Source organism: Hemiscyllium ocellatum, chromosome 33 (genome assembly GCF_020745735.1).
Source record: "Hemiscyllium ocellatum isolate sHemOce1 chromosome 33, sHemOce1.pat.X.cur, whole genome shotgun sequence".
NCBI classification, from domain to species: domain Eukaryota; kingdom Metazoa; phylum Chordata; class Chondrichthyes; order Orectolobiformes; family Hemiscylliidae; genus Hemiscyllium; species Hemiscyllium ocellatum.
The window spans coordinates 13,358,985-13,503,163 of NC_083433.1; the positions used below are offsets into that span (position 1 = coordinate 13,358,985).

Below are 144,179 nucleotides of genomic sequence, written 5' to 3' on the forward strand. Positions count from 1 at the left end.
TTCCCATTGGACCACTGGATGTCGGGGTTCCCTTTGTCCCACTAGTCATCGGTGTTCTCTTTGACCCCCTGGTCCCCAGTGTTCCCTCTGGCCCATTGGTTTCCGGTGTTCTCTCAGGCCCACTGGTCACTGGTGTTCCCTTTGGCTCACTGGTCACCAATGTTACTTTGGCCCACTGGACACTGGTGTTCCTTTTGACCCACTGGTCACCGGTGTTCCCTATGGCCCACTGGTCCCCGGTGTTCCCTTTGGCCTGCTGGTCACCGGTGTTCCCTTTGGCCCACTGGTCACTGGTGTTCCCTTTGACCCACTGGTCACTGGTGTTCCCTTTGGCCCACTGGTCCCTGGTGTTCCCTTTGGCCCACTGGTCGCCGGTGTCCCCCTTGGCCCACTGGTCATCGGTGTTCCCTTTGGCCCACTGGGCCGCGGTGTTCCCTTTGGCCCACTGGTCATCGGTGTTCCATTTGACCCACTGGTCATCGGAATTCTCTTTGCCCCACAGGTCACCGATGTCCCCTTTGGCCCACCGGTCACTGGTGTTCCCTTTGGCCCATTGGTCACCGGTGTTCCCTTTGGCCCACCGGTCACTGGTGTTCCCTTTGGCCCAACGGTCACTGGTGTTCCCTTTGGCCCACTGGGCACCAGTGCTCCTTTTGGCCCACTGGTCACCGGTGTTACATATGACCCACTGGTCATCGCTGTTCCCTTTGACCCACTGGTCACCAGTTTCCCCTTTGACCCACTGGTCATCGGTGTTCCATTTGACCCACTGGTCATCGGAGTTCTCTTTGACCCACAGGTCACCGATGTCCCCTTTGGCCCACCGGTCACTGGTGTTCCCTATGGCCCATTGGTCACCGATGTTCCCTTTGGCCCACCGGTCACTGGTGTTCCCTTTGGCCCACTGGGCGCCAGTGCTCCTTTTGGCCCACTGGTCACCGGTGTTACATATGACCCACTGGTCATCGGTGTTCCCTTTGACCCACTGGTAACCAATGTCCCCATTTGGCCCACCGGTCACTGGTGTTCTCTTTGGCCCACTGGGCACCAGTGCTCCTTTTGTCCCATTGGTCACTGGTGTACTCTTTGACCCACTGGTCACTGGTGTTCCCATTGGCCCACTGGACATCGGTGTTCCCTTTGACCCACTGGTCATCAGTGTTCCTTTGGCCCATTGGTCACTGGTGTTCCCTTTGGGCCACTGGTCACTGGTGTTCCCATTGGACCACTGGATATCGGGGTTCCCTTTGACCCACTAGACATCGGTGTTCTCTTTGACCCCCTGGTCCCCAGTGTTCCCTCTGACCCATTGGTTTCCGGTGTTCCCTCAGGCCCACTGGTCACTGGTGTTCCCTTTGGCTCAATGGTCACCGATGTTACTTTGGCCCACTGGTCACCGGTGTTCCCAATGGCCCACTGGTCCCCGGTGTCCCCCTTGGCCGACTGGTCACTGGTGTTCTCTTTGGCCTACTGGTCACTGGTGTTCCCTTTGACCCACTGGTCACTGGTGTTCATTTGGCCCATTGGTCATCGGTGTTCCCTTTGGCCCACCGGTCACTGGTGTTCCCTTTGGCCCACTGGTCACTGGTGTTCCATTTGGCCTACTGGTCACCGGTGTTCCCTCTGGCCCACTGGTCGCCGGTGTCCCCCTTGGCCCACTGGTCATCGGTGTTCCCTTTGGCCCACTGGGCCGCGGTGTCCCCTTTGGCCCACTGGTCACCAGTTTCCCCTTTGACCCACTGGTAATCGGTGTTCCCTTTGACCCAATGGTCATCGGTGTTCCCTTTGACCCAATGGTCACTAGTGTTCCCATTGGCCCACTGGTCACTGGTGTTCTCTTTGGCCCAGGGTCACCAATGTCCCCTTTGGCCCACCGGTCACTGGTGCTCCCTTTGGCCCAATGGGCGCCAGTGCTCCTTTTGGCCCACTGGTCACCGGTGTTACATATGACCCACTGGTCACCGGTGTTCCCTTTGACCCACTGGTCGTCGGTGCTCCCTTTGGACCACTGGTCACTGGTTTTACTTTTGACCCACTGATCATCGGTGTTCCCTTTGGACCACTGGTCACTGGTGTTCCTTTTGGCCCACTGGTCACCGATGTCCCCTTTGGCCCACCGGTCACTGGTGTTCCCTATGGCCCACTGGTCACTGGTGTTCCCTTTGGCCCACTGGTCCCCGGTGTTCCCTCTGGCCCACTCATCGCCGGTGTGCCCATTGGCCCACTGGGCCACGGTGTTCGCTTTGGCCCACTGGTCATCAGAGTTCTCTTTGACCCACTGGTCACTAGTGTTCCCTTTGGCCCACTGGTCATCGTGTTCCCATTGGCCCATTGGACATCGGTGTTCCCTTTGACCTACTGGTCATCAGTGTTCCTTTAGCCCATTGGTCACCGGTGTTCCCTTTGGCCCACAGGTCACTGGTGAACCCTTTGGCCCACTGGTCCCCAGTGTCTCTTTTGGCCCACCGGTCACTGGTGTTCCCTTTGGCCCACTGGTCACTAGTGTTCCCTTTGGCCCACTGGTCACCAGTGTTCCTTTTGGCCCACTGGTCACCGGTGTTACGTCTGACCCACTGGTCATTGGTGTTCCCTTTGACCCACTGGTCACCGGTGTCCCCTTTTGCCCTCTGGTCACCAGTGATCCCATTGGCCCACTGGTCACCGATTTTACGTCTGACCCACTGGTCATTGGTGTTCCCTTTGACCCACTAGTCATTGGTGTTCTCTTTGACCCCCTGGTCACCGGTGTTCTCTATGGCCCACTGGCCCTCGGTGTTCCCTCTGGCCCGTTGGTTTCCGGTGTTCCCTCAGGCCCACTGGTCACTGGTGATCCCTTTGGCACATTGGTCACCGATGTTACTTTGGCCCACTGGTCCCCGGTTTTACCTCAGGCCCACTGGTCACTGGTGTTCCGTTTTGCCCACTGATTACCAGTGTTGCCTTTGACCCACTGGTCATCGATGTTCCCTTTGGCCCAATGGTCACTGGTGTTACTTTTGGCCCACTGATCACTGGTATTACGTCTGACCCACTGGTCATTGGTATTCCCTTTGACCCACTGGTCATCGGTGTTCCTTTGGCCCAATGGTCACTGGTGTTCCCTTTGGCCCACTGGTCCCCGGTGTTCCCTTTTGCCCACTGATTACCAGTGTTGCCTTTGACCCACTGGTCATCAATGTTCCCTTTGGCCCAATGGTCACTGGTGTTACTTTTGGCCCACAGATCACTGGTATTACGTCTGACCCACTGGTCATTGGTATTCCCTTTGACCCACTGGTCATCGGTGTTCCTTTGGCCCAATGGTCACTGGTGTTCCCTTTGGCCCACTGGGCACCAGTGCTCCTTTTGGCCCACTGGTCACCGGTGTTACATATGACCCACTGGTCATCGGTGTTCCCTTTGACCCACTGGTCATCGGTGTTCCTTTTGACCCACTGGTCATCGGTATTGCCTTTGACCCACTGGTCATCGGTGTTCCCTTTGACCCAATGGTCACTAGTGTTCCCATTGGCCCACTGGTCACTGTTGTTCTCTTTGGCCCTGTGTCACCAATATCCCCTTTGGCCCACCGGTCACTGGTGTTCCCTTTGGCCCACTGGGCACCAGTGCTCCTTTTGGCCCACTGGTCATCAGTGTTACATATGACCCACTGGTCATTGCTGTTCCCTTTGACCCACTGGTCATCGGTGTTCCCTTTGGCTCACTGGTCACTGGTTTTACTTTTGACCCACTGGTAATCGGTGTTGCCTTTAACCCACTGGTCATCGGTGTTCCCTTTGACACACTGGTCATTGGAGTTCTCTTTGACCCACTAGTCACTGGTGTTCCCTTTGGCCCACTGGTCATCAGTGTTCCTTTAGCCCATTGGTCACCGGTGTTTCCTTTGGCCCACTGGTCACCGTTGAACCCTTTGGCCCACTGGTTCCTGGTGTTCCCTTTGACCTACTGGTTACCAGTGTCCCCTTTGGCCCACTGGTCACCAGTGCTCCTTTTGGCCCACTGGTCACCGGTGTTGCGTCTGACCCAGTGTTCATCAGTGTTCCCTTTGACCCACTGGTCATCGCTGTTCCCTTTGACCCACTGGTCATCGGTGTTCCCTTTGGCCCACTGGTCACTGGTTTTACTTTTGACCCACTGGTAATCGGTGTTGCCTTTGACCCACTGGTCATCGGTGTTCCCTTTGACACACTGGTCATTGGAGTTCTCTTTGACCCACTAGTCACTGGTGTTCCCTTTGGCCCACTGGTCATCAGTGTTCCTTTAGCCCATTGGTCACCGGTGTTTCCTTTGGCCCACTGGTCACCGTTGAACCCTTTGGCCCACTGGTTCCTGGTGTCCCCTTTGGCCCGCTGGTCACCAGTGCTCCTTTTGGCCCACTGGTCTCCAGTGTTACATATGACCCACTGGTCATCGGTGTTCCCTTTGACACACTGGTCATTGGAGTTCTCTTTGACCCACTAGTCACTGGTGTTCCCTTTGGCCCACTGGTCATCAGTGATCCTTTAGCCCATTGGTCACCGGTGTTTCCTTTGGCCCACTGGTCACCGGTGAACCCTTTGGCCCACTGGTTCCTGGTGTTCCCTTTGACCTACTGGTTACCAGTGTCCCCTTTGGCCCACTGGTCACCAGTGCTCCTTTTGGCCCACTAGTCACCGGTGTTACGTCTGACCCAGTGTTCATCAGTGTTCCCTTTGACCCACTGGTCATCGGTGTTCCCTTTGACGCAATGGTCATGGGTGTTTCCATTGGCCCACTGGTCACCAGTGTTCCCTATGGTCCACTGGTCAGCGATGTCCCCTTTGGCCCATCGGTCACTGGTGTTCCCTTTGGCCCACTGGTCACCAGTACTCCTTTTGGACCAATGGTCACTGGTGTTCCCTTTGACCCACTGGTCACTGGTGTTCATTTGGCCCATTGGTCACTGGTGTTCCCTTTGGGCCACTGGTCACTGGTGTTCCCTTTGACCCTCTGGTCACCGGTGTTCCCATTGGACCACTGGATGTCGGGGTTCCCTTTGACCCACTAGTCATCGGTGTTCTCTTTGACCCCCTGGTCCCCAGTGTTCCCTCTGGCCCATTGGTTTCCGGTGTTCCCTCAGGCTCACTGGTCACTGGTGTTCCCTTTGGCTCACTGGTCACCGATGTTACTTTGGCCCACTGGACACTGGTGTTCCTTTTGTTCCACTGGTCACCGGTGTTCCCAATGGCCCACTGGTCCCCGGTGTTCCCTTTGGCCTGCTGGTCACCGGTGTTCCCTTTGGCCCACTGGTCACTGGTGTTCCCTTTGACCCACTGGTCATCGGTGTTCCCTTTGGCCCACTGGGCCGGGGTGTTCCCTTTGGCCCACTGGTCACCAGTTTCCCCTTTGACCCACTGGTCATCGGTGTTCCATTTGACCCACTGGTCATCGGAATTCTCTGACCCACAGGTCACCGATGTCCCCTTTGGCCCACCGGTCACCGGTGTTCCCTTTGGCCCATTGGTCACCGGTGTTCCCTTTGGCCCACTGGTCACCGGTGTTCTCTTTGGCCTACTGGTCACTGGTGTTCCCTTTGACCCACTGGTCACTGGTGTTCATTTGGCCCATTGGTCACTGGTGTCCCCTTTGGCCCACCGGTCACCGGTGTTCCCTTTGGCCCATTGGTCACCGGTGTTCCCTTTGGCCCACTGGTCACCGGTGTTCTCTTTGGCCTACTGGTCACTGGTGTTCCCTTTGGCCCACTGGTCACCGGTGTTCTCTTTGGCCTACTGGTCACTGGTGTTCCCTTTGGCCCACTGGTCACTGGTGTTCCATTTGGCCTACTGGTCACCGGTGTTCCCTTTGGCCCAACGGTCACTGGTGTTCCCTTTGGCCCACTGGGCACCAGTGCTCCTTTTGGCCCAATGGTCACCGGTGTTACATATGACCCACTGGTCATCGCTGTTCCCTTTGACCCACTGGTCATCGGTGTTTCCTTTGGCCTGCTGGTTACCGGTGTTCCCTTTGGCCCACTGGTCACTGGTGTTCCCTTTGACCCACTGGTCATCGGTGTTTCCATTGGCCCACTGGTCACCAGTGTTCCCTATGGCCAACTGGTCACTGGTGTTCTCGTTGGCCCAGTGTCACCAATGTCCCCTTTGGCCCACCGGTCATCGGTGTTTCCTTTTGGCCCACTGGTCACCAGTGTTACATATGACCCACTGGTCATCGGTGTTCCCTTTGGCCCACTGGTCACCGATGTCCCCTTTGGCCCACCGGTCACTGCCGTTCCCTTTGGCCCACTGGTCACCAGTGCTCCTTTTGTCCCATTGGTCACTGGTGTACTCTTTGACCCACTGGTCACTGGTGTTCCCATTGGCCCACTGGACATCGGTGTTCCCTTTGACCCACTGGTCATCAGTGTTCCTTTGGCCGATTGGTCACTGGTGTTCCCTTTGGGCCACTGGTCACTGGTTTTCCCATTGGACCACTGGATATCGGGGTTCCCTTTGACCCACTAGTCATCGGTGTTCTCTTTGACCCCCTGGTCCCCGGTGTTCCCTCTGGCCCATTGGTTTCCGGTGTTCCCTCAGGCCCACTGGTCACTGGTGTTCCCTTTGGCTCACTGGTCACCGATGTTACTTTGGCCCATTGGACACTGGTGTTCCCTTTGACCCACTGGTCACTGGTGTTCCCTTTGGCTCAATGGTCACCGATGTTACTTTGGCCCACTGGTCACCGGTGTTCCCAATGGCCCACTGGTCCCCGGTGTACCCCTTGGCCCACTGGTCACCGGTGTTCTCTTTGGCCTACTGGTCACTGATGTTCCCTTTGACCCACTGGTCACTGGTGTTCATTTGGCCCATTGGTCACTGGTGTTCCCTTTGGGCCACTGGTCACTGGTGTTCCCTTTGACCCTCTGGTCACTGGTGTTCCCATTGGACCACTGGATGTCGGGGTTCCCTTTGACCCACTAGTCATCGGTGTTCTCTTTGACCCACTGGTCTCCGGTGTTCCCTCAGGCCCACTGGTCACTGGTGTTCCCTTTGGCTCACTGGAAACCAATGTTACTTTGGCCCACTGGACACTGGTGTTCCTTTTGACCCACTGGTCACCGGTGTTCCCAATGGCCCACTGGTCCCCGGTGTTCCCTTTGGCCTGCTGGTCACCGGTGTTCCCTTTGGCCCACTGGTCACTGGTGTTCCCTTTGACCCACTGGTCACTGGTGTTCCCTTTGGCCCACTGGTCCCCGGTGTTCCCTCTGGCCCACTGGTCGCCGGTGTCCCCCTTTACCCACTGGTAATCGCTGTTCCCTTTGACCCAATGGTCATCGGAGTTCTCTCTGACCCACAGGTCACCGATGTCCCCTTTGGCCCATCGGTCACTGGTGTTCCCTTTGGCCCATTGGTCATCGGGGTTCCCTTTGGCCCACTGGTCACTGGTGTTCCCTTTGGCCCAATGGGCGCCAGTGCTCCTTTTGGCCCACTGGTCACCGGTGTTACATATGACCCACTGGTCACCGGTGTTCCCTTTGACCCACTGGTCGTCGGTGTTCCCTTTGGACCACTGGTCACTGGTTTTACTTTTGACCCACTGGTCATCGGTGTTCCCTGTGGACCACTGGTCACTGGTGTTCCTTTTGGCCCACTGGCCACCGATGTCCCCTTTGGCCCACCGGTCACTGGTGTTCCCTATGGCCCATTGGTCACTGGTGTTCCCTTTGGCCCACTGGTCCCCGGTGCTCCCTCTGGCCCACTCATCGCCGGTGTGCCCATTGGCCCACTGGGCCACGGTGTTCGCTTTGGCCCACTGGTCATCAGAGTTCTCTTTGACCCACTGGTCACCCGTGTTCCCATTGGCCCATTGGATATCGGTGTTCCCTTTGACCTACTGGTCATCAGTGTTCCTTTAGCCCATTGGTCACCGGTGTTCCCTTTGGCCCACAGGCCACTGGTGAACCCTTTGGCCCACTGGTCCCCAGTGTCTCTTTTGGCCCACCGGTCACTGGTGTTCCCTTTGGCTCACTGGAAACCAATGTTACTTTGGCCCACTGGACACTGGTGTTCCTTTTGACCCACTGGTCACCGGTGTTCCCAATGGCCCACTGGTCCCCGGTGTTCCCTTTGGCCTGCTGGTCACCGGTGTTCCCTTTGGCCCACTGGTCACTGGTGTTCCCTTTGACCCACTGGTCACTGGTGTTCCCTTTGGCCCACTGGTCCCCGGTGTTCCCTCTGGCCCACTGGTCGCCGGTGTCCCCCTTGGCCCACTGGTCATCGGTGTTCCCTTTGCCCCACTGGGCCGCGGTGTTCACTTTGGCCCACTGGTCACCAGTTTCCCCTTTGACCCACTGGTAATCGGTGTTCCCTTTGACCCAATGGTCATCGGAGTTCTCTTTGACCCACAGGTCACCGATGTCCCCTTTGGCCCATCGGTCACTGGTGTTCCCTTTGGCCCATTGGTCATCGGGGTTCCCTTTGGCCCACTGGTCACTGGTGTTCCCTTTGGCCCAATGGGCGCCAGTGCTCCTTTTGGCCCACTGGTCACCGGTGTTACATATGACCCACTGGTCACCGGTGTTCCCTTTGACCCACTGGTCGTCGGTGTTCCCTTTGGACCACTGGTCACTGGTTTTACTTTTGACCCACTGGTCATCGGTGTTCCCTGTGGACCACTGGTCACTGGTGTTCCTTTTGGCCCACTGGCCACCGATGTCCCCTTTGGCCCACCGGTCACTGGTGTTCCCTATGGCCCATTGGTCACTGGTGTTCCCTTTGGCCCACTGGTCCCCGGTGCTCCCTCTGGCCCACTCATCGCCGGTGTGCCCATTGGCCCACTGGGCCACGGTGTTCGCTTTGGCCCACTGGTCATCAGAGTTCTCTTTGACCCACTGGTCACCCGTGTTCCCATTGGCCCATTGGATATCGGTGTTCCCTTTGACCTACTGGTCATCAGTGTTCCTTTAGCCCATTGGTCACCGGTGTTCCCTTTGGCCCACAGGCCACTGGTGAACCCTTTGGCCCACTGGTCCCCAGTGTCTCTTTTGGCCCACCGGTCACTGGTGTTCCCTTTGGCCCACTGGTCACTGGTGTTCCCTTTGGATCACTGGTCACCAGTGTTCCTTTTGGCCCACTCGTCACCGGTGTTACGTCTGACCCACTGGTCATTGGTGTTCCCTTTGACCCACTGGTCACCGGTGTCCCCTTTTGCCCTCTGGTCACCAGTGATCCCATTGGCCCACTGGTCACCGATTTTACGTCTGACCCACTGGTCATTGGTGTTCCCTTTGACCCACTAGTCATTGGTGTTCTCTTTGATCTCCTGGTCACCGGTGTTCTCTATGGCCCACTGGCCCTCGGTGTTCCCTCTGGCCCATTGGTTTCCGGTGTTCCCTCAGGCCCACTGGTCACTGGTGATCCCTTTGGCTCATTGGTCACCGATGTTACTTTGGCCCACTGGTCCCCGGTTTTACCTCAGGCCCACTGGTCACTGGTGTTCCCTTTGGCCCAATGGTCACTGGTGTTACTTTTGGCCCACTGATCACTGGTATTACGTCTGACCCACTGGTCATTGGTATTCCCTTTGACCCACTGGTCATCGGTGTTCCTTTGGCCCAATGGTCACTGGTGTTCCCTTTGGCCCACTGGGCACCAGTGCTCCTTTTGGCCCACTGGTCACCGGTGTTACATATGACCCACTGGTCATCGGTGTTCCCTTTGACCCACTGGTCACCGGTGTTCCCTTTGGCCCACTGGTCACTTGTTTTACTTTTGACCCACTGGTCATCAGTGTTCCCTTTGACCCAATGGTCATTGGTGTTCCCTTTGACCCAATGGTCACTAGTGTTCCCATTGGCCCACTGGTCACTGCCGTTCCCTTTGGCCCACTGGTCACCAGTGCTCCTTTTGTCCCATTGGTCACTGGTGTACTCTTTGACCCACTGGTCACTGTTGTTCCCATTGGCCCACTGGACATCGGTGTTCCCTTTGACCCACTGGTCATCAGTGTTCCTTTGGCCGATTGGTCACTGGTGTTCCCTTTGGGCCACTGGTCACTGGTTTTCCCATTGGACCACTGGATATCGGGGTTCCCTTTGACCCACTAGTCATCGGTGTTCTCTTTGACCCCCTGGTCCCCGGTGTTCCCTCTGGCCCATTGGTTTCCGGTGTTCCCTCAGGCCCACTGGTCACTGGTGTTCCCTTTGGCTCACTGGTCACCGATGTTACTTTGGCCCATTGGACACTGGTGTTCCCTTTGACCCACTGGTCACTGGTGTTCCCTTTGGCTCAATGGTCACCGATGTTACTTTGGCCCACTGGTCACCGGTGTTCCCAATGGCCCACTGGTCCCCGGTGTACCCCTTGGCCCACTGGTCACCGGTGTTCTCTTTGGCCTACTGGTCACTGATGTTCCCTTTGACCCACTGGTCACTGGTGTTCATTTGGCCCATTGGTCACTGGTGTTCCCTTTGGGCCACTGGTCACTGGTGTTCCCTTTGACCCTCTGGTCACTGGTGTTCCCATTGGACCACTGGATGTCGGGGTTCCCTTTGACCCACTAGTCATCGGTGTTCTCTTTGACCCCCTGGTCTCCGGTGTTCCCTCAGGCCCACTGGTCACTGGTGTTCCCTTTGGCTCACTGGTCACCAATGTTACTTTGGCCCACTGGACACTGGTGTTCCTTTTGACCCACTGGTCACCGGTGTTCCCAATGGCCCACTGGTCCCCGGTGTTCCCTTTGGCCTGCTGGTCACCGGTGTTCCCTTTGGCCCACTGGTCACTGGTGTTCCCTTTGACCCACTGGTCACCGGTGTTCCCTTTGGCCCACTGGTCCCCGGTGTTCCCTCTGGCCCACTGGTCGCCGGTGTCCCCCTTGGCCCACTGGTCATCGGTGTTCCCTTTGCCCCACTGGGCCACGGTGTTCACTTTGGCCCACTGGTCACCAGTTTCCCCTTTGACCCACTGGTAATCGGTGTTCCCTTTGACCCAATGGTCATCGGAGTTCTCTTTGACCCACAGGTCACCGATGTCCCCTTTGGCCCATCGGTCACTGGTGTTCCCTTTGGCCCATTGGTCATCGGGGTTCCCTTTGGCCCACTGGTCACTGGTGTTCCCTTTGGCCCAATGGGCGCCAGTGCTCCTTTTGGCCCACTGGTCACCGGTGTTACATATGACCCACTGGTCACCGGTGTTCCCTTTGACCCACTGGTCGTCGGTGTTCCCTTTGGCCCACTGGTCACTGGTTTTACTTTTGACCCACTGGTCATCGGTGTTCCCATTGGACCACTGGTTACTGGTGTTCCTTTTGGCCCACTGGTCACCGATGTCCCCTTTGGCCCACCGGTCACTGGTGTTCCCTATGGCCCATTGGTCACTGGTGTTCCCTTTGGCCCACTCATCGCCGGTGTGCCCATTGGCCCACTGGGCCACGGTGTTCGCTTTGGCCCACTGGTCATCAGAGTTCTCTTTGACCCACTGGTCACCCGTGTTCCCATTGGCCCATTGGATATCGGTGTTCCCTTTGACCTACTGGTCATCAGTGTTCCTTTAGCCCATTGGTCACCGGTGTTCCCTTTGGCCCACAGGTCACTGGTGAACCCTTTGGCCCACTGGTCCCCAGTGTCTCTTTTGGCCCACCGGTCACTGGTGTTCCCTTTGGCCCACTGGTCACTGGTGTTCCCTTTGGATCATTGGTCACCAGTGTTCCTTTTGGCCCACTCGTCACCGGTGTTACGTCTGACCCACTGGTCATTGGTGTTCCCTTTGACCCACTGGTCACCGGTGTCCCCTTTTGCCCTCTGGTCACCAGTGATCCCATTGGCCCACTGGTCACCGATTTTACGTCTGACCCACTGGTCATTGGTGTTCCCTTTGACCCACTAGTCATTGGTGTTCTCTTTGATCTCCTGGTCACCGGTGTTCTCTTTGGCCCACTGGCCCTCGGTGTTCCCTCTGGCCCATTGGTTTCCGGTGTTCCCTCAGGCCCACTGGTCACTGGTGATCCCTTTGGCTCATTGGTCACCGATGTTACTTTGGCCCACTGGTCCCCGGTTTTACCTCAGGCCCACTGGTCACTGGTGTTCCCTTTGGCCCAATGGTCACTGGTGTTACTTTTGGCCCACTGATCACTGGTATTACGTCTGACCCACTGGTCATTGGTATTCCCTTTGACCCACTGGTCATCGGTGTTCCTTTGGCCCAATGGTCACTGGTGTTCCCTTTGGCCCACTGGGCACCAGTGCTCCTTTTGGCCCACTGGTCACCGGTGTTACATATGACCCACTGGTCATCGGTGTTCCCTTTGACCCACTGGTCACCGGTGTTCCCTTTGGCCCACTGGTCACATGTTTTACTTTTGACCCACTGGTCATCAGTGTTCCCTTTGACCCAATGGTCATTGGTGTTCCCTTTGACCCAATGGTCACTAGTGTTCCCATTGGCCCACTGGTCACTGCCGTTCCCTTTGGCCCACTGGTCACCAGTGCTCCTTTTGTCCCATTGGTCACTGGTGTACTCTTTGACCCACTGGTCACTGTTGTTCCCATTGGCCCACTGGACATCGGTGTTCCCTTTGACCCACTGGTCATCAGTGTTCCTTTGGCCGATTGGTCACTGGTGTTCCCTTTGGGCCACTGGTCACTGGTTTTCCCATTGGACCACTGGATATCGGGGTTCCCTTTGACCCACTAGTCATCGGTGTTCTCTTTGACCCCCTGGTCCCCGGTGTTCCCTCTGGCCCATTGGTTTCCGGTGTTCCCTCAGGCCCACTGGTCACTGGTGTTCCCTTTGGCTCACTGGTCACCGATGTTACTTTGGCCCATTGGACACTGGTGTTCCCTTTGACCCACTGGTCACTGGTGTTCCCTTTGGCTCAATGGTCACCGATGTTACTTTGGCCCACTGGTCACCGGTGTTCCCAATGGCCCACTGGTCCCCGGTGTACCCCTTGGCCCACTGGTCACCGGTGTTCTCTTTGGCCTACTGGTCACTGATGTTCCCTTTGACCCACTGGTCACTGGTGTTCATTTGGCCCATTGGTCACTGGTGTTCCCTTTGGGCCACTGGTCACTGGTGTTCCCTTTGACCCTCTGGTCACTGGTGTTCCCATTGGACCACTGGATGTCGGGGTTCCCTTTGACCCACTAGTCATCGGTGTTCTCTTTGACCCCCTGGTCTCCGGTGTTCCCTCAGGCCCACTGGTCACTGGTGTTCCCTTTGGCTCACTGGTCACCAATGTTACTTTGGCCCACTGGACACTGGTGTTCCTTTTGACCCACTGGTCACCGGTGTTCCCAATGGCCCACTGGTCCCCGGTGTTCCCTTTGGCCTGCTGGTCACCGGTGTTCCCTTTGGCCCACTGGTCACTGGTGTTCCCTTTGACCCACTGGTCACCGGTGTTCCCTTTGGCCCACTGGTCCCCGGTGTTCCCTCTGGCCCACTGGTCGCCGGTGTCCCCCTTGGCCCACTGGTCATCGGTGTTCCCTTTGCCCCACTGGGCCACGGTGTTCACTTTGGCCCACTGGTCACCAGTTTCCCCTTTGACCCACTGGTAATCGGTGTTCCCTTTGACCCAATGGTCATCGGAGTTCTCTTTGACCCACAGGTCACCGATGTCCCCTTTGGCCCATCGGTCACTGGTGTTCCCTTTGGCCCATTGGTCATCGGGGTTCCCTTTGGCCCACTGGTCACTGGTGTTCCCTTTGGCCCAATGGGCGCCAGTGCTCCTTTTGGCCCACTGGTCACCGGTGTTACATATGACCCACTGGTCACCGGTGTTCCCTTTGACCCACTGGTCGTCGGTGTTCCCTTTGGCCCACTGGTCACTGGTTTTACTTTTGACCCACTGGTCATCGGTGTTCCCATTGGACCACTGGTTACTGGTGTTCCTTTTGGCCCACTGGTCACCGATGTCCCCTTTGGCCCACCGGTCACTGGTGTTCCCTATGGCCCATTGGTCACTGGTGTTCCCTTTGGCCCACTCATCGCCGGTGTGCCCATTGGCCCACTGGGCCACGGTGTTCGCTTTGGCCCACTGGTCATCAGAGTTCTCTTTGACCCACTGGTCACCCGTGTTCCCATTGGCCCATTGGATATCGGTGTTCCCTTTGACCTACTGGTCATCAGTGTTCCTTTAGCCCATTGGTCACCGGTGTTCCCTTTGGCCCACAGGTCACTGGTGAACCCTTTGGCCCACTGGTCCCCAGTGTCTCTTTTGGCCCACCGGTCACTGGTGTTCCCTTTGGCCCACTGGTCACTGGTGTTCCCTTTGGATCATTGGTCACCAGTGTTCCTTTTGGCCCACTCGTCACCGGTGTTACGTCTGACCCACTGGTCATTGGTGTTCCCTTTGACCCACTGGTCACCGGTGTCCCCTTTTGCCCTCTGGTCACCAGTGATCCCATTGGCCCACTGGTCACCGATTTTACGTCTGACCCACTGGTCATTGGTGTTCCCCTTGACCCACTAGTCATTGGTGTTCTCTTTGACCTCCTGGTCACCGGTGTTCTCTTTGGCCCACTGGCCCTCGGTGTTCCCTCTGGCCCATTGGTTTCCGGTGTTCCCTCAGGCCCACTGGTCACTGGTGATCCCTTTGGCTCATTGATCACCGATGTTACTTTGGCCCACTGGTCCCCGGTTTTACCTCAGGCCCACTGGTCACTGGTGTTCCCTTTGGCCCAATGGTCACTGGTGTTACTTTTGGCCCACTGATCACTGGTATTACGTCTGACCCACTGGTCATTGGTATTCCCTTTGACCCACTGGTCATCGGTGTTCCTTTGGCCCAATGGTCACTGGTGTTCCCTTTGGCCCACTGGGCACCAGTGCTCCTTTTGGCCCACTGGTCACCGGTGTTACATATGACCCACTGGTCATCGGTGTTCCCTTTGACCCACTGGTCACCGGTGTTCCCTTTGGCCCACTGGTCACTTGCTTTACTTTTGACCCACTGGTCATCGGTGTTCCCTTTGACCCAATGGTCATTGGTGTTCCCTTTGACCCAATGGTCACTAGTGTTCCCATTGGCCCACTGGTCACTGGTGTTCTCTTTGGCCCATGGTCACCAATGTCCCCTTTGGCCCACTGGTCACTGGTGTTCCCTTTGGCCCACTGGGCGCCAGTGCTCCTTTTCGCCCACTGGTCACCGGTGTTACATATGACCCACTGGTCATCGATGTTCCCTTTGGCCCAATGGTCACTGGTGTTACCTTTGGCCCACTGATCACTGGTATTATGTCTGACCCACTAGTCATTGGTGTTCCCTTTGACCCACTGGTCATCGGTGTTCCTTTGGCCCAATGGTCACTGGTGTTCCCATTGGCCCACTGGGCACCAGTGCTCCTTTTGGCCCACTGGTCTCCAGTGTTACATATGACACACTGGTCATCGGTGTTCCCTTTGACCCATTGGTCATCGGTGTTCCCTTTGACACACTGGTCATTGGAGTTCTCTTTGACCCACTAGTCACTGGTGTTCCCTTTGGCCCACTGGTCATCAGTGTTCCTTTAGCCCATTGGTCACCGGTGTTTCCTTTGGCCCACTGGTCACCAGTGAACCCTTTGGCCCACTGGTTCCTGGTGTTCCCTTTGACCTACTGGTTACCAGTGTCCCCTTTGGCCCACTGGTCACCAGTGCTCCTTTTGGCCCACTGGTCACCGGTGTTACGTCTGACCCAGTGTTCATCAGTGTTCCCTTTGACCCACTGGTCATCGGTGTTCCCTTTGACCCAATGGTCATGGGTGTTTCCATTGGCCCACTGGTCACCAGTGTTCCCTATGGTCCACTGGTCAGCGATGTCCCCTTTGGCCCATCGGTCACTGGTGTTCCCTTTGGCCCACTGGTCACCAGTACTCCTTTTGGCCCACTGGTCATCGGTGTTCCCTTTGGCCCACTGGTCACTGGTTTTACTTTTGACCCACTGGTAATCGGTGTTCCCTTTTACCCAATGGTCATCGGTGTTCGCTTTGACCCAATGGTCACTAGTGTTCCCATTGGCCCACTGGTCACTGGTGTTCTCTTTGGCCCAGGGTCACCAATGTCCCCTTTGGCCCACTGGTCACTGGTGTTCCATTTGGCCCACTGGCCACCAGTTATCCTTTTGGCCCACTGGTCACCGGTGTTCCATATGAACCAATGGTCATCGGTGTTCCCTTTGGCACACTGGTGATCGGTGTTCCCTTTGACCCACCGGTCACTGGTTTTACTTTTGACCCACTGGTCATTGGTGTTCCCTTTGACACACTGGTCATCGGAGTTCTCTTTGACCCACTGGTCACTGGTGTTCCCTTTGGCCCACTGGTCATCAGTGTTCCTTTAGCCCATTGGTCACCGGTGTTCCCTTTGGCCCACTGGACACTGGTGTTTCCTTTGGCCCACTGGTCACCAGTGCTCCTTTTGGCCCACAGGTCACTGGTGTTCCCTTTGGCCCACTGGTCACCAGTGTCCCCTTTGGCCCACTGGTCACTGGTTTTCTCTTTGGCCCACTGGTCACCAGTACTCCTTTTGGCCCACTGATCACCAGTGTTACGTCTGACCCAGTGGTCATCGGTGTTCGCTTTGACCCACAGGTCAGCGGTGTTCCCTTTGGCCCACTAGTCACTGGTGTTCCCTATGGCCCACTGGTCACTGGTGTTCCCTTTTGCCCACTGGTCACCGATGTCCCCTTTGGCCCACCGGTCACTGGTGTTCCCTTTGGCCCACTGGGCACCAGTACTCCTTTTGGCCCACTGGTCACTGGTGTGCCCTTTGACCCACTGGTCTCTGGTGTTCCCTTTGGCCCACTGGTCCCCGGTGTTCTCTTTGACCCACAGGTCACCGATGTCCCCTTTGGCCCACAGGTCACTGGTGTTCCCTTTGGCCCACTGGTCACCAGTGTTCCTTTTGGCACACTGGTCACTGGTATTATATCTGACACACTGGTCATCGGTGTTTCCTTTGACCCACTGGTCATCGGGGTATCCTTTGGCCCAATGGTCACTGGTATTACTTTTGACCCACTGGTCATCAGTGTTCCCTTTGGCCCACTGGTGTTCCCCTTCGCCCATTGGTCCCCGGTGTTCCCTTTGTCCCACTGGTCACTGGTGTTCCCTTTGGCCCACTGGCCACCAGTGCTCCTTTTGGCCCACTGGTCATCGGTGTTCCCTTTGGCCCACTGGTCACTGGTTTTACTTTTGACCCACTGGTAATCGGTGTGCCTTTGACTCACTGGTCATCGATGTTCCCTTTGACACACTGATCATCGGAGTTCTCTTTGACCCACTGGTCACTGGTGTTCCCATTGGCCCACTGGTCATCAGTGTTCCTTTAGCCCATTGGTCACTGGTGTTCCCATTGGCCCACAGGTCACCGGTGTTCCCATTGGCCCACTGGTCACCGGTGTTCCCTTTGGCCCACTGGTCACTGATGATCCCTTTGGCTCACTGGTCACCAATGTTACTTTGGCCCACTGGTCACCGGTGTTCCCAATGGCCCACTGGTCCCCGGTGTTGCCTTTGGCCCACTGGTCACTGGTGTTCCCTTTGACCCACTGGTCACTGGTGTTTCCTTTGGCCCACTGGTCATCGGTGTTCCCTTTGGCCCACTGGTCACTTTTGTTCCCTTTGGCCCACTGGTCCCCGGTGTTCCCTCCGGCCCACTGGTCGCCGGTGTCCCCCTTGGCCCACTGGTCATCGGTGTTCCCCTTGGCCCACTGGGCCGCGGTGTTCCCTTTGGCCCACTGGTCACCAGTTTCCCCTTTGACCCACTGGTCATCGGTGTTCCATTTGACCCACTGGTCATCGGAGTTCTCTTTGACCCACAGGTCACCGATGTCCCCTTTGGCCCACCAGTCACTGGTGTTCCCTTTGGCCCATTGGTCACCGGTGTTCCCTTTGGCCCACTGGTCACCAGATTCCCCTTTGACCCACTGGTCATCGGAGTTCTCTTTGACCCACTGGTCTCTGGTGTTCCCTTTGGCCCACTGGTCCCCGGTGTTCTCTTTGACCCACAGGTCACCGATGTCCCCTTTGGCCCACAGGTCACTGGTGTTCCCTTTGGCCCACTGGTCACCAGTGTTCCTTTTGGCACACTGGTCACTGGTATTATATCTGACACACTGGTCATCGGTGTTTCCTTTGACCCACTGGTCATCGGGGTATCCTTTGGCCCAATGGTCACTGGTATTACTTTTGACCCACTGGTCATCAGTGTTCCCTTTGGCCCACTGGTGTACCCCTTCGCCCATTGGTCCCCGGTGTTCCCTTTGTCCCACTGGTCACTGGTGTTCCCTTTGGCCCACTGGCCACCAGTGCTCCTTTTGGCCCACTGGTCATCAGTGTTCCCTTTGGCCCACTGGTCATCGGAGTTCTCTTTGACCCACTGGTCATCGATGTTCCCTTTGGCCCACTGGTCATCAGTGTTCCTTTAGCCCATTGGTCACTGGTGTTCCCATTGGCCCACAGGTCACTGGTGTTCCCATTGGCCCACTGGTCACCGGTGTTCCCTTTGGCCCACTGGTCACTGGTGATCCCTTTGGCTCACTGGTCACCGATGTTACTTTGGCCCACTGGTCCCCGGTGTTGCCTTTGGCCCACTGGTCACTGGTGTTCCCTTTGACCCACTGGTCACTGGTGTTTCCTTTGGCCCACTGGTCATCGGTATTCCCTTTGGCCCACTGGTCACTTTTGTTCCCTTTGGCCCACTGGTCCCCGGTGTTCCCTCCGGCCCACTGGTCGCCGGTGTCCCCCTTGGCCCACTGGTCATCGGTGTTCCCCTTGGCCCACTGGGTCGCGGTGTTCCCTTTGGCCCACTGGTCACCAGTTTCCCCTTTGACCCATCGGTCATCGGTGTTCCATTTGACCCACTGGTCATCGGAGTTCTCTTTGACCCACAGGTCACCGATGTCCCCTTTGGCCCACCGGTCACTGGTGTTCCCTTTGGCCCACTGATCACCAGTTTCCCCTTTGACCCACTGGTCATCGGTGTTCCATTTGACCCACTGGTCATCGGAGTTCTCTTTGACCCACAGGTCACCGATGTCCCTTTTGGCCCACCAGTCACTGGTGTTCCTTTTAGCCCATTGGTCACCGGTGTTCCCTTTGGCCCACTGGTCACCAGATTCCCCTTTGACCCACTGGTCATCGGAGTTCTCTTTGACCCACTGATCTCTGGTGTTCCCTTTGGCCCACTGGTCCCCGGTGTTCTCTTTGACCCACAGGTCACCGATGTCCCCTTCGGCCCACAGGTCACTGGTGTTCCCTTTGGCCCACAGGTCACTGGTGTTCCCTTTGGCCCACTGGTCGCCAGTGTTCCTTTTGGCACACTGGTCACTGGTATTATATCTGACCCACTGGTCATCGGTGTTCCCTTTGACCCACTGGTCATCAGTGTTCCCTTTGGCCCAATGGTCACTGGTGTTCCCTTTGGCCCACTGGTCACTGGTGTTCCCTTTGGCCCACTGGTCACCAGTGCTCCTTTTGGCCCAATGGTCACCGGTGAACCCTTTGGCCCACTGGTTCCCGGTGTTCCCTTTTACCTACTGGTCACCAGTGTCCCCTTTGGCCCACTGGTCACTGGTGTTTTCTTTGGCCCACTGGTCACCGGTGTTACGTCTGACCCAGTGGTCATCAGTGTTCCCTTTGACCCACTGGTCATCGGTGTTCCCTTTGGCCCACTAGTCACTGGTGTTACTTTTGACCCACTAGTCATCGGTGTTCCCTTTGACCCACTGGTCACCGATGTCCCCTTTGGCCCACCGGTCACTGGTGTTCCCTTTGGCCCACTGGGCACCAGTGCTCCTTTTGGCCCACTGGTCACTGCTGTTCCCTTTGACCCACTGGTCACTGGTGTTCCCATTGGCCCACTGGACATCGGTGTTCCCTATGACCCTCTGGTCACCGGTGTTCCTATTGGACTACTGGATATCGGGGTTCCCTTTGACCCACTGGTCATCGGTGTTCCCTTTGACCCCCTGGTCCCCGGTGTTCCCTCTGGCCCATTGGTTTTCGGTGTTCCATCAGGCCCACTGGTCACTGGTGTTCCCTTTGGCTCACTGGTCACTGATGTTACTTTGGCCCACTGGATACCGGTGTTCCCTTTGACCCACTGGTCACTGGTGTTCCCTTTGGCCCACTGGTCACTGGAGTTCCCTTTGACCCACTGGTCACTGGTGTTCCCTTTGGCCCACTGTTCCCCGGTGTTCCCTCTGGCCCACTGGTCACCGGTGTCCCCCTTGGCACACTGGTAATCGGTGTTCCCTTTGGCCAATGGGCCGCGGTGTTCCCTTTGGCCCACTGGTCACCAGTTTCCCCTTTGACCCACTGGTCATCGGTGTTCCATTTGACCCACTGGTCATCGGAGTTCTCTTTGACCCACAGGTCACCGATGTCCCCTTTGGCCCACCGGTCACTGGTGTTCCCTTTGGCCCACTGGTCACCAGTTTCCCCTTTGACCCACTGGTCTCTCGTGTTCCCTTTGGCCCACTGGTCCCTGGTGTTCACTTTGACCCACAGGTCACCGATGTCCCCTTTGGCCCACAGATCACTGGTGTTTCCTTAGGCCCACTGGTCACCAGTGTTCCTTTTGGCCCACTGGTCACTGGTATTATATCTGACCCACTGTTCATCGGTGTTCCCTTTGACCCACTGGTCATCGGTGTATCCTTTGGCCCAATGGTCACTGGCGTTACTTTTGACCCACTGGTCATCAGTGTCCCCTTTGGCCCAATGGTCATCAGTGTTCCCTTTGGCCCACTGGTCACCGGTGAACCGTTTGGCCCACTGGTCCCTGGTGTTTCCTTTGACCCACTGGTCACCAGTGTCTCCTTTTGGCCCACAAGTCACCGGCGTTACGTCTAACCCAATGGTCATTGGTGTTCCCTTTGACCCACTGGTCATCGGTGTTCCCTTTAGCTCACTGGTCACCAGTGTTCCTTTTGGCCCACTGGTCACCGGTGTTACGTCTGACCCACTGGTCATTGGTGTTCCCTTTGACCCCCTGGTCATCGGTGTTCCCTTTGACCCACTGGTCACCTGTGTTACTTTTGAACCACTGGTCACTGGTATTCCCTTTGGACCAGTGGTCACCGGTGTTCCCTTTGGCCCTCTGGTCACCGGAGTTCCCTTTGGACCACTGGTCATCGATGTTCCCTTTTGCCCACTGATTACCAGTATTCCCTTTGACCCACTAGTCATCGGTGTTGCCTTTGACCCACTGGTCATCGGTGTTCCCTTTGGCCCACCAGTCACTGGTGTTCCCTTTGGCCCACTGGTCACCAGTGTTCCTGTTGGGCCCACTGGTCACCGGTATTACGTCTGACACACTGGTCATCGGTGTTCCCTTTGACCCATTGGTCATCGGTGTTCCCTTTGGCCCAATGGTCACTGGTGTTCCCATTGATCCACTGGTCACCAGTGTTCCCTATGGCCCACTGGTCACTGGTGTTCTCTTTGGCCCACTGGTCACCGATGTCCCCTTTGGACCACCGGTCACCAGTGTTCCCTTTGGCCCTCTGGTCACCAGTGTTCCCATTGGCCTACTGGATATTGGTGTTCTCTTTGACCCCCTAGTCATCGGTGTTCTCTTTGACCCCCTGGTCACAGGTGTTCTCTTTGGCCCATTGGTTTCTGGTGTTCCCTCAGGCCCACTGGTCACTGGTGATCCCTTTGGCTCACTGGTCACCAATGTTACTTTGGCCCACTGGTCACCGGTGTTCCCACTGGTCCCCGGTGTTCCCTTTGGCCCACCGGTCTCTGGTGTTCCCTTTGGCCCACTGGTCACTGGTGTTCCCTTTGGCCCACTGGTCCCCGGTTTTACCTCAGGCCCACTGCTCCCCGGTGTTCCCTTTGGCCCATTGGTCACCAGTGTTCCCAATGGCCCACTGCGCCCCGGTGTTCCCTTTGGCCCACTGGTCACCGGTGTTCCCTTTGGCCCACTGATTACCAGTATTCCCTTTGACCCACTAGTCATCGATGTTGCCTTTGACCCACTGGTCATCGGTGTTCCCTTTGGCCCACCAGTCACTGGTGTTCCCTTTGGCCCACTGGTCACCAGTGTTCCTGTTGGGCCCACTGGTCACTGGTATTACGTCTGACCCACTGGTCATCGGTGTTCCCTTTGACCCATTGGTCATCGGTGTTCCCTTTGGCCCAATGGTCACTGGTGTTCCCATTGATCCACTGGTCACCAGTATTCCCTATGGCCCACTGGTCACTGGTGTTCTCTTTGGCCCACTGGTCACCGATGTCCCCTTTGGCCCACCGGTCACTGGCGTTCCCTTTGGCCCACTGGGCACCAGTGCTCCTTTTGGCCCACTGGTCACTGGTATTCCCTTTGGACCACTGGTCACCGGTGTTCCCTTTGACCTTCTGGTCACCGGTGATCCCATTGGCCTACTGGATATCAGGGTTCCCTTTGACCCACTAGTCATCGGTGTTCTCTTTGACCCCCTAGTCATCGGTGTTCTCTTTGACCCCCTGGCCCCGGTGTTCCCTCCGGCCCATTGGTTTCCGGTGTTCCCTCAGGCTCACTGGTCACTGGTGATCCCTTTGGCTCACTGGTCACCGATGTTACTTTGGCCCACTGGTCACCAGTGTTCCCAATGGCCCACTGGTCCCCGGTGTTCCCTTTAGCCCATTGGTCCCCGGTGTTCCCTTTGGCCCACTGGTCACTGGTGTTCCCTTTGGCCCACTGGTCCCCAGTTTTACCTCAGGCCCACTGGTTCCCAGTGTTCCCTTCGGCCCATTGGTCACCGGTGTTCCCTTTGGCACACTGGTCACCGGTGTTCCCTTTGGCACACTGGTCCCCGATGTTCCCTTTGGCCCACTGGTCACTGGCGTTCCCATTGGCCCATTGGTCACCAATGTCCCCTTTGTCCCACCGGTCACTGGTGTTCCCTTTGGCCCACTGGGCACCAGTGCTCCTTTTGGCCCACTGGTCATCGGTGTTCCCTTTGACCCACTGGTCACCGGTGTTCCCTTTGACCCCAGGTCTCCAGTGTTCCCTACGGCCCACTGGTCACCGGTGTTCCCTTTGGCCCACTGGTCATTAGTGTTCCATTTGGCCTACTGGTCACCGGTGTTCCCTTTGACCCCCAGGTCTCCAGTGTTCCCTTTGGCCCACTGGTCACTTGTGTTCTCTTTGACCCACTGGTCATCGGTGTTCCTTTTGAGCCACAGGTCTCCAGTGTTCCCTTTGGCCCACTGTCAACGGTGTTCCTTTTGAGCCACAGGTCTCCAGTGTTCCCTTTGGCCCACTGGTCTCCGGTGTTCCCTTTGGCCCACTGGTCAATGGTGTTCCCTTTGGCCCACAGGTCTCCAGTGTTCCCTTTGGCCCACTGGTCTCCGGTGTTCCCTTTGGCCCACTGGTCACTTGTGTTCTCTTTAGCCCACTGGTCATCGGTGTTCCTTTTGAGCCACAGGTCTCCAGTGTTCCCTTTGGCCCACTGGTCCATGGTGTTCCCTTTGGCCCACAGGTCTCCAGTGTTCCCTTTGGCCCACTGGTCAACTGTGTTCCCTTTGGCCCTTTGGTCATTGGTGTTCCCTTTGGCCCACTGGTCTCTGGTGTTCCCTTTGACCCACTGGTCACCGGTGTTCCCTTTGACCCACTGGTCACCGGTGTTCCCTTTTGCCCATTGGTTACCTGTGTTCCCTTTGGCCGATTGGTCACTGGTGTCCCCTTTGGCCCACTGGTCTCTCATGTTCCCTTTGGCCCTCAGGTTCCCCATGTCCCCATTCCAGCAGCTGGTATCCTCACTCCAGCTGCTGACACCAGGAGGACAGAAAAGGAAAAAATCACAGGAGCTCCCTACTCTGCCATTGACTTACCACAAATTCAACTTCCACCATCTGCTCTGGTGAGCCCAGGACTCCCCGAACAATACCTGGGTGTATGGATTCAATGGCTCACAGGTCGTCGGTTTCCACGCTTTGGCTAACTGGTCACCTGGTCATTCAGTGTTGATTTCACCAGTTTCCTCATTCCCCTCCCCCCACATTATCACAGATCCACTCTTCAACTCGGTCCCACCCCTTTGAACTGTCCTACCCATCCATCTTCCTACCCACCTGTTGGCTCCAGCCTCCTCTCCGACCTATCACCATCACCCCCCACCTTCAACTATCTATTGCATTCCCTGCTAACTTGCCCTCCTTGCCCCCTCAGTCCCTCCTCCTATAACATTCTTGATGAAGGGCTTATGTCCAAAATGTCAATTCTCCCCCTTCTCGGATGTTGCGTGGCCTGCTGTGCTTTTCCAGCGCCACACGTTTTGACTCTATACGTTAACAGTCCAGAGATCATAGGGCATCACCTCCCCCTTAAAAATTGAGATAGTATTGTTAATATTTATGGCATGGAGGTGCTGGTGTTGGACGGAGGCAGACAAGGTCCGAAGTCACATGACACCAGGTTACAGTCCAAATTATTTGAAGTCACAAGCTTTTGGAACGTTGCCCCTTTGTCACCTGACCTGTTGGACTCTCACCTGGTGTCATGTGACTTCTGACCCTGTTAATATTAGAGTATTGCTGGTGTGGCAGAATTATTATTTTCTACTTTTATGAATCTTTGTCATCTACCGTTGTCATGCACACATTGTCATCACCCCTCCTCTCTTTCAACAATGCCATTGAGAAACAAACCCAGCTGGTTACTTATTTATTTAAAGTTCGCCAGTTTCATTTCCCAATTCTTCTAGAATTAGAGAAATAGATGGGAGGACATCACTATGGCGACGATAAAGCAATGACAAACCTATCTGGATGCAGGAAGTGGAAACACAAAACAGTGGAAATACTGAACTGTTCAGGCAGTGTTTGTGAAGAAAGAAAGATATACAAGTTGGTGACCACTTGTTTGCTAATGGCTCACCTACCTGAATGTCTCTGGCAAAAGCGTATTTCTCGGCAATTTGTAAAGTTGCATTACTCAACATTTTGATGTGATCATCACAGAATTTGCAATGGAAGTTGACTTGCCTCCATACAACAGATGGCATAATGGTTAGGCAGCATCTGAGGAGCAGGAATATCAATGTTTCAGGGCTCCGGCCCGAAACGTTGATTTTCCTGCTGCTCGGACGCTGCCTGACCTGCTGTGCTTTTCCAGCAACACACTCTCAACTCTGATCTCCAGCATCTGCAGACCTCACTGTCTCCCAGATAGTGGTTAGCCCTCCTACTTCACAGTGTTAGGGGCATGAGTTCAATTCCAGCCTTGGGTGATGTTCTACGGGAGGTTTGCACATTCTCTCTTTTCCTGCCAGCTGGTTTGGTTTCCTCCCACAGCCTAACAATCTGCAGAAAGTCAGAAGTCACACCTGAAGAAGGGGCAGTGCTCTGAATGCTTGTGATTTCAAATACACCTGCTGGACTATAACCTGGTGTCGTGTGACTTCTGACTTTCCACCCCAGTCCAACATTGGCACCCCCACAGCAACAATATGCAGGGTAGATGGATTGGCCATGCTAAAATGCCCTTTAGTGTGCAGGCTAGGTGGGTTAGCCATAGGAAATGCAGGGTAGGGGGCCGGGTATGATGTCTTTTGGAGGGTCGGTGCAAACTTGATGGGCCAAATGGCCTCTTTCCACCCTAGGGATTCTATGACCTTCCACTCAAAATAATTGGAGAAGTCTTAATTGTGTCATTGTACATCCCATGTCAGGTATGCATTCCAAAGTCAGAACTTTTCAAGTTAATTAATGAATGATTTATTGTCTCTTGCATTTTACAGTGAATAATACAGTAAAATACAGTGAAAAGCTTCAACTGTTGCCATTTTGAATTGTTTAAGGATAAAACGAGTAAAGAGATATGAAAATTGTAAAAATTACAGTAGGAATAAACTTCTCTATATTCAGTGTTCCATCCTACGGTGCATTAAGGCCAATTTCAATACTCTCGGTCTTCACAATGTACAACCTTGGTATGGCATACTGCCCAAGGACTCTACAGTTTTCAGCTCCTTGGTGTACTGTCACTGAAATCGCAGTGCAGCACAATTACTTAAAGAATGATTAAAGTCCTAGGTTGGTGTCTGTGCTCATGCCTTTAAAGTTCTTCGTATGCAATGGCTTTGGTCTTACACTGTTGTGTCATCTGTAACTAACAACAACTTGCAGTTATATAGAGCCCATTCCAGATAGTAAGTTGTTCAATGATGGTTCATAGGAGCATTACCAGACAAAATTTGACAGCGAGCCATGCAAGGAGATACATGGACAGGTAGCCACAAAACTGGAGCAAACAGGTAGACTTGAAGGAGTGTCATAGAGGAGGAGAGCTTTGGAGTAACTCTTCCACTTTTATTACCTACCATTGGTGCATTGGAAAGGTTTACTGATTGATAATCAAGCTGTTTGTCTCTGGGACTATCAAATCTTTAAGTGGACCTTGAACTGGGAACAGAGTCAAGATTAGAGTGGTGCTGGAAAAGCACAGCAGATCAGGCAGCATCCGAGGAGCAGGAAAATCGATGTTTCGGGCAGGAACCCTTCATCAGTTGGAAACGTCGATTTTCCTGCTCCTTGGATGCTGCCTGATCTGCTGTGCTTTTCCAGCACCACTCTAATCTTGACTCTAATCTCCAGCATTTGCAGTCCTCACTTTCGCCTACTTGAACTGGGAACTTCTGGTCCAGAGGTAGGGGCACTACCAATGTGTCACAAGATTTTAAAAGGATTAGATTAGATTAGATTACTTACAGTGTGGAAACAGGCCCTTCGGCCCAACAAGTCCACACCGACTCGCCGAAGCGCTACCCACCCATACCCCTACATTTACCCCTTACCTAACACTGTGGGCAATTTAGCACGGCCAATTCACCTGACCCGCACATCTTTGGACTGTGGGAGGAAACCGGAGCACCCGGAGGAAACCCACGCAGACACGGGGAGAACGTGCAAACTCCACACAGTCTGACGGGTAACTTCTTCACACAAAGGGTGATGCGTGTGTGGAATGAGCTGCCAGAGGAAGTGGTGGAGGCTGGAACAATTACTGCATTTAAAAGGAACCTGGATGGGTATATGAATAGGAAGGGTGTAGAGGGATATGGGCCAAATGTTTGCAAATGGGACTAGATTAACTTAGGATATCTGGATGGCATGGATGAGTTGGACTGAAGGGTCTGTTTCATGCTAAGCAACTCTATGACTATATGACAGCAAATGGTAATGACCAATGATCTCTGCTGGCAGTGTTGGTTGAAAGATAAATGAACCCAATACATGTAGAAGAAAATGTCTGAATTCCTTTGGTAAGGTGGGTTTTTTTTAATACCCACCTTGATTTATCATTGCTGCCTCACAGTGCCAGGGACCTGGATTTGATTCCAGCCTCACCATTAAGTGTATAAGTCCTGCTCAGTTTTGTTTTCCCACAGTGCAGCACCTCACAGTTATCTAAATTAAATGCCATCTGCCACTCCTCAGCCCATTGGCTCATCTGATTAAGATCCCATTGTACTCTGAAGTAACCTTCTTTGCTGTCCACTACACCTCCAATTTTGGTGTCATCTGCAAACTTACTAACTATATCTCCTACATTCACATCCAAATCATTTATATAAATGATGAAAAGTCGTGGACTCAGCACCGATCCTTGTGGCACGCCATTGGACACAGGTTTCTGAAAAACAACCCTCCATCACCACCCTCTGTCTTCTCCCTTTGAACCATTTCCGTATCCAAATGGCTAGTTCTCCCTGTATTCCATGAGATCTAACCTTGCGAATCAGTCTCCCATGGGGAACCTTGTCGAACACCTTTCTGAAGTCCATATAGATCACATCTACCGCTCTGCCCTCATCAATCCTCTTTGTTACTTCTTCAAAAAACTCAATCAAGTTCATGAGACATGATTTCCCATGCACAAAGCCATGTTGATGATCCCTAATCAGTCCTTGCCCTCCAAATATGTGTAAATCCTATCCCTCAGAATTCCCTCCAACAACTTGCCCACCACCGACGTCAAACTCACCTGTCTATAGTTCCCTGGTTTGATCTTATCACCCTTCTTAAACAGTGGCACCACGATAGCCAACCTCCAGTCTTCTGTCACCTCACCTGTGACTATCGATGATACAAATATCTCAGCAAAAGGCCCAGCAATTGTGTCTCCAGCTTCCCATAGTCTTCTAGGGCATACCTGATCAGGTCCTGGGGATTTATCCATCTTTATGTGTTTCAAGACATCCAGCACTTCCTCCTCTGTAATCTGGACGTTTTTCAAGATGTCACCATCTATTTCCCCACATTCTAAATCTTCCATATCCTCCTCCACAGTAAACACTGATGCAAAATACTCGTTTAGTATTCCCCCCCATCTCCTAAAGCTCCACACAAAGGCCACCTTGCTAATCTTTGAGGGACCCTATTCTCTCCCTAGTTACCCTTTTGTTTTAATGTATTTGTAAAAACACTTTGGATTCTCCTTAACCCTATTTCCCAGAGCCACCTCATGTCCCCTTTTGTGCCCTCTTGATTTCCTTCTTAAGTATATGGGCGGCACGGTACCACAGTGGTTAGCACTGCTGCCTCACAGCGCCTGAGACCCGGGTTCAATTCCCGACTCAGGCGACTGACTGTGTGGAGTTTGCACGTTCTCCCCGTGTCTGCGTGGGTTTCCTCCGGGTGCTCCGGTTTCCTCCCACAGTCCAAAGATGTGCGGGTCAGGTGAATTGGCCATGCTAAATTGCCCGTAGTGTTAGGTAAGGGGTAAATGTAGGGGTATGGGTGGATTGCGCTTCGGCGGGTCGGTGTGGACTTGTTGGGCCGAAGGGCCTGTTTCCACACTGTAAGTAATCTTATACTCCTACTTCCTTTATACTCTTCTAAGGATTCACTTGATCTATCCTGTCTATACCTGACATATGCTTCCTTCTTTTTCTTAACCAAACCCTCAATTTATCTAGTCATCCAGCATTCCCTATACCTTTAAGTCTTCCCTTTCACCCTGACAGGAATATAATGTCTCTGGACTCTTGGTATCTCATTTCTGAAGGCTTCCCATTTTCCAGCCATCCCTTTACCTGCAAATATCAGTCCCCAGTCAGCTTGTGAAAGTTCTTGCCTAATACAGTCAAAATTATCCTTCCTCCAATTTAGAACTTCAACTTTTAGATCCAGTCTATCCTTTTCCATCACTATTTTAAAACTAATAGAATTATGGTCGCTGGCCCCAGAGTGCTCCCCTACTGACACCTCAGTCACCTGCCCAGCCTTATTTCCCAAGAGTAGGTCAAATTTTGCACCTTCTCTAATAGGTAATCCACATATTGAATCAGAAATTGTTTTGTATGCACTTAAGAAATTCCTCTCCATCTAATCCTTTAACACTATGGCAGTCCCAGTCTATGTTTGGAAAGTTAAAATCCCCTACCATAACCACCCTATTATTCTTACAGATAGCTGAGGTCTCCAGAAAAGTTTGTTTCTCAATCTCCCTCTGACTATTAGGGGGTCTCTAATACAATCCTAATAAGGTGATCATCCCTTTCTTATTTCTCAGTTCCACCCAAATAACTTCTTTGGATGTATTTCTGGGAATATCCTCCCTCAGCACAGCTGTTATGCTATCCCTTATCAAAACGCCACTACCTCTCCACTCTTCCCTCCCTTTCTATCCTTCCTGTCGTATTTGTATCCTGGAACAAATCCCTGTGTCAGGGAGCTGCCAGTCCTGCCCATCCCTGAGCCACGATTCTGTAATTGCAATGATATCCCAGTCCCACGTTCCTAACCATGCCCTGAGTTCATCTGCCTTCCCTGTTAGGCCCCTTGCATTGAAATAAATGCAGTTTAATTTATTAGTCCTACCTTGTTCTCTGCTCTGTCCCTGCCTGCCCTGACTGTTTGACTGGCTTCTTTTCTCAACTGTACCAGTCTCAGATTTATCTCTTTCCTCACTATCACCCCGGTCCCACCATTCCCCCACCGCCGCCCCCCCACCCACCATCTTACTAGTTTAAATCCTCTCGAGCAGCTAACAAATCTCCCTGCCAGTATATTGGCTCCTTTCAATTTAGGTGCAATCCATCCTGCTTGTGCAGGTCACTTCTACCCCAGAAGAGATTCCAATGATCCAAAAATGTGAATCCTTCTCCCATGCACCAGCTCCTCAGCCATGCAGTCATCTGGTCCCTCCTCCTATTCCTCCACTCACGAGCTTGTAGCACCGGGAGTATTCCAGATATTACTACTCTCAAGGACTTCCTTTTTAAATTCCTGCCTAACTTTCTATATTCTCCCTTCAGAATCTCATCCTTTTCCCTTCATATGTCGTTGGTTCCAATGTATACAATGTCTTCCTGCTGGTCCCTTTCCCCCTTGAGAATATTCTGCATCCTCTCTGAAACATCCTTGATCTTGGCACCAGGGAGGCAACACACCATTCTGATTTTTCACTGCTGGCCACAGAAATGTCTGTCTGTACCTCGGACTAGAGATTCCCCCAACACAATCAATCTCTTGGAACCCGACTTACCTCGCATTGTGTTAGAGCCAGTCTCAACACCAGAAACATGGCTGTTTGAGCAACATTCCCCTGAGAATCCATCACCCTCTACATTTTCCAAAACAGCAGACTTGTTTGAAATGGGGATACCTCTCTTACCTTTCGTGCAGTTGACCCATCTATGTGACTGTAGCTGTGACTTTTCCCGCTTCCTATGACTGCCATCCACCTCCTTGCTCTTGTAAATTCCTCATTGCCTCTAACCGTCACTCCAACCGATCCATTCAATCTGATAAGATTTGCAACCAATGGCATTTGTAACAGATATAATCCTCAGTAACCCATAAACTCTCCCTAAACTCCTACATCCAACAAGAAGAGCATATCACTCTTCTAAAGGCCATTTTTGCTTTTTCCAATCTACAGACCCAGAAAATAGCACTGTCTTATTCCTCTACAAAATGTTGCTCCAGACTAACTTAATACTTATGACTTCAGATACATGTCTCAATAAAACAAGTCATCAATAAGGAACCCACTCTACCCACTATTGTAGATTTACAGCAAGCCTATGCTTAAAACTATTCACTTATCTGTTTCTGCGTTGTGACCTCTCCAGGGAGTGTTGCTGAACAAAGAGACCTTGGGTGCAGGTTCATAGCTCCTTGAAAGTGAAGTCGCAGGTCAATAGGATAGTGAAGAAAGCGTTTGATATGTTTTTCTTTATTGAGTACAGGAGTTAGGAGATCATATTGCAGGTGTACAGGACATTGGTTTGGCCACTGTTGGAATATTGTGTGCAATTCTGGTCTCCTTCCTATTGGAAGGATGTTGTGAAACTGGAAGGGTTCAGAAAAGATTTACAAGGATGTTGCCAGGTTTGGAGAGATTGAGCTGTAGGGAGAGGTTGAAAAGGCTGGGGCTGTTTTCCCTAGAGTGCAGAGGCTAAGGGGTGACCTGATGGAGGTTTATAAAATTATGAGGGGCATGAATAAGGTGAATAGACAAGGTACTTTTAGGAGAAAGTGAGGACTGCAGATGCTGGAGATCAGAGCTGAAAATGTGTTGCTGGAAAAGCGCAGCAGGTCAGGCAGCATCCAAGGAGCAGGAGTAGGAAGAAGGGCTCATGCCCAAATCGTCATTTCTCCAGCTCCTTGGATGCTGCCTGACCTGCTGCGCTTTTCTAGCAACACATTTTCAGTTCAGACAAGATGCTTTCCCTAGGGTGGGGGAGTCCATAGGTATACGACATAGGCTGAGGGTGAGAGGGGAAAGAGATCTAAGGGACAACTTTTACATGCAGAGGGCAGTACGTGTATGGAATGAGCGGCTGGAGTAGTGGTGGAGGCTGGTACAATTACAACATTTATAAGGCATCTGGATGGGTATATAAATAAGAAGGGTTTGGAGGGATATGGGCCGGGTGCTGGCCAGTGGGATTAGATTAGGTTGGGATATCTGGTCAGCATGGATTAATTGGACGGAAGGGTCTGTTTTCGTGCTGTACATCTCTATGACTCTGGTCAGCACATCCAACAGTGCTGTCAGTGCTGTCCAAAGTGGCAACCTAGGTCTTTTTTGGGCTCAGGTTTCTAGAGTAGGACTTGACCCATATGTTGTTGACCTAGACATGGGATTACCAAGCAATATATTGCTGGACAGTAGCAAGATTGCAAAGCCAAGAGCGATAAAAGGATAAGCAGGGGCTGAAATCACTCCATGAAGTCTGGTATCCCATCATCAAGTCACCCTTTATTTACACCTGCATTGTATGTGACACTGACCTAGCTGACCTAGAAAAGCAGAACATCTGCCGCTCCTGTTTATATCTGCCAGCCAGGGCTCCCTGATTGGACCAGGTTAACAGCACCAATCGGGGAACTCATACTCTATGAGGTCCACTTGGCTGACCTCATTGCAACCACTATAGGGTCTCAGTGACTGATAAAGTAATAAGGCAGTACTGAGTACACTTGGATTACAAGTTCTCCTGACATGCAGAGAGTCTAGACAATTCAGGAGGCTGTTCCTTCATTGACATGTTTCCTCTTGTGATATAAACGTGCCACAGAGGAAAGTCTGGGAGCTTCGCCAGTCATGCCTCCAAACACATGATGGTGTCCAGGTGGAATTTCTGGCTTCGACCGAGGATCCAGTCCTGTCCCGCCCTATTTTGCAAATTCCAATCCTCTGCTTTCAGCAACACTGAACGAAAACTGACATACAGCTGGCTGAGTAACATCTGGAAGGGAGAGACAAATTCATTTTTTCAGGTACGAGCTTGCATGCTGAGGACTGCACGTCTTGTGGCTTTCCAGATTCTACTTATAAGATGGTTTTTGTAAATTTAGCATTAAATTGCATAGAATTTGAAGAAAGGTTATACCCGAAATGTTGACTTCTTCCCCCCTTGATGCTGCCTGGCTTGCTGTGTTCTTCCGGCTTGTCTACCATGATCACAATGAATAGCTTGATGGGCCGAAGGGCCTGCTATTCTTTCCAGTGTTTCTATGATACCATAAGAAATAGGAGTAGGCCTCTCTAGCCTGCTCCACCATTCGATAGAATCATGGCTGAGCCAATATGCCTCACATCCACTTTCCTTCCCTCTCCCATATCCCTTGACTGCTCAAGAATCTACCTATTTTATCAAGACCTATCTATCTTTCTCTGGATGTTGGATGATGGGAGCAGACACATGAGCCGAAGGGCCTCTTTCTAGGCTGGAATAACTCTTGACCTTCGTGTGCTTGAACACAATGTGGTTGGGAGGCTATTTTTTTCTATTCACTCCTGGGACGTGAGCATTGCTGGCTGGGTCAGCATGTGTTGGCTAGTTGTCCTGGAGAAGGTGGTGTTGAGCTGTCTCTCTGAGCCCCATGCATTGTAGGTAGACCACAATGCCTTTGAGGAGGGAATTCCAGGATTTTGACACAGAGTCCCTGAAGGAATGGTGAGCTATTTCCAAGTCAAGATGGTGAGAGGCTTGAAGTGGAACTTGCAAGTGGTGGTGTTCCCATGTATCTGCTGCCCTTGCACTTCTGGATGGAATCGCTGAGGAAATAGTGAGGTCTGCAGATGCTGGAGATCAGAGCTGAAAATGTGTTGCTGGAAAAGCGCAGCAGGTCAGGCAGCATCCAAGGAACAGGAAATTCGACGTTTCTGTTCCTTGGATGCTGCCTGACCTGCTGTGCTTTTCTAGCAACACATTTTCAGTTCAGACAAGATGCTTTCCCTAGGGTGGGGGAGTCCATAGGTAGACGACATAGACTGAGGGTGAGAGCGGAAAGAGATCTAAGGGGCAACTTTTTCATGCAGAGGGCAGTACGTGTATGGAATGAGCGGCTGGAGTAGTGGTGGAGGCTGGTACAATTGCAACATTTAAAAGGCATCTGGATGGGTATATAAATAGGAAGGGTTTGGAGGGATATGGGCCGGGTGCTGGCCAGTGGGATTAGATTAGGTTGGGATATCTGGTCAGCATGGTTTAATTGGACGGAAGGGTCTGTTTTCATGCTGTACATCTCTATGACTCTGATCAGCACATCCAACAGTGCTGTCAGTGCTGTCCAAAGTGGCAACCTAGGTCTTTTTTGGGCTCAGGTTTCTAGAGTAGGACTTGACCCATATGTTGTTGACCTAGACATGGGATTACCAAGCAATATATTGCTGGACAGTAGCAAGATTGCAAAGCCAAGAGCGATAAAAGGATAAGCAGGGGCTGAAATCACTCCATGAAGTCTGGTATCCCATCATCAAGTCACCCTTTATTTACACCTGCATTGTATGTGACACTGACCTAGCTGACCTAGAAAAGCAGAACATCTGCCGCTCCTGTTTATATCTGCCAGCCAGGGCTCCCTGATTGGACCAGGTTAACAGCACCAATCGGGGAACTCATACTCTATGAGGTCCACTTGGCTGACCTCATTGCAACCACTATAGGGTCTCAGTGACTGATAAAGTAATAAGGCAGTACTGAGTACACTTGGATTACAAGTTCTCCTGACATGCAGAGAGCCTAGACAATTCAGGAGGCTGTTCCTTCATTGACATGTTTCCTCTTGCGATATAAACGTGCCACAGAGGAAAGTCTGGGAGCTTCGCCAGTCATGCCTCCAAACACATGATGGTGTCCAGGTGGAATTTCTGGCTTTGACCCAGGATCCAGTCCTGTCCCGCCCTATTTTGCAAATTCCAATCCTCTGCTTTCAGCAACACTGAACGAAAACTGACATACAGCTGGCTGAGTAACATCTGGAAGGGAGAGACAAATTCATTTTTTCAGGTACGAGCTTGCATGCTGAGGACTGCATGTCTTGTGGCTTTCCAGAGTCTACTTTTAAAATGATTTTTGTAAATTTAGCATTAAATTGCATAGAATTTGAAGAAAGGTTATACCCGAAACGTTGACTTCTTCCCCTCTTGATGCTGCCTGGCTTGCTGTGTTCTTCCGGCTTGTCTACCATGATCACAATGAATAGCTTGATGGGCCGAAGGGCCTGCTATTCTTTCCAGTGTTTCTATGATACCATAAGAAATAGGAGTAGGCCTCTCTAGCCTGCTCCACCATTCGATAGAATCATGGCTGAGCCAATATACCTCACATCCACTTTCCTTCCCTCTCCCATATCCCTTGACTGCTCAAGAATCTACCTATTTTATCAAGACCTATCTATCTTTCTCTGGATGTTGGATGATGGGTGCAGACACATGGGCCGAAGGGCCTCTTTCTAGGCTGGAATAACTCTTGACCTTCGTGTGCTTGAACACAATGTGGTTGGGAGACTATTTTTTTCTATTCACTCCTGGGACGTGAGCATTACTGGCTGGGTCAGCATGTGTTGCCTAGTTGCCCTGGAGAAGGTGGTGGTGAGCTGTCTCTCTGAGCCCCATGCATTGTAGGTAGACCACAATGCCTTTGAGGAGGGAATTCCAGGATTTTGACACAGAGTCCCTGAAGGAATGGTGAGATATTTCCAAGTCAAGATGGTGAGAGGCTTGAAGTGGAACTTGCAAGTGGTGGTGTTCCCATGTATCTGCTGCCCTTGCACTTCTGGATGGAATCGCTGAGGAAAAAGTGAGGTCTGCAGATGCTGGAGATCAGAGCTGAAAATGTGTTGCTGGAAAAGCGCAGCAGGTCAGGCAGCATCCAAGGAACAGGAAATTCGACGTTTCTGTTCCTTGGATGCTGCCTGACCTGCTGCGCTTTTCCAGCAACACATTTTCAGCTCTGGGTGGAATCGCTAGTGGGTTTGGAATGTGCTGTTGAAGGATCTAAGACATTTCTGCAGCGCATCTTATAGATGGTACACACTGCTGCTACTAAGCGTTGGAGGGAGTGGATATTTGTCAACGTGGTGCCAATCTAGCGGGCAGCCTTGTCCTGGATCGTGTAAACCATCTTAAATATTATTGGAGCTACATCCATCCATTCATGAAGAAGGGTTTATGCCCGAAACATCGATTCTCCTGCTCCTCAGATGCTGCCTGACCTGCTGCGCTTTTCTGGTGCCACACTTTTCGACTCTGACCTCCAACATCTGCAGTCCTCACTTTCTCCTGCCTCCATCCAGCCAAATTTGACTGAGATGATCAGTAAGAGACAACAAACACATGGACACAATTGCTGTCAAAAAAGCCAACAAGACAGTGGATTTTATTTCAACCAGACTTAAATGCGAAAAAAGAAATGCAAACTTGGATAGCACCGTGACCAAACTGCATAGTGTCCACTTTTCTTTGGAAAGAATGGAAAGTATTGGTCCCAAATCGACAGCCTGGACCCCGCCCTTGGGAGCGAACTGTCCAATCAGATAGAAAAGGGCGGGTCACCTTGATTGACAGGTGGGATAGACCAACATGTTAGACGTGATTGACACCCAGACAAACCAATCAACAGGCGAATAAGGAGAGGTTAACCAATAAGGGTTAGAAGGCGGGGTTAATGACTCAAGTTTGTTCGCACTGCAGCGCAGGGTTTGGGTGGTGGCAGTAAAGTGAGCTCAGAGGTTTCGGTGAAGTTTCTCACTCTGACTGCTCTGCCTTTACTGACTCCTGTCCCGTCCTGACAGACCTTGTTTGTCCTCTTCGCTACTAGTCCGACCCTTTTGGAGATCTTGAAGTCTCGCCTCATCCAGTTTTAGAAGATGCAGGCTATCAAATGTGTGGTGGTGGGGGATGGGTGAGTAATATCTGCACTTTTCCAAACTTTCCCCAAACTATTTTTTCCCCTCCTCTCAAGCTTCAACTTTCGCCCGTTACACTTCTGTGGTTCGCGACCTGTTAGTTACAAATCGTTTCCACATGTGCTTTTGAATGTTTGTTTCACAGTCTGTGGAAAGATTGACTTAAGCAGATGAAAATGTAAGGTTCCTCTTTCATTTCCTCCTCAGTTCCTTTTTTTTTGGGGAGGGGGAGGTATTTCAGTACTTCTGCACATAGTTACCATTAATACATTTACTCCGCCCTCTTTAATGTTAAAACTTACCTTAAAAAAAATTACCCTCTTTCTGATCGTCCCTGTGTCTAATAATCTTACTGGGTCTAGTTATCCGCATCTGTCCCTCTGAACTTTGCAACCTATGTGTTTTTAATGAAGATTAATATTACACAATTGAAATTTAAAAATCAGCTTTTTCTCTGTTAAATGAGTTTTAAAGGCTGAGTATTCTAAAGTTTATTTTACACTTTTTAAAAAAAAAATGGATGGATTGGGCATCTCATGGAAGACATAATATAATCCTACTTTGTGTTACAGTGTGTAAAATTTTCCAAAAAATGTATTTGTTTATGCAGTGCTTGTGGGAGATTACTGTGTCAGTTTAGGGTTTTGGTTCATTGATGTATCACCAGTTGAGATATTACCACCCTGTGGCTTGTTGCTCATTAACTTCCTGCAAGTAAACTTCTTTTTGCACCCACGCTCACTTAGACCTCTTGGTTTGAACAGAAAATTCTTTAGCCTGAGGACTGAGGGAGGTGTGTCAGTTTGGCTTCTACAGACACTAGCTGCAGTGATCTTTTTTAAAAATCTGTTTCAATGGAATTCAAGATCCAGACAAGCTAGAAATTAAAACCATAGACTTGCAGAGAGAAAGATCCCCTGAACTGATTGTGCAGTGGATGTCAAAGATCCCATGGTACTGTTTTGAAGGAATGATCTTTCTCAAGTCATGAAGAACAAATTGTTTCTTTGGTCATTATTGTGTTGCCAATTATGGGAGTTTGCTGCGCACAAATTGTATGATGTTGGTTGGGAAGGAGGTTAGGACTTCCTGCAGCTGTGAACGGTGCTACAGAAATGGAAAGATGCTGTGAAACTTGAAAAGGTTCAGAAAAGATTGACAAGGATGTTGCCAGGGTTGGAGGATTTGAGCTACAGGAAGAGGCTGAACAGGCTGGGGCTGTTTCCCCTGGAGCGTCAGAGGCTAAGGGGTAACCTTATAGAGGTTTACAAAATTGAGGGGCATGGATAGGGGAAATAGACAAACTTTTTTTTTCCCCTGGGGTCAGGGAGTCCAGAAGTGGAGGGCATAGGTTTAAGGTGAGAGGGGAAAGATATAAAAGAGACCTAAGGGGCAAGTTTTTCATACAGAGGATGGTACGGGTATGGAATGAGCTGCCAGAGGAAGTGGTGGAGTCTGGAATAATTGCAACATTTAATAAAAGACATTTGGATGGGTATATGGATAGGAAGGGTTTGGAGGGATATGGGCCAGGTGCTGGCAGGTGGGACTAGATTGGGTTGGGATATCTGGTCGGCATGGACAGGTTGGACCAAAGGGTCTGTTTCCATGCTGTACATCTCTGACTCTAAATGCACATTCCTTTGGCTGAGTATTATGTATACGGTTCTGGGTGCTGATCCAAATGGCCATCTTTGTAGCTCGCCACTCCCCTGCCTTTCATCCAAACCACCCACCTAAGGTGAAAGCAGCCATGTGTCCCCATCCTGCTGTGCCCCATTCAGGTATTGTTCATGAGCTTATCAGTACAATAACTCAGCAGTATTTTTGGTCCCGAAACATTCTGATTTTTCTTCATAGGTGCTGTCAGAGCCCTGAGCTTTTCCAGCAACCTCTGTTTTTGTTTCTTCCCCCTTTCCCCGCCCCCCCACCCCCCCTCACTCCCACTCCCACTCCCAAAACAATGGTGTCAGACTGTGTATGAAACATATCAGCATTGTATTATTTGTAATGATAGTACATAGCCTGATACGTTGAACCTGGAAGTAATGTCATTTTGATGCCCCTTTTTAAAAAAAAATGTTTTGGATGCGCAGAGTGGGGAATGATTTTTGAACATAGTAATGTGCTATTTAACCCCTGGAGCCTGTTTCACCATTCATTTCAATCACGTCTAATCATTTTCAGCAAAGGTTGACTAACCATAAGTATCTCATCAGAGTACAAACCTTATCTCTTTATCGCTATGCAAATTAGCTGTGCCATTTCCTACATTACAAAAGAGTCTACACATCAAAAAAAAATGGATCATGAAGAATTTACTGCTAATGAAAGGTGTTTTACAAATCCCAGTCCTTTGGAATGGGGAAAAAGGGACTTTTATTGTCTTCTGTTTCCCTTCAAAGGAACACATGTCACTTCCTCCTGCTGAGGATCCCGTAAATGCTGGGCTTGATATTTTGTGAAAGGTATTTTGCATAGCTTCATCAAGGGCACATGGTCCAGTCAATGTCAGAAGTCACAGGTCACCAGGTTATAGTCCAAGAGGCTGATTTGAAATCACAAGCTCTCAAAGCGCTGCTGCTCCTTCAGGTGGAGTCAGCTGCAGTGGTAATGCTCCTGGCTCTGGACAAATCCCACCTATTGTAACATCGCTCAATTGGATTGGTAGAAAATAAATCTTGACCAAGTGCTTCAAAGGCTCCAGATGTAACGGCACTGTGCAGTTATAATGAGTATCTGTCATTCCCCAATTGCTTCACCAAGGTATGAGGGGTATACATACTAATCCTTAAAAAAAAAAGGACATTTAGACATGGCTGACCAAAGACTTGGCCATTGGAGGGTAGTTGATTTGTAATTGCCCCTCTGGAATGGCTTAGAAAACCATTCCATTCAAGAATTGGAGATTGCCAGCGAATGTTGATCTCATCAGTGACACCCACAAAATAAATAATTTGATCAAAGTCCAAAGTGTTTTGTGTGGGGGTGGCTCCAGATAATTGAACTGAGCATTGGGATGCACAGTGGCTCAGTGGTTATCACTGCTGCCTCTCAGCACTAGGATCTCTGGTTCGATTCCACCCTCGGGCCGACTGTCTGTCCCCTCATTCTCCCTGTGTCTATGTGGGTTTTCTTTGGGTGCTCCAGTTTCCTCCCACAATACAAAGATGTGTAGCTAAGGTGGATTGACCATGGGAAATTGTCCCATGGTGTCCAGGGATGTGCAGGTGAATTAGCCATGGGAAATACGGGGTTCCAGGAATAGGCTTGGAAGGGAGTGGGGATTGGTATGTGGGTCTGAATGGATGGTCTTTGGAAGGTCAGTGTGGATTCAGTGGGCCAAAAGTCCTGCTTTCACACTAGGCATTCTATGAAGCATGCCAAGGGTAAGGGTGGAAGTATACCAAGCTATAATTGGAGATTGGGGGAATAGGAGAGATGAGGAGGGGTGGAGTGGGCAGGAGGCAGAGCTGAGGTGCTGACAGTCTTAAACATAAGTATAAATGTGGACCCCCTGGGGATAAAGCAGTAATGCTGGGAAATTAATATACTGGTTCTTGTGGAGTTCATTTTGCAGAAAGGTTGGACCAGTGTGTCTTATTTGTAGGCTTCATTGTCGTTTCATAGTCATTAAATGTCTCAAATGGGTGAAAGATAACCTGAGTGGTCAGGAAGCAGGGCTTGGGACAGGATGTGACAGACGAAGCCGAGGTTTAGATAAATCAGATATTTGTGTAGGGTGCGTATGGCAATTGTGGATTAATTGAATCTGTCGATAGGTTTAGGATGAGAGGGGAAAGCTATAAAAGTGACCTAAGGGGCAACTTTTTCACGCAGAGGGTGGTATGTGTATGGAATGAGCTGCCAGAGGAAATGGTGGAGACTGGTACAATGACAGCATTTAAAAGGCATCTGGATGGGTATATGAATAGGAAGGGTTTGGAGGGATATGGGCCAGGTGCCAGCAGGTGGGACTAGATTGGGATATCTGGTCAGCATGGATGGGTTGGACCGAAGGGTCTGTTTCCATGCTGTACATCTCTGACAGTGATTTCAAGTCCTTTCCTGGAGGGGGTGGTCTTTATGATGGAAGGAGTGTGGGTGAGACAGGACTGTCACAATGGTGACCAGGTGAAGCATGGCCCATTGACTGGGGAAATGGGAGGAGGTGGTATTTTTGCCTTGGGGAATGGTGCTGATGGCTCCAATCATCTCACTATTTAGCGAGAGGAAATGGTGACTCACCCACTGCTGTGCTCGAGGGAGTCGAGAGGCAGCAGAGGGATAAAGTCAATACTCATCAGCATTCAAATGGGAGCTGGCTGTATGTTTGCTGCTGATGTCGAGGGTAGCGGGTATCTGCTTGGATGACACTGGAGGTCATGGTGCCTGTCAGCACCCACAGTGGCTTGTGTTAAAGGCCAGCTAAACAGCCCCTGGTCCCTTCAGATTCGGTTCGGGATTTTGGTTTGTACCTCTGAAAGAATGGTGTTAAGTTTCGCAGTCGTCCAACTGCAGTAAACCAATATCCTGTAAGCCCTTGCAACATAGCCCAACATCTTGAGGACTTGCAACATTTTTGTGCTTTTGGTGGGTAATTAACAAAAGGGGAAAAAATAAACAGCAATGTTGAGCAACAACAAAAAGCTCGCTAACATTCCAATGCAGAACTGTGGACTGATGGCTGGCAGCTAATTTGAGGACACGCAGGAATGAATGAATCATTCTGGTAGATATAAAGGGGGGTCAGTCGGGAAAATACCACTCTAAGTCAAAGACCAGGAGGCACAGTCTCATATTTGAACCAGACCTTTTCAGGGGTTAAATGTGGAAATGATTCTAGGCACACAGGGTGTTTTGGGGTTTGAGTCTCCTAGATATACAAGCATCGAATGTAAGGGCAGGTGGAGACCATTTTGCCCTTTCGATCCAAGGCATTTGGATGGGTATATGAATAGGAAGGGTTTGGAGGGATAAGGGCCAAGTGCTGGCATGTGGGACTAGATTGGGTTGGGATATCCGATCAGCACAGACTGGTTGGCCTGAAGGGTCTGTTTCCGTGCTGTACATCTCTATTGCTGATCATCCAACTCTTTCCCCTCTCCCTGCCTTCTAACCATTAACCTTTGATCCCACTTGCCCTAAGAATTTCTTCTTGACACATTGTGTTTTGGCCTCAACTACTTTCTGTGGCAGAGAGTTGCACAGGATCCCCACTCTCTGGGTGCAGATGTTTCTGCTCAATTCAATCCAAAATGGCCTATCCTAAGACTGACCCTGGTCATCGAGACTATCCATCTTGTCGAGAGTGTGTGGTGCTGGAAAAGCACAGCAGGCCATGCAGCATCCAAGGAGCAGGAGAATTGATGTTTCGGGTAGAAGTGACTCTCCTGCACCTCAGTTGCTGCCTGACTTGCTGTGCGTTTTCAGCACCGCACTCTCAACTCTGATCTCCAGCATCTGCTGTCCTCACGTTTTTTCCTAACATCTATCTACCCAGTCTAATCTTGTTAGAATTTCATAGGTTTCTGAGACCCCGCCTCCCCTCCCCTTCCCATTCTTCTAAACTCTCCTACAAATGGCAGTCCATTTTCGATTAGTTAAACTTAAATCTGAGATTGATGGGTTTTTGTTAACAAATGAAATGGAGGTCCATCGTGTCTGATCACAGGTCTTGTTGAATGCCGATGGGATAGGTTCCAGGAGCTGAATGGCTGCCTCCTGCTTTATCTGCATTGCCCATTAACCCTGGGACACCATGTCCAATCCATTCAGTAAAGCAGAGGATTCTGTAGTTGCTCTGTAACCCTAGGGGCAAGGTACAGTATTGCATTTGTTAAAATTGCAACAATTGGCTTGTTTCTCAACCGAAAGAAAGAACATGTTTGCGTGATTTGCTGTATTACTAAGCTGGAGTCTGAGAGTGTCCTTGAATTTACTTAATCAACCTAACATCAAAGTTACACACTTTATTACACATTATTAGTAAATACTCCCAGACATGGCAATCCTCGATATGTCCACCTCTGCTCTTCTACTATACATTAGCTAAGGACTTAAGTTCTCATCCATGTGTTCACAGACTTTCTCATCTGTTCAAACTTTGCTCACGGTGCTATTTGTGCTCGGTGATGTGCAGCTCCCTGACATCATCACGAGGTCGCTCCAGGGTCCTGAAGCCCTTGCACACAGTAACTCCTCTTCATATGGTACTCCAAGCATAGGATGGGGGAATCATCTCAGTTGATGCTGCCCATGACTAATTGTATTTGAGTGCCTGGTAAATGGGAAATGGAGAAAACTCTGAATCACTGAGCAATGTGATGAATGAGAGCCCAGTCAGAGATCTCTCAGGTGCGTGCATGTTCAGTACCTTCCTGTGCACTGGAATGTGATGTCCATCCTTGAACAGAATGCACCTTTACATTTGCTACTCTTCCAGCTGTTGTGTGTGGACCATTCTTTGGCATATGTGATCCAATTTGTGAACTAATACCACTCTGACATTTTTATAGTTGAAATATATTTCCTCACTTTCTGACAAAGATATTTTGTTCAACTTGTCATTACTCATGCAGCCTTTGTGGTAACAGTTGGCCAGCTATCATCTCTTCTGCCATCCAGATGTTCTACTTGAGTTGAATTCCTCACATTCAGTTTGGCCAGTATCTCCTGTGCCTCAGTACTTTGGTAATCTTCTTAGCACCTTTTGGGCAATTGACTGTTAAAAGTGCTCTATAAATGCAGGTATCATCGTGTCCTTAATCCTGGCTGGAGGGTCTGAACTAAGGGGCATGGAGCTATGTTCAGTTAAGAAACCTGAATTGGAAAATTATGCCTCTGCAGACCACTGTCCCTTTAACTACCACTGACATGGATACTCAGACACAAGGCTGCACATAAAAAGTTGGCTGAGTCAGGGCCTAACAAACCCAGAAGTAGTTTAAATGGGGAAGGAGAAGCTCAGGGACGAGCTGGTTAGGAGACCGACCTCTGATTTCTTGGACTTTTGCCCCTATCCTATTCAAAAACTGCCAGGTCCTGTCACCTCCATGCCAGCTCTGTGTACGGCAACGGTGAGGCGTATCATAACAGGCCTTGGAATGTCCACAATCAAAACCAACTTTCAGAAAACTTTGTTTTTGGGGGTTGGGGGGGGGGGGGGAATGTGTGAAGAAGGACAATCTCTGCTAAAACGGTCATCGAATGCGGTCCGCCGGCCAGTATGTTGAAGCTTGCCATTGCTGTTGTCTCGTTGGTTCTCCACGTAGCTCCTACTGAAGCTGTGGACATGAAGTGTAGAAAACATGCAACAGCTTTCTTAAGCACGCCTTTCCAAAGGTTCCTGAATCCAGACAATGGTACGTGACACCTCTGAGGGGGTGTGAACCGCCAGTACTTGAGAATCTGGCTCAATTTCCAAGCATGTTGTGGGCTTTGCTGTGGGTGTGGAGAGCGAGGGGTCGAAGAATGGGCCAGCAATGCCTATCTTGCCAATAGAATGGCACAGGTCAGGGGGGCAGCGGTGAGGGATCTGCCCCCTCATCCTATTCCGCCTATATGGGGTAGTGTAACGTAACCCAGAAAATTTGGGGATAACAAGGGAGGGAATTAAATCAAAATCATCTTGGATGGGGAGATAATGCACTCCAGCCCCTAGAGAAGAACGCACCTCTCTTAATGCCCCAATCTCGTCATCCAAATAACAATTACCATCTTTTAAAAATCAACCTATTCAGAGACACCAATGCAGCAGGGACTTTAACCAGGCTTCCTGGCTTAAAGGGAGAGATACTATGATTGCACGATAAGTGTCCCCAACATTTCAGCTCTTCATTGTACTTTTTTATTTACAAAATGCACTGCCAAATCACCCAGTTAAACAATTGGCAAGCACTGCAGTGTCAAATAGCTGAAGAAAAGGTGGGGAAACGAGGGAGGAAATGAAATCAAATGGAGTTGGTGGGGGGCAATAATGCATCGAACCCATACCACCCAAGAACCCACTCGTATTAAAATCAACTTGTTCAGATGTGTCATAAACATCTGGGGCAGATGGGACTTGAATCCAAGCCTTCTGGCCCTTAGATTGATAAACACCGCCCACCAGGGGCACTGCATCAACAACGAAGAGAGGGAGGGAACTACATTGTAAATTGAGTTATACGGTGAAGTAATTCACTCCAACTCCTACAGTGCCCACCTCTCTTGAAGGTTAGAGGGTGTTAATGGACACATGCTCCCTCTCCAATGATACCTGTCAGAAACACAGCCCCAGAAGAGATAAATGCACCCCTCCATAGTCCACTACCTGGACCTGTGGGGAATTCATGAAAGGTCCTCAAACAGCACCTTCCAAATGCCCGACCACTTTCTTCGAGAAGGACAAAGGGCAGCAGATATATGGGAACACCTCAGCCTGCAAGTTCCCCTCCAAGCCACATACCATCCTGACATGGAAATATGTCGCTGTTCCTTCACTGTCGTGGGGTCAAAATCCTGGAATTCCCTCCCTAAAGGCATTGTGGGTCAACCCTCAGCAGGTGAACTGCAGCTGTTCAAGAAGGCAGCTCAGTACCACCTTCTCAAGGGGCAACTGGGGATGGGCAATAAATGCTGAGCCCAGCAGTGACACCCCCATCTCATAAAATAAATAAAAGAAACTCTGCTTTTTTTCATATTTCTAATCAACCCGTGGGGTAGTTGGGACTTGAACCCAGGCCTCCTGGCTTAGAGTGGGGACACTGCAACTGAGCAAGAACTCTTTAAGAACCCATCGTTTTAAAATGTTTTTCCTTCTTATAGCTGGAAGTGTTCTGACACAAGACTGAACTGTTTTTTTACCTCTTTTCCCCCCCGCCCTGAACATCAAAGCACCCAAACTTTTTCTTTAATCTTTCACATCCAACTCCACACCCGGCTCTTGCTTTTTTTTGAAAAACAGGGGCATCTTAAACCCAGGTGGGATTTTATATATTTTTGCCCAGATTAGTTAATTGAATTGAAATCCCAAGAACTGCCAGAGTGGGATTTGAACTCATGACCCCAAGTCACTAGCCTGGGCCTCAGGATTGCTAATCCAGTGATATTACCATTGCACCATCTATGATAACTTGTGTCTTGCTCTTTTTTCACTTACGCTGAAAATGTGTGGCTGGAAAAGCACAGCAGGTGAGGCAGCATCCAAGGAGCAGGACAGTCGACATTTCGGGCTTGTGACTCTCCTACTCCTCGGATGCTGCCTGACCTGCGCTTTTCCAGCAACACATTTTCAGCTGTGATCTCCAGCATCTGCAGACCTCATTTTTTACCCGAAGATTTTAACCTACTGCGAATCCTCTTGCAAGGATGCCTTCCTTGAAGAAGCTCTCTTCCTCCCTGTACAAGGATTTCAGTGAGTCTCTCTCTCACTGCACCCCCCAGGTCATCTCCTCTGCACAGAACACATCTCCATCGCCCCTCCCCCAAGTCCCTCCTCCCTGCCTTTTATCTTAGCCTGCTTGGCACACTCTCCTCATTCCTGATGAAGGGCTTATGCCCGAAACGTCGAATTTCCTATTCCTTGGATGCTGCCTAACCTGCTGTGCTTTAACCAGCAACACATTTTCAACTGTGATCTCCAGCATCTGCAGACCTCATTTTTTACTGTACTACAAGAGCCCTATGCACTGAGCTGTTCAATGAGCATCACTTATTCGTAATTAACTCTGGAACTGTTTTATTTTCTTAAGGCATATTTCTGCATTTCCCCAGGGGGCTTCCAAAGGCGTTTGTAATGCTCCTGCTAAATTGGGTAAAATGAGGGACTTTTCCGATTTTTCCCCCATGTCAATTGCCTGGATAAAGTTGCCGCCCATTCCCTGACTGAAGACGAGAGAAATGCTTCCCTCCCCTTCCCTGGTCGGTTTGGCTCCATTCTGACCACTCAGAAGGAACGGTCAGTGTATTACCTGACTTGTTTATTTGGAATAGCTGAAGCATTTCCTGTGGGTTGCTCATTTCAGAAATGTGTGGACATTGGTTAAACCTGTGACTTTATCAAATGGGACCAGATTAGGTTGGGATATCTGGTTGGCATGGATGAGTTGGACTGAAGGGTCTGTTTCCTTGCTGTAACTCTCTACGACTCTCCTGCTGGTATATTCGGACACTTGCAGGTTAAATTGAAAACTCCTTTTTATTTTAATGTTTGTGCCAAGTTCCTTGTTGATGCACATCCCAGTTTTGTTTTTCTCTGAAATATGATACAAGTTGAGACATTTGAACGCCAAGAGGAATGTTGCAAAATGTCCAGAGAGCAGAACCTGAATCTCCATACCTGTAAATAGAGGGTGATACAATTGAGGCATGAATTTATCTTCTCCCTTATGCAGCTGTAATAAAACCATGGAGAGTCTGTGCTTTCAGTTCCCCAGTCCTCTAAAACTATAAATGTTTATGGGAACCAGTTCTTTCAGGGACTGATGGAGAAGGAGGAAAAGGAAAGGGAGTTTGTAACCATGTTTTATGAATCCTAACATTCTGTGGGGCCAGTTGGGACATTCAGTCTCCTTGTGCCTTTAGTGGCTCAATATTTGGGAGCTGAGACTGATCAGGTGGATTCCCCATTTGATCCCCAGGCTGTGCTGAGCTGTAATTTAAAGAAGGTAATACAATCAGTCGATGAATAAAATTAGTGCGTGGTTTTAATCCTTCTTCTCACCCTCTAGCAGCTTAAGATCTTGTTGCAGGTCTCAAACCTACTCAGGGTGTGAGTCTGATCATAAGATAATGTGTCTTAGCAGCTGGAATCTCCCCATGGTAGAGTTTGACACCACTCTGTCAAGGGTTTGTGTAGAATATGGTCACTTTGGGTGAAATCCTGAAGGTGATGGAATCTGAGGAACTGTTTACAAATGAGATTCGGCCACTTATCCCTTTGTGCTGGTCCCACCATTTAGTAAGATTGTGCTGATCTGATTATACCCTCAATTCGACATTCCTGCGTATCCCTGATAATCTTTCCACCCCATCGTCATTGAAAATCTATCTCTCTTTGCCTTCAAAATACTTCAAGGTTCTGAAGAAGGCAATTCCAAAAACTCAATCCTTTGAGAATTCTTCTCTACCACCCCCAGCCCCATCAGTCTCAAATGGGCGAGCCCCAGTTCTACAATCTTTCCCCCCCCCCCCCCCCCCACCCCCGCCGAGAGTCCCCTGAGGATCCTCTATGTTTTAATTAAATCACCTTCGAAACTCCAGAGAGTAACAGGCCTAGCCTATCTAACCTTCTCTTCACGAGACAATCCGCAACTGGCACCAATAAGAGCCCCCCCGTTTCCATAAGAGGTGCAGGAAGTAAAAAGGTTCACTGTTGCTTAAGACTAGTTGAGTAAAATGTTAACTATTTTAAGGCCTCCCATCAGATGACCCCAGTCTATAATTTGTGCTGATACACCAGTGTAGTGAGGGAGAGCTGCGTTATCAGCATCATCATCTTTTTTGCTCAGAAACTCGTATAAACGTGCCAACCCTGAGGGGGGCTGTTGCAACGTGACTTATTGAAGAACAGGGGAGGGGAGATGTCCTGCCTCTTCCTTATCCCTCAATCGACATCTGTCAGTGATCAGAAAGGTGGCAGGTTGCTGTGTACCAACTGACTCCTGGACCTCTTGCTTTTGTAAGAGTGACGATGTTCTTAAAAACCACCTCATTGGCTGCAAAGTGCTCTGATGGTTCCTGAGGTTGTGAAAGGCGTTATATAGATGATTCTTTTTTATAAACCAGAATTACAAGAACCCAAACCACATAGCTGCAAAGAATGCAGCACCTCCTAACTAAACGGAAGTGCTAATTTCCTGGTAGGCTATGTGCTTATCTGGTGGGTTCAAATGCTCATGCAGATCCATCCTTGTATTTTCTTAGTTGTGATATCAGTGGGTTTAACCCGATTGAGCGCAATTGTATTGACCAGAACTCTGAGTGCTGTTCTCTTTGGAATGGAATAGAATAGAATAGAGTAGAGTAGAGTAGAGGGGAGGGGCATAATGTTTTGTTTTAGTTGGAGAACAGGGTGAAAGAGGCTGGAGGAGATGGCAATCTATCTTGTGAAGACTGAGGGTTGAGTATTGATTTCCTGTTTCTAACTGTTGTTCAGATCAAATACCACACTGCGCACTCCGAATACTGTACTTGATGAAACCTTGTTTCAAGAGGAAGTATAATTCTGCTTTGAGCTCCTTGGAATTTAAATGTTCTTTCTTCCCCCTCCATGGTAGATCACCTTTTGTCTAGATGAGTGGAAATTCTGAAAGCAGGAAGATATTAACCAAAAAAAAAGTGTCAAATTGGCAGGTCTCGATTCTGCATGTCATTTGAGGTGACAATTATAAAGGGTTAATGCTGTTAATGACACAGCCTTGTGCTGTTGGACATGATGCTTGTATGTTTTAAGGTTTTGTTTTCAGGTGTGAACTTGTTTCAAAATACCCAGCGCTATTTTTTTTTCCCCATAGCTCAGTGGGCGGCCACTCGGCCTGTAATGGCTGCGATGGCTCTTAGAAATAGGGGAGAAAGTGAGGACTGCAGATGCTGGAGATCAGAGTTGAGAGTGTGGTGCTGGAAAAGCACAGCAGGTCAGGCAGCATCCGAGGAGCAGGCGAGTCAACGTTTTAGGCCTCCCTGATGAAGGGCTTATGTCCAGAATGTTGACTCTCCTGCTCCTCTGATGCTGCTTGACCTGCTGTGCTTTTCCAGCACCACACTTTTTTGTTTTGAAATAGAAGCCCTAACTCTTGCAGCCTCATGAAATAATTTAATTCCTTCCCTAACATCACGGTGGGTGCACATGTGGACAGTGGACATTCAAGATGGTGGCTTAATGCTGCTTTTTCAAAGGTTCTTAGGAGTGGGCAATGAATGCTGACCGGCCATCAATGCCCACAGTCTGTAAAGTGTTTTTTTTAATCCCCAAAAGAAGTACATGTCCTCTTCCCTTTAGGATTGAGTTTGCCTTCAGTAACTTTTTGGGCATTTCGAGTATTCCCACCAATGGTATCCTCTTGTGAACCAAACAAAAAACTAAAATTGCAGGAGAAACTCAGCAGGGTTTAACTTTTCAAGTCCAGTGATCCTTCATCAGAGTGATGCTGGACCTGATTTGTTAATTCTGCTTTCTGTCCACCAATTCTGCCAGACCTGCTGATTTCTGTGCGATTTTGTTTGTTTGTTTTCAGACCTCCAGCATCGACAGTTCTTTTGTTTTGACTTGGAATTCTCTTGTGGCTTACCAGATATTGTCTTTTTAACTGAGAATTGTAAAGGTCACGGCAGGGAATTTCTAGGTTTAATTATTAGTCTGTTGTGTCTTCGATGATCTTGGCAATGATGTTAGAGTGATCGGGAGAACATTGCACAAGAGGCTTTGAGTTACTGTTCCCAATTCACTTTTGAATGAGCTTTATTTTTTTTTTTGGATGGTGGATGGCTATTCCTGGATATTACTTACAACGCTGGTTCAAGTCGGGCTGTGATGCAATCTGGCCAACCAGCCTGTCAAACCTTGCCATACAGACTCGCGCATGGATCCTGTTGTGTTATCCAAAGATTGCTGTGGTATCACTCTTCTTCACTTGAGGTGGCTAATTATTTAAACTATATTGGCTGTTTGTTATGCAGCAAGTCAATGAAGAATTTAATGTGTTGCTGTTTATAAAAATAAACTTGTACCAAACCTAAATCTTTGTCGACCAAGTCTTCCTTAAAGTTTCAGCTATAGCCCCACCCTTACATCTAAAATAGAGCCATTCAACACAGAAACAGACCCTTCGGCCCAATTCATCCATGCTGACCAACTTTCCTAAACTGAACTAGTCCCACTTGCCTGTGTTTGGTCCGTATCCCTCTGAACCCTTCCTATTCCTGCATCTGACCAAATGTCTTTTAGATGTTGCAATTGTACCTGCCTCTATCACTCCCTTTGGCATTTCATTCCACACACGCACCACCCTCTGTGTGTGGGAAAACTTTGCCCCTCAAGTCCTTTTTTTAAATATTTCCCCCCTCACCTTAAACCTATGCCCTCTAGCTTTGGACTCCCCTACCGTAGGGAAAAGACCTTGACTATTCATTCTATCCATGCCCCTCATGGTTATATAAACCCCTATATGGTCACCCCTCAGCCTCTGACACTCCAATAGCCCCAGCCTGTTCAGCCTCTCCCTACAGCTCAAACCCTCCAATCCTAGCAACATCTTTATAAACGTTTTCTGTACCCTTTCTGGTTTTATGCCATACTTCCTATAGCAGGGCGACCAGAGTTGAAAGGCTTGTTTAATCTTGTTTGAAAGTTTTACTTGCATGGGTTGAAATATTTGGAATGTCCTATTTCTACCCCCCTCCCCACCCCCGTGCTATGGGGCAGGGGTGTGTGGGGGGTGGGGATGATGAGGCAGGGGGGTTCTGAGGTTGGGGGGATGGAGATGAGGTAGGGAGAATGAGGCGGGGGGGATGGGGGTGTATGAGCTGGGGGGGATATGAGGTGGGGGGGATGGCGGGGTATGAGGCGGGGGGGGGTTGGGATGGTATGAGGTGGGGGGGGAAATGGAGGCATGAGGTGGGAGGGTGCTGGAGGAGGCTACTTGGCCCATCATGTCAGTACTGGCTCTGAGCATTCTGATTCTTGCCTTGTCCTTGTTTCTCCTCGAGTCCCTCAATTGAACCTATCTCCTCCTTACTTGCAGGTAATGCATTCCAGACCCAAACCACTTAAGATTAAAATAGAATTTGTGGGCAGCTTGTGGTATTTGCCCAGCTGTCTTGGCAATGTTAATCCTTTCCGAATATCATTTTTTTTCCCCCCACAATGATTGTTATTGCATAAGGCAGTTAGTACCTGAAAGATAATGGACGCCACTAATTGAACTCTGACCATCGTGATGTAAAGGGGTTGTGTCTGGGAGGAGCTACCCAATTGTGTTGGGTTGGCTTCCTGTTAATTCTCTGTAGCTAAACATTTAATTAGGAGAGGCGATGGCCTAGTGGTATTATCACTGGACTCTCAATCCAGGGCCCCATGTAATGCTCTGAGGACCCGCGTTTAAATCCCATCACCGGAGATGGTGGAATTTTGAATGCAATTAAAAATCTAGAGTTGAGTCGATTAGACGTTAACAGTCATTGTTGGAAAAACCCATCTGATTCATTAATTTCCTTTTGAGAAGGAAACATCCTTGCCTGGCCTGCATGTGACTCCAGACCCACAGCAATGTGATTGACTCTGAACTGTCCTCTGGGCAATAAACCCTGCCCAGCCAGCAACTCCCTCATCCAGTTAATGAATAAAAACAAACTTACAATTGAGTCTAATCTGAGATCTAAGGGCTGTTTTGGGTGTAATGTATCTAGCTATTAAGTACTATAGAATAAACGTCAACTGTTAGTCAAGATTAAGTCCATCTTCTGCTCGGGGCATCCTACCTGAGTGGTATCAGCAACTTGTACACCAATAAGGAGGACTGGTGGCACTGAATCATCCCAAGACATTTCAGATGCCTCCTGTAAACATGAACATGACCACATCACCACACTATTGGATTGCTGTTTCTGGGGATCTTGTAGTGTAGAGACACCTTAGCTTTTTAGAATTGCTATCACTGCACTTGCTAAAGTGTTTTGGGGGCATCCTGAGCTTACGATAAGTGCAGGATGATGTTTTTTTTAAAACAATGGGCGAGGTGTCTTCATTTCAGTCTGGTTCTTGTGTATCTTTGGAGGGCAGAGGATCTTTTTTTTCCCATTTTTAACATGTCACTAGCTTTTTGGAATTTTTCTTTACATATATTCTCTAGACTGAATTAGACACATTAATCAACAAGTTATTGAGGGGGGATGGGGGAACATCCAGGAAAATGGAGTTGAGGCTACAATTGAATCTTATCAGGTGGCACATCAGGCTTGAGGGGCTGAATGGCTATCTTCTATCCCTAATTCCTTTCTCTTTTGAATTTGTTCAAGGGATCACTGGTTAAACCAACATTTTATTGCCCATCCCTAAATGCCCTCAAGATGGTGGTACTGCAGTGTGTGATGCAGGAACACTTGACACTGCTGTTAGTGACGAACTCCCAATGCATTAACCAAGTGGGCAGAGCAGTAATTATAATTGCGTGGCAGGGTAGTTTACCTTGGAGGGGGATTTACTAAGTGGTGGTGTTCCTATTTATCTGCTGCTTTTGATCCTTTCACAGTGTTAGAGGCTGCAAGGTGCTGTCAATGGTTTGATGCTGAGGTGACATTATACCTTTTATGGATGTAGACAGCAGTCAGGAGTACAGATTCTGCAAATGGACAGCAGGATCAACCCCTTAACAAATACGTTGGCCCAATGTTCAGTATTCTCTTCCAAATACCAACTGTGCTTTTCGTTTTTGCACTTAGCCCAAGATCAATACTGTGCTTTTTTGGCATGTTGCCTGTCAGATCGAGGTTTGGCTGAACCTAATGCCAGTTACTTTGTGCTTAAGATTATATTAAGAAAGCAAGCCATTTGTAATCTTCCAATGATGATGCATTTTTTGATTACCGACTTGAGGTTTAGCATTGTACTTCCAGCTGCAATGCTAATTATACGGGTAATTCCAAGATTTTGGGTTCAAGTTATAGGTCCTAGAATTGTGCATGTCACTACACGGAAGTAGGCCAATCAGTCCATCTAGTCCATGCTAGTGATCAGATTCCATGTCAGCCTCCTTCCATTCTCCAGCCTCCAGTTTCCATTCTCAAATTCCTTTCCTCTTCATAGAATAGAATTCCTACAGTGTGGAAGCAATCCTTCGGCCCAACCGACCCTCAGAACAGGAACCCATCCAAACCCATTCCCCTACCTATTATCCTACATTTACCCCTGACTAATGCACCTAACCTATGCATCCCTGAACACTATGGGCAATCTAGCCTGGCAAATTCACCTAACTTGCATATCTTTGGACTGGGGGAAGGAAACCGGAGGACCTGGAGGAAACCCACGGAGACACGGGGAGAATGTCTGAGGAATTTGCACAGTCATCCGAGGTTGGAATTGAACCCGGGTCCCTGGAGCTGTGAGGCAACAGTGCTAACCACAGCCACCATGATTGACTTTCCTCTTCAACCCTTGTTTGCTTTTCTTATTGGCTGCCTCATCTGGTTCCACATTCTCACCACTCCATGGCTAAAGAAGATTCTCCTGACTTCACTTCCTGGGTTGCTTGGCAGCCATCTTGGTGTTAGGAGAAAGTGAGGACTGCAGATGATGATCAGAGTAAAGAGTGTGGTGTTAGAAAAACACAACAAGTCAGGCAGCATCCGAGGAGCCGGAGAATGGATGTTTCGGGCATAAACCTTCCATCAGGGATTCCTGCTTAAAGGGCTTATGCCTGAAATGTCAATTCTCCTGCTCTTCGGATGTTGCCTGACCTGTGCTTTTCCAGCACCCCACAGATGACAGCCATCTTGGTATTGCTGACCTGTCATCTTGATCTCCTTAGCTAGCAGAATTATTCTTTATCCATCCAGCCAGCAAACACCTTCGGAATACTATAGGTCTCTTATTAGATTCCTCATAGATGAGTCAATGAGGGTCATGTAGTGGTAGGGTCCCTACCCTCTGGGCCAGAGATTCAGGTTCAGATCTCACTTGCCCCAGACATGTATCATCATATATCTGATAAGAATGTCAGCTGGTTTGTTTTCGCTGTGGTGATTCTCTGAAAGTGTAATCCACCTTGCTTTTCAGTACCTTGCTCCCCTACCTTGTCTCTTCAAACTTTGTCCTTTTTGCTTATCTAAAGATATTATTGATTCTCCTGATAACATGTGCTAAAACCTGAAGTTAGGTTTGGTTTGAGATACAAACATGCTATCTGCCCAACTGGGAATAACCTTGAATTTGTACGCTCTCCGATCAAGGGAGGACTTCCATTTATTGGTGCCTTTAACACTCAGTTCAGGGATGTTATGGATCTGGAGCAGGTGGAACGTCAATTCTGGCCTCCTGTCATTGAGATATGCACACTACCACTGCATCAAGAGTGTCCAAGACTCGTATTTATATTAGGAGAAAGTGAGGGCTGAAGATCAGAGTCAAAAAGTGGTGTCAGAAAAGCACAGCCGGTCAGGCGGCATCTGAGGAGCAGGAGAGTCGACATCTCGATGAAGAGCTTACGCTCGAAACATTGACTCTCCTGCTCCTCGGATGCTGCCTGACCGGCTGTGCTTTTCTGACATCACACTCTTGGACCTTGTATTTATATTAGTGCTTTTTGTGATCTTTGAACATTCCAAAATGCTTTATAGCCATCAAGTGTTTGTTTAAAGTGTAGTCACTGTTTCATTGTGGCAAATACAGCAGCCAGTTGTGTACAGCAAGCTCGCAAAGAACACTCTGATATTGACCAGATAATCTGCTTGGTTTCCCCTGAGGCTGGTTGAGACCAGGCACATGGGAGAGCTCCTCTCTGTTTTGAACCCATGATTTTGACTCTGCTGAAAAGAGTTGGTCTGCTTTGCTCCTGTTTGTAATTGAGGATTTTTGAGTGTGAGATGAAGGAAGGTGTACTTTGTGGATCTCTTTACAATGAAACCGTGAGAAGTCCATAGCTCCTCTTTGCTGGTTGCAATGTATTTTCTATCTGCATTCACATATGAATGCTGGTCACTGGGGTGTGGTGCTGGACTGTTGGTGTTGCATTGTTGCTTCACTTAAGCCAGGTCTGTTCAGGAACAGTAGGACTGGATGCTGAGAGGATGTTCCCTTTTCGTGGGAGATGTCTGCAATGAGGGAGAATGGCAGAAAAATGAAGAGCCTCCCTTTTCAAGACTTGGTTGTTATGAGAGAGCAGTAGAGGCTGGGTTATTGGATTTATTGAAGGCTGATGTAGAGAGATTTAGCAATAGACAAGGGAGCCATGGATTGTGGGGAAGGGGTAAGGTCATTACAGGCCACAGACCAAGTGGCCATGATTGTTCTGAATGAGGACCGAATTCCATCCACTACCACACCCCCTACCGTCTTCCTCCAACCTTGGGGAAGTCAAGAAGTGCATTGCATCAGTTTGTAGCTGAGGAAAAGTCTAAGTTGCTTCCGGATGTTAGCACCAACTTCTTTACAGAGCGAGGTTTGAGTGTGAAGTAAACTGCTAGAGGAAAGGGTTGGTACAGATACATTTTTTAAAAGCCATTTGGACATGTATGTGAGTAGAAGGGTTTAGTGAGAGATGGGGCCAAACACTGACCAATGGGGAAAGTTTAGTTCGGGAAACCTGGTTGGCATGGACAAGTTGGGCCGAAGGGTTTATTTGCATGCTGTGAGACTCTTGGAGGAAGGCCTTGGGTTCTGCAGCAAGCCTGGGAGCAGTGGTATATTGCTGTTGAGGGTGACTTGAATGCCTTTTGCCCAGTCATATGTTTAGAATTTGCTCACCACCTTTTTTGAAAGTGCGCAGTTTCTGGCTCTTATACAAGGGCATGAATTTTCTTGCAGTGTGACGTTTCAAAACTTTCCAACAGGTGTGGGACCCAGCACGCTCTTGGCCCCCGATGAGTACTGTAGGAGTTGTCAGAAAGACATTGTTCCCTTTTTTTTTGCAATTGTTTTGTTCGTCTGTGCGATGAGATTGCTTGCTCGGGTTCCAGCCCACATCCTGTCAGCTGCTTCGCATGTAGCAACAAGTGGTAGTTGAGTAACACCAATGTCCACTGGCCTTTGGATTGTCCACATCCTCCTCGCTGACGGGAAATAAGCAGGACATAAGATTTATAACCAAACCCACTTCATAGGGGTTTATAAAATCATGAGGGGTATAGATAGACTAAACAGCCAAGGTACTTTTTTCCCCCCGGGTAGCAGAGGGCTTAGGTTTAAGGTGAGAGAGGAAAGATATAAAAAGGATCCTAAAGGCAACTTTTTCAGTGTACTGCTTGTATGGAATGAGTTACCAGAGGAAGTGGTGGAGGCTGGTACAATTACAACATTTAAAAGGCATCTGGATGGGTACATGAATAGGAAGGGTTTCGAGGGATATAGGACAAATGCTGGCAAATGGGACTAGATTAGGTTAGGATATCAGGTTGACATGGACTGGTTGGACCCGAAGGGTCTGTTTCCGTCCTGTGTGACTCCAAAACTCCTACACTCCTCAGTTTTAGGGGTATGACCTTCTGGGCAAGTGCTGAAGCCTGGCATTCTGCTCAACAGTCTTTATTTGGAGCATCCCACTGACTATGCATGTGGCCTTGACAGCATTATCCATACCGTGAGAGCAAATAATTGGTGTAGTTGAGGCTCTGTATAATTGAAGTGGAATTTCAGTTGATGGTCTTTGTATTTGTGAGAGGTTGATGAGGTGAGAAGGTGGTGATGAATTACTGTTTTGCATGTGCTCTAAGTACACCCATAGGGAGGACATTCCAAGACTGCAACTCAGTGAAGAGCAGTGATTATAGATCCACATCAGGATGGTGGGCTTGAAGGGGAGCATGGGTAAAAAGTGAGGTCTGCAGATGCTGGAGATCAGAGCTGAAAATGTGTTGCTGGTTAAAGCACAGCAGGTTAGGCAGCATCCAAGGAATAGGAAATTCGACGTTTTGGGCATAAGCCCTGCATCAGAAATGGGGAACATTGAAGGGGAACATGCAAGCGGTTCCCATCGATCTGCTGCCATTGTCCTTCTGGGAGATGAAGGTTTTGGATTTGCTGGATTCCGTTGAAGCAGGTCTGAGAAGTTGTATCATCTTTTGTAGTAGACACCATTGAGTGCTGTTGAGCATTTGGAGCAGTGTTTCTGTGGTGCACTGGTTACTGCATTCACCTTGCGAGTGAAAAGACCCTGCTACAAAACTGGGTAGAGTCAGACTATCGGCGAGGGAGAAATGTGGGGTTCAGGCCACATTGTGATCAACCACTATCTGAGCAGTCTGGAGAGGCTGAATGACCGCCTGGTTGGCATGACTATATGGTGGAGGGAATGATTGTTGGAGATGGTGGATTGGCTGCCAAATCAACAGGCTGCTTTGGCTGGCTGGTGTCAAATTCGTTGATCATGTAAAAATTCCTATTATATAAAAAAATTTTGGGGATGTGAGTGTCATTGGCAAGGCTGTCATTTATTGCCTCTTCCTTATTGTGCTTGTCATTCTGGGTTTCAGCCAATGGCGAACATGCAATGGTGCCCCTTTTCCTAAGGGAACTGAAGGGGTGTTCCCAGAACTGGGATATCTGGGGCAATGATAGTGGACTGAATGCAGTGTCACTAGTGGATCTTCACATCATGGTTAGAAGGGAACATTCTGGGCAAGAATGAGAAACTGATCGTAAGTGCAGCCCTGTCTGCGGTTGGCCTGCTGTGATTGGAGGATCTCAGCTGTTGGTGTTCAAGTCTTGAGCAGAAACTTCTTTATTTCGGAGGGCAATAAGGGCATCGAACCTACCTGTTACCCCCTGCCCCATGCAGAAGCCAGAGGGAGATGGGCAATTAAATTGGCGCAGTTACTTAGTCCCTCTGACACTGCTGTGCCCTTTGAACATCTGCCCCTAAAACTGATCAAGTTCTGCCTCTAAATATAGGGTCATAGAGTCACAGCATGGAAACCGTTCCTTTGGTCCAACCAGTCCACGTCGACCATATTCCCAACTAAACTAGTCCCACCTACTTATCCAAATGATTTTTATAAATTGTAATTTTACCCACATCCACTACTTTCTCAGGTAGTTCATTCCACACAGGAACCACACTTTTTTTAAAAAAAGGACCAGATTGACAATTTATTAAAAAATAACGTCTTTCTCCCCACACCTTAAAAATACACCCCCTAGTTTTGAACTCCCCTGCTTTTGGGGAAAAGACCTTTGCTATTCACCTTACCTATACTCCTCAGGTTTTATACTACCTCAAGGTCACCCCCTTAGCCTCCTATCCTCTGTTCAGCTGTTATTCAGATCTTCGTGATTTTAGCGGGAGGTCTAAGTGCTTTGGAAGGCAATAGCTGAACCCTAAGAGAGATCCTGATGTATAAGGCCTTTAACGTTTTGTCTTTATGACCTATAACTTTGGGTTGAGCAGAAGAGGAGTGCCCCTCTAATGCTCCTCATTCGATGTCCGGATTTGATCTCCATGTGTCTCCAGCTGGTTTTGGGTGGCTGTCCTTAATTTTACAGAAACGAGGCCTGTCTTTCACAATTGGTCCTAGGTTTTGGGTGCATTCTATTTTTTTCATCCTTTTGGAATCTTGAATGTTAAGGTAAGGGGTGATCAAAATGAGGTGTTTCAGGTGATTTTTAAAGGTGTTTGTGGAGACCGAAGAAAACAATTGCTAAGACTGAGGCAATTCTTAAAGTTTGAAGCAGACCATTCAGAGTGATGCAAATGAACACTTTCTTCAAGACCAATAGTGGAAATCTGGAACTCTCTACACCCCAGACAAAGCTGTTTAAGGCTGGAGTTCAGTTGAGCTGGTTGTCATGTTACTGGACTAGTAATTCACAGACCCATGCTAATGCTATAGGAGAAAAGAGTTCAAGTCCCATCACGACAGATGGTAAAATTCGAATTAAGTTTATTTTTTTTTAAAAAGATCTGGAGTTAAAACTAGCCTAACGATGACCTTGTAACCAGTGTCCATTGTCGTAAAAACCCATGTGATTCACTAAGCCCTTTTTAGAGATGGGAATTTGCTGTCCTTACCCAGTCCGGCCTACATGTGTTACCAGGCCTACAGCAATGTGGTTGAGTCTTAGCTGCCCTCTGGTCAATTGGAGATGGGCAATAAATGCCAGCCTAGCCAGCAATGCCCAAGTGATGTGAATGAATTAAAAAAAAGTTCAGAACTCTGATTCAGTTCTATAACCGTAAGCCTAAAGTAGAGTAGCCAGATGTCAAGGCATACGAAGCTATGGGCCAAATCATGAAAACTAGGGCTAGAATAATGAGATTGAGCAGAGATGGTTGTTGATGACTAGCATGGATGTGATGGGCCAAAGGACGTTTCTCTGTGCTCTGTGTTGAAGTTGAGACACAAAACAGCTATGTCTAAATTGAATGGCGGAAGAGGTTTGATGGGTTGAATGATCACCATCTTTTCCTCCTCCTGCACAGCTACGTTTGCAAGATATCCTAATGGACGTTCTTAGTGGTGGAATTGTAAAGTGGATCTTTAATGTGCGGGATTCTTGATGATATTTCCCAAGGCACTATCAAAGGATAAGGTTCTTATTTGTTAAGTGTAAAGAGAGAACCACTTACACAAAGTTTTGGACACCTTTTGGTCCAACTCCTGAGACATTAGTCTTTCAGTCTGCACCATCTTAAATAATGTTAGTGTTGCTAATAATAAATGGACTGATTTTGAAAATAAGTCAATGTATCTGGAAGGGGATTGGACAGGAAAGCAAAGAAGAATATTTCATCAAGAATGACCATTGAGCCAAAGGAATTGAGGTGCGGAATGACCCTATTGCTGGGTGAATGGGAAATTTGCTAGGTCTTTGTTGGATACGAGGTTATAGAATAATTCTTTTAAAAAATGTTCATGGATTGGTGTTATTGCCCATAACAATAGCCAATAAACAACAGGATTTGAAGCCATGTCACTATAACTGTAGTCTGTGCCTCTGGGTTGCTAATCCAGTGACATTCTTGCTACTTTTGTTACCTTGATCGTGGGCCATTGAGAGGTTTGAGTGCTTCTTCCAACACTTTTTTGTTTCTGTATGTTCCCATGAAGTCTTTCAACGTGTTCAGTGATCTCAACTCTGGCCGCATCACCAATAAAGGATATTATCAGTCCACCCATTCTGTGTCTCACAATGGAATGCTCCAGGAGGGAAGGAAAAACATGACTGTTCACTCTTTCTAAGTATCCTTGTGAAAAGAAAATGTTTGTTCACAGGCACGCACACGCACACACAGGCACACATGCACGCACACATACACATCCTCCACTACTTCAAGGCTACAGTAGGTTTTTCAAAATTGTTTCGCCCACACTTTCTGACGTTTTGATTTGGGGGATAACAAAAGCTCCACATGAGAGCTGACATTTCCAAGATACCGGTGTAATCAGCCTCCCTCTGCACATTACATTTCAAAATGTTAAAATGTTTACTGCTGCTTAGGCAAGTTATCCCTCATTGTTGGAGTCACCAGAATACGTTTTACTAGAGTTTGAGTGATAGACGTTTTCCCTCAATTGATAATAAAGAAACCTTCAGATGCATTGATCATACATTTACCCACCACTGGTTATTAATGGCTACCCTGTTGTGGTTGTTGGAGGCTAATCACTTCCTATCACTGTGATAACCCTATTCGTGCTCAGATGGTCTTGATGCAGTTTCCTGTAAATCATCTTTTGGATGAAGATGTTTGTCCATCCAAAGAGTCGAGTGTGCTGTTGTTTGGTGTACTTAAAGCAGAGGGAGACGAGTAGTGGGGGGAGGGTTCAATTCCTGCACTTGGCTGAGTTTACTAACCAGCTCTTTTTTTTTTTTCCTCCCCTGTCCCCCCTCCCCAATCTCTGGTGTGGTGTCCCTCACCAGTCATCTCTCTCTCTGTCTCTCTCTCTTGCTCTCTCTCGCGCTCTCTCGCTCTTGAGAAAACTGCCCAGTGGGACTCTGCAAACTTTACCTTTTACTTGAAGGGGAAAGGAATAGAGAATATGCTGAAGGGGTTTAGACGAAATAAGCTTGTGGTAATGTCTGTGTAGAGTACTGAGCAGTCAAGCAGTTTTGGTGTTCCGCTTTCTAAATAGTCACAAATGAGCTCTCTTCCCCTTCAGAATTTCTTTTAAAAAACTGAATAGCTGTATTTTTCGTTGGCAGAAGGGATGCTTTCTCATCTCTCCTTGCTCTTGTTTACTCCTCTAGATAGTGTGAGAATGTGCCACAAAATTACTGTGTTGTTTTCAACTTTCTTGTTTGTTGTCCTGAACACAAGAAAGAAATGGCTTGACTGTATTTTACAAGTATTTTACAGTTTCCTCAGCTGGAAGTGGACAATGCCTTGTAATGGTCCCAGCTGACGGACTCGAATCTGGCTTGATGGATCATGTTTTCTGATCTGCTGTCTGCATACTACTTTAATAGCATGGCTCCAGGAATTCTGACAACTTAACAGTTGAAACACCTCGTGCAACCGAAACCCACATGCCACTAGTTGAAAATTCAGACTCTTAAAATAAACTATATTGATGTGTATATATTTATCATTCCCGTTACATCACAGCCTGATTGCTGTGTGGGTGGGACTTTAGTCAATTTATGTCCAATCCTTTTACGCAACATTGCTCATTGGGTAGTGTCAAGAATTGAAATCCTTTCTTAAAATCTTCCAGACTTCCTCTTTTTTTTTGGTTCCTTCTTTAATGAGGCCATTCGTAACGCTGTTCCATGCAGCTACAAATGGGTGATGTTGCCCACGTATGACTCAGAATCCTGTTGGTTGGTGTGTTTATCATCTGAACCCAGTGGATCCGAAATTGTGGAATGTACCACATTGCTTTCCAGAGGGATTGAATCTATAGACAAATTAATTTTAGAGTTGAGCTTCAGCAATTTGCAATCCCCCTTTCCCAAACCCATCCTACTTTTATTTTTAAGTTTGGGAATTTGCTAAGTTGCCTTTTTGAAGGGTTTTTTTGTACTTGTACTTAGAGGCTTTGGTATGGGGCACAGCCCAAAATCACGTGTTCAGTTTCCTGTGAAGCAAATTGAGATCTAACTTCAATCTGGTAATAGAGTTTTGTTCTGAGCATGGAAAGAGGACCTTCAGCCCATCATGTCCATGTTGGTTATCGAGTATCTATTAATCCCATTTTCCAGCACTTGGCCTGTAGCCTTGTATGCTTTGGCATTTGAGTGCTCATCTCAGAATGTTTTGAGGATAACTCTACAACTCTTCCAGATGCCCACCACCCTCTGAGTGAAAATATTTTTCCTCAAATCCCCTCTAAACTTCCTGGCCCTTGCCTTGAAACCATACACCCTGATTATTGATCTCCACCCCCCACCCACCCCCCGCTGCCTTTGTCAAGTTTATTTTTTAAAATATATTTAAAAATATATATTTTTTCAATACTCCTGCTCAGATGTTATTACACACCCCTGGATCAGGTAGAACATAGTCATACAACACAGAAACAGAGCCTTCAGTCCAGCTAGCCCACAATGACCAAGTTCCCAAACTAAACTAGTGCCACCTGTCTGCACTTGATCCATATCCCTCCAAACCTCTTTCTTTCATGTACTTAGCCAAATATCTTTTCAATGTTGTAACCGTACCTGCATCCACTACTTCCTTGGTTTATTCCACTGTTTTTAAAAAAAAAAGTTGCCCCTTTCTGTCCTTTTTTTTTTATATAAATATCTCTCCTGTCACCTTAAATATGCGCCCTAGTTTTAAATTCCCCCCACCGTAGAGAAAAGACTTTTGCTATTGAACCCAGGCCTCCCTGGTTCAGGGTCAGAACACTGCTGTTGCGCAACTAGAGCATTTAGCTTCTAGATATTTTGAAATCAGCGTGTTCAGGAATGTTATGATGTGCCTCTGGACCAGGTGTGAACCCAGACCTCCTGGATCAGAAGCAGGCATTCTGCCTCAGCACCACAACAGCCCTTCTGATCTCCCGTCGCCTCAAATGGTGTGCGCCTGTTGGGAATGTTTGTAAATGTGTGTTGAATGCCATGCACCTAAATGAGTCACTGAAGACAGTCAAGGGAAGGAGCATGCTGTTGTCATTTCGGCTGGCCTAAAGGCCTCTGCTCCACGTTTATTAGGGCATCAAAGAAGTGCCCTTGGTTACCCATGTCTCAGTGCAAACAGAGAGGTGTCTCTCTTTTGAGATGGCCTTTCCATTGGAGGTGCTGTACAAGTTCAGACGAATGCTTGTTTTAAAGCCAGACAGGGATTTCTGGTCAGAAAAGGTGCATACGAGCTCATTCCAGCGGTTCTCTGACCTTCAGCTGCGCTTTGCAGTTCCAAACCTTTATTCTACTCTTGAAGCACAGATTTCCTGCTGACCGGATGTGGTTTTGATGATACAGAGACTTGTTTGTTCTCTTCAGAGTCTCCAGAGAATAGATAATCACTTTATGACTCTTTCATTTTGCCTCCTTGAGTGTCGAAGTCAGAATTTTACAAAAATTGTTAGCTTATACACAACCTAATGGATGCATTGACTGCTGTGTTGCATTGTTTTTAATTCTGCTGTATGGAGAGCATTTTTCAAAATAACATCTTCAAGATTTGCATGTTTATTATTTTAACTATGTATAACAACAGTTGCTAAGCTACTTAGCTTTTTTTATCCCCCTTGATTTTGTTTTTGCAAATCTCTTCTAGTGGGAGAGACCGAGTGTGGGCTCAAAGAATGATGTTTGGTAAGTTCAGATAAGGCCTGGAAAACTGCCAAGACATCTTTGGTCCCTTGCCTGTGATAACATTCCAGTGTGAGATGAGGCTTTCAAGAGTGGGGATAGTTGTCAAGTTTACACGCCACTTACATTTGCTGTTCAGAATGGTACAGTTGTGTATGTAAAAACTCCCCATGTGATTTAGAGATGCATGATTAATTGACCTCAAAGGTGGTTCTACCTGAGAGTTCATTGTAACCTATTTGAGGTTTTGCGCACGCTTTGTATTTAAAAAAAGGACAAATTTTACAAGGCTCAAGGAGAATGAAAATTTTATTGTCGCACGTACACAAGTACAAGAGTACAGTGAAAAATGTGCAATGTTGTCCTTCCTACAGCCATGTAGGAAGGTCCCAGAGAACTGGAGCATTGTTAACATTGTCCCCTTGTTTAAGAAGGGTAGCAGGGATAAGCCAGGTAATTACAGACATGTGAGCCTGACCTCAGTGGTAGAGGAAGATACTGAAGGATAGAATATATACCCATTTGGAAGAAAATGGGCTTATCGGTTATAGGCAGCACGGTTTTGTGCAGGGAAGGTCATGTCTTATAAACCTAATAGAATTCTTTGAAGAGGTGACAAAGTTGATTAAGGGAACAAATGTAGATATCATAAACATGGACTTTAGTAAGATGTTTGATAAGCTTCCCCATGGTAGGCTGATGAAGGTGAAGTTGCATGGGGTCAAGGGTGTTCTAGCTAGATGGATAGAGAATTGGTTGGGCAACAGGAGACAGTAGAAGTGGACGGGAGCTTCTCAAAATGGTGACCTGTGACCAGTGGTGTTCCACCAGGATCCGTGCTGGGACCACTGTTGTTTGTGATATACGTAAAGGAGTTGGAGGAGGGTGTAGGTTGCCTCATTTAGCAAGTTTGCTGATGACACCAAGATTGATGGAGTAGCAGATAGTGAAGGAGACTGTCAGAGAATACAACAGAATATAGATAGATTGGAGAGTTGGGCAGAGAAATGGCAGATGGTGTTCAATCCATACAAATGCATGGTGATGCATCTTGGAAAATCCAATTCAAAAGCGAACTATGAAGTAAATGGATAACTCCTGGGGAAAATTGAAATACAGAAAGATCTGGGTGTTCAGGTCCATTGTTCCCTGAAGATGGCAACGCAGGTAAGTAGAGTAGTCAAGAAGGCATATGGCATGCTTTCCTTCATCAGACAGGGTATTGAGTGCAAGAGTTGGCAGGTCATATTACAGTTTTATAAGACTTTGGTTCAGCCGTGTTTGGAATACTGCATACAGTTCTGGTCGCCATATTATTAAAAAGATGTGGATATTTTTCAGAGGCTGCAGGGGAGGTTGACCAGGATGTTGCCTGGTATGGAGGGTGCCAGCTACGAGGAAAGGTTGAGTAGATGAGGATTATTTTCATTGGAATGGCGGGGTTGAGGGGGGACCTGATTGAGGCCTACAAAATCATGAGAGATGGAGACAGCATGGATAGTAAGAAGCTTTTCCCCCCCCCCCCCCCCAGAGTGGAGGACTCCATTACTAGGGATCACAAGTTCAAAGTGAGGGGGGAAATGTTTAGGGGAGATATGTGTGGAAAGCTCATCACGCAGAAGGTGGATGCCTGGAATATGTGGTCAGCGAAGGTGGTAGGGGTAGGAATGATAGTATCATTCAAGATGGATCTGACAGATCCATGAATGGGCAGGGAGCAGAGGGATATTGATCCTTAAAAATTGGTGGCAGGTTTTAAATAGAGGATCTGGATTGGCGGAGGCTTGGAGGACCGAAGGGCCTGTTCCTGTTCTGTAATTTTCTTTGCACACAAATAGGAATTTTTTTTTAAGTTTAAAAGGTTTAATATTACAGTTCTTAGTATAATGTCGAAAAGTAAAGTGTTAAATGTTAGTCTTTAAGCCATGGGCCTGTGATTGCTCCTTGCTGTGCTTAGTCCTGCCCAGCCTTGCCAGCCACTGTGCTGCTGACCGCCATCTTGGATCGCCCAGGCTTTGCTGAAGATGAGGCGGGGTTGTGCAAACTAACGGACAGCTCTTTAAAAACTGTCTTGAACAGAATCAACGACTGAACTTCCGTTACACTGTGTGGAGCAGGGAATTTCCAACCATTACTCACCTTCTGAGTGAAAAATTTACTTGGTCCTAAGTTGTCTGACCCCACTCCTGGTCTGTGGTTCTAGGTCCTGCCCCCAAACACCCAACGCATCAAAGTTTTCTTCCTGCTCCAGGGACCTTGAGTTCGGTCCCAGCCTTGGAAACACGGAAGGGCACTGTTTTGGTCCCTGTTTGTGCTGGTGTTACTGAAAGATGTACGTTGATCTCTTCCCCCCCCCCCCCCCCCCCCCCCCCCCCCCCCCCAAACCTACTCTGCTGTGACGGTCCTGGAGCAAACCTGCACCTCTGCCCCTCTGCCCCCAAAAATTGCAGGTGTTGGGGGGAAAATGACTTCACATTAGATACCTCAAAAATCAGTGCTTTGGCCCCAGTCTTTCACAAACTATATCGATGATTTGGATGTGGGGATTAAATGCAATATTTCCAAGTTTGCAGATGACCAGAAAAACTAGGTGGACTTTGGGATGAGGATGCCAAAATGCTTAAAGGGGATTCAGAGACTAAGCAGATGGGTAAAATTTTGGCAGGTGGAATACAATGTGGTGTAGTGTGCTATTATCAATTCTTTATTTGGTTGGAGAAACTGAGAAATGGAATTTCAGTGGTGAGGCTGGAAAGTTTTAATACACATAGACAGTCTTTTTGGTATCTTTGTTGAAAAGTTGCTGCAAGTTGACATGAAGGTATAACAGCAGCTCGGCGGGTGAATGGTATGTTGGCTTTAATTACAAGAAGATTTGAGTAAAGGAGTGAAGATATCCTACAGCAATTATACAGAGTCCAGGTGAGACCACATTTGGAGTATTGTGTGCAGTTTTGATCTCCTTACCCAATTAAAGATGTACTTGCCATTTGAAGGAGTGCAAATTTGGTTCACTAGACTCTATCCTGGGATGGCGGGTTTGTCTTAAGGAAAAAATAGACCAGACCTTTCCTATTGTCTGGAGTTTGGAGTGAGGTGCTCATGGAATCATTGCACTAGAGAAAGAGGCCATTCGGCCTATTGAGTCTGCAGTGACTCTCTAGAACATCCCATCCAGACCCATCCTTGTAACCTCATGTTTGCCATGGCCGATCCACCTAGCTTGCACGTCTTTCAGAGGAAACCGGAGCACCCAGAGGAAACCCACACAGGCACAGGGAGAACGTACAGACTCCACGCAGTGGCCTGAGGGTGGAATCGGACCTGGATCACTGGTGCTGTGAGGCAGCAGTGCTAACCACTGAGCCACCATACTGCCCTGTTCTCATTCATACGTGCACGTTTTTGGGGTTTTTGGGGGGAAGGTGCAGGAAGATTTTCAGTTTGGAGCATGGGTTGTTGGGGTAGGGTCTAGGACCAGAATAAGGGGTCAGGCCATTTAGGACTGAGTTAAAAAGGATTTTTTTTCACTCGACGGTGGGTAATCTTTGGAATTCCCTGCCTCAGTGTTGTGGAAGCTCAGTTGTTGTGTGTGTACAAGACAGAGATTGATTTCTATATATTAAAAACATCCAGGGACACACTGTGGAGAAACTGTTGTTGAAGTAGATGATCAGCCATGATCTTACTGATTTCAGGAACAGATTGATGGGCTGAATGGCCTTCTGAGCTGTTTCTTATACTCTTAGTACTATAAACCAACAGGCCTTGCAGCCAAGTATCATGTAAATTATATTGGAATGTTTTTGCAATAAATAATTTGAACATACTGTTTTTTTTGCATATATACCAAATGTCCACACTTTGTTGATCTGTCGTTGTACAAGTGTCTGTTTGAGAAAGCAGCCATTTTCACAACTGCATTATACACAGATGTATGTGAATGTCATCGGAATGTTAGACAAAGAAGAGGCCATTCAGCCCCTTGAGCCTGTTCTGCTGCTCCCGTTCATGGCAAATTGTGTAGCTCCACCACTTTCTCTCCACTAGCCCTTTGTGTCATCAGTAAATGGAAATCTGACTATCTTATTCTTGAAGTGACTTTACCACTGAGCTTCCACAGCTCTGAGGTTGAGAATTTCAAAGAATCACTGAAATTTGTGGAACTCTGTCTGTCCGACTTTCAATTCTGTTTCTTTCCGTATTCCTTCTTTCTTTAAAGTTTTTTTTTTCAGTCAGTACCCAAATTCCTGCCAAGCTGGTGACTGCCGAGAGGCTGCACTTGTCCTGCCCCTGCCCCAATCTTTGACCAAATGCTGCTAACTTTCAGAAAGGAAATGAAAGACAGATTTACAGGGGTGTGGGGGAAGGTAGGCGCTAGGTGCAGGGCCACCAAAGTCCCTAGGCTGCTGCCTCTGGCTGAGAGAGCTGGTAAGTAGCAAAAATGTTCCCACTTTGTGAAATAAAATAAGCATTTTCAACGTGTGATTTGATGCCACATGTTGAAATTAGGTTCAACTCTGTTCAAGGGAAAAGCAATGTCAGGGACTTGGCTGAGACTTCAATTAATGCTCGTATTTTATCCTAAATACTGTTGAATATGGTAATCTTTAGATACGCCATGCTAAAATTGGATAGTCATTACCTGGTAACTCCTATCTTCGTATCTATATCCATGTGCTCTGCTTCTTTGAGTGGGCCCCACTCTATCTGCCAGTGAGCTTCTTCCAAGGTGTTTTAACGTGTTTAGATTAGATTACTTAGTGTGGAAACAGGCCCTTCAGCCCAACAAGTCCACACCGACCCACCGAAGCACAACCCACCCATACCCCTACATTTACCCCTTACCTAACACTATGGGCAATTTAGCATGGCCAATTCACCTGATCCGCACATCTTTGGACCGTGGGAGGAAACCGGAGCACCTGGAGGAAACCCACACAGACACGGGGAGAACGTGCAAAACTCCACACAGTCAGTCGCCTGAGTCGGGAATTGAACCTGGGTCTCAGGCGCTGTGAGGCAGCAGTGCTAACCACTGTGCCACCGTGCCGCCCGTGTTATTTATACCCAGTGATATCTTTGCAGGGCTGCTCCTGGATCCTGATGACCTTGCACAACAAAATCCCAATCTGAACGTTGTCTGGATCGTTGTGTTTTCTGGCACCATGACTACAGCCCATGTGGTCACCTTGCCTGAAATGATTCGCCGAAAAGAGCTGCTCAGTAAAGCCCTCGCTGCTCATCTGCCACTTTTGCTTGCTGTCCTTCTCTCAGAGTGGGTGTTACAGGGAGCAGAGACTGGATTGGTGATTGGGACAGTACAGGGGGGGAGAACAGGGCAGTGAGCAAGACAATGGGCACACAACAAGCACATCAGCAGTTTCCTCTTCTTGTGTTGAAAGTTACTGGTGAATGTTTCTAGAACATAACAGCTCAGTGTGCTTAAAATGGTTTTGCCTCTGGTTCGTTTACCAATTATTTTAAATCAGTTTCCTGTGGTTACTGGCTTTCCCGTCAATGGAATTAGTTTAATAACCCCATGAACACACCTCAACATTTAAACTCTTCTTTTAAATCTGCCCTTCACCTTCTCCGCTCCCTTTGATCACCTCTTCACATAAAGGCAAATGGAACTCTCCTGAGAATATAGTTGTAGAATTGTCTAAGGCATTCTGCAATGTGGAGTTCCCTCTGACTCTCTTCGTAGAAGCCTTTTGACCAGAAATCTTTTGGTGGAACACCTAAATGGGTTTGAGAAGTTTCTTGTAATAAAAAATAGGAAATGCAAATTCTTGAGCAATGGCTGAGTGAAGGAAGCTTTAGCCTCCAGCCATTGCAGGAAATCGGATTACGACTGCGAATGCTCAGTGTCTGCTGACTTGATACTAAAAAAGGGGAGGGTACTTGATAGACAGATGTTATGGCTTAACACTTCCCAGAAACACCGTCCATTTTATAACCGGGAAAACAGGTGAACAAGTTCTGTTTGCCGTTCAGTGTGATCTCCTCCTTGTACATCTGGCGAGACCAATTGCAAACAGGGTGACTGCTTCTGTTGGATCTGTGGGAATGACCCTGATTTTCCAGTTCTTGCCACTTTCAGTAAAGCACCTTGCTGCTGTGCTAATATTTCTGTCCTGGACCTGGTAGTGTACCAATGAAGCCCAACAACAGCTTGAGGAATGACATTTCGCTTTCTGCTTTGGCACTCTCCAGCCTCTGGGACTCTGTGCAGAGTTCCTCAATTCTGGAGCATGACCTATGTTCTTGACTTGTTAAAAAAAATCACACAACACCAGGTTATAGTCCGACAGGTTTATTTGGAAGCACTAGCTTTTGGAGTGCTGCTCCTTCATTTGGTTCCATAGCTAACTGATGAAGGAGTAAAAAGTGAGGTCTGCAGATGCTGGAGATCAGAGCTGAAAATGTGAAAAATCATGGCTGCATTCCTGATGAAGGGCTCTGGCCCGAAACGTCGAATTTCCTGTTCCTTGGATGCTGCCTAACCTGCTGTGTTTCGTACCTGATGAAGGAACACAATTAAAAATCTCACAACACCAGGTTTAATTGGAAGCACACTAGCTTTTTAACTGTGCACAGCCTAGTCCAACACCGGCTCTCCAAATCATGATGAAGGAACAGTGCTCTGAAAGCTAGTGCTTCCAAATAACCCTGTTGGACTATAACCTGGTGTTGTGATTTTTAACTTTGTACACTCCAGTCCGACACCGGCATCTCCAAATCTTGATTTTGTTGTACTTCTCCTGCTCTTTCTCCTCTCTGCCCACTCCCGGTGCACGTCCCAGCTGCGTTGTCGTTGTAAAAAACCGAAAGAACTGTGGATGCTGTAAATCTGAAACAAAATCCAAAGTTGTTGGGAAAGCTCAGCAGGTCTGGACGACTCTCTCAGTCTGAACCCTGAGATGCTGCCAGATCAGCTGAGTTTTTCCAGCAACCTGTGTCTTGTTTCTGACTTTGTGACTTGCTGACTTTTGCTCTTAGTGAACTTTGGGTGGACCTTTTTTTTTTGTTCAGTGCTAAAGTAATCATCATCATTGGGCAAACTGTTTTAAATTTGCCTGAAAAAGTGTGAATAATTTCAACAAACCAAGGGTGGGCCCCCTCTTGTTGTTCTCTTACTATTTGCTTAGAAATCCAGCCAGTTGTGCACCAAGGATAGCCTTGTACAGGTCTGTACACTGCTCTCCATTAAGCCATTTAACCTCAGAAATCAAATCTTGAACACCAGTGTACTCAGAGTGGAATATTCTCCTGTGATAATCCTGACCTTTGGAGAATTTATTGCTTTCTTTGCAAGGAAGGTATAAGTGACTGTACTCCCAAGTCAAAGTTATCTTGCTGTGTCTGGGCTTGACTCTGTGTTTCCCAACTTTTCTTCCTGTTTCAGCAGATATCTTACTGTAACAACAAACAAGTCCTGAACATTTTCCAGGACTTGAATCTGTTCACCATCACTCCACCCTGGGTGTGCATGATGTATCCACTCCATGCTCTGATCTGATCTCTGCCCCTCTGGTCTGTCACTATTCTGACCCAATAACTGCTAGAAAGATTTCCTCTTAAGCAGGATAGCAATTAATTTTGAGCTTAATGCCTCAAATAATCACGAAAGTTGGCTCGCATGTGTCTTGCAGGGTTAGTGACAAGTCCAGCCTGAGCAAGTGTTACAACTGGAAATCATAATGTCAGTTTTATTCCCATATACCTTTTTAAACACGCAACTAGTTTCTGATATTTTAATCCTGTTGCTAAGTTGTGCCAAGGAAATACTTAGAAGCTGAATAAAACTGTCTCCACTATTGCATTGCAAAGCTCAATTAGAGGTTGAACTGCAACTAGTGACTAGCTCAGCTTTAGAATGACACTGCTGCACCAACCCTGATCCCCAAGACCACTGTAGCTCTGTGTCTGACTGACTCTGTGTCTGACTGACTCTGTGTCTGACTGACTCTGTGTCTGACTGACTCTGTGTCTGACTGACTCTGTGTCTGACTGACTCTGTGTCTGACTGACTCTGTGTCTGACTGACTCTGTGTCTGACTGACTCTGTGTCTGACTGACTCTGTGTCTGACTGACTCTGTGTCTGACTGACTCTGTGTCTGACTGACTCTGTGTCTGACTGACTCTCCCCCCTCCGGACAGTGTCTGGTAACAGTTGCCTTATTACCCTTTATTTTGCAATTCCCCTGCTGAGGAGTAAACACAGCAAAAATGTGAATTTTTACCCAGTGAATGAAAGAGCTTAGGTGTGCAAATAACATTGTGTCACTAGGAAAGAATCATCAAATTATTAAATCCCTGCTGTGTGGAAGCAGCCTATTCAGCCTCTTGAGTCCATGTCAACTCTCTGAAGAGGATCCCACACAGACCACTCCCCATAACTGTTCATTTCCCATGGCTTACCCACCTAGGCTGGGCACCTGTAGACCACTTAGCATGGCTAATCCACCCAAACTGCACATCATTGGACTGAGAGGAAAGTGGAACACCCAGAGGAAACCCATACAGACCTGGGAAGAATGTGCAAACGCCACACAGACAGTCACCCGAGGCTGGAATCGAACCTGGGTCCCTGGCGCTGAGAGGCAGCAGCGCTAGCCACTTTTCCCTTCGATTCATTTTAGTTGGGGGTAGTGGAGAACAAATTAACTCTTTCAGTCTTATGGTCTGGGGTGGAGGTAGTGCCTGTTTTTCTTTCTCCAGCCTGAATAAGAGTTTTGTGTCTGTTTGTGAGGGGAGGAATTTAAGAAAGGATTGAGTTTTAAGTTATAGATTTGGAAGTTATTTTCATATTTTCAAATTTGTATTTTGTACGTACTGAGAGTTAAAGGTAATTTTTCATAATAAACAAAAATTTTTCTGAAGTACAGAAACCAGGAGTGTTTTCTTTAGATTGGCGTTTGACAGTCAGGTGAACAGAGAATTTTTAGTTTGACTAAATCTTACCATTTAGTCATAGAATCATAGAGATGTACAGCATGGAAACAGACCCTTCGGTCCGACCCGTCCATGCCGACCAGATATCCCAGCCCAATCTAGTCCCACCTGCTAGCACCCAGCCCATATCCCTCCAAATCTTCCTATTCATATAGTCCACCACATCCTCTGGCAGTACATTCCATAACTGTACCACTCTGTGTGAAAAAGTTGCCCCTTGCGTCTCTTTTATATCTTTCCCCTCTCATCTTAAACCTATGTCCTTTAGTTCTGGACTCCCTGACCCCAGGGAAAAAAACTTTGCATATTTACCCTTTTCATGCCCATCATAATTTTGTAAACCTCTATAAGGTCACACCTCAGCCTCTGACGCTCCAGGGAAAACAGCCCCAGCCTATTCAGCCTCCCCCTATAGCTCAAACCCACCAACCCTGGCAACATCCTTGTAAATCTTTTCTGAAGCCTTTCAAGTTTCACAACATCTTTCCAATAGGAAGGAGACCAGAATTGCACGCAATATTCCAACAGTGGCCTAACCAATGTCCTGTACAGCTGCAACATGACCTCCCAACTCCTGTACTCAATACTCTTTCAGACAACTCAGAATAGTGGGGTTTGATTTCCAGTGCACTAACCCAGTGAATTGTTACAAAACCAGTAGTTCCCATGCAAACCTTATTTTCAAATGCCCCAAGATCCATTCATGTTGTCTTGGGGACCATAAGATGCTTTTAGCATCTAAACCTTAAACAGGGATGAGTACAGAGCCAGTGAGACTAACAGCAGGCTGGTACCAGTTTGTTCAATGTAACATCATTGCTGTTTTGTGGATGAATGCAGTTCCGTTTCAATAACTGAGTCCCAACCTCTACCTGAACCAAACAACACTTAGTCAGTTTTAAATGCCTTGACTGCCAAGATTGAGACCACGCACGTGCCAATGTTAAAATCAAACTGAAGTCCTATAGTGCTTCCCTGTGGTATGGACTTTGACATACTGGCCAATGTATCACATAACACACAATGTGCCTTTAAGAGCCATGCTGATGTTATCATCGCTCTGTCATAGCATACGACCTGAGGGATTGACTGCCTCATATTCCATCTCGCCTCCGATTACCTGAAGCATGATGCTGTTGCTGGAATCACGTGGCCGTGTTGAATTCTTGTGGCTTAATATTAGCCCAGAGACCTGTGCCTGAGGAATGTAACACTTGCAATTGTTGGTTGTACGAAATCTGTTAGATTCTTCAATATCACAGTATTCACACAGTTTCAGCAGAACTCCTAATCATGGACGCTTCCAGTCAAACCACCCACTGGAGGCAGATTTACACTGTTATAATGAAAGTGTCATATAATTTGTTATAATATGACCAATGAGATTGCAAGGGGGAATAACCTAATATAGGGATGGCTGTAATGTTGGGAGAAATGGACAATGGCTGTAGGCAAAAAGAAGTGGTGATAGAGAAAGTAAAGAAATGAGAGAGGGCTAAATGGGGGGGCGGTGGGAGGGAGCAGAATTATTAACATGTCTGGTGTGAGGGAGGGGAAAAATAAGATGGTGGTGGCTTGAGCTGAAGTGATTGAACTGAGCCTAGAAGCTGTATTCTGTATCCTGATATTTCTCATGATGTTCAACTGTGGGATGAGCCTTTGTGTCATGTTATGGCTGTCGTTATGCTATTTGCATCCTCTACCTTTTGCACATCCACCAATGTCATTTATTGTATCCATTGCTCCCGATGCGGTCTCCTCTACATTGAGGAGACTGGACGCCTCCTCGCAGAGCGCTTCAGGGAACATCTCTGGGACACCCACACCGATCAACCCCACTGCCCCGTGGCCCAACATTTCAACTCCCTCCTCCCACTCTGCCAAGGACATGCAGGTCATGGGCCACCTCCACCACCGCTCCCTCACCACCTGACACCTCAACTTCCGCCTTGGGACCCTTCAACCCCATGGCGTCAATGTAGACTTAACCAGTTTCCTCATTTTCCCCCCCTCCCACCTATACCCCAGTTCCAAACTTCCAGCTCAGCACTGTCCTCATGACCTGTCCTACCTGCCTATCTCCCTTCACACCTATCACGTCCGTCCCCACCCCCATTCACGTATTGTACTCCTTGCTACCTTCTCCCCAGCATCCCGCCCCCAGCCACACCCCTCCCATTTATATCTCCACCCTGGAGGTTCCTTGCCTCTATTCCTGATGAAGGGCTTTTGCCCGAAACATCGATTTTCCTGTTCCTCGGATGCTGCCTGACCTGTTGTGCTTTTCCAGCACCACTCTGATCTAACCTTCTGTAAATTAAGCCTTTTGTTTTGTTTGCAATACATTTGCCCTTCATCTCTACTCTGGGGCAAACTAAACTCTCTCTGGCGAATGGAGACTTTTGAATGTAAGTGACTCATGTTTACTACAGTCTGTTACAACAGGATACCATGGTGGTTTTTAGTTGCTGCATCTGTGTTGAGAGGACTGCTCCTTTTGCTGTGATGAGTTCTCGCAGCATCTGACCTAGATCGAGGCCTGGCAGCAAATGTGTTCCTGTCCCTTTTTTTGTAGTTTTACATGAAGGGTAGTGTGAATTTCCCATACTTAATGCCGAATACTAAAGATGTAGAGGGATCTGGATGTCCCAGTGCATAAATCAGAGGGTTGGTAGGCAGGCACAGCAAGCAATTAGGAAAGCTAATAGAATGTTATAATTTTATGAAGAGAGGAATCGAACATTGAAGTTAGAAGCACACACCTCAATTATACGGAGCACTGGTAGGACCACATATAGGCGAGGCAGTAGTGGGTATTGCAGATGCTGGAAACCAGAGTCTAGATTAGAGGGGTGATGGGAAAGCGCAGTAGGTCAGGCAGCATCCGAGGAGCAGGAAAATCTAAGTTTCGGGCATAAACCTTTTGCCCGGAACATCGATTTTCCTGCTTCTCGGATGCTGCCTGACCTGCTCTGCCTTCGCAGCACTACACTAATCTGGACCACCTATGGAGTGCTGTCCACAGTACGGACACCTTTATCTAAGGAAAGACGTAAGTGTTCTGGAAGCAGTTCAGAGCGGGTTTACCAGACTCTTCAAAAACAGAAATTGCTGGAAAAGGTCTGGCAGCGTCTATGGATCAGAGTTAACATTCTGAGGAAGGGTGACTGGACTTGAAACGTTAACTCTGATTTCTGTCTCCACAGCTGCCGCCTGACCTACTGAGCTTTTCCAACAATTTTTTGTTTGATTTATCCGCAGTTCTTCTGGTTTTTAACCAGACTCTAATAAGCAGATTGCCTTGAGGCAAGGTCAGTCAAAGTCGGCTTCTATTCTCTGAAACTTAAAACAGTAAGAGGCAACTTGATTGAGCCATACAAGATGCTGAGGGCTCAAGGCAGAAGGTAGGTGAAGATGTTTCTTGTCTTGGGAGAATCTAGAAACAGGAGGGCCACTGTTTAAAAGTCAGGCAGTGCTCATTTAAAAATAAACAAGGCCACATATCTTCCTACTGAGGATCGTGAATCTTTGTAATATTCAGCATTTTTATGAAGAGTCCTTGAATGTTTTTAAGGCAGATTCCTGTTTGGCAAGAGAGTGAAAGATTAATAGGTAGATGGGAATGTTGGGGGGGCATGGTGGCTAAGTGGCTAGCACTGCTACATCCCAGCACCAGGGTGCCAGGTTCGATACCAGCCTCTGGTGACTGTCTGTGTAGAGTTTGCACATTCTCCCTGTGTCTGCGTGGGTTTCTTCTGGTTTCCTCCCACAGTCACAAAGATGTGCAGGTCAGGTGAATTGGCCATGTGGTGTTAGGTGCATTAGTCAGGGGTAAATATAGGGGAATGGGTCTGAGTGGGTTGCTCTTCGGAGGGTCGGTGTGGACTCGTTGGGCCGAAGGGCCCGTTTCCACACTGTAGATAATCTAATCTAATCTAAATATTGTGATTGTAGTCACTAAGATCATGGCTGACCTAAATGGCACAGCAGGCTCATGGACTGGCCTACTTTTGCTCCTGGCTCACATGATGGACAGAAGGTGGTTAATCTTTGCTGGAATTCCCTTCCTCAGGAGAGGATTATTGAACAGTTTAAGGCTGGGCGAAGTGATTGGGGCCTCCAAGTGGGTGGCACATTTGCTCAATGGTTAGCACTGCTGTCTCGCAGCGCCAGGGACCTGGGTTCAATTCCAGCCTTGACTGTCTGTCTGTCTGTGTGGAGTTTGCACATTCTCCCCGTGTTTTACATGGGTTTCCTCCCACAGTCCAAAGATGTGCAGGTTAGGGTGGATTGGCCACGCTAAATTGCCCCATAGTGTCCAGGGATGTGTAGGATAGATGAATTAGCCATGGGAAAATTGAGAATAGGATTAGGGGAGTGGGAGGGGAGGTGGGTTGCTCTTTTTGGAGTGTTGTTGCAGACTCGATGGGCTGAATGGCCTCTTTCCACACTGTAGGGATTCTGTGATTCAATAAGTATGTGGATAGAGGTTACAATTGGATAAACCATGTTCTTGCACAGTGACTCAGTAGTTAGCATTGCTACCTCACAGCGTCAAAGACCTGGGTTTGATTCCAACCTTGGATGACTGTCTGTGTGGAGTTTGCACACTCTCCCTGTGTCTGCGTGGGTTTCCTCCGGGTGCTCTGGTTTCCTCCCACAGTCCAAAGATGTGCAGGTCAGGTGAATTGGCCATGCTAAATTGCCCACAGTGTTAGGTGCATTATTCAAGGATAAACGTAGGGTCAGGGAATGAGTCTGGGTGGGTTACTCTTTGAAGGGTCGGTGTGGACTTGTTGGACCGAAGGGCCTGTTTCCACACTAGCCAATCTAATCTTATCAAATGGTAGAGCAGGCTCATGTGGCTGAATGGCTGCCTCCTTCCAACTCTGTACAGCCAGCTCTGTACAGCATGTTAGACAATAAGAATATGCTTTGTTCACATTTGCCTAATGCACCTATCAAACATATTTTTCAAATGTTCATGTCAAACCCCCCTGAGCATTCTATATTCTGGGAAAGACCATTCATCAGTTGGTAAATTCCCCCATAGGTGCTCATTAAGCTGACATGTTTGTGATCCCCTATGGCCATTTTACTTAGAGTACTCTAAGACATCTCCTCATCAGGTGGTGGACTCATTGTCAATGATGTGGAGTTGTACTGGACTGAATGATGCTGTCAAATCTGTCGGTGCATTGTGTTATTGCAGTTCCCTGTGATTCATCCCCTGTGATCATAGACTAGTGACAACCAATTTTTTTAGATTAGATTACTTAGTGTGGAAACAGGCCCTTCGGCCCAACAAGTCCACACCGACCCGCCGTAGCACAACCCACCCATACCCCTACATTTACCCCTTACCTAGCACTAGGGGCAATTTAGCATGGCCAATTCACCTGACCCGCACATCTTTGGACTGTGGGAGGAAACCGGAGCACCCGGAGGAAACCCACGCAGACATAGGGAGAACGTGGAAACTCCACACAGTCAGTCGCCTGAGGCAGGAATTGAACCCAGGTCTCAGGCGCGGTGAGGCAGCAGTGCTAACCACTGTGCCACCATGCCACTCACAAGAGCTTGCTAAAATTGTATTGGCCAAACTTAAAAATAGTCTTCAGTATTGACTTAATTTGCAGTTATCTACTGTATGAAGTCCTAAGATTAATTCTCCTTTGTTACCTTCATGATCCCAAAGTGCCCACCGACCTGTGCCAACACACACCAGAACAAGCTAAATACTTCTTTTAGGCTCCTTTTTTCTTTTTAGAAAAAGGCATCACAAGGTCACATTTTCTGAGTCACTCTCTGCATGCACACACAGCTACCACTGGTAAGTAAAATCAAAATACTAGGTACACGATCCTTTACCCAAAATCCGAAGCTTTTACCATGGAGTGTGGAGTGTCATTTTGGCGTGTGGACAGGTGACCCAACTCCACACCCACTTGACCCGTGTCACTCAGGTGTGACATGGTGGTGTGGCCCAGCACTGGCAGGCATCAGTTGTGTCTCAGTGCTCATACTAGTCGCGTGTGCGCCTGCTGTTAGGTAACTTTTCTTTATTCCCCTGTGAAAAATGTCTTGTATTCCAAAATCTGAAAAATTCCGAATTCTAAAAAAACAACTGTCCCCAAGGATTTCTGATTTAAGGATTGTGTACCTGTAATGGAAAAAGTAAGTCTTCCTCTCGAGCGAGGAAGAGAGTTAACGTTTTCTTGTCCAATATGACTTCCTTGGAACTCCAGTTGTCTCACTTATGGCACATCACCACCATGGCATGACGTCATGTACAGCACGGAAACAGATCCTACGGTCCATGCTGAACAGATATCCCAACCTAATCTAGTCCCATTTGCCAGCACTTGGCCCATATCCCTCCAAACCCTTCCTGTTCATCTACCCATCCAGATGCCTTTTAAATTCTGCATTTGTACCAGCTTCCTCCACTTCCTCTGGCAGCTCATTCAATGCGAGTACCACCCGCTGTGTGATAAAGTTGCTGCTTGGGTCCCTTTTAAATCTTTCCCCTCCCACCCTAAACCTGTGCCCTCTAGTTCTGGATTCCCCCACCCCAGGGAAAAGACCTTGGCTGTTCACCCTATCCATGCCCCTCATGATATTATAAACCTCTATCAGGTCACTCCTCAGCCTCCGACACTCCAGGGAAAACAGCGCCAGCCTATTCATTCTCTCTCTGTAGCTCAAATCCTCCAACCCTGGCAACGTCCTTGTGAATCGTTTCTGAACCCTTTCAAGTTTTACAACAGCCTTCTGATAAGAGGGAGACCAGAATTGCACGCAATATTCCAAAAGTCTTGTCATTTGGTGTTTGTGCGTGCATGGGTTCTGCTTCTCCCTGTTGTTCAGGCATCGCATTTTTCTTTTCTGGGCAAGGTTTGGGGCGGCTAATGTCCTCTGGTGTGATCTTTGCTTTGGCTGTCACTGACCAGATGGCACTGTGCCTTAATACTACCATCAGACCCTATCACCATAAGACATCGTAGCAGAAATAGATCATTCGGCTCATCAAGATTGCTCTGCCATTGAGGGAGATCAGGGCTGTTCTGATAATCTACTTTTCCTCATAACTCTTAACTTCCTCACGGCTATATTTTTTAAAAAAAATCTATCCTCGACTAAAGCTTGCTTCTGTGTCGTGTTTTGGGTATAATAGTTGGTGCAGAAATTTAACTGATTTTTAAAAAAAAATGTTATTGTTGCTCCCTCATGCGGGGAGACACGCCATTATGGTGAATCCCAGGTTGGCTTGGGATTGAAGTTTCTCCCTTGGCTGGCTGCTCGTTGGCTGATCCTGTTGAGCTGGTGCAGCTTCTATCCTCTGGAAGAATTAGAATTAGAATTTCTACAGTGTGGAAACAGGCCCTTCGGCCCAACAAGTCCCCACCGACCCTCCAAAGAGTAACCCACCCAAACCCACTCCCCTATCCTATATTTGCCCCTGACTAATCTACCTAACCTACACATCCCTGTGGGTAATTTAGCATGGCCAATTGACCTAACCTGCACATCTTTGGATTGTGGGAGGAAACCGGAGCACCCGGAGGAAACCCACGCAGAACTGGGAGAATGTGCAAACTCCACACAGGCAGTTGCCCGAGGCTGGAATTGAACTCTGGACTCTGCCACTGTGTGGCAGCAGTACTAACCACTGAGCCACCATGACGCCCACTGGAGGAGAAGCACGAGATGGTCATTTTGGTACAAAGAGGGGTGGGGGGGAAAAGAGATGATGCAAAGTAAAGGGTGCCAAGCTGAAGGTCCAAGACCAAAGGTTGGAATTGGCAGGACAGCTTGAAAAACAGTGCTATGCAATGATGTTTTATTATTAATAAAAGGCAACAAATACAAAAGCTGGGAGGTTATGCTAAATTAGGACAAAATACCAAATGGAGTATTGTATCCAAGGATTGGGTAGAGTGTGACACCTTAGGAAAAATATGAAGGCTGTTCGTATGGAGATAATGCCATGTCTTGCTATCTCTGTTGTCCCTGTGTGAATGGTTCCAGGGAAGCAGAGCTTTGGATGGGCAGATTGGAGTGGTTCAGACTGTCTGTTTTGGGGAAAGTGAGGGGAGAGTTGACAGAGATGCTCGAACTCTGAGGGGTCAGGGTATAACTGATCCTACAGTGCTGGAAGAACTGGAAACTGAGAGGCCACCGATTGGCAAAATGGTGACATGAGGTTACAATCTGGTATGTGCTGCCTCAAGGTGTGGTGGAGGCAGATTCAGTCAAGATGATGTTCCAGAGGGATTCGGATAGTAATCTGAAAGGTGTGGTATAAAGGATCAAGGGGAAAAGGCAGGGAAGGCCGAGCTAGGTACACTGTTCCTACAGGGAGGAGAAAGTGAGGACTGCAGATGCTGGAGATCAGAGTTGAAAAATGTGTCACTGGAAAAGCGCAACAGGTCAGGCAGCATCCAAGGAGCAGGAGAATTGATGTTTCGGGCATAAGCCTGAAGAAGGGCTTATGCCCGAAACGTCGATTCTCCTGCTCCTTGGATGCTGCCTGACCTGCTACGCTTTTCCAGCAACACATTTTTCAACGCTGTTCCTACAGCGAGCTAGCACATTGATGACTGGTCTCCTTCTGTATTGCAACTGTACTATGGTTCTGAAAAGAATGAAGGCAATAAGTTGGTGGCATGGGCAAAATACTGTGGTTGCTAGAAACTTGAAATAGAGGACTCTTTAAAAAGCTAGAAATGCTAAGATAGTATTGACAGAGGGAAAACCGTGGAGGTTGGGAGGGAGGGGGTGAGGTTGAGGAGTAGTTGGGTAAGTGACCATTGGAAGTGCTCATAGCAAACAGCTTTCACGTCTGCCCAGAGGCAGGGGAAAAGTGACGAGGTGGTGGGTGTGAAGTGAGGAAAGCAAAAAAAATCCGAGAGAACAGAGGCCAGGAGTGATTCTGTTCTTCAATATCGTGTTCCAAATGTGAAAATTGGAACACAGCACTTCTGTGGTGTGCCCACATCTTTCACCTTATCAGGTGCTTGAGCAATTTTTTTCTCAATCAGTGTGATGAGCACTTTCTGTTTAGGTGTGAAAACCAGGTCATCGAACGCATGAGTGCTTTAGCAGCAAGATAGCTGTCAGTGATGGAGTGGAGGACTTGAAAGAGCCTCCTTTCTTGTGCTGAGAAGGTGAAAGCAATTGCAATGCTGCATGGGTCAGCAGTTTCAAAATGATAGCACTAAACGCATAAAAGTTTGTGTCAGCCTGTAATACATGTTTTGCGATTTAAGTGGATTGCAAATCTGCAGCAGGGATCGACACCAACTCAGGCTGTTTTTTTACAGGTTAGTAATTCCGTTTAAGTAGAACAGTGAAGTGTGTTAGGAGTGTGTGTTGCTTCTCCTGATGCGCTTTCAGTCATCTTCAACACAGGGCAGATGAAGAGACATTTTCCCTTTTTGCTTCTGGTAGATGGAGTTCACAAGGGGACACCACCTTTTATTAAATGGAAACTGGGCTGTCCAGGGGTGATGTGAGGAAATATTACAGCCATGCACATGTTTCCTGTTTCCTCAGCTATTAAGCTCTTTCAAATTTTGGAAAATTTTATTGGATGAAACAGCCTGTCTCAATCAAGTTACTTCATTTCTATCAGAGACATTTCTAATTATAGACTCCCTACAGTGTGGGGGCAGGTCATTTAGCTGAGTCTTGCACTGACCTGCTAAATAGCAACCCAGCCCCCAACCCTACCCCAGTATTTCCCACAGCCAATCCACTTAACCTGCACATCTTTGGACTGTGGGAGGGAACCAGACCAATGGGAAGAAACCCACACAGACACAGGGAGAATGTGCAAACTCCACACAGACAGTTGCCTGAGGATGGAATTGAACCCGGGTCCCTGACGTTGTGAGGCAGCAGTGCTAACCACTGAGCCACTGTGCCATTGTTGTTCCTAGTTGATAAATTGGAAACTAGTGAAGGGGCTAAATGACCATAAACCCTTCAGCCCATCAGATGTGTGCTGTCTCATTCAGAGAGATTAAGGCTAATCGAAGAATCCTCATTCCACTTTCCTGTCCTTTTCCCATGACCCTTGGTTCCCTTCCTGATTAAAAATGTACTGGGAAGGGGGCCTTGAATATTCTTAACAACCGGCTTTGACAGTCCTCACCAATGAAGAATTTTGACCAACTGGAAGAAAAACATTCCTCCTAGTCTCTGTCTGTCTGAAATAGGAGACTCCTTACTCTGAGAGAATGCAGGCTGGGGGTAGACTCTCCCACAAGAAGAAGCAACCTTTCTGTCTCCACCCTGTCAGCCTACGCCCCCCACCCCCCCAAAAAACACCTTTTTGTCTGTTCCAATACATTTGCCCCTCGTTCTTCAAAACTTCAATGAGTCTCCTCCTCCCTTCACTTCACTTCCTTTTAATCTGTGGGGCTTGTTCTTTAACTGTTTGTGATTTGAGCTTTGGTCCATTTGTATGTTTTCCTTGATTAATGGATATGATTTGGATTTCTGAGGATAATCTCTCCATTCTTGGGCTTTCTTCATTATTGAAGCCTTGAACCTAACTTGCACCAGTTTGTAATTACTGGACTTTTTGGGGATCTGCTAGTTTTGTACTATTATTTATATTGAAGCAATGGGGAATTGGAACGGGGATTAAAAACAATTAGCTTTGGAATAAATCACAGACCTTTTTTTTCATTTAACATTATTAGGGGGCTGGGGGTTATAGGGGTCTGATGTTGTGCACCTTTTCAGTTTAAAAGGCCATATCTCCATCTTTCTCTCTTCAGTCCCGACTCTCTGCGTTCAGATATTCTACCTTTTCTCGTAATTTTTGAAAAACTTGTGTTTATATAGCACCTATCATGAGCCAGTACTTTCCCAAAGCACTTTGCAGTCATGTGCTGTTGAATGTGTAATTATAAGACTTGTGGCCACGGCATAATATAAACATGGGGTTTGTCATTGGTCATTGATCTGTATATGTTTCTTTTGTCACAGAGCCGTGGGTAAAACCTGTCTGCTGATCAGCTACACGACGAATGCCTTTCCTGGAGAATACATCCCCACCGTGTGAGTACCTCAAAAATGTGGTTTGTTTTCTGTAGAGTTGTGGGATTTGCTCAGAAATGGTCCTGAGTCCTACTGAACTCACCTGTACCCTCTTTGAATTTCACTACTTCAAACGTGACCATTTTGGTGATATATACCATCTTTGGTTATTTATGGGGTTACTGTCACTCTCCGACTGATCAGCGCTGGATAGAATTTGCAGCAAAGGACAAGGCTGCCTGACTTCCGGGTGTCTGTGCTCGACGTTAGCCCTCGTTGCGTTGGTTCATCTCTGGCTCTGCGCTGTAATTTTACACTGTTCCCCCTAAATATATTGCCATTGCTAAGCTTTCCTATGCTGGAGAATCTCTTGGGGCGAGAAAGTCAGGATAAAACTAGTTTCTGCAGCATTATCATTTTGTACGTGGCATTCGACCAGTCCTGCATTGATTTTTAAATTATCTACCCAGCTGGGATCTTTAGGCAACCTGATGTGTTGTTAATTATATATTAGAGATTATGGCTGGAAGGTACAATTGTTGATTAATAAAGGTATCAAGGCTTAGAGGGAGAAGGCAACAGAATGGGATTGAGAAACCTATCAGACTCAAAGATGGTGCTGGAGGGCTTATGCCCGAAACGTTGACTCTCCTCCTCGGATATTGCCTGACCTGCTGTGCTTTTCCAGTGCAACACTCATCGACTCTGACCTCCAGCATCTGTAGTCCTCACCTTCTCCTCTTGCGGAACGTATCAGCCGTGACCAAATAGTGGGGCAGACTTGATGGGCGGAATGGCCTGGTTCTGCTCCTATATCTTATGGTGCTGCTGATGTTTACGTGGAGTGGTGGGACCATGAGGTCTTTGACCAGTGATTGGCTTGGAATGTTGTAACCATACTGATCTGCTACAGTCAGCCAGTTCAGCAAACAACTTTCCTCTTTCTCTCGACAATGACACAGACACTGTTGGTCTCTGTTGCTGAAGAACTTCCTTTTTGCTTTAATTTGCCCACTCAGCAACTGAGCGATTTTACTGTCTGCTGACTGTTGCTTCTTTTTTTCGATTGACTTGTAAGTCGTCCAAAATTTCTGCTGCTTTATTTGGCTGGACCGATGTTTCTGAACCTCCAGGTCATGTTGTGACTCAGTCACCACTGGGTGTGAGGATGCCCAGTACTGGGGTGAAGACACCGATTTTCCAGGGTATCTGTTCATCAGGGGTCACAACTATTGCTGTAACAATCCTTCGCAATTAAGAAAAAAGAACAGAGAAAATTTACAGCCCAGGAACAGGCCCTTCGGCCCTCCAAGCCTGAGCCAATCCAGACCTACGGTCTAAACCTGTCGGTCAATTCCTAAGCATCTGTATCCCTCTGCTCCCAACCTACTCATGCGTCTGTCCAGATACATCTTAAATGAATCTACCGTGCCTGCCTCTGCTGGCAACATGTTCCATACACCCACCACCCTCTGTGTGAAGTATTTGCCGTGTGTATCCCCCTTAAACTTTCCACCTCTCACCTTGAAAGTGTGACCTCTCGTTATTGAATCCTTCACCCTGGGAAAAAGCTTGTCTCTATCCACTCTGTCTATACCCTTCATGATTTTGTAGAACTCAACCAGGTCCCCCCTCAATCTCCTTTTTTCTAATGAAAACAATCCTAACCTACTCAACCCCTCTTCATAGCTAGCACCTTCCATACCAGGCAACATTGGGATAGATACTTTTTTTTAAAAAACAAGTGTCCAGCATTGGGTGCAGAGAGTCTTCTGTTCTGTAGCATGAGACACTTTTTAAAAATTTATTCTTTGGACCAGAGTATTCACCAGTGTTCACTGTCACTCCCCAGTTGCCCTTGCATTGACTGACTTGCTATGCCACTTTCAGGAGGGGCAGTTAAGAATCCCACTGCTGTACGTTTGAAGTTAGGTTAAGCTCTCTGCCAGCTGCAAATGTGTTGCTGGTCAAAGCACAGCAGGCCAGGCAGCATCTCAGGAATAGAGAATTCGACGTTTCGAGCATAAGCCCTTCATCAGGAATAAGAGAGAGAGCCAAGCAGGCTAAGATAAAAGGTAGGGAGGAGGGACTAGGGGGAGGGGCGATGGAGGTGGGATAGGTGGAAGGAGGTCAAGGTGAGGGTGATAGGCCAGAGTGGGGTGGGGGTGGAGAGGTCAGGAAGAGGATTGCAGGTTAGGAGGGCGGTGCTGAGTTGAGGGAACCGACTGAGACAAGGTGGGGGGAGGGGAAATGAGGAAACTGGAGAAATCTGAATTCATACCTTGTGGTTGGAGGGTTCCCAGGCAGAAGATGAGGCGCTCCTCCTCCAGCCGTCGTGTTGTGTTCTGCCGGTGGAGGAGTCCAAGGACCTGCATGTCCTCAGTGGAGTGGGAGGGAGAGTTAAAGTGTTGAGCCACGGGGTGGTTGGGTTGGTTGGTTCGGGCGGCCCGGAGGTGTTCTCTGAAGCGTTCCGCAAGTAAGCGGCCTGTCTCCCCAATATAGAGGAGGCCACATCGGGTGCAGCGGATGCAATAGACTGAGTGAGGAGAGAGAGACAGCAAAAAAACTCTACAGTTGCTGGAATCCAAAGTAGACAGGCAGGAGGCTGGAAGAACACAGGCCGCAGCACCCGAAATGTTGACTTCTCCACCTCCTGATGTTGATGCACATGAATGAGGAGGACAGATTTCTTTCCTTGAAACGACTTACTGACGCTCCTGTTTTTAAACATAAATCCAACAGGAGTTTGGCTGAAAGGTTTTTAATCTGAAAGAGTGGCGAGAATGGAGCATTTGCTGTAGTTGAGGAAAATAGCCTAGGTGTGTTTAGCACAAGGCCGGGCAAATGCCTGGAGAAAGGAATAGAAAGTCTGGGTTAGACAAAGTAAAATTAGTGAGATGGGTGGATAGCTAGAACTTTTATGCTAATAAATGAGATGAGTGCTTTATTCCAGATTTGTTAATGTTCCCCAGCTGGGATTGAACTCTCCTCTCTCCTGAGCATTAGTCCAGACCCCTCCATTAGAGTCGCTGTAGTCTTACCAGACCATAGGGCTGATTTCTCAATCGAGAGAGAGGTGATGAGTGGTGCTTTAACTGGAGGGTGAATAAACCCTTGGGAAAAGGAGAGGGTGAGAAGGACAATCCTTCGTGGTATCTTCAGCTGATGCAGGAATTGATCCACCTTATTGGAATCACCTGAGTTGCAAACCAGCTGACCAGCCAAGCGAGCTAACCTTCCCATTCCATGATAACAAGTCTAATCACTTTGTTGTTACAATCCCAGCCTACTCCAGTGTTTGCTCTCTCCTCCTTACAGATTCGATAACTATTCCGCCAATGTGATGGTGGATGGGAAGCCAGTGAATTTGGGGCTATGGGATACGGCTGGACAAGAGGATTATGACCGCCTTCGACCACTCTCCTACCCACAGACCGTATGTAGATCTTACTAAAGTAGTACATAACACACAAACAGGCCATTCGGCCCGAAACAACGCCCTAACCTGTTCATGCTGCGCGAGACTCTTGCTTTTTTGATCTAACCTCCTTAACTCGATCTTGTGTTTTCTTCTCTGTTTTGTGTTTGTTAACCTCATGTAAATGTGTCTGTCCTCAACTTCTGCATGTGGTATCAAGTTCCCCATTCTCCAGCTAAAGAAGTTTCTCTCCAATTCCCTGTTGGATTTACTTAAGAGATTAAGAAATACAGAAGTCAGCCATTTTGCTTTTCCAGACTACTTCATCATTCACCGAGGTTACGCTGGAGATTGTCAACAAATTATGTGCCCTGTTCTTCACCTTTTGACTAAGGGGAACAGCTGCTTTCTGTTCATGACCTTGAGTGAAGAAATGTCTCCTCATCTGACCCATAGCTAGCCAATTATTTTTTATTATTATTATTAATCTGACACTTTGTTGACCTTGTGTGCTAGAATCCCCAGCCAGGAGAAATATTTTCTCAGCAGTTCCCCTGTCAAACCCCCTGAAGAGTTTTATTTGGTTCAATCAGCCACCTCTGATTATGCCCGACTGGTTAACTCTGTGATTCATTGATAAGAACATTTTATTCCCTCAGTGCGCATTTTATTGTCTTACTTTTCACAACAAAGATAATCTCATTTTTTCCAATCACCATGGGGCAAAAATCCTCAACTCCTCAACTGTACTTCATTTACATTCTGTCTCCGAGAATCACTGCTGCCCAGAAAACTCCCTTTGGCCCATCGAGTCTGCACTGTGGAAAATACATTATGACCCACACTAGCCCCACTTTCCCCCACTGGGGTCCATCGTCTCGAATGTTGTTATCCTTCAAGTATGCATCCAAGTACTACCTAAATGTTTGTGAAGTTTTCCACCTCCACTGCCCTCCGAGGCAGTGTGTTGCAGACCCTCTGAATGGAGGGGGAAGAAATTCTTGAATCCCTTCTAAACCTGCTGCCTTTCACTTTTAAAAATTATGTCCCCTGTTCTTCACCTTTCGACTAAGGGGAATAGCTGCTTTCTACTCCCCCGGCCATGACCTTTTATACACTTGGATCAGGCCTCTCTTCCTTCTGTGCTCCAACAACCCGAGCTTATCCAAACCTTAAACACTGCATCTCTGGCAACGTCCCAGTGAGTCGTCTTTTCGCTCCCTCCAGTACAATCACACCCTTCCTATAGAAAAACTTCAAGAACTGCGGATGCTGGAAATCGGAAACAAAACCTGAAATTGCTGGAAAAGCTCAGCAAGTCTGGCAGCACCTGTGGAGAGAAATCAGAGTTAACGCTTCTGGTCCGGTGACCAGAACTGGACCCGATAGAGTTTAACTCTGGTTTCTCTCCACGGATGCTGCCAGACCTGCTGAGCTTTTCCAGCAATTTTGCATTTTTGTTTCCCATCCTTCCCACGTGCCAGTCCTGTTCATCTGTGACCTCGTGCTGTGTAGAGCATCGTTGAGAGAGAATAGCTATACCCGTTCAACAGGAAGTTCACATTATCCAAACAATGTCCACAATTCATCAATCGTGTTATAACCAATTTGTGCTGGCGCAACGTGTGTTATAGCGGAAGGACCTGTAGTGTGGTGACCAGAAACCCCCACACAGCACTTCAGCTGTGGCCAAACTAAAGCCCTGTACAGCACCTCCTGCTCCTACGGTCTGTGCCCTCGGCTGAAGAAGGCGTCCATCTTGTATGCTGCCTTAACTATCCAGTTAACCTATCCAGCCACCTTCAGGGATGCGTGGACAAGCATACCAAGATCCCTCTGTTCTTCCTGAGCTTCCTCGTGCCCTAGCATTCACTTCAGGCTGTTTTTTTTGTATTTTTGTGTGTGGGACCTTTCTCCGTCCGGTCTCGCTCACGTCCCCAAACCCAGAAGCAGAAGTAGGCCATTCAGCCCCTTGAACCTGCTCTGACATTCTAGATCATGGCTGACCTTGATGCCATTTTCCTGCACTAGACCCAGGATGTCATTTAGCTGTTTATTAAAAAAAAAATCATGTCTTTAAAGATACTTTTGAGCTTCTACAAACCCTTGTGATAGAGAATTCCACAGGTTGACCGTTTTTGAGAGAAGAAATTCTTCCTCCTCAGTCCCAAATATCCTACATTTATTCTGAGAGAGTATCCCCTGGTTTTGCTGCCTCTCCCTCTGATATCTGATTTGATTTATTATTGTGACATGAACCTAGTTACAGTGAAACATTTTGTTTTACGAGCAGTCCAGGCAGATCGCACAAAAGAGGACAGAAGTGTGAGCTCGTGGAGATTAAGAAGTTAAAGCGTTTGATGTATTAAACACTTTTTGTTTTTTAATATCGTAACAATTTGAGTGAGATTTTTAAATAAGGTGCAATTGAGTCTGAACAGAAGTCAGAAGTGTTTTATATTTTAAAAAAATGTAAACACATGCTTTCAAAGAGAACAAAAGAGTAGTACAACGCAGGAACAGGCCCTTCAGCCCTCCAAGCCTGTGCTGATCATCATCCCCAACTAAACTACAAAACAAACCTTCTGCTCTTATTCGGTCGCTATCCCTCTATTCCCTCCCTATTCCTGTAACCATCCAGACGCCTCTTCAATGTCTCCAAAGTGCCTACTTCCACCATCCCTTCTGGTAGTGCGTTCCAGGCTCCTACCACACTCTCTGCATAAAAAACTTCCCTCGTGCATCCCTCTTAAACCTTTCCCCCTCTCACCTTGAATCTGTTTCTTACCCCCCCCCCCTTTATAATTGAAACATCAACCCTGGGAACAAGCCTCTGATTATTCACCCTATCTACTGCCTCTCACGACCTTTTAGACCTCTTTGGGTTACGTGGGTCTATGAGCATCATTTTGTTTTTATAGGATCCAGGAATCTCACTTCAGACCTCCTTTCTAATTATAAATTTGCGTTAGATTGAGGTTGGTAATAAAAGGTTTACTTCCCCTAGATGCTCAGTCTGGCTGCCCACTGCAAATGGAGCAACTCCAAGTGAAAGGGAGAGGGTTGAGGGGTGAAAGGCAGTCCATGTTCATGTTCCTGGTTTGCTGTTGGAAAATGGATGTGTGGGAATATGGTGCAGGCTCCAGGGTCTTTGGCCTCCATAGTTACAGTAACTTAGTAAGATTCACTGAGGAGTGTCTGTGTGTGGCATCAGGAGGGCAGTAGGCACCTGATGTTCCAGGTCTGACATACTGACTTTTGACAGAAACATAGGAACCATTCAGCCCATCTAGTCTCCTCCTTACACAATATGATCGAGGCTGATCATTCATATCACTGGAAAAGCTCAACACGTCTGGCAGCAGCTGTGGCGAGAGAGCAGTCAACATTTCAGAACCTTTTGAAACATAATATTTTTTAAGAAGTTGCTCACAGAATGAGGGCATCTTTGATTAGACCAGTATTTATTGCTTGTCCCTAATCTGCCAGAGGGCAGTTAAGAGTTGGCCACAATGCTGTGGGTCTGGAGTCACAAGTAGGCCAGACCAGGTAGGAGGGCAGATTTCCTTCCCTAGACAACTTTAGTGAACCAGATGTACTTTTCCAGCTATCAACAATGGATTTATGATTGTCATTAGATTCTCTTAATTCTGGTGTTTTCTTTGTAAAAATTGAATTCAAATTCCTTGATCTGCCATGATGGGATTTGAACCCAGGTCCTCAGAACATTATCTGGATTTTTGGATTAACGTTCCTGATTAAGAGCTTATGCATAAAATATCGACTCTCCTGCTGCTTGGATGCTGCCTGACCTGCTGTGCTTTTCTAGCACCACATTTCTTTCATCTCTGGATTAACAGTCCAGTGATAATACCACCTAGACTACTGCCTTCCCATTAACTCTGCTTTCTCTCTATAGATGCTGTTAAACCTGCTAAGTTCCTCCAACATTCTTTGCTTTTGTTTCAGATTTCCAGCATCCACAGTGCTTTGGTTTTATTCATTTCAGTTACTTTATTTTCCTAATTCTACATTATCCCTATGTCCTTTTTTCCTTAACGTTGTTGGCAGCTCTACTTTTAAACATACTCAGTAACTGAGCTGCCAGTGCCCTCAGGGGTAGAGAAATGAGGTGGAGGAGGGGGTTAGAAAAAGACATGTTGTTAGGAGAGGTGCAGCCTTTCCTTTTGGAAATTGAGCTGAGATATTCCAGAAAGCATCCAACGCCTCATACTGACCTGTTTGAGTAAGGCAGTGTTGAGTTACGTTCTAGTTGAGCTGAGTGAAATGTCTGATTGCCATTACATCCCCGTAACCTGCGTTGCCACGGAGATAATTAATTTTCCTTTTTTTCTCTCTCTCCAGGATGTTTTCTTGATCTGCTTTTCATTGGTCAGCCCCGCGTCATTTGAAAATGTCCGCGCCAAGGTAATCGCCGTTTCAAACCAGTCACATTCCACCAGCAGTTCCCTTCCTTTTTATCTGAAGACCTGGTCAATGTTGCCCATTTATCTTCAGCATTTTATAAAAGGTTCCAAGACGTTGCTGCTTGATGCAAGGTTGGGGGAGAGTTCCCTGCTTGGGCCATTTCCTGAGCTTTGTTGGAATTGAGATTCACTTATTACAAAATGGCTGCCATTGTTTGCTCAAATGGCTGCCTTGGCTTCTGTACTTGGATGATGCCACTGAGCAGCCATTTTGATGCCAAGTAATTCCCTAGCGGCTTTTGGTGATTTATTGGATATATCCTAAACTTGAAGTGCAGGATCCTAAGAACGTAAGGAGTAGGGGTAGATTTTTCTGTACTTTCTACCTTATTCATTAGGACTTTATTCATTAGGATCACCGATGATTTTCTACATCACCACCCTGTCTGTCTCCCATATTATTTCATTCCCTTAGTTCCTGAAAATCCATGGCCGCCGTCTTGAATATATTTCATAGAGAATTTTAAAGATTCACGCCCTATTGTGTGAAGAAGCGTTTTTTCTCACCTCTGTTCTAAGTGATTGTGTGGTTAGCACAGCTGCATCATAGCATCAGGGTCCCAAGTTTGATTCCAGCCTCGGGCGACTGTCTGTGTGGAGTTTGCACATCCTCCCCGTGTCTGTGTGGGTTTCCTCTGGGTGGTGTGGTTTCCTCCCACAGTCTAAAAGTGTGCAGGTCAGGTGAATTGGCCATGCTCAATTGCCCATAGTGTTAGGTACATTAGTCAGAGGGAAATGGGTCTGGGTGAGTTACTCTTCAGAGGGTCAGTGTGGACTCATTGGGCCGGAGGGCCTGTTTCCACACTGTAGGGAATCTAATCTAATTATCTAATCAAATAAACCTGTTGGACAGTAACCTGGAATGGGAATGTTCAATTTGCTGTTTATAATAGTACACTTTTTTTGTGCCCTAAGTGAAAGTAGAGGGAGTTTTACACTCCATCGGGTTCACCTACAGAAGTGTTTTGTTGAAGATAATGTCATCGACCTTTGAGCACCAAAGCACAAACCTTGTGGCTCTGGCAGCATCTGTGGAGAGACAGCAATCTAATGTTTCGAGTCTAGATGACTCTTTAGAGCTCTGAAGAGTCATCTAGACTTGAAACGTTAGCTTGCCCTCTGTCCGTGAAAGCTGTCTGACTCGCTGTGATCGCCGGCATTTTATTTTGGCTTCAGTAGATTCCAGTATCTGCAGGAATTTGCTCCTTAAGCACCAATGTTTTAGTATTGGAAACCATGAGAAGATGGTGGCGAGCTGTGGTGGTCTGTTGAGTGGCAGGGGGCTGGGAGGTGTGCGCAACAATGTGGTGGTTATCTCGGAGTTGTTGATGAGCTCACTGACTTATTGCATCCTCCTCCTTCCAGTGGTATCCTGAGGTGCGGCATCACTGTCCCAGTACTCCTATAATCCTGGTAGGCACCAAATTGGATCTGAGGGACGATAAAGACACCATTGAGAAACTGAAGGAGAAGAAATTGGCACCCATCACCTACCCACAAGGACTAGCTATGACAAAGGAGATTGGTACGTTCGTCCTTTCTCTGGGGTAATGAACACCTGTACAAAGGGGTGCACTGCTGATTGATTGGGAGTCATTCAACCAGTTTGACTTGATGACCATCCATCTTTCCCATTGAAACAAAAGCTCATATTCATGTTGCACCTTTTCAAATATGGCGAAATGACCCAAGGTGTCCCACAGGAGGATTAACAAAGGTGATGCAGGACATAGGGCAGTGCATCATTCAAGAGTCCAGATTGGCCTCCAGCGTGCGTAATAGACTTCTGGTGCCATTACGGGTCACAATAATAACTGGCCTGATATCCCACGCTCCACTATTGCTGTGAAGTGCCCCCAGGTGCTTCTCAAGTGTGCCATCAAAGCACCCAGTCCTCGTGCCAATTTTACCTGGAGTGAACAAAGGCTTGGTGTGCGGGTTAGGTTTTAATGGAAACCTTGAGAGGTTGGGAGGTTTTGAAGGAAGGGCATTACAGCACTTTGGGTGACGGCATGGCTGCCAAGGCTAGTTCTTTTGTAATCAATCTGTTCGGACACGTCCTGACACACCTCTGCTGGCCTTAAAGCTGGACCTTCTGGTTCAGAAGCAGCGTGTACCACCACTCTGCCACAGTAGACATTCACCTGCCAGTTATAAAGCACTGGAAGTCAAGAGCGTTGGATATGGTAGTGGTCCTGAAAGGGTTTATGTTGGAAACTGTTAAGATCCATTCCGTCTGACATCATACAGTCTCCAGCAGGGTAAAGAGTCTTTAGTTTGAGATTTCAGTGAAGGCTGCTTTACCGCCATGAGTGAGCTTTTGCCTGCAGGATAAGCAAACATGTGAACAGAAACCTAACAGTTCAGGGATCTTTGAAATTTGCATCACATGTGGGCAGGGTGGTTAAGAAGGCATTTCGCACGCTTCTCTTCAGATCTTTGAGTATTGGAATTGGGTTGTCATGTTGACATTGTACAGGACTTTGGTGAGGCCTATTCTGGAGTACTGTCTCCAGTACTAGCCGCCCTGATATAGGAAGGGTGTTTTAAATTGGAGAGGGTTCAGAAAAGATTTGGCAAAATGTTGCTGAGAATGGAGGGTTTGAGTTATGAGGAGAGGCTTCTTTCACTGGAGCATAGGAAATTGAGGGGTGACCTTTTAGAGAGGTTTATAAAATCATGAGGGGTATAGATAAAATAAATAACGAGGGTCTTTTCTGAAGGGTGGGGGTGTTCAAGGCCGGGGGCATACTTCTAAGGTGAGAGGAGAAAGGATTTAAAAGGACAACAGGGGAATCTTTTGAACACAGTGGTTCATGTGAGGAATGAACTGCCAGAGGAAGTGGTGGAGGCTGGTACAGTAAAAACGTTTAAAGAACATTTGGATAAGTTTTATGAATAGGAAAGGATTGGAGGGAGATGGGCCAAAGGCAGGGCTAGTTTAGTTTGGGAATATGGTCAGTGTGGACTAGCTGGACTGAAGGGGCTGTTTCCATGCTGTGTGATTCAGACTCTGACTCTAGGACGTTCATACCTGATGGGGCGATATCGTATTAGTTTTAGTTTCAGCACAATTGCTTAGCTGTTCAGTTACAGCCAACAGCACCCTTGCATCATTGTGCCATGCTTTTAGTGGTTCCAGTTAAGATGGTGTGTGAGACATTTTATGCCCAGGAACCCCATGCTTTGGTATGTGGGTGGTAGGTACCATATGCACCTCTCTTATAGTTACATTGCTTACCAGATGTGAGATTTAACACAAAGATAGATATCATTACTGTCTTCTGACTGAATCTGTTGAGATTATGTAACCTTATAACTCAGTATATGTTATTCTTTGCTATACTAAGTTCCTCATTTTAAGACTCACTTGTAGTTTGTCCTCCACCAAGTTTTACCCAAGACCTTTAGCATATAGAAGGATTGGTGGCAGCACTTTAGTTGGTGTGTTTCTAGGGTGTTGGTTAGCTCGGTTGGTGAGACAGCTGATTGGCAATGCGGAACGACACCAGCGGTGTGGGTTCCATTCCCACAATGGCTGAGGTTACCACAAAAGACGCGTCTTTTCAGTCTCTTGCCTCACCTGAGGCATGGTGATCCTTTTCTTTTGAACCACCACCAGTCATCACACTTCCTAATGAGAGAGAAGCTGTACGGCCTGTGAGGCTATGGTGGTCTCAGCTTTTATTACAAAGGGTGCACAGGAGATTAGAATTGGAGAAGCATTGGAATGTTGTTGAGCTGGAGGATGTTAGACGGAAGGGACAGCTGCAGAAGAACTTGTGGATATCTTCAAGTCAACCCCTGTTCAGAAATGTGTTTTAAAGACTTCTGGAGCAGTTTGAACCTGGGCCTCCTGGCTCTGAGGTAGGGCACTACCACTGCAACATGAACCCTTTATATGGAGGGATTTGTATACTAGAAGTTACTCTATGCAGGCTGTCAGAGAAAGGTTAATGGCTTTTAAATGTGTTACATAATAGAAATGAAGATGAGCATTACCTTGCAGTTCCTCATTCTCTTTAGAATTCGTCAGAATTCTTTGAAAAGAAGAATTCTGTTCTTGGATCCCTCCTTTTCATCAGAATGTACCAATCTGGGAAACCAAGGTTTCCTTTTACTTTTATATACATTAGTTCCTGGAATAACATTGTAAACAATTACAGTTCATTACAGGTTGAGTGACTAAGAGACAGTGAGGACTGCAGATGCTAGGGATCAGAGCTTAAAAATGTGTTGCTGGAAAAGCACAGCAGGTCAGGCAGCATCAAAAGAGAAGGAGAATCGACGTTTCGGGCACAAGCCCTTCTTCAGGTTGAGTGACTAAGTCAGTATTTATTGCCTATCCCAGACCAGAGCACAGTAAAGAATCGGCCACATTGCTGTGGGTCTGGAGTCACATGTAGGCCAGACCAGGTAATGAAGGAAACGAGGTAGTGGGCGGCACGGTGGCAGAGTGGTTAGCACTGCTGCCTCACAGCGCCAGAGACCTGGGTTCAATTCCCGCCTCAGGCAACTGTCTGTGTGGAGTTTGCACATTCTCCCTGTGTCTGTGTGGGTTTCCTCCGGGTGCTCCGGTTTCCTCCCACAGTCCAAAAATGTGCAGGTTGGGTGAATTGGCCATGCTAAATTGCCCGTAGTGTAAGGTGAAGGGGCAAATGTAGGGGAATGGGTCTGGGTGAGTTGCGCTTCGGCGGGTTGGTGTGGACTTGTTGGGCTGAAGGGCCTGGTTCCACACTATAAGTAACGTAATCTAAACCATCCTTAAAGGACATGAGTGAACCAGATATTTTTACAATATTTGACAGCGGACTCATTCGTGGCTATCATTAGATACTTCATTCCAGATTTTTATTGAATTCAAATTCCACCAGCTGCTGTGGCAGGATTCAAACCCAGGTCCCCAGAACATTACCTGGGTCTCCAGATTAACAGTCCAGTCATAGTGCCATGAGGTCTTCATTTCCCCCTCTATCCTTCCTATTTAGCCCATGTAGTGAGTATAGACTCACTCAAACATTCAGAAGGGACCTGGATGATTTCTGCACGTGTAGCTTTCTCTGTGGTTTCAGCTGAGGCTCCATTGGCAGCACCGTTGCCTTGGGGTCAGAATGTTATGGGTTCAAGCCCCTTTCAGGCCTCGCACAAAATTCTGAAGTAATGTTCCAGCGAATTGGCATAAAATGGCAGTGTCAAAGATACCAGCTTCCAAATTGGACGTTAAATTGCACTGTATCAACTTCTAGACATCAAAGATACTATGGCAGTATTTCAAAGAGCAGGGAGTGTTCACTGGAGAGGTTACCCTTTAATCAATAAATTGTCCATTTATTATCGCATCGCTATTAGGAGATTGGGTTGGCCACATATCTCCCATATGGGAACAATGATCACACTTAAGAAAGCACCACGAAGGCTTTGGCATGTCATTTCATGTGGTCTTGAAGGGCACTATGTAAATGCAAGTCCATTTTATCCCCCCTTCTCGAAAGTTGGTGCATTTACTGGGCATTTGTCACAATCTGGTGGGGTCTGAGGTTTTCTCTGTTTGTCCAGTGGTCGGAGGAAACTTTCCTTTCTCCTCAAAAAAAAGTTTTAAGGTTTTCCTTTGGCCATTTTAGTATTTTTTTGCATTGTAGGGTTATAATTCTATAAGAGGCCCTCGGCCCATTGAGTTTCTTCTGCCAGAAGTACACAAGGACCAAGACTAGACCTACTTTCCCGCACAGGGCCCAGATTCTTCAATGTTGTGACATGTCCAAGGGCTCATTCAAGTACTTTTGGGGTTTCCCATCTCAACTACCCTCCTAGTGCATCCCTGGCGCTCTCTGCACGATGGGTGGGAGGGGTGGAGAGGGAGGTGAAACCTTCCATAACACCCCCCTCCCCCAGCTTCTTGCCTTTCACTTAGAAAATGTGCCCCCTTTGCGTCTCCCAGGAGACCATGCGGATAGGTCAGTGGGGAGGGGAGGTGTGGTGGTAATGGTGCAGACTGAGTAATCCAGAAACCCCACCTGATGTTGTGAGAATGTGGATTCAAATCTCGCGGTGCCGGAGGGTGAGATTTCCACTCCGTAAACAAATCTTGAATAAAATCAGAGTCGAATGACCATGCCAGTAGTAGTAGTACCAAAAACAACACAAGACTGGTTTACTGATACCTTTTTTATGCAAGGAAATGTTGCCATTCTTACCTGATTTGGCTCGATGTGACAGTGGTGAAGTCCTATTGGTTTGGGCAATATTTGCTGACCCCGCCAGCGACACCCTCATCTCGTGAATGGATAGGGGATATTGTTGGCAAGTCACCACAACATGGCGGCAACAGAGGCTGAGTGGCAAGCGCTGCAGTCTCTCAACGCCAGGGACCTAGATTTGATTCCACTTTCAAGTGATTCTGTACAACCACCGCGCATTCTCCCTGTGTCTGCGCGGGTTTCCTCCCAATGCTCCAGTTTTTTTTCCCAGCGTCCAAAAATGTGCAGGTGAGGTAGATTGGCTGTGGGAAATAAAAGGTTACAGAGATGGGGTAAGTCTGGATGGTATGCTCTTTGAAGGGTTAGTGTGGACTCAATGGGCTGAATGGCCTGTTTCCACACTATAGGCATTCTATTATTCTACAAGCTGTCTTTAACTCAGCAATTTATTAAGAAATCTCACAGACAATTAAGTACTGAAACAAAGTTTTAAACTTTATTGTATGTAGTAACCAAAATAAGACCCTCAAGTAAGCAAGTTAAGTCTCAACTCAACTTGGCTATTAATGGTAGCTATGACTTCAACCAACAGCGCCTGTGTCTGGAAGTGTCCAGGGTTCGATCCTTGAGCAGTGTTAGTTTTTGAAGTTCTGTTGAATTGTGCTGGTGTTGATTTTTAGACAGATTTTCACCCTTCTGGCCCAGGATGTGATATTATTGATGATTCTTTCGATTCCTCGATCCATATTATTGACTACCCCGCTGAAACCATCGAAGTCTGCAGCTTGCCGCTTTATCAGAAGCAGCTTCTTTGTTCCTTGTTACATTTGGCATTGGCTATTTGACACCACAGCGTTCCTGTAATTATCTCCTTCAATTTTTCTGCAGAGCAGTCCGTTGTCTTTGTGGTAATAAAACAGCCTGTTACCAAGGAGAGGTCAAAACCATTTTATTCATGTCATTTCAACTCCTTTTCCCAAGCATGACTAATTGCTTTCAGTTCCTGTGTAAGTTTGTCATTGTCCCTTTAATAGTTTATTCCAGACAGAATTATTGCTGTTATTGTTCTTTAATTCTTCCAATCTTCTGAAGTTTATACTATCACTAGGAGGATAAATGAGCGCAGTGTATATAAATTTCAGCATTCCGTAGTGCAAGGTATGCAACAGTCCTGGTCATTCTTCAAGTAAATATGTTGTTCAGCTGCTTTTGTTTTTTCTTTTATCAAACCTTCCGTGGAACTCTTTGTAACTCTTGTGTCTGAAAGTACACCAGACTCTTAAGTTCAAAGGTCAATAGAGAGCGCATCCCAAACCTTTCCCCCACCTCGTTCTGTGGCGTGAAGATTTCTACGACCCCTCCAATAAGAGCTAAGCCACTGGGGGCCATTTGGAGAGGGAGCAACGTCTGTGCAAATGTTCAAACTTGATCTGAGCTTCACGCTGCTGTCTCTAAGCTCGATGCTAAAAACCTGTAGTTTGCGACCCCACTCAGGATCCTGATCCCCACCTGCCCACCCCGAGTTTGGGGAAAGCCTACTGTAAAACCTGGGCTTTTCACCCCATTCCCTGTTCTCACTGAGCAGCAGATGCACTGAACTGGGGCAGGGTTGCAATGCCAAAACCACTTAGTCTGAATGCACATGAAAGGTGAGCTTACTTCTCCTTTTTTGGAGAATTTACATCGATATTATTACATTAGAACGCTTACAGGTCAGAAAGAGACCATTTGGGTCTGTACTGACCCTCCAAAGAGCATCCCATCCGGACTTGCCCTCTACCCTATCCCTGTAACCCGGCAATTCCCATGGCTAACCCACCTAACCTGCATGTCCCTGGACACTATGGGCAATTTAGCCCGGCCAATCCCCACCCTAACCTGCACATGTTTGGACTGTGGGTGGAAACTGCTGCACCCGGAGGAAACCCACGCAGACAGGGCAAGAACGTGCAAATTCCACACAGACAGTCTCCTGAGGCTGGAATCGAACCCAGGTCCCTGGCGCCGTGAGGCAGTTGTGCTAACCACTGTACCACCCTTAAAATTCTGGTGTGCTCCAGCAGCTCTCCACCCCTGGTGCTCAGAGTCAAACAAGGGAATCTTTCTATCAGAGTGTAATAGCAACAGTGGAATTATCTGTAAATCCCAGGACAGGAACAGAGAAGCAATTAACAGAAGACTAAAGTGTAAAGTTTTTATTTCGGCCAGGGAATTGCCCAGTTGGTTGCACCATGTATACGTACTTGGGGATTTTTCCTGGATTAAGTTTCCTCTTGCATTGCTGAGATTCTGATGTCGGTCAGGGTGATGAGAATTAAAAACTGCTGAGTCACTTAAACTGGTTTGGATATGTTCTCTGAAATGGCAGACATTTCATATGGGGATATTTGAGGGGAAATGACCGTTTAAATCCTTCTTGAGAGAAAATGTTTTTTTTAGAAAAAAACAGCCTGCATTCATATAGCCTTTTGTGACGACTGGATATCATAAAGTCAAATACTTCAGATCCACTTAAGTGCCTTTTGAAGTGTAGTCACTGTTGTAATTTAGGAATATAGAGAGGAGATTATTAAGTTGGAGAGTGATTTACCAGGGTGTTGCCGGGTAGAAAAGGTTTGAGTTATACAGGAAGACTGGGACTTTTTCAGTAGAGCATTGGAGGTTGAGTGGTGACCTGATAGAAGTTTATAAAATAATGAGAAGTATAGATAGTTAATAGTAGGTGTCTTTTCGCTAGGATGGGGGATTTCAAGACTAGGAGGGGACGCATTTTTAAGGTGAGAAGACAGATTTTAAAAAAGACAAGAGGGGCAAATCTTTTATAGAGGGTGGTTCATGTGTGGAATGAATTTCCTAAAGAAGTAGTGGGTGTGGGTACAATTACAATGTTTAAAAGACAGTTAGATAGATACATGAATAGGAAAAGTTTGGAGAGAGATGGCTTGCTCAGGAGAAGGCAGGTGGGACTAGTTTGGTTTGGAATTATGTTCGGCATGGACTGGTTGGACCGAAGGGTGTTTCCGTGCTATATGGCCCTATAACCCGCTGTCTAATAATGGCCAGAGTTTGTTTTTAATGAGTGCTGGTCACTTGAGGAATGAATGTGAGCTGAGATCCCAGGGAGAATGTGTCTGTGGATCATTCCTCCACGTGAACAGGCAGATGGAGCGTTGGTTTAACATCACCTCTAACCATGTTGCACTCCTGAGGGACAGCATTATTGTGTTCTGGTACTCCAGCCCAGAGCCCTGTGGTCCTGAAGCCAGTGTACTACTAAATAAGCCATGACTGTGGCATGGAGTGAACATCAAGGGAGCTTGAGAGTGGACTAACTGCCTGTGTTGTCTTTCCATACTCAGTACTTAGATTGGTTAGCTTAGATGATTGGACAGCTGGTTTACAATGCATTGTGATGCCACTGTCCTGGGTTCAATTCCCACACCAGCTGAGGTTACTATGAAGGACTGTCCTGCTTGACCTCTCACCTCACCTGTTGTCATGGTGACCCTCCGGTTAAGCTGCCACCAGTCACCTCCCTTGAGCTCTGGCTAACCAGAGAGCAGCCCTAGCCCATTCCTGATGAGCTTATGTGGGAAACATCGACTCTCCTGTTCCTCGGATGTGCCTGACCGGCTGTGCTTTCCCAGCACCCACATGTTTTGACTCTGATCTCCAGCATCTGCAGTCCTCGCTTTCTCCTCCTTTAGCCCTCTGGTCTGGTAAAATTATGGTGACTTTACGTTTAGTCTGAATGCAAGCTATGCTGTCGGAATTGTTCCCTGCCTCAGGTTGACTGGTTGACTGGATAATGGTTGGGGATGTGTTAAGAGTCCTGTTGGCTGCTGCTTTCCAATTGAAGTGCCTGGTCAAACCAGCTATGGGGGTGGGCGGGGGGGGGGAGGTGGGGGGTGAGAGAGACGAGCTGTACACGAACATAGGGGATTGTGGCTTTGATCCGAAGGGACAGTGATCAAGCGTCTCTCATCTCCTCTTTGCACCCTCTGTGGTGAACCTGGTCTGATGGGGAACAATTCAAGCTTTACATGTGGCTACATAATATCGCCAAACGTACCCTTCAGACTAAATTGATGTCTGGTCAGATTTGACTTGTACTCGCTAGCGTTTAGAGTCAGACCCGCACATCCTGAGAGGGTTGGACAGGGTGGAGGTATTGCCCCCTCTTGGCCAATTATCATAGAACCCCTACAGTCCGTGAAGTCCCTCAACTTTGACAAAGGTGTACACCACTGGCTGAAGATAAACTCCCCGCTGACGACAACAACAACAACAGGCAGCATCGCATTCGGCATTGCAGTAGAACCTACCTCTGGAGGTTCTGCCTTCCCAAGGTGCATCCAGATGGCAGACCTCCCATCTCAGTGGGTCATTTCCAGTGTGCCATCTCTCTCAGACAAGCACTGGACATGGTTACAGAGCTGAATGCTGGCAACAGCAAGCTGCATATTGACATCACATGTTCCTGATGAAGGGCTCATGCCTGAAACGTCGATTCTCCTGCTCCTTGGATGCTGCCTGACCTGCTGCGTTTTTCCAGCAACACACTCTCGGCTCTAATCTGCAGTCCTCACTTTTGCCTAAATAAAACTGTTTCTGTATTTCATTTTAAGGTTTGAATTTCATGAACATGAAGGTTTAATTTCTGACATGGTTTTTCTTGATGACTAAGTCGTGAATCAGAATACCTCTATCTGTTAACGCTGGCAGCGTGAAGTATGTTTAAAAAAGAAATGGGAATGTGGATGTAATGTTCACATCTGGCTCATTGCAGTGGGTGGCACAGTGGTTAGCACTGCTGCCTCACAAAGCTGGAGACCTGGGTTCAATTCCCGACTCAGGCGACTGACTGTGTGGAGTTTGCACGTTCTCCCCGTGTCTGCATGGGTTTCCTCTGGGTTTCCTCCCACAGTCCAAAGATGTGCAGGTCAGGTGGATTGGCCATTCTAAATTGCCTGTAGTGTTAGGTAAGGGGTAAATGTAGGGGAATGGGTGGGTTGCGCTTCGGCGGGTCGGTGTGGACTTGTTGGGCCGAAGGGCCTGTTTCCACACTGTAAGTAATCTAATCTAATTGTCATGTCATGATATGGCACTGTCCACAGTGTTTGAAGACGTTGGCTCCATTCTGGATAAGCAAGACCCCAATAGCAGTATTGAATTTGAATGATTTGGAGATGCTGGTATTGGACTGTTTAAGAAAATCGCACAACAGCAGGTTATAGTCCAACAGATTTATTTGGAAGCACTAGCTTTTGGAGCGATGCTCCTTTGTCAGGTGACTATAACCTGGTGTTGTGCGATTTTTCTTTTTGTACGTTGAATTTGAACTTCACAGGAATGTTACCAAGCAAATACTGAGCCAACTAACCAATCAAATGATCAGTGGTTTTCTCGAGCTGTCTTAAGGGTGGCAGCATGGCAATGATTTAGGAATGGAATTCCAGGGCTTAGCACCCACCGCTGAAGGCACGGCTTCTGAGATTGGAGTGATTTATTTTTGGCAATGGACAAGAGGCTAGATGTAGAGGAATTCTGCTTTCTTTAGAGACAGCTGTGAAGCTGGACATTGGAGATAGTGAAAGGCGAGACCACGGAGTGGTTTGACAACCAGGATGGGTATTTAAATGAGTGTTTGCCTGGGAGTAATCTGAGGGGTAAGGAGGGGTGGGAATGGAACCTGTTGCACATTGAGATGTGAGGCTAAGGCTATTGTAGTTAATGTTGGAAACACGTGGTAGTGAAAATCATTGGCCAACCACTTCAACTCTGTCACACTCCCCCAGGGAATGCAAATCCTGGGTCTTCTCCACTGCCAATCAAAGCCACTTGTCAACTGGGAGAAGAAAGCCTCACCTTCCACCTTGGGACCCTACAAACATGTCACATCAACATTGACTTCACCAGTCTCCATATCTCCCCACCTCATCCCAGATTCAACTTGGCACTATCCTCTTAGATCTATCCATCTATCTTCCCACTATCCGCTCCACCCTATCACAATTACCTCCCACCAGAATCCAACCTATCACCATCCCACCTACCCTCCTCTCCCACGCCTCCCATTTATCTCTCCGTCCCCGTTCCCCCTTCGCTTTCCTGATGAAGAGCTTATGCCCGAAACGTCGACTCTCCTGCTCCTCGGATGCTGCCTGACCTGCTGTGTTTTCCTAGCACCACCCTTTGTGATTCTTGCTCTTTCTCTACCGTTCCACATTGTGGCTGACCACCTTTGTTGATGGTCTCGCACTATCCCTGAAATCCTCTGGCTCTTGAAATCTCTAGTCACCTTGACTTTGAATGTTGTGAGGAGTGAGCATCTGCAGTCTCTGGCTTAGACAACTCTCAAAGATCCACAATCCTCCTCGATGAAGGTATTTCTCCTCCTAACTCCTAAATGGCTCGGTCTTTGTGGGTGTGGTCTCACATCCTCAGCTTCTGAGCCAATGGAAACACTTTCCTCCCCGCACTACCCTCGAGACTCGATATAAATTTTGGTTGGATCGCTAGTCAGTCTTCTCAATACCAGGAAGTCTAGGCTGTGTTTGCTCAGTCTCTTGTAATCATCAGCTTCCCTTTTTATTGTGTACTGTGGCATTGTAGCTATCAGCCAGGTGGTAAATACACTATGCACACAATTCACAACAAGAGCTCCAATATACTGGCAGCTCAGCATTATTGATCCTTGTGCCCATTACCCTGATACATTGACGCTGTTGGGTTGTTGCTGGTATGCAGATGCTGTCTAGGGGTAGAATTAGGCTCTTTGATCTTGAATCACCCATCTGTCTGTTTGTGTCTCTCTGTCGGTATTGCTCTCTGTCTGTGTGTGTCTCTCTCTCTCTCTCTCTCTGTCTCTCTCTCTCTCTCTGTCTCTGTCTCTGTCTGTCTCTCTGTCTGTCTCTCTGTCTGTCTCTCTGTCTGTCTCTCTGTCTGTCTCTCTGTCTGTCTCTCTGTCTGTCTCTCTGTCTGTCTCTCTCTCTGTCTGTCTCTCTGTCTGTCTCTCTGTCTGTCTCTCTGTCTGTCTCTCTCTCTCTGTCTCTTCTTTTTCTTTTTCTCTCTCTTTTTCTTTTTTTCTCTCTCTGACTCTCTGTCCCCCACCCTCTGCCCACTCTCTCCTCCTCCCACTATTTTCCAACCCCCCCCCCCCCCCCCCCCAATCTCTGTGTCAGTTTGGTGACACCTCAACATTTGAAAGTTGGTTCTGCTGTAACCGTATCCCAGCACAAGCCAACAGCTTTAAATCATTTTGTTTTGGAGGCGGGTAAGAGGAGGACTGAGGACTGACTGCAGGTGGCAAACTGGCTCCTGAATGGGTTTAATATGCCATGTCCTCACTCAGTGCTACATGTGAATGCGCTTGGGTGTGGGCTTTGAACCAGGGTTTTGTCCCATTCTACTTCTGGTTTGACTCTTCCTGGACTTTAACTGCACACGCACCGTTCCCTGCCCTGTTCGATCCACACCAACAAGTTTCAGAAATTAATCCCTCCAGCTCAGTGCAAAATGAGATCACCCTGTCCATTCAGTACATGGTTCCTTCTATTCCCAAATGAGCCCCCTCTCCGCCCCCACCCCCTCGCCGACCTATCACCCTCACCTTAACCTCCTTCCACCTATCACATTTCCAACGCCCCTCCCCCAAGTCCCTCCTCCCTACATTTTATCTTTGCCTGCTGGACACACTTTCCTCATTCCGACAAACACCAGCTAGCCACAGAAAGACACAATCCTGTCTTCCTCGTAGCCCTACACATGGATGAAAAAAAACCACCATTTCGACTGGGACAACACATCTATCCTGGGCCAGGCTAAGCAAAGATATGCCAGAGAATTCCTAGAGACCTGGCACTCCAACCACAACACCATAAACAAACACATAGATCTAGATACTATCTATCAACCCCTCAGAAACAAACAGGAAATGACATCACCACAAACCCCAGGAACCCCATCCAGGACAAACATATGAATAGAAAGCAGGAGACAACAGCTTCGCTTCACTTGGAGGTCGCCACTGATGATGTTACCTAGCCAGGTAATGAAACGTCTGGATATCAAACCTACAGCTCAGCGAGCAAATATACACCCTGAACCTCAACCTGAGCTACAAACCTTGCAAAAACCATATCATATGTCTGTCTTGCCACTGCAATCATAAATTGTTCTTAATATTTTAACATCTCTTTATGTTCTATACTCTTGAGGGCAATATGTAATAGATCAGTTACTGTTGGCTTTGCCAATGATGCTTTCACATTCTGAATGAATAGGCCTTACCCCCCACACTGTCTTTGTATCTTATTTCCAAGACCCATCAGAATAAGAGGAACATGAAATGGCCTATCCTTTTTTTTATTTTTGGTGTGCTCATTCCTAGTGAATCTTGATATTTTGTGCCTCCAATATCCCAGCCATGACAACCAAAGGGTCATTCACTTCCTGTCTGCTGCTGTGACCAGGAATAAACTGCCACCAAGTGGTTGGAGTGGACCATGAAGATGCAACTGTCACTGACGGGTGTTAATGTTCGGGTTCGATTCCAGCCTCTGAGGACTGTCAGTGTGGAGCGTGCATATTCTCCCCGTGTCTGCGGGGGTTTCCTCCAGGTGCTCCGGTTTCCTCCCACACTCCAAAGATGTGCAGGTCAGATGAATTGGCCATGCTCAATTGCCCATAGTGTTCAGAGATGTGTAGATGAGGTGCATTATAGGCAATAATAGGCGATGGGAATGGGTCTGGGCGAATTTCTCTTCAGAGGGTCAGTGTGGACTTGCTAAAGGGCCTGTTTCCACACTGTAAGGATTCTATGATTCTATAACCCACCTAGCCTGCACATTCGATTCGATTTTAATTAGATTCGATTCCCTTCAGCCCAACAAGTCCACACTGACCCTTCAAAGAGTAACCCACCCAGACCCATTTCCCTCTGACTAATGCACCTAACACTATGGTCAATTTAGCATAGCCAATTCACCTGACCTACACATCCTTGGATTGTGAAAGGAAACTGGAGCATTCAGAGGAAGCCCACACAGACACGGGGAGAATGTGCAAACACCACACACTCACCCAAGACTGGAATCGAACCTGGGACCTTGGTGCTGTGAGGCTGCAGTGCTAACCACTGTGCCACTGTGCTGCCCATCCTGGGCACCAGATTTACCATGGTCAATCCAGCCTTGTGTTAAGCCTTATGTCTTCCAGCCATAAGATGTAGCTGCAGAAGCAGACCATTCAGCCCATTGAGCCTGCTTTATCATTAAATGAGATCCTAGCTTTTCTGTCACTTTTATTCTTCCCTTTTCAGATAATAATCCAGTTACCTCTCAAATGCCTGAATAGAACGTGCCTCCTCTCCAAACCAAGGAACTGGGTGTGTTGGAAATCAAATTGTGGGAAAAACTCAGCAGAGACAGTTAACGTTTTGAATCCAGTGACTCTTCAGAATGGGACCACTGGACCTGAAACATTTGTTGTATTAACATTAACATCTCTTCCAAAGATGCTGCCTGACGTGTTGAGTTTCTCCAGCATTTTCTGTTTTTGCTTCTGCCACCATCTCACGTGCTCAGCAACCATTCCAGGTCCTAACCACTAACCGTAAGACATGGAATTTCCTTGTGACTCCAAAGCTGCTTTAGCCAATGACCTGAAACCTGTTTCCTTGTTCTCAATCTGCCCACGAGTTGGAACGGTTCCTCCCCATCTGCTCTGTCCAGGTCCTCCTTCATCTCCAATACCCCGATCAAATCTTAACGGCATCTGTAGTGTCAATGTCTCTGCTGAATTTTATATTTTTAAAAATAAAATCTTTTTTTGTTTTTGATCAAGGATCAATGCGATACCTTGAGTGCTCAGCACTCACACAGCGAGGTCTAAAGACTGTGTTCGATGAGGCCATTCGTGCCGTGCTATGCCCAGCTCCTGAGGAGAGGAAAAAGAAGAAATGTCTGCTACTGTAAAAGGTATTTGTTTTCTCATTCAAATTAAATATATAGGATTTAGCAATGGGCCACTTGGGTCCTGGGACCACCTCCATTGCAGATTGGTCCCTGGTGCTGTTCATCACATCCTTTTTCTCCATATCCCTTGATTTAGTCTTTTCCAACAAAAGCCTGTCCAGATCAGAATTCAGTATCCTAATTGCCTGCAGCATCTTCAAGCCCTTTGACTTTTATGATCTCCAGGGGTGTGGCAGGGGACAGGGCCAAGTATTTTTCTTATTTCCACTGTCTTACAGTCAAAATGTCCACTGTTGATTTCCACCACTCACTGGAGGAAGCAGGCTCTCTCTTTGTTCTGCGCCATGTGCTTAAACATTTTTAAACACTTCAATCTTCCACACTTGAGAATAATCTTCTCGAGCGTTCCCTATTGATGGAGGACAGTTTTCGCCCATTCCAATTGGAAGAGATCTAAAATGGCTGCTGGTTCCACTATGCAGTCTGCAGCTCCTCCCACAGGAGGGATGTGGAGGTGCATCACTGGGAGGTTTGTGTACTTCCTTTCAACACCCTGGGCTTCACCAGTTGCCTGTCCTCAGCATCTTGCTGCTGAGGTGTCATGCTCAGTAAGACTTCTCCACTTTGGTCACAAGCCGGGGTCTTGCATGAGTTGGCAGGGACAAATGGCTGCTTCAGGATGCTCTGGGGGCATCGCTATAAAGTGTTTCCACTGTCCACGTAGGAATCTCCCGCTACACCCATGTTCTGAGTAGACTCTGGATAAAAGCAAATTACTACGGATGCTGGAATCTGAAACCAAAAGAGAAAATGCTGGAAAATCTCAGCAAGTCTGGCAGCATCTGTAAGGAGAGAAAAGAGCTGACGTTCCAAGTCTAACTGACCCTTTGTCTTGCTTTCTCTCACTGCCCACTCTCTCATCACCTTATTCTCTCCTCTCTTCCCCCTTTGCTACCCATCTCCCCTGTTTTCCATTTTGCCTCTGCTTCATCAACACCACCACCCCCCCCCACCCATATTTTGACACACAGCACTGGCGTCAGCCTTGGTCATTCACAGCTCCTAATCTCCCTATAATCGCTCCATGCACTGTCATTATCATCTCTTTATTGTACCTTTACTTCTGGAGCCATGACTCACCTTCTCTCAGCCTCCTATAAATACCTCCCTATTTCTCCCCTTTTTCTCCCCTGACATTCTCGAGATGTCAGCTCTTTCCTCTCCTTACAGATGCTGCCAGACCTGCTGAGATTTTCCAGCATTTTCTCTTTTGGTTTCTGAGTAGACTCTGTTTCAGAAGATGAAGATCAAGGAGCTAGTTCTGAACGATTGGTACAGGGCAAATTGGCTTGGGACTGGAGGCTGAAGTTAGAGCATTCAAGGGAGTGCAAGCTAAATCTATGTAACCCTTCTCTTGAATTTATTCTTCTAACTTCAAGACACTTCCTATCCCCTGTTGTGCAATCCTTCAAATAATTGATGTGTCTGTGTCCTCTCTACCTCTACTCATTCGAGCTAAACCAAGTGGCTCCAAAATTAACATTTTACCTCTGAGCTGAAGTTCATCAAACCGCCATCATTGTTCACTTCCTATTTCCCTTTTATCTCGGCCCTCGCAAACCCGCCATCCACGGTTTTTGATTTGTTAGCTCTGTGTCCCTGACCCCCAACGTTGGTTGGACGGCCGATTGGTGACACACGATTGGTTCAATTCCCACACTGTCTGAGATCACCGTGAAGGTCCCTGTCTTCCCAGCCTTGCATCTCACCTGAGGCATGGTAATGCTCTGATTAAACCCCCTGCCCATCGAGTGTCTCTAATGAGTCAGCAAAATGGTGATCCATTGGGATTTCTGTGACCACGTTTAACATGGCACTCTCTTGGTTCTAACTTCTTTTTCTTTTTACTGTTTGTGCAGTGGCCCAGTGTCTCCAGTCGAACCTAGGAATGTATTGAATGAGTTGGAGCCGTGTGTCCTGGAATTGTGAAGCAATCTTTGTAACATACATTTTGAGGATGTAACATTACAGTTTTAATTACGTGTTTTTAAAGAACAAAATATTTTTGCTATTTGTTTTCCTTGTAAATTGTGCATTAAGACCAAAAAAGCATGTTATTGTTGTAAGCGTTAATTGATTAGGAATCCTGTTATCCAACAGGCTGGAGATAGCAATCCCCCACAATGATTGATATTCAGTTTGATGTCTTTGAATCTGCCCCAAAACTTATTGAGGGAGGAAATATTTTCTTCCTGAGCCCTCCTACGCTTCTATTTGAGCCAGTCGCTCCTCATTTTCTCCCAGAACATCCACTTGTCAGAGCGGAGGCCGTCAATTCCTGGATTAACCCCTTGAGATGCAAAGCATTTTAAAACTCTCTTTACCTCCAGGAGACAAACTATAGAACTTTGCTCGTTTTTAACAGAGTAATATCTTTTCCTCTTGAGCTAAATCTTTTTTTTTTGTTCAGAAAGTCAAAATATTTGTGTAAGGAAAGAGCAGTTACCAGCTGGAACCAAATGCCAGCATCAAGCAGACCCCCATGTTAGCTGTAGCTTCGTTAAATATAGAGCTCTGAGGCACCAGTGAAAATTTTAAGGATTTCAAATTCAGAATTGCTTCTGTGTTTTTTTTTTGGCAAACTATTACAGCTATAACTATAAATAACGTCTGTAACTCACTTCCCCACAACAAAATCTGTGTGAAATGAGAGTACAACTACTGGCTGCCAGTCAGGGTTGTGTGGGGAATGGGGTTAGGTACAGTGTTCCAGGACAGGGTCCCCTCCTGTTCATTCTCAGGCTGGCTCAGGTGGGGGTGGCGCAGGGGGTTGGACGAGGTTGGGGCAGACTTGCTTGGAGACCAGGTGGGCTTTACTCTGTAGCTAAGCCATCCCAGCATCTTGAGTTTGGTGGGGGCGGGGGGGGGGGAATTTGGGGTTGCAATACCAAGAGCTGTGGAGGCAAATGTTTTGACCTCTGGAGAATCTGGCTTGAGCCTTTCCGACTTTACCAGCCTGTTAACCCCCAGGGCTGCATCTCTGCTCCTAACCTGTTTCTACTGTTCCACAGTTACAACAATCTGCATTTGCACAGCATCTCTGTTATAAAAAGCTTCTATCCTTCACTGGAGCGATTAGTCATAGAGATGAACAGCAGTCCATCTTCAGTCCAACTCGTCCATTTTAAGCCCAGGTATCCTGAATTGCCCTCCGGTGTAGCCAATCTTCAGGAGATGGGGTGGGGGGGAGGGGGTTTGGTTTGGGAGCAGTAAAAGGAGTGAGGGAGGGGAAAGGAAGCAGTAGATGGAGGACTTTGTGTTCCAAAGTGCAAGCAAATCGAAACCTGGTCACCGTGTGGATTTGAACACCCATGTGGTGGGCAGGGCACTGATGATGGAAGTGAATGTACCCCTTTCTCAGCACCATTTTTATTTGCCTTTAAGTGGGTCGAGGGAGAGTCTGTTCTCCCATCACAAGGAGGGCCCTGCCTTTATAAGGAGAAAGCTGCAAACAATTGGTGATGGCGTTTTGACTGTGTGGTTCCAGTCTTGACTGCAGAGAGGGCCACACTTGGTTGCTCCCATCATGCCTTACCCACCACCCCTTTTTTTTTAAAGCTTAGAGACCAATTTTGTACTAATATTTCCCCACTCCACCATCAGGGGTAATTGTCCTTGGAGACCTTGTGACTTCTCAGGATTCCAAATTGTATTCTAACTTCTTGAAGACTCTAAGGGAGATCTGTTAGTTAGTATTGGGGGTTCCCTGTCCTGATACACCTGCAAATAAAAAATGTCTGTCTTGTATCAAAAACAATTAATACTTTTTGATGCCTCCCCCCAAAAATCTGTAGTTTGCCTGTTTCCCCCATGCTTCAGTTGTGTTGCCCTCCAATTGTCATTTCAGGTCTACAACCCCTGCACCTCTGGAATATTAGCTTTTATGTGCTTCATGTACAATCACTATATATTTTTAAAATCCATTAGGTACCCTGCTAGACTGCATTTTTTAATACAGGTGTCAGATTTTTTAGAACATGATCTGCAAGTTTCAAAAGCAAAGTGACTTCATGCAAGAGTTTGTGGACTCAACGCAACCAGAAATTGAGGAATTTGCTACAAATTTCAGTTTTTCTAAGGAAATAAAATCTGCAATCTGTAAGCATGACCTGTTTAGCTTTTATTTTTGATCTTCTGTTTTGTCCTCCTGCCTCTCTCCTCATAACATGTTTCTCCAGTTGCTCAGTTACAACAATCTGCATTTGCATAGCATCTCTGACGTTATAAAAACCTTCTATGATTCACTAGAACAATTACTCATATGTGTACAGCACAGAAACAGGCCCTTTAGTCAACTTGTCCATGCTCACCCCAGATATCTTAACCTAATCTAGTCCCATTTGCCAGCATTTGGCCCCTATCCCTCCGAAACCCTTCATATGCCTATCCAGATGCCTTTTTAAATGTCATAATTGTACCAGCCTCTTCCACCTTCTCTGGTCAGCATGGATGAGTTGGGCTGAAAGGTCTGTGTCTGTGCTGTACAACTCTATGACTCCATTATGTTTATAAAACACAGGATGCTGGAAATTTGAAATAAATATAAACAAACTGCTTGGCAGCATCTGTGGAATGAGAGGATGGGACTTGACGTTTCAAGTTCAATGACACTTCTCCAGAACACACTCTCTCTTTCCCTGCCTGAAATGAATCAGCAAGCCACTCTGTTGTATCAAAGGACTGTAGGAAGATGGCCCAGTGGGTGCACTTACACTGTGCGGAGTACAATAGTTCAGGAAGGTCACTCATCACCATTATCTTCAGGGCAAATAGATTTTCCTGCAGTGTGGAAATAGGCCCTTTGGTCCAATCAGTCCACACTAACCCTCTGAAGAGTAACCCACCTAGACCCATTTCCTTTGACTAATGCATCTAGCTCTATGGGCAATTTAGCATAACCAATTCACCTGGCCTGCACATCTTTGTGACTGTGGGAGGAAACCCACGCAGACACTGGCAGAATGTGCAAACTCCAAACAGACAGCTGCCTGAGGCTGGAATTGAACCTGGAACCCTGGTGCTGTGAGGCAGCAGTGCTAACCACTGAGCTACTGTGCCGCCAATAAATGATAACTGACCCAGCAACACACTCATCCCACGAGCAAATAGAGCACTAAAATGATTTTGCTTTATGTATTTAATGACTTTATCTCTGAAGATATGATAATATTGCAGAGTGAGCAGCTGTGAAGGTACACTCAGCACTTGTGTGGCTAGACTAAGTATCTCACGTCAGTTGCTTACGTTAATTTCACCTCTGGATAAGTTTTTCCTTGAGGCCAGGTTGCCCAGGTGACCATCAATATTTCCTACCTCTGTCGGTTTCTGTGTTCATAAACTGAGAAATGATTGTGAGAAATATTTAACCGAACACTCTGAGCTGGGCGGAAATCTAATTGATTTTCTTCCTTGGCAACTGGAGTATGTTGTGGCTAGCTGAGAGCGCAGCTTATGCAAACCCATCTAATTCCCTTCATTGCTTCTTGAAAAGATCATGACCAAGAAATTGTGGGATCTCGTAATGAAATCAATGAGGCAAGCTGTCCTTAGCCTTGTTTTAACCTGCAAATTGCAATGCCAGGAATCTAATTAATGAATCATCCGAAAGCTCTCAAGCAAGTTAAAGCAGGTCATTCATTAAGGGATGAGAGATAAGCAAAACAGAACTCTGTACCGTAGATGTTGCCTTGTAAACAGCTTGCAAGTCCTTGCAGAGTTTGACTTGTGCACCAGGCGCGAGTGTGGCCGGTTGGTCATTTGGAATGTCTTCAGCATTCGGTGCAAGACTGAGCTTGACTTCAACTCTCGCGTGTCTTCTCCGCCTATCCCATTGTCACCCGCTGCCTGGCCAGAGGGTACAATCCCAGGAGGTCAAATGTACAATTGCTGTGTGGAAAGTTGGGGCTGACTAATAATGAGTCGAGAGTGCAGTGGTGGAAAAGCACAGCAGGTCAGGCAGCATCTGAGGAGCAGGAGAATTGACGTTTCGGGCATAAGCCCTTCATCAGGGAAATCCCCGGATGTTGCCTGACCTGCTGTGCTTTTCCAGCACCACACTCTCGACTCTGATCTCCAGCATCTGCCATCCTCACTTTCTCCTAGCTGACTAATAATGAGTTTACTATGCCATGGCTGGAAAAAGAGATATCGTTTAGGACAACTATATAGACGATGGGGGGTGGAGAGGGCATTGTGGAAAATGGGTTAATTTTGCATGTCAAGCTGACTTCTATGCTGCAGTTTGTACAGCCAGCATCTCTCTATTGGTAAGAGAGGGTTGTTGGTTGACTAAGTTGACCACTGACCATACCAGTGGTATGGGTTTGATTCCTGCACCAGCTGAGGTTACCATGAAGATTCTTCTTGACCTTGTCCCTCACCTGAGGCATGGTGACCTTCAGGTGAAATCCCTACTAGTCATACAATCATAGAATCCCTACATTGCAGAAAGGGGCCTTTCAGCCCATTCAGTTTGCACTGACCCTCCAGAGCATCCCTCCCAAACTCAGCCCCCTGTATCTATCCCTCTTACACTATAATTCCCACTAACCCACCTATCTTCCACATCCCTGGACACTACAGAGCAATTCAGTATGACCAATCCACCCTAACTTGCACATCTTTGGACTGTGGGAGGAAACTAGAGCACCTGGAGGAAACCCACACAGACACAGGGAGAATGAGCAAACTCCGCACAGACAGTCACCCAAGGCTGGAATCGAACCCGGGTCCCTGGCACTGAGAGGCAGTAGTGCTGCCAGTACAGTCGTTGCTCTGTAATGAGAGACTGGCACTACAGGTAGTTCTTCTATAATGTAATGGTTGGTGTTCTTGTGCATTATAGGAAAATGACATTTTAGATATAACGGTTAAAGTGTTGGCATTGTAATAGTGTTTTAACCAACACACGTTTAAAAAGTTCACACTGTGGAAATAAGTGGCCCCGATGTGTCAATCTTGTTTCTGCTAATTTGTGTTAACAAAATATGCATTATAGTGGAATACTTTATATGGTGACTTGCAGTTCTTAAGAGCCTTCTATTTCTGGATGAACTAAAAAAAGTCGATAAGACGTGAGTGCAGAATGAGGTCATTCAGCCCATCAAATCTGTTCTGCTATTCAATAAGATCTTTGCTGATCTGATAATGCTCAACTCCACATGCCTGCTTTATTCCTATAATCCTTGATTCCTTTCATGATTAAACATCCTTCTCTTCCAATAATGAACATATCTAAACTAACCTGAACAGTCCTCTGGGGTAAAGAATTCCACAGATTCCCTCCTCCCAGAGAGAAAAAATTTCTCCTCATCTATTTGCCATCTCAATCTATTATGTAAGTAGAGTCATAGAGATGTACAACATGGAAACAGACCCTTCAGTCCAACTCGTCCATGCTGACCAGTTATCCTAAATTAATCTAGTCCCATTTGGCCCATATCTCTCTAAACCCTTCCTATTCATGTACCCATCCAGATGCCTTTTAAATGCTGTAATTGTACCAGCCTCCACCACTTCCTCTGGCACCTCATTCCATACCAACACTGTGTGAAAACTTTGCCCCTTAGGTCCCTTTTATATTTTACCCCTCTCACCTTAAACTTATGCCCTCTAGTTCTGGACTCCCCGACCCCAGAGAAAAGACCTTATCTATTTACCCTATCCATGCCCCTCATGATTTTATAAACCTCTGTAAGGTCACCCCTCAGCCTCCGATGCTCCAGAAAATCATATAAGTTGCATGTAAGCAGACAGCACTGCAGAATGTGTGGGAGTTTAAATCACACCATTCTTTGCATCAGATGCTGAAGGTATTAACTTTTCGGTTCAGATTGTATTTAATTAAATAAATGTAATTAAATTTAATTTCCCCATCTGCCATTATGGGTCTTGAACTCCTACTGCTGCATAACTGGTCCACATCTCTGGCTTATCATCCCAGTTCGTCATATTAGCAAACTCTCTTTCAGCACCTCTGGGAGTTCAGTAGTTGGGGGGGGCAAGGCTAAAGATTTAACCCATAAATGTTGATGTCCAAACTCAAACCAGCTTACTTTCAATTTCAAGTTGAGAATCAGGGAGCTGCACAAAATGTAGCACTCCAAAGACATATTTCCAAGCCTCATTGGCGTGCACTCATAAGGACAAATGCAAGAATGCCAAATTTTGAACAATTCCAACGGTTTACAGTATTGGCTCAGAAGTCACACAGCACCTGGCTTTAGTCCAACAACTTTAGTTAAAATCACAAGCTTTCAGTGCGCTGCCCCTTCAGGCAGAGTGAGAGATGCAGACAGGGACAGAGTTTGGAGGCAGACTGCAACACATTTCCTACAGGAAAATAGGCCGTCGTTTTGTTGGCAAGTCAAGTCTTTGGCTGAGGCATCGCCATGGAGACAGCAATGGTAGTCCGATTGGCTCCCCAACTTAAAAAATGTGGCATTCTTGCATTGGTCCTGATGAGGCCAGAAGTTACAGTGACAATCGTTTTCTACATGGTGTGAAGATAATGGACTTTGATAGTGATTTACTGAGTTCTCTCTCCAGGGATCCTCTGCTACCATTTTGTTCGAGTACATAAATATTTGAAAGGGCTGACTACAACTTTCAACAGGAAATCGGTAGAAAAATTATCATTGCCATGCACCAGTCTGATTGAGGATGTTATGGACCAGACTAGACATCCTCAAAACGTTGCAAGAAAGCAGCCCAGACCCTAACTTTGCTGGTTGGTTTTAGCAGATGTATAGTGGACAATCCAGGAGAGATGCAACTTGTCAAACCACTTATTTTTAAACAAAACAGAATTTATTTAGAAGATTAACGAATGAAACACAAACAAAAGAGAACAGAATAACGAATAACTTAACCTATCCAGAAACCCTACTGATTATCCCAACTTAATGATGCTGTTCCAAATACTTGCAACAATTCCCATAAACACCCCTTGGTGCAAAAAGTAAAATCAAACAAGAAAGAGAGAAATGGCAGAGAGATTTAACTTGGAACACCTTCTTTCATGGAACTATTTCTTGGAGCAGCAGAGTCAAATTGGCTGACTGCTTTCAGTGAACAGTCAGACTGCTAAAACCCCAAACCAAACCAGAGTTGAGCTGAGCTGGGAGAACTGGCCACTCCCCTTTTGTTGTACATGTTTCTTTCAAACTTGAAAGCCTTTTGCCTGAGGCAGTATCTGTCAGCTGTAATTAAATTAGCCCTAAAACCCATCCAAGCCCAGACATTTCAGAACCTGTGGTTTTACGACCACCTGAGGAAAAAAAACCAAGGTCACCATAACCTTTTAAAGGAACAGCAGCACATTAAGAGGGGGAACTGGGAGGTCTTACAGTCAGAATCATAGAACTCCAGGGAATGGAAATAGGCCCTTCAGCCCAACTTGTCCATGCCATCCAATTTTTACGATTAATCTTGTCCCATTTGCCTGCGTTCGGTCCATATCCATCCATATCTGTCCCATCCATGTACCTGTCCAAATGCTTCTTAAATCACAAAGCTGTACTCACCTCCACCACTACCTCTGGCAGCCTGTTCCAGACACTCACCACCCTCTGTGTGAAAGAATTATTCCTTTGGACCCTTCTGGTCACCTTAAACCTATGCCCCCTAGTTTCAGACTCCTGTACCCTGGGGAAAAGCAACTGGCTATCCTCCTTATCTATGTCCCTCATGATTGTGTAAACCTCTATAAGTTCATCCCGCTGTCTCCTATGCTCTAGGGAAATAAAGTCTCAGCTTTCCCAGCCTCTCCTTATAACTCAAACCTTCCAGCCCAGGTAGTATCCTAGTAAGGTTTATTTCTGCACTCTTTCTAGTTTAATAATATCCAGAAGATAACCAACTCATGGAGCCTTGCCACTGCTGCTCAGTCAGACCCATTCCAGAACTTTCTATTAGCTTTGGGGATGTGACAGGGGAGAAGTGGGAGTGGGCAATGGGTACGAGTCAGGAAAGGGTGAACTGGCATGGTTTTGAAACATCGACATCAACTGCACTCCCTCCATGATATCCAGTTACCATAGCGATGTAGCTGGCTGAGGAGAGGTGTCACAATACACTGATTGGGGCTTAATGCTGTCTCAGAAGCGAAAATAGCAGTCATTTTGATGCTTCTAATCAGAACAAAAGGAAGGTTGGTGCTCCACCTTCAGGAATATTAGCTCTGGCTGGGGTCACTGTTCAAGTGAAAACACCACCAGCTGTGAAAGTCAAGCTGAGGAAATGCTGGCTCATCTTTCTCGTTGCCAGAAGCCTGCCTTTTCCTGGCACCTGTTGGTATTCGGCCCTGTTAGTGCACCCCTCCATACCCAACCCATGATGGCCATTAGGCTATTTGAACAAGAGACAGTGCTCAACACAGCTACATCTTGTTCTGACTGACAGAGGAATGGTCTTTCATAGAATTCCTGCACTGTGGAAACAGGCCATTCAGCCCATTGAATCCTCGCCAACCCTCAGGTAGGAGCCCTTCATCGATTCCTGAAGAAAGGCTCCTGCCCGAAACGTTCATTTTCCTGCTCCTCGGACACTGCCTAACCTGGTGTGCATTTCCAGCACCACTCTAATCCAGACCCTAACTTTGCTGGTTGTTTTAAGCAGGTGCACAGTGGATATTCCAGGAGAGATGCTGCGAGTCAAACCACTTAGTTTTAAACAAAACAGAACTTATCTGCAATATTACCGAATGAAACACAAATAAAAGAGAACAGAATAACCTAACCTATACGAAAACCCAACAGATCATCCCAACTTAATGATGCTATTCCAAATTTCTGCTACCTTGGCATAAAAGGTAAAATCAAACACAGGATCTTACAGGAGAGAGAGAGAGAGATAGAGAGAGATGGCAGAGAGAATCAGCCTGGAACACCTTCTGCCATGGAGTTGCTTCTTGGACCAGCAGTCTCATACTGACTGACTGCTTTCAGTGAACAGCCAGACTGCAAAAACCCCAAACCAAAGCTGAGCTGGGAGAACTGATGCACATTCCTGATGAAGAGCTTATGCCTGAAACGTCGACTCCCCTGCTCCTTGGGTACTGCCTGACCCGCTGTGCACTTCCAGCGCCACACTTTTCAGCTCTGATCTCTTGCATCTGCAGCCCTCACTTTCTCCTATAATCAAATTGGCCCTAAAACTCTTCAAACCTTCTCAGAATTGCTGCTTTTACGACCTCTCTGAAAAAAAGCCAAGGACAGCATGACCTTGTTGAAGGAGCAGCTCTGTTGCACTTCCTGCAGAAGGCAAAGCTGATCGAGCACTTCCTTTGGCTTTGTTACTCAAAGCACTGGCCATGAATCTGTGGCCTGAAATACTCGCCCCAGTCCATGCTGTCAGATGGATTAAGTGCAGTAACTCTCCTCTCCCCACCAACCATCTCTTAACACGGTAAGTTGTTCCAATCTGGAATGTAATGCGTGAGGTGAAAGCAGAGCTCAGTAATCTCTTCCAGGAAGGGAAATGGAATGATGCAGCGCACTATCAGACAAACCCTTGAGGCAATTGAGCAACGGGGCTAGTGAGTATGGTTGGTCTTTGGAAGACTCACAGCAGTCACGATGGGCTGAATGGCCTCTTTCTGTGCTGTGTTACCGGGTGCTTTGATGATTTTTAGCCCCAGTGATAAACAAGAGCCTTGATTCATTTTTGTTTCGAAGCCATGCCTTTCTTTTTGAGCTCCCTATTTCAGTTGTTTCTTGGGTTTGATCGGGGAGTTGGTTATTACCACTGGGCTATGAATCTAGTGAAAACCAAAAGAACTGCAGATACTGTAAATCAGATACTGTTATTAACCTAGAGAGCCAGGTAATATTCTAGGGAACAAAAACAAAAATTACTGGAGAAACTCAGCAGGTCTGGCAACATCTGTGGGAAGAAAGCAAAGTTAATGTTTCTCTTCCTCAGAACTGTTAGCAGCTGGAGATAAGTGGTATTTATGCTGAAGTTGGAATAGAGGTGGGGGGAGGAGGGAGGACAGCCCAGAGTGAGAGATGTTGGGGGCACAATGGCCTAGTGGTATTATCACTGGACTGCTAGTCATAGAATCATAAAATCCCTGCAGTGTGGAATCAGGCCCTTTGGCCCAATAAGACCACACTGACCCTCCGAAGAGTAACCCACCCAGACCCATTCCCCTACTGTATTACTCTACATTTACCCCTTACTAATGCACCTAACCTATACATCTCTGAACACTATAGGGCAATTGAGCATGGCCAATCCACCCTGACCTGCACATCTTTGGATTGTGGGAGGAAAACGGAGCACCCGGAGGAAACCCACACAGACACGGGGAGAATGTGCAAACTCCACACAGACAGTCGCCCAAGGCTGGAATCAAACATAGTTCCCTGATGCTGTGAGGCAGCAATGGTAATTCCTGAAGAAGGGCTGAAGTTCAAGGCATTGACTTTCCTGCCCCTTGGATGCTGCCTGACCTGCTGTGCTTTTCCAGCGCCACACTTTTCAACTCTGATCTCCAGCATCTGCAGTCCTCACTTTCTCTCTGTTAACCCAGAGACCAGGTAATGCTATTGGGAACCAGGTTTGCGTCCTGTCGTCACAGGTGGTGGAATTGAATCCAATAAAAATCTGGAATTAAGACTAATGATATCCATGGATCAATGGTCTGGCAAAAAAAAACATCTGGTTCACTATGTTCCTTAAGGGAAGGAAACTGCCATCCTTACCTGGTCTGGCTTACAAGATGTGGAGATGCTGGTGTTGGACAAGGTCAGAAGTCACATGACACCAGGTAACAGGCCAACAAATCACAAGCTTTCAGAGCACTGCCTCTTTATCAGGTTAAGACCTCTGAAGAGCAGAGCTCTGACGTGCAGCACAGATCACCCATTTTCTCACTCTTAGCTCTTACTATCACATATTCAGCTTCTCTTTTGCTCTGGTCTGCCATCCATAATCATTTTGTTTTAAAAATTCACTCATTGCTGGCAAAGCCAGCATTTATTGCCCATCCAGAAGGCAGTTAAGAGTCAACCACATTGCTGTGAGTCTGGATTCACATGTAGGCCAGATCAGGTAAGGATGGCAGATTTCCTTCCCTAAAGGACATTAGTGACCCAATGACAATTGGCAATGGTCATCATTAGACTCCTAATTCCTAGATTTTTTTATTATTGGATTCAAAGGAAGTGGTGGAGGCTGGTACAATTGCAACATTAAAGAGGCATTTGGATGGGTATATGAATAGGAAAGGTTTGGAGGGATATGGACTGGGTGCTGGAAGGTGATATTGGGTTGGGATATCTGGTTAGCATGGACCGAAGGGTCTGTTTCCATGCTGTGTTTCTCTATGACTCTAAGATTTGAACCCAGTCCCCAGAAAATTGGGTGGGTGTCTGGATTAGTAGTTGAGTGACAATACCACTGGACCATCACCTCCCTGCAAGTACAGTCCCTTGTTTTCTCTTCAAGCCCCACATGCTCTGCATGTGACAGACCATGGGGATCGCAGAATGGATCACAATGAGCCAGGGTGGAATGAGTCATCCTTGGCTACACAGGCCTGAAGAACGTTGGACAGTTGTTCATAGAAGAACATCTCTCTCATACGAAAACCTTGGGATCTCTTATATGAGTGGCATAGAATTTTATTGAGTTTTACGAACAACAGAGAAAAAATGACCTTTGTTGGCTTGGACTTGAGAGACAAAGACCCACTAAACCGTTCTCAGACTAAATATATCTCAATCTATTGTGAGTCCCAGCATCCCACAATCTGACTGCGAGCTCACAATTGTGCAGTCATAGGCTAATATTTGTCAACCTTCAAAGCAACCAAAGCATGAAAGATGCCTCTTTATGCACCCTCAGCACCTTGAAAGAAAGAAAAAAAACATTTCCATGATTGTTTTTCAATCTGCAGGAGAGAGCCAGAGTTAACGAAAAAAAACCAGAAGTGAACAGGGACAAAAGGAACCGGGGGAAGTTGCTGTAAGAAAGGTTGAGTTCTATTGGAAGTGATTAGTTAGAAATAAACTGCTCCCACTCACTGCCTACATGTATTTAACTCTAGCTAAAAGTGCAAAGCTTTTATAGAGACTGGACTACTGCTGTTTCAAAGTCTAACTGTGATTCTAGGGCACAAATTGGATTTAGCAAGTGCCAGAACAGATGGGGATTATAAAACCTGAATTAATCGGCATGATTTTGGAGTTAGTCAGTTTTAGGAATACAGCACAACTGACTACTCCTTGGAACACTGTGAAACGAGAGAATTAATAGACATCTGCCTTCTCCAAACATAAAAGCATCAGTTAGAATTAATCCCAAGGACGATTCCATCACAATTCGCTCCATTTCAACATGTGGTGGTGAACTTAAAGCTGACCACTGAATTTGACAGGTTGGCCATTGAGATTTCAAGATAGCAGGCCAAATGTTAGTAAAAGCGTCATGAGATGGGAGCAAGGCCAGCTATGGTTAACCCTCCTCTAATTGTCTTCTGGGAGCAGTGTTCCCATGGTGCCCTTGTCCATCCAGGTCATAGAGGTCAGAGGTTAGGAAGGCACTCTCGAGGGGGACTTGGTGATTTGTTGCTCAGCAACGTCTACACACTGCTGTTGCCATGGTGAGTGGGAGGGGAGACTTGGGAGTTAAAAGTGATAGACATGGTGCCAGAGTGATGATACTGTGGCTTTAAGAGGTGTAGTTTGCCTTGGTTTCTTTTAGAGAGAGAGAGAGAGAGAGACTGGGGAAGATCAAGAGTAGTCTATGAGAAGATAAACAACTTGTGAGTCCTTGGGGTTTTTTTTAAGTTTGAACAATAAAGGCAGCCTGAGTGGGTGTGATCAAGCCCCCTCAGTTCCAGGATATTTGGATTAACTTTCAATAGTTGTTGCTGGGGGTCTCAGCAACATTGGAAGGCAGCGAATCTCTCCCTGCTGCTACATGCTCTCTCCAAATTGTCTTTGGATGTTCTTTCCTCCTGGATTAGAGAACTACATGTTTTCTGAATTTGCCTTTTTGCCAAGGGGTGTATTTTATGGTATGTTACTATATTGGAATAGTTAATTAGTAATAGTTACTGTATCTATTATTCTGTTAAATTAAATCGAGTTTAGTTATTCCAAGTTCTTCTTGCTGTTGTGTAATTTAAATTTAGCATTTGAATAAATTGTGTTTTGCCTAGCATCAAATAGTTTGACTAATCTGGAAATCAGAACCTGACATTTACCTTTAAAATAAGAAAAAGTTAGGGTCTAGGCTATCTTTGTAACAGATTTTAAGGGGATCTGATCTGGTCCATAAATCCGTCAAGCGGAGCTGCTTTGCTCTGGATGGTGTCAAGCTTCTTGAGTGTTGTTGGAGCTGCACCCATCCAGGCAAGTGAGGAGTATTCCATCACTCTCCTGACTCGCCCCTTGTAGACGGTGGATAGGTTTTGGGGAGTCAGGAGGTGAGTAACTCTTTATAGAATTTCCAGCCTTGAGGTGCTGTGCTGTTGGAGGCCACGTATTGCAGTTTATGTGTGACATTTGAGGAACAGCAGGTGAGTTACCTACGGTATTTATCCCTCACTCAACAAACCAAAACACAATATTATCTGGACGTGATCCCATTATTATTTGTTGAGTATTGAAACGTAGAAAATAGGAACAGGAATAAGCTATTCTGTCATTTGAATGTGGCAAAGAACCCCACAGGTTCACGATTCTTTGGGTGAAGAAATATCTTCACAGCTCAGTGCTAAATGGCCTATCCAGCATCCTTATACTGTGACACCTGGTATTGGATTCCCCTACCATCAAGAACATCCTTGCTGTGTCTACTCTGTCTAGTCTTGTTAGAATTTTATAGATCTGTAAGTGATTCCTCCCTTATTCTGTTATACTCCAGTGAATATAATCCTAACTGATCCAGTCTCTCATTTCATAGGTCAGTCCTGCTATCCCAGGAATCAGTCTCGGGCACTGGACCCCCTGATTGGCCAGCAGCTCTATCTGAGCTTAGATAGCCACCTCCCCAGGACCCTGAGTCCACATGGGTGGCCAAAACCACTGCCTGATTGGAATGTAGCTCAATGAACTTTCTTGGGAGGGGGCAGCACAAGTCTTATTGAAAGAAGGAAATCTGCTGTCCTTACCCAGTCTGGCTCACATGTGACTCCAGACCCACATCAATGGGTTTGACCCTTAACTGCCATCTGAAAAGGATGGGCAAGCCACTCAGTTTAAGTGAAGCGTCCCAGCCAGCCTCTCAGTTCAAGGGCAATTAAAAATGGCCAAATATTGATGGTCAAAAAGTGACGCATATGGCTCCACGGAAGAATCGCAGCTTCCTTTTGGTCAGTGGGGGGAGGTGCAGTCCCAAAATCATTGTGTCTAGTTACCAAATGTAAAACTAACATTTTTAAACAACCTGCTTAGACATATGATGACACCCCTCAAAGGCAGGTAGGGCAACATGCTAGGTTAGCACTGCTGTGTCACTGCACCATGGACCTGAGTTCGACTCCAGCCAGGCGACTGACTGTGTGGAGTTTGCACATTCTCCCCGTGTCTGCGTGGGTTTCCTCTGGATGCTCCGGTTTCCTCCCATAATCCAAAGATTTGCAGGTCAGGTGAATTGGCCATGCTAAATTGCCCTATAGTCTCAGAGTCAGAGATGTACAACACAGAAACAGACCCTTCGGTCCCACCCGTCCATGTCGGCCAGATATCCCAACCCAATCTAGTCCCATCTGCCAGCATCCCTCCAAACCCTTCCTATTCATATACCCATCCAAATGCCTTTTAAATGTTGCAATTGTACCAGCCTCCACCACTTCCTCTGGCAGCTCATTCCATACACAAATCATCCTCTGCGTGAAAAAGTTGCCCCTTAGGTCTCTTTCAAATCTTTCCCCTCTCACCCTAAAGCTATGCCCTCTAGTTCTGGATTCCCCCACCCCAAGTGAGAGACTTTATATATTTATCCTATCCATGTTCCTCATGATTTTATAAACCTCTATATGCCAAGAGATGTGTAGGTAAGGTGCATTAGTCAGGGGTAAATGTAGGACAATAGGGTAGGGGAAATGGGTCAGGGTGGGTTACTCTTCAGAAGGTCGGTTTGGACTTAAGACCATAAGACATAGGAGTGGAAGTAAGGCCATTCAATCATGGCTGATGGGCATTTCAATGCCACTTACCCGCACTCTCCCCGTAGCCCTTAATTCCTTGCAAGATCAAGATTTTACATTTGTTAACTGGACACTTGTTGGGCTGAAGGGCCTGTTTCCACAATGTAGGGATTCAATTGGATTCTATGAACCAAATGGCCACTTAACAAACGGTAGGGAATCTACAGCTTGAAGTCAGACTTTCACGGTCCTGAGCCAGGGACCCTACTACTACCCGAGGAAGGGAAGATGTCTGAAATACTGGCAGCAGTAGGGTGTGGGTATGTGTGTATGCTTTGACCAGCCATGTCCTGTTTAGATTTCCCTGGACAGGCAATCTCTCAGCCACTGCCTCATCGCAATGTACTCACAGGCAGCGCTTCACAGCCTTGAAATCTGATTCGCACTGATGTGACTATTAACCCTTGACCCCAATCTTTCTAACTTTATCTCACCTTAGCTTCCAACATCAGCGACTGTCAGGTCCTATTCGCTGGATCCTCACTCCATCCAGTCAGGGTCGGGGAGCTGCTGTGATTTATTTATCTCTGCATCCCCTGTTACAGCGTCGCGGTAAGTATAAGAGACAGAGGCACAGACGTCAGCTGATGACACTGTTATGAGCTACAGGTTTAATTGCTGACAGAGCCCTGTCTAATCATAACTGTCTGATTGCAACATGAAAGCCCACTCCATGGTGAAGCAATCTCTCCCCAAGATTCATTATAAATGCAGATTTTTTTTTAAAGACATCTGCGGCTTGCGAGGCTGAACTAAATTACGAGGGACATTTGGAGATGGGAGAGACAATTACTGGAACAGGGGCAAGGAGATCTCCTGATGGCCAAATAAGGAGGCGCCATTGCTGGCTCTAACTGGATGCAGCACAGGAGATAACACATTTGACTTCTCCATTTAAACCATTGGTCCATCCATCAGGCATTACTGCCTTGCCTTTTCTCAGCCATCTGGAAACGGAATTAGAGTCATAGAGATGTGCAGCAGACCCTTCGGTCCAAATCATTCATTCGGATCAGATATCTTAAATTAATCTAGTTCCATTTGCCAACATTTGACCCATATCCCTCTAAACCCTTCCTATTCATATGCCCAACCAGATATCTTTTAAATGTTGCAATTGTACCAGCCTCCACCACTTCTTCTTGCAGCTCATTCCATACAGGCACTACCTTCTGCCTGAAAAGAATTGCCCCTTAGGTCCCTTTTAAATCTTTTCCCTCTCACCCTAAACCTATGTCCTCTGGATTTGGATTTTCCCTACCCTGGGAAAAATACCTTGTCTATTTACCCTATCTATATCCCTCATGATTTTATAAATCTCTATTAGGTTACTACCATCCTCCAATGCTCCAGGGAAGATAACTCTAGCCTATCCAGCCTCTCCTTATACCTCAAACCCTGGCAACATCTTTGTAAATATTTTTAGATTAGATTCCCTACAGTGTGGAAACAGGTTCTTCAGCCCAACCAGTCCACACCGTCCCTCCAAAGAGTAACCCACCCAAACCCATTTCCCTCTGACTAATGCACCTAGCGCTATGGGCAATAATACAGCCAATTCACCTAACCTGCACATCTTTGGGTTGTGGGAGGAAACCCACACAGACATGGGGAGAACATGTAAACTCCAAACAGTCACCCAAGGCTGGAATCAAACCTGGGACCCTGGTGTTGTGAGGCAACAGTGCTAACCACTGAGCCACTGTGCCACTCCCTGAGCCCTTTCAAGTTTCATAACACATTTCCTATGGTAGGGAGACCAGAATTGCATACAGTATTCCAAAAGTGGCCTATTCCTTGGATGCTGCTTAACCTGCTGTGCTTTAACCAGCAACACATTTTCAGCTGTGATCTCCAGCATCTGCAGACCTCATTTTTTAACCAATGTCCTGTACAGCCACAATATGACCCCCAACTTCTAAACTCAATGCGCTGACTAAAATTTGCTGTGCAATTCGATTTTTGGTTTATTCATAAAAATCCTTGCAATCCACATCTCCAAATGCTTTTATCACTTTAAATGAAAATGTTCAGAGAAATGAAAAGAAAATGCAATTTGTTTAGAGAGTTCTCTCCCAGGCATCACCCTCAGTTGTTCCTCAAACATTAATCTTCAAATCCTGGAAAATCTCAGACAGTAAATGCAACAAGACCTGGACAAAACCAGACTGAGAAATAGCAAGTGATATTCGTGCAACACAATTGCCAGTCAGTGACCATCTCTGACATGACATGAATCTAACTAACACTGAATCCAACAGCGTTGCTGTCACTGAATCCTCCACTATCCACATCCTGGGGATTATCATTGATCAGAAATTTAACTGGACTAGCCGTGTAAATACTATGGTTACAACAACAGGTCAGAGACCGAGAATCTTGCAGCAAGTAACTCACCTCTTGACTCCCCAAAGCCTGTCCATCGCCTACGAGGACAAGTCAGGAGTGTGGTGGAATACACCCCACTTGTCTGGATGGATGCAGCTCCAACAACATGAAAGAACATCATCTAGGGCAAAGCAGCCCACTTGACTGGCACCCCATCCACTCCCTCTACCACCGACACTCAACAGCAGCAGTGTATATTATCTACAAGATGTGTTGCAGAAATTCATCAAAGTTCCTCAGACAGTGCCTTCCAAACCCCCAACCACTTCCACCTGGAGGGACAAGGGCAGAAGATACATGTGAACGCCACCCCCTGCATGTTCCCCTCCAAGCCATTCACCATCCTGACTTGGAAATATATCGCTGTTCCTTTATTGTCGCTGGGACAAAATCCTGGAATTCCCTCCCCAATGGCATTGTCATATCCCACCACCAAAAGGAATGAAGCAATTCAAAAATGCAGCTTACCACCACCTTTTGAGTGAAATGAGGGAGAGATGGGCAATAACTGCTGGTGCAGCCTATAAAGCCGACAACTGGTGAGTTTTTAAAAAATTGCCTCATAGTAGCCTGAAGTCATCCACTGGGATGGGGTCATTGACTAAGTTACAGGTGACCTTGTTAATAGAACGTATCATAACCTGATACTCCAAAGGAGTGGTAGAAAACGAAGAAAGTCTCGAGGCCAGTGCTTGCAGTCATGTTCTGAAGAAAGGCCACTGAGATAAATGTGAGCTGCTGCATTTTGGAAAGGCAAATCAGGGCAGGACTTATACACTTAATGGTAAGTTTGGAAGTTACTCTGGTAGTTATGTAGTTAACTTAGTGTTGTTAGCATGCATGGGATCATATTACAGGGCTCCAGCAATAGAAAATGGTAGCGCATTGTGATAGGTTAGTTGGATCACTGATAGATGAGCTAATACTGAAGATGATGTTAAAAATCACACAACACCAGGTTATAGTCCAACAGGTTTAATTGGAAGCACACTAGCTTTCGGAACGATGCTCCTTCATCAGGAGCTCCGAAAGCGAGTGTGCTTCCAATTAAACCTGTTGGACTATAACCTGGTGTTGTGTGATTTTTAATTTTGTACACCCCAGTCCAACACCGGCATCTCCAAATGCTGAAGATGATAGTGTTGTAAGGTGATAGGTTGTGTGATGGAGAGGCCCAGTGTGGCAGACGATGATTAGTTTAGAAAGACAAAGCATGATTAGTTATGCTAATGTTATCCGATAAGTGCTAGAACAACAACTGTATACGTTGCAGAAGAACAAAGAGCTTGTGGGGAGTCATGGAAGGCATTTTGCTGGCTTTGATTTTGCAAGATTAAAGTTTAATCTTGTGAAGACTTTTCTGCCTCTCCTGTTAATTTCTTTATAGAACATTGAGTGATTCTTCCACAACATAAAGCCCTGGGGTAGCTTGCTGAACAAAGAGACCTCAGAGTGCAGGTTCATAGTGCCTTGAAAGTGGAGTCATAGAGTCAGAGAGTCCTACAGCATGGAGACAGGTCCTTTGGCCCAAACTGGTCCATGCCGGCCAAAATGTCCGTCCATGCTAACCCCTTTTCTTTGCACTTGCCCATATCCTTCTAAACCTTCCTTATCCAGGTATTTGTCCAAATGCCTTTTAAACGTTGTTAATGTATCCATCTCAACAACTTCCACTGGCAGCTCATTCCATATGCGCACCACCCTCGGTGTAAAAATGTTGCCCCTCAGGTTCCCTTTTATTCTTACCCCTCTGACCTTAAACTGATGCCCTCAAGTCCTCAATTTCCCAACCCTGGGAAAAAGACTGAGTGCGTTCACCCTATCTACGCCTCTCATGATCTTATACACTTCTATAAGATCCCCCCTCAGTTTCCCATGCTTTAAAGAAAAGGTCCCAGCTTGTCCAACCTCTCCCTATAACTCAAACCATTGAGTCCTGGCAACATCCTTGTATATTTCATCTGCACAGATAGATAGTATAGTGAAGAAGACATTTGGTATGCTTGCCCTTATTGGTCAGTACATTGAGTATAGAAGTTGGGAGTCATATTGTAGCTGTGCAGGACATTGATGAGGCCACTTTTGGAATATTGCATACAATTCTGATCTCCCTGTTATAGGAAGGATGTTGTGAAACTTGAAAGGGTTTAGAAAAGATTTACAAGAATGTTGCTAGGTTGGAGGGTTTGAGCTATAGGGAGAGGCTGAATAAGCTGGGGCTATTTTCCCTGGAGCGTCGGAGGCTGAGGGGTGACCTTATAGAAGTTTATAAAATCTTGAGGGGCATGGATAACACGAATAGACAAGGTTTTTTCCCCGGGGTGGGATAATCTAAAATTTTCCCAGGGTGGGATAATCTAAAATTAGAGGGCATGGATTTAAGGTGAGAGGGGAAATATTTAAAAGGGACCCAAGGGGCACCTTTTTCACGTGAATGGAATAAACTGCCAGAGGAAGTGGTGGAGGCTGGTAAAATTACAACATTTAAAAAGCATCTGGATTGGTATAGGAATAGGAAGGGTTTGGAGGGATATGGACCAAGTGCTGGCAAATGAAATTAGGTGAGATTGGGATATCTGGTCAGAGTGGAGGAGTTGGATCGGGTTTTGTGCTGTACATCTCTACGACTCTATCACTGACTCATTGATTAACAAAATCACACAGTGAGGATCTGACAGCGTTTAAGAGCCTTTCTAAATGTTATTGAAAATCTTAAAGTTATAAGAAGAAGGAATGTTAAAACTCAATTTGGTTGCACTTATTATTTGACTCTCGTTCTTGTGTTATTCTTACTCCTCCTGGTTAGGTTTGCATTATTTTTTATTAAGGATATAAAGGAACCAAATGAGTTTTGAATGATAAGTGACAGTGGTTAGGTAGTCCCCATTTAATCCTGGAAGTGGAGGGGTCAACATCCACAGGCCACAGTTTTAAACAAAAGTAGAAATTGATGGAAAATCTCAGCAGGTCTGGCAGCATCTGCGGACAGAAAACAGAGTTAATGTTGCAGGACCCTTCTACAGAACAGTTCTAGATTAGATTACTTACAGTGTGGAAACAGGCCCTTCAGCCCAACAAGTCCACACTGACCCACCCCCCTACATTTACCTCTTCACCCAACACTACGGGCAATTTAGCATGGCCAATTCACCTAACCTGCACATTTTTGGAATGTAGGAGGAAACCGGAGCACCCGGAGGAAACTCACACAGACACAGGGAGAATGTGCAAACTTCGCACAGAGAGTCGCCTAAGGTGGGAATCGAACCCCGGTCTCTGGCGCTGTGAGGCAGCAGTGCTAACTACTGTGCCACCGTGCCACCCAATAGAGTTCTGTGGTGCTCTATTCTGTTCAAGCGTCACTCGACCTAAACCGTTAACACCGTTTTTCTCTCTCCACAGATCCTGCCAGACCTGTTGAGTTTCTCCAGCAATTTCTGCTTTATTTCTGATTTCCAGCATCCGTCATTCTCTGTCTTTTTTTGTGGGGGTGGGGGAGGAAATCAGAGATTTATGGTAACATGCAGGAGATTTCGATGGGATTTGACGGGAAAATCCCTTCCACCCAGAGAATGATGGGCATCTGGAAGTCACTTCCTGACTTGGTGGGCTGAGTAGGAACCTTCAAGAAACGTAAAAGAAGTATCCAGATGGATGGTTGAAACATAAGGCTATGGGCCAAGAGGGAGAAAATGGAATTAGAGTAGATAGATGCTGGATGACTGGCGTGGACACGATGGGCTGAAGGGCCTCGTTTGTGCTTATTAGGCAAGATTTTTGTTTTAGACTTTTACCAAGTTTTATCTCCTGCCTTGATGATATTCCAACTCAGGTCGCCAAAAGCATTAATCTCAATTTCTGTCAGTGACAGTACCACTACCAAACGAAGCTAAAATAACATTTCATCATTTCCTATCTGGCCTTTTTAAATGGCAAAGTAGCATTTGGAGGCTTGGCAGGTTGCCATCAACACCCCACCTTTAAGTGGTTTCCATGGTGATCGCTAATGGCTTTATTTTCGCTTATGCTCCTCTCCGTCTCTCTGGCCATGCAGAAATGGCTGAGGTCTCTGCCGAGACTTGAAGGGAAGGTTAAGGAGTTGTGCGAGACTCCCACAGTCCAGTTCATCATGTGGCAGCGCTCAAATAAATCCAGCAAAGCAGCCGAGAAATGATAGTGCCTTCTGGATTCGCAGCTGCCTTGGAATTGATGTTAATTCAGCCCCCACGCACTGTCAGCCCTCAGTAACTCCCAAAGCAGTCATTGGGATAATGTCAGCAGTCACTGACTGTTTAAACATTGAGCTGACAGTGCTGCACAGTAAAATTAGAAGCTGTCTTGTTATTGTTATGTTTATAAAAAGAAGACAATCAACACTTTCTCAGGTAAACCTTTAAAATGCTGCCCTAGGTGGAAACTGAGTAAAGACTTGTTCACCTTGTGTCTTTCACTGTGTCTCACTGTGCACGCACACTCCATAGGTGCGGGGGAAAAATAAGCACCACCGCAGTTAGGCGGTAGTGGGGGGGTAATGAAATAAATAAATTGCTGCCCCAGCGCCTAGAAGAACCAGCTAGAAGCTGCCCAGCTTTGAGCAGAGAGCACGACGGGGTGAGGCTCATAAAACATAGCAATGTCGTAGACCATTCAGCCCATCGAGTTTGCTCTGTCATGCTCTGGCCTGGTCACGTTATTGCTACAAAGACAGAAATTGCTGGAAAATCTCATCAGGTCCAAACAAAATTAACATTTCAGGTCGAGTGACCCTTCCTCAGAACTGTGGAACTCAGTCCTGAGGAAGGGTCACTTGACCCGAAATGTTAATTGGTTTCTCTCCACAGACCTGCTGAGCTTTTCCAGCAATTTTGTGTTTATTTCGGATTTCCGGCATCCGCATTTCTTTTGGCTTTCATTTGGTATTAGCGCTAGACTATGAATCCAGAAACTCTGCTGATGTTTTGGGGACCCGGGCTCAAATCCTGCCTCTCCAGATGGCGGAATTTGAATTCAATACAAAGAAGCTGGGATTAGGAGTGTAATGATGATTATGAAACCGTTGTTGAGAAAACCCACGTGGTTCACTAATGTCTTCGAGGGAAGGAAATCTGCCATCCTTACCTGGTCTGGCCTACAGGTGACACCAGACCCACAGCAATGTGGTTGTCTCTTAACTGCCCTCTGGGCAATTAGGGATGGGCAATAAATGCTGGTTTAGCCAGAGGAAGCCATATCCCGTGAACAAATAAATAAAACTCAATGGGATCGTGGTTGATCTGATAATCCTCAACTCCTGTATCCTGCCTTTTCCCTGTAACCCTTGATTCCCTTCCTGATTAAAAATCTGCCTTAGTCTTGAATATACTTTTTGACCAGCCTCAGCTGCAAAGAGTTCCACAGATACACTACCCTTTGAGACAACAAATTCCTGTTCATCACTGTCTTAAACGTGCAATCCCTTATTCTGGAATAATACCTTCTAGTCCCAGACTCTCTTCCTGACTAGGAGAATTAACCTTCCACGTCTATGCTGTCAAATCCCTAAAGGATTTCATATGTTTCAATGAGATCATCACTCACTCTACTATATCCCAATGAGTAAAGAACCAAACTATTCAACTTCTCCCCATAAGACCAGGTATTAGCTGAGTGAACTATTTCTAGATGACTGCCATCTTGCCTTTATTCGAGTCTTGTTGTAAATACAGAATTGGCAAATCCTTATAGTGCGCAAAGAGGGAATTTCGCCCATCGAGTCTGCATCAACCCTGCAAAGAGCATCCCACCCATCCTCACCCCATTCCTACAGCCCTGCAATCCCCCGGCTAACTCGCCTAGCCTGCACATCCCTGCTCACTCTTGGGCAATTTGCCAAAGGCTAAGCCACCTAACTTGCAAGCTTTGTGGGAGGGAACTGGAGGAAACCCACACAGACACGGGGAGAATGTGCAAACTCCACACAGACAGTTGCCTGAGGCTGGAATCGAGCCTGGTTCCCTAGCGTTGCAGTTGATGGGGCCGTCAGCCGGGTCTGACCCATCTCCCGCACTACGGCCCTCACCCCCTCTCTTCCCTCCCACAACAACGATAGGGTCCCCCTTGTCCTCACCTACCATCCCACCAATCCACGTCCAGAGGATCATTAGCTGCCATTTGTGCCACCTACAGGGGGATGCCACCATCAGACACATATTACCCTCCCCTCCCCTGTCAGCCTTCCGCAGGGGCCATTCCCTCTGGGACACCCCAGTCTAGTCCTCCTTCACTCCCATCAACACACCTTCCACCACACCACCCCCACCCCCCCCAACCCCCGCTCCAACAGCCCCATGGCATCTTCTCCTGCAACCGCTGAAGGTGTAACACCTGCCCATTTCCCTCCTGCCTCCTCAGTATCCAAGGGCCCAAACACACCTTCCAGGTAAAGCAGCACTTTACCTGCACTTCTCACAATCTAGTCTCCTGCATTCGCTGCTCACGATGTGGTCTCCTCGACATTAGAGAAACGGAGCATAGGCTGGGTGACCACTTCGCAGAATGCCTACATTCTGCTCGCAAAAAAGACCCTGAGCTTCCAGTTGCCTGCCATACTAACCCACCACCCTGTTCGCTTTCCAATATCTTCGTCTCAGGCTTACTTCAGTGCTCCAATGAAGCTCAGCACAAACTGGAAGAACAGAAGAACATAAGAGCAGTAGGAGGAGCAGTAGGCCGAATGGCCCATGGAGCCTGCTCCACTATTCAACAAGGTCATGGCTGATCTTTTCATGAACTTGGCTTCACTAACCCACGTTTTCACCATATCCCTTAATTCCTTTATTTTTCAGTAAGTATCTACCTTTGCTTTAAAAGTGATTAGCGTCAACTACTCCCCTGGGCCAGGAATTCCACAGATTAACAACCTTCTGGGTGAAGAGGTTCCTTCTCAAGTCCATCCTAAATCCGATCCCCCTGATTGTGAGGTTATGCCCTCTTGTCCTGGTCTCATCTACCAGGTGAAACATCCTCTCTACTCCTATTTTATTGATTTCCTTCATAATTTTACATGTTTCGATAAGAACTCCCCTCATTCTTCTGAATTCCAATGAATATAATCCAACTTCACTCAGTCTCCCCTCATAAGCCAACCCCCTCAACTTCGGAAACAACCTAGTGAACCACCTCTGTGCCCCCTCCAGTGCCAGTGCATCCTTTCTCATGTAAGGAGATCAAACCTGCACAAAGTACTCCAAGTGTGGCCTCACCAGCATCCTGTACATCTGTAACATTACCTCCCTGCTTTTAAACTCAACCCCTTTAGCAATGAAGGACAAAATTCCATTTACCTCCCTAATTGCCTGTTGGACCTACAGGCCAACCTTCTGTGATTCATCCACAAGGACACCCAGGTCCCTCTGCACAGCAGCATGCTGCAAGTTTTTGCCATTCAAGTAATAATGTATTTTGCTGTTACTCCTACCAAAATGTATGGCTTCACATTAACTAACATTGTCTTCCATCTGCCACACCTTTGCCCAGTCACTCAATGTATCAATGTTCCTCAGCAAAGTTTCACAGTCCTCTGCACACATTGCTCTGCCACTCATTTTAGTGTCATCGGCAAACTTTGACAGACTACACGTGGTACCCAACTCCAAATCATCTGTATAAATTGTAAATAATTGCAGTTCCAACACCTTTAGTCACTGATTGCCAATCAGAATAGCACTCATTTATCCCCACTCTTTGTTTCCTGTTAGTCAACCAATCCTCTATCCACACCAATACTTTCCCCTAACACCACACATCCTTATCTTATGCAGCAGCCTCATGTCTGGCATCTTGTCAAAGGCCCTTTGGAAATCTAGGCACAGCACATCCACTGGCTCCCAGTTGTCCCCATTGCTTGAAATGTCTTCATAGAATTCCAAAAGATTTGTGAAGCATGACCTGCCCTTTATGAACCCATGCTGCGTCTTAACAATGGGACAATTTCTTTCGAGATATCCTGCTATTTCTTCCTTGAGAAGATTCAAGCATCTTTCCCACTACAGAGGTTAAGCTCTCTGGTCTATAATTCCCCATCTTTGGTCTCCCTCCCTTTTTAAACAGTGGCGTCACATTTGCTATTTTACAGTCTGCTGGGACTGCCCCATGGTCTAGTAAATTTTGGAACATTACCGCCAGTCCACCTGCTATTTCTCCCGCCATCTCTTTTAGCACCCTGGGATGCATTCCATCAGGGCCAGGAGACTTATCAATACTTAGCTCCAACACTAACTCTTCCATAATAAAAATTGTTTCCAGGTCCTCACCTATCTTAGTCTCTTTGTCACTTAGTGGTTTGTTATAGTATCCTCCACTGTGGAGACCGATACAAAATACCTGTTTAATGCCTCGGCCATTTCATCACATCCTATAACTAACGGCCCCTTCTCATCCTCAAAAGGACCAACATTTACTTTAGCTACTCTTTTCGTTTTATATTTCATAGAAACTTTTGCTGTCTGTCTTTATTTTCTGTGCTAGTTTTTTCTCATACTCTATCTTACTTTTCTTTATAGCTCTTTTTGTGGCTTTCTGTTGACCTTTAAAGTTTTCCCAATCTTCTAGAATCCTGCTGTTTTTAGCCACTTTATATGTCTTCGCTTTCACTTTGATAGCCTAGACACCCTTGGCAGATTACCCCTTCTCTTACAGTCCTTCCTTTTCACCTGAATATATTTTTGCTGAGCACTTTGAAGGTCTTCCACTGCTCATTACCTGTCACACCATAAAGTCTGCTTCTAGTCTACTTTAGCCAAGTGCTCTCTCATTCTATCATGATTAGATTCCCTACAGTATGGAAACAGGCCCTTTGGCCCAACAAGTCCACACTGACCCTCCAAAGAGTAACCCACCCAGACCCATTCCCCTATCCTATATTTACCCCTCTGTAATGCACCTAACATTATGGAGCAATTTAGTGTGGTCAATTCACCTAACTTGCACATCATTGTAATGTGGGAGGAAACCGGAGCACCCGGAGGAAACCCACGCAGACACGGGGAGAATGTGCAAACTCCACACAGGCAATTGCCCGAGGCAGGAGCCGAACCTGGGTCCCTGGCGCTGTGAGGCAGCAGTGCTAACCACTGAGCCACCGTGCTGCCCCGTCATGGTCTCCCTTATTCAAGCACAGGACCCTGGTATTGGATTTTATCTTCACACTCTCCATCTGTATTCTAAATCCAACCATACTGTGATCACTCCTTCCATGAGAATCCCAACTATGTGGTCATTAATTATTCCTGTCTCATTACACAGGACCAGATCTAGGATTGCTTGCTCCCTCGTCAGTTCCATTACATACTGTTCAAGAAAACTATCGCGGATACACTCAACAAACTCCTCCTCAAAGCTACCCTGACTGAGCTGGTTTGACCAATCTACATGCAGATTAATAGCCGTACCATTTTTTACAGACATTAGTTATTTGCTTGTTTATTACCTGCCCCAGTGTGATGCTATTATTGGTGTCCTATAGACTACGCTGATCAGTGAATTTTTCTTCTTGGAATTTCCACCCAAATGGATTTGACCTCATGCTCCATAGAACCTATATCTCTCAGCACTGCCCTGATATTGTACTTGAATATCAGAGCTACATCACCTCCCTTACATTCCTGAATGTCCTTCTGAATAATCTGTTTCCCCTGGATATTTAATTCCCAGTCATGACCATTCAGCAACCATTTCTCCATGATGACTATCAAATCATATTTGATTTGAATAACATTCTCATTTTCTGCTTGGGGACCCTGCAACCTTCCAGACTCCATACTGAGTTCAATATCTGGGACTGGTCCTCTCCCATGTCCTTTCTGTAGCATCCACGCACCAGGCCTTGTTATCACATGGTCTGCCATTAAACGCAACCCATTGTTAGCCACTAATAGTCCCCATCAATAGCTCTTCACTGTCCTAGCTGAATCATAATCCAACTCCTTTTTCTGTCCATCTGTTCTTCTCTCTTTGTGTTCTCTCCTCACTTACTGTTTATTCCTTACCCTGCATCTCCTCAGGAGAAAGTGAGGTCTGCAGATGCTGGAGATCAGAGCTGAAAATGTGTTGCTGGAAAAGCGCAGCAGGTCAGGCAGCATCCAAGGAACAATCCTGATGAAGGGCTTATGCCCGAAACATCGAATTTCCTGTTCCTTGGATGCTGCCTGACCTGCTGCGCTTTTCCAGCAACACATTATCAGCCCGCCTCTCCTCAATCAATCTTCAGCATATAAGCGTATATTTTCCTAGCTATCATCAATTCTGAGGGAAGGTCACTCAACCCGAAACATTACCTCTGATTTCTCTCCACAGATGCTTCCAGACCCTCTGAGCTTTTCCAGCGATTTCTGTTTTGGTTTCTGATTGACAGCATCTGCAGTTCTTTTGGTTTTTCTCCCAGTGAGCAGAGACGGAAACCCTGAAGTTTTGTCCCTTCTGCAATCCAGTGACCAGAAACGGTGAAAAGCAGCTCATTTTGTCGCTGTGTCTTGAGTTCAACTCCAGTCTCAACAGGAGACAGAACCTGGGACCTTCCAATCTAAATAGCTGGGTGATAAAGGAGGTTTCAAAGGCAGAATGTTTTATCCAGTTTGTGTCCTTTATTCCCACAGTGTTTAAGTATTGACAGAAGATTGATTTATCTCAGTGCAGCACTCATCTTCGACTCCTGCAACACGTCATAGGTGTGACCTTGCCACACGTAAGTTGTGAGGTCAATTCTCTTGAGGGATATCAGTCAGCGGTCAGGGAGATGTGACCATCACTTGCATTTGTCACGATAGTGCGATGCAGGGATGACAGCTCTCCCTAACTGGATCAGTCAGAGCAGAATATGGGCAAGCGGAAACATTCAGGAAAATCAATCGGGAGTTAAAAAGAGTAGAGCGGCTTGGTGACTCAGTGCACTGGCTACCTCTCAGCGTTAGGGGCCTGGGTTCGATTCCCGCTTTGGGTGACTGTGTGGAGTTTGCACATTCTCGCGTGTCTGCATGGGTTTCCTCCGGGTGCTCCAGTTCCCTCCCCCAATCCAAAGATATGCAGGTTAGGGTGAATTGGCCATGCTAAATTGTCTTCAGAGATATGTAGGTTAGGTGCATTAGTTAGGTAAATGTAGGATAAAATGGTAGGGGGATGGGTCTGGGTGGGTTATTCTTCGGAGGGCCTATTTCCACACGATAGGCATTCAATGAGTGAGAGGCGACGTGTCGGATGCTGAAACAGCCTGCTAGGGTCAATGCTGAGAGGATGTTTCCCCTTATGGGAGAGCCGAGAATCAAAGGAGGGCACAGTCTCACAATAAAGAGGTGCTAATGTAAGAGTTAAGCTGAGAAGGAATTTCTTCTCTCAAAGAGTTGTAGTCTTTGGACCTGCTTGCCAAAGATCTGTTGGGATAGGTCTCCTGCCCGAAATGTCGATTTTCCTGCTCCTCGGATGCTGCCTGACCGGCTGTGCTTTTCCAGCACCATCTTGACAAAGAGCTGTTGGGAGCAGAGACATTACGTGTATTTTAGAGACGGGTCGATCGGTTCCTGATCAGTCGGGGAATCAAGTGTTTTGGGGAAAGGGCGAGGTGTGAGGAATGTCAGATCAGCCACGATCCTATTGAATGGCAGGGGAAGCTCGAGGGGCCGAATGGCCTGCGCCTGTTCCCATTTGTTATGGAGAATGTGAAAGGGACTGGTTGAGACGGAGATTGGGGTGGTGTGGGGGAGGAGGTGGTGTTGGTCTTAATCTCAGGTTAAAAGGGCTGGTCATTTAGCGTTGCGATGAAATTCAATGGCATTGTTTGTGGGGCCCCAAGTGAAAGACATGGTTGGGCAAAAACTTAAAGAGATGTTTGAAATAATATGGGGCTCTGAGAGAATTCCTGTGGAGTTTCGATCTAAAGTTAAGCCATAGGGCACTGCTTTAAGACGGATGCAAAGATAAAAAATCCCAACAGAATTGGATTATTCTGGGAATGTTTGGTGACACCTTTAATGTTGCAGAGCTGTGCAATGCGCATCTGAATTACAACGATGCGAGTGTATGTCTCAGAATGAATAAAACCACCCACTCCATCACAACAAGTTTAGTTTATTCATAGTTTAGTTTATTCTTTAGTTTATTCATAGCACCATGCAGTGTAGAAGAGGCCCTTTGGCCTGTCTAGTCTGTTTCTGTTTCTGTTTCTAAGTTGATGGGTTTTCAGGTACAATTGAAACAGAAGAGAGAGTTTAGGGTGTAGGTTTGCTCACCGAGCTATAGGTTTGATAGCCAGACGTTTCATTACCTGGCTAAGTAACATCATCAGTGGCGACCTCCAAGTGAAGTGAAGCTGTGTCTCCTGCTTTCTATTTATATCTTTCTCCTGGACGGGGTTCCTGGGGTTTGTGGTGATGTCATTTCCTGTTCGTTTTCTGAGGGGTTGATAGATGGCATCTAGATGTACTTGTTTGTTTATGGCGTTGTGGTTGGAGTGCCAGGCCTCTAGGAATTCTCTGGCATATCTTTGCTTAGCCTCTTAGAGAGAGTGGCAGAAGGGTTTGGGGAGGGAATTCCAAGGCTTAGAGCTGAGAGACTTAAAACAATTTAATTTATAGAATGCAGAGGGAGTTTCCCAGGTCTCAGATGAGCCTGCAATACTGAGGTACACACACTCTCCAACCCTGACTCCCTCAGAGTGCCTCTATGCCCTCGGAGTAACAGTTTCGTTGAGCTGGCTCTCATTTACACAAGGGTAAAAAATGAGGTCTGCAGATGCTGGAGATCGCAGCTGAAAATGTGTTGCTGGTTAAAGCACAGCAGGTTAGGCAGCATCCAAGGAATAGGAAATTCGACGTTTCGGGCATAAGCCTTTCATCAGGAATGAGGAGAGTGTGCCAAGCAGGCTAAGAAACGAGTCTGTTTGAGAACGTGGCTGAAGAGTTTCTGATTTCTCCAGTTTCCTCATTTCCCCTCCCCCCACCTTGTCTCAGTCGGTTCCCTCAACTCAGCACCGCCCTCCTAACCTGCAATCTTCTTCCTGACCTCTCCGCCCCCACCCCACTCCAGCCTATCACCCTCACCTTGACCCCCTTCCACCTATCACATCTCCATCGCCCCTCCCCCAAGTCCCTCCTCCCTACCTTTTATCTTAGCCTGCTGGACGCACTCTCCTCATTCCTGATGAAGGGTTTATGCCCGAAACGTCGAATTTCCTATTCCTTGGATGCTGCCTAACCTGCTGTGCTTTAACCAGCAACACATTTTCAGCTCTCATTTACACAAACCAGCTCTCTTTTTGTATCGACAGAAGTCTCTGGTCCCATTGTTGCAAGTTCTCCTGACAATGTCAGGGACCTGAAACACGCAATTCAAGGCAAAATATGTGGCTGCTAGGGGCCAGCATTCTTCTTTAGAAATGCAGAGAGGAATTGCTGGAGAAACTCAGCAGGTCTGGCAGCATCGGGGGAGAGAGAAAAATGCAGTTAGCATTTCAACCCCAATATGACATCTTCATTACATATGACTATTAAAGGTAGCTCTTGGAGTCAGTAAGATTAGAATCCTCACAGTATGGAAACAGGCCCTTCGGCCCAACAAATCCACACCGACCCTCCGAAGAGTAACTCACCCAGACCCATTCCCCTACCCTATATTTACCCCTGACACTATGGGCAATGTCGCATGGCTAATTCATCTGACCCGCACATCTTTGGACTGTGGGAGGAAGCCAGAGCACCCGGAGGAAACCCACCCAGACACAACTGCAAATGTGTTGCTGGTCAAAGCACAGCAGGTTAGGCAGCATCTCAGGAATAGAGAATTCGACGTTTCGAGCATAAGCCCTTCATCAGGATGATGAAGGGCTTATGCTCGAAACGTCGAATTCTCTATTCCTGAGATGCTGCCTAACCTGCTGTGCTTTGACCAGCAACACATTTGCAGCTGTGATCTCCAGCATCTGCAGACCTCATTTTTTACCACCCAGACACAAGGAGAACATGCAAACCCCACACAGACAACCACCTGAGGCTGGATCCAAACCCAGGTCCCTGGCACTGTGAGGCAGCAGTGCTAACCACTGAGCCACCGTGCCACCCCTACAGATGTTGGAAACCAGAGTCAATAGATGTGATGCTGGAAAAGCACAGCAGGTCAGACAGCGCCTGAGGAACAGGAGAGTCAATGTTTCAGACTGAACCCCCTTCGTCAGCCCGAAACGTTGACTCTCCTGCTCCTCAGACGCTGTCTGACCTGCTGTGCTTTTGCAGCTCCAAATCTAAAGGAAGTTCTTGATTTGATTTACTTATCGTCACGTGTAGTTTTTCACAAAATACAGCGGGAAGTGTTGGATAGTGTTGCCACTCTCCGGCATCATCTTAAAGCACAGAAAGATAAACCAAAACATAGACAAAAGAATAAAGAAATAAAGAGAAAGTGCCTGACTTTACAGTCCTTCTTGCTCCATCGTGGCCTCTGGGGCTGGTGTCCGGGCATGAGTCCCCTTTGCCGCCACTGGGATGAAAGTTGCCCACTCTTCTGCGTCATCTCACCTCCACCAATGCCCTCAGCACTAGGAGTCCTCCCGACCCTCGCCAATGCAGATGCCCCCGATGCTACCGGGTACCACACCAGCCCAGATCCAACTCAGTCACTGTCTCCACGAGTTGGCGCTAGCACCGTATCGTCGATGCACTCTCTTCTCTGTTAAGCTCCTTCCTCGACTCAAAATAGGCCAGCCCCATGGGATTAGACTGTGCTGGAACGTGCACTGGGATGTAAGATTTAATGACAGTGATCAAGGGAATGAAGGGGATAGCTGCAGATAAGATGCTGATGGGATGCGGAGGGAAAGCATCTTTTGAGCACCAAGCCAGCACCAGGCATTGAGGGGCTGAATGGCCATGTCTGTGCTGTAAAACTCCACGTTAAGATGCTTGCCTGCACGGTGAAAATAGAAAGAAAGGAAGAAAATCTCAAGCATTGAAAACATCCGTTTGATAGGGTAGCCATGGAAATAACAGCAGCAGACAGACAGCGCAACAGGCTACACTGCAGAATAGGTACAAAGAGATGGCATTGTATAAATGATAAATGAATGCTACAACAAACTTCTAAACCTTGTGGAGTCTGTCAAATAAATCTTGTCAACTCTCCGCCTCCACACACAAGACGGGCTGGTCCTCCTGTTTGTTCGGAAAGTGCTGATTGGTCTCTCGCAGTGTGGCTCCTGATCGGATCTCCGCACTGCCAGTCAAAACGATTGACACAATTTATAGCAATATTTATGAGAGTGTTAGAGCTGTTGAAGCGTTGTCTGCAAAGATTAGCAATTGTATCTCTTCTGTCAGCGTGTTTGCTGAAGTCCTGGTGTAGCAGGGAGAGTGCTTTCTGACAGAGGGTACCAGACAGAAAACTGGAAGCAGTTTGTGCATTTTCTTTGAAGTCAAGGCAGAGCCTGAATTAAGGTAAGATGATTGCAAATACCTTTCACAGAGACAATGTGTTTTGAAAGGTTTTGCGGGGCAGTTTGTGTTTTAATTTTTCCTTCGGTTTTGTGGCGGGGATGTTAGAGGAGGCAGGACATTGGAGTTGATAAAGGGCAAAGGTGGTGTCTCTTCAGAGTAATCCTGTGTTATACCTGTCCTGGGGAACGTTTGAGATGTTGATACAGGATGTGAACTCTCCTATTTTAATCAGGGCTGACTCTCCATCGTTGGACTCCCTCAAAGAAATCTCTCACAAGAAAAATACCTGAGATTGATAGCGTGGCTTCTTTATGATTTTTTTAAAAAGTAAATATAAAGCAATGAATGTTTAATTATTCTGCCTGTTAAAATATCTCAGCATTCAAAAGCAAGACACAAGGGGTTGCAATATCTCCCTGACCTCCTTTTCATTTTTCTCATGCTTTAACTGAAAACTTTCTTTCTCTTCCTGCTACCTTCACCTCTTTCATCGATTGCCCTTGTCCCTTTCCCTTCTGTACACTGGTGAGACAGTGTGAGAATGGAGGAAGAAATGCAAAACATGCTTTCTTGTTCAAATGAGCTGGGAAAAAAGATCATCGTCAGTTGTGTCACATTAAACTATATTTGGTCAATGGATCACAAGTTGCCACAGATTGTCAAATGTTGCTAGTCCCTAGGAATGAAACATTAACACTTGTTTATGCTCTGTGTAAGCTTCTTGGCTTTAACATCTTACAGTACAGCAGGAGTCCATTCAGCCAGTCACATCTGTGCTGTCCCTTTCTTAGGGATATTCAGTCAGTCTCACTCCCCTCCCCTTTCCTTCTCCCAACAGTTCTGTGAACCTTTTATCACACATATTGGTCTATTTCCCTTTGGAAAGTTTGCAATAATGAATCTGTCCTTTGTAAGGCAGTGAATTCCAAATCCAGAACATGTCACTGTATAAGGAAGGTGTTCCCCTCAGCACCTCCTTGCTTTGGTTTAGTTAGTTATGTTACATCTGTAGGCATTCTGTAAATTCCTGGCAGAACGTCAAACACTCAGGTCCTCTTGAAAGCAGACC

General features: G+C 47.0%; 2 protein-coding genes across 2 annotated transcripts; one reads left to right on the top strand and one right to left on the bottom strand.

The window, feature by feature from the left end:
- Positions 1-6,061: 6,061 nt before the first annotated feature.
- On the bottom strand, positions 6,062-14,721 carry LOC132831216 (collagen alpha-1(II) chain-like). The gene is made up of 12 exons (XM_060849227.1): positions 14,596-14,721; positions 13,799-14,064; positions 12,308-12,593; positions 12,012-12,209; positions 11,215-11,480; positions 9,724-10,009; positions 9,428-9,625; positions 8,685-8,896; positions 8,330-8,582; positions 7,634-7,845; positions 7,252-7,531; positions 6,062-6,448 (listed from the first exon to the last, which is right to left on the bottom strand). Exons 1-12 carry the CDS (start codon positions 14,719-14,721, stop codon positions 6,062-6,064), a joined length of 2,970 nt encoding a protein of 989 aa, XP_060705210.1.
- Positions 14,722-36,357: 21,636 nt separating this feature from the next.
- Positions 36,358-112,217, top strand: LOC132831498 (ras-related C3 botulinum toxin substrate 1-like). The gene is made up of 7 exons (XM_060849674.1): positions 36,358-36,564; positions 83,920-83,991; positions 87,289-87,406; positions 91,754-91,816; positions 93,241-93,400; positions 107,919-108,052; positions 109,969-112,217. The coding sequence occupies exons 1-6, from the start codon at positions 36,530-36,532 to the stop codon at positions 108,047-108,049; spliced, it is 579 nt and encodes a 192-aa protein (XP_060705657.1). The 5' UTR covers positions 36,358-36,529; the 3' UTR covers positions 108,050-108,052; positions 109,969-112,217.
- The last annotated feature ends 31,962 nt before the right edge of the window (positions 112,218-144,179 follow it).

Coding starts and splice junctions, on each gene's coding strand:
- LOC132831216 (XM_060849227.1), bottom strand. CDS start 14,721: ATGACCAGTGGGTCAAAGGGAATACCAATGACCAGTGGGTCAGACGTA. Junction 8,897..9,427: donor CAGTGACCAGTGGGCCTGAG/GTAAAACCGGGG, acceptor GATGACCAGTAG/GTCAAAGGGAACACCGATAT. Junction 7,846..8,329: donor AGAACTCCGATGACCATTGG/GTCAAAGGGAAC, acceptor GATGACCAGTAG/GTCAAAGGGAACACCGATAT.
- LOC132831498 (XM_060849674.1), top strand. CDS start 36,530: ATGCAGGCTATCAAATGTGTGGTGGTGGGGGATGG. Junction 83,992..87,288: donor GGAGAATACATCCCCACCGT/GTGAGTACCTCA, acceptor TCCTCCTTACAG/ATTCGATAACTATTCCGCCA. Junction 93,401..107,918: donor AGCTATGACAAAGGAGATTG/GTACGTTCGTCC, acceptor TTTTTGATCAAG/GATCAATGCGATACCTTGAG.